The sequence below is a fragment of the Amia ocellicauda genome, chromosome 21, assembly GCF_036373705.1.
Source record: "Amia ocellicauda isolate fAmiCal2 chromosome 21, fAmiCal2.hap1, whole genome shotgun sequence".
NCBI classification, from domain to species: Eukaryota; Metazoa; Chordata; class Actinopteri; order Amiiformes; family Amiidae; genus Amia; species Amia ocellicauda.
In genome coordinates, this window is record NC_089870.1 from 115,400 (window position 1) to 238,211 (window position 122,812).

At 40.3% G+C, this 122,812-nt stretch overlaps 1 protein-coding gene across 1 annotated transcript; it reads right to left on the bottom strand.

Annotated features, from left to right (window-relative positions):
• Positions 1 to 13,567: 13,567 nt before the first annotated feature.
• galnt16 (UDP-N-acetyl-alpha-D-galactosamine:polypeptide N-acetylgalactosaminyltransferase 16) lies at positions 13,568 to 116,570 on the bottom strand. Its single transcript, XM_066695075.1, has 15 exons — positions 116,240 to 116,570; positions 87,889 to 88,070; positions 80,019 to 80,117; positions 78,806 to 78,873; positions 63,620 to 63,685; positions 54,766 to 54,887; positions 47,709 to 47,796; positions 36,352 to 36,436; positions 31,929 to 32,032; positions 29,895 to 30,021; positions 27,900 to 27,992; positions 25,703 to 25,786; positions 24,168 to 24,285; positions 23,674 to 23,790; positions 13,568 to 15,266 (listed from the first exon to the last, which is right to left on the bottom strand). Exons 1-15 carry the CDS (start codon positions 116,441 to 116,443, stop codon positions 15,129 to 15,131), a joined length of 1,695 nt encoding a protein of 564 aa, XP_066551172.1. The 5' UTR covers positions 116,444 to 116,570; the 3' UTR covers positions 13,568 to 15,128.
• Positions 116,571 to 122,812: the final 6,242 nt, after the last annotated feature.

The following is a 122,812-nucleotide window of genomic DNA, read 5'->3' on the forward strand; positions in this document are numbered from 1 at the left end:
AAGATCTTTAAGTGAAAACTTAAATTTATGACTTAGGAATAACACTGGAGATGCTATTTATGATAATGTTAAGTAGAGTTACATTCTATATTGAAAAGTTTTTTTTTTTTTTACTGGAAATGCTTTTATTTATATATATATATATATATATATATATATATATTGAGGTTTGAGTTATTTATATTGTCATCTTTTAATCCAGTGTATGACACTAGAATTATATATATATTGTGTTAACTATATGTTTGAATTTTGCACAGTTTCAGTATTAATTTTGATTGTTTAAATGCTGCTTAAATATATATTTTTTAATTTAAAAGAGTTTCACTAAATAAAAGGAAGCAACATTATTGCATAAGTCATGTTGTTGTGGGCTTTGTAATTTTTCCATTAAGGAAATAAAGAATTTGTTTCATATTGCATCCATACATATGGCATATTAACAGCTTAGTAGTGAACAAAAATATTGGATCGGTATCGGTATCGGCAGATAGTAAAGGTTGAGGTATCCGTATCGGAAAAGAAAAAGTGGTATCGAGCCATCCCTACTTACTACTACTACTAATAATAATAATAAAATGGTAGACTGAGAGGTGTGGTGGATCATCTGGAAACCTTCTCCCCGACCCTCCCCGCCCTGCTCCTGCCACAGGTTGATCTGTGGGTGAGTATTTTAACACTTTCAGGTGTAGAACTGATGTATATGAATCAACAAAAATGCAACTGAATGGATTACTGAGCAGGAGGATTACAACTGCTGATTATTGCAATCAATAGAAACTCAGAACAGGAAAGGAACAGATAAGTGATTTATGGGAAGTATTTTGTAAGAAATAATGGGAATTACAAAACAAGAAAGTGATGACTAACAGCTGTAAGAAACAAGCAACATGTTTGTATATAGTAGATAGTAACTGGAGGTTGACCCTCATGACCTGGGGTCGGTTAAAAACAATTTGAGATCCGTTTCTTAATGTGCATTACTTGTTAAACAGCTGGTTATAGTTCAGAATTGATAGTCTGGGGTATTCACTTCATATATACTATGAGTACCATTGTAAACCTCACCAAAGGTATTGATATTGCAAGATCTGCTCTCATCTGATCCTTCTCTCTCAGGGTATCGGTTTTAAAAACCTTTCTTTTGCTGAATTGGTGGCTTTTTCAATCTTCTTACACAGGAGACTGGACTGAAGGACCACCATAACAGATGTAGCAGTGATGGGTAAAGGGGAGGTTTGAGTGATACTAGATGCCTGATGAGGGAATGGATCATTTCAACAGCTTCAGGGTCAGCAGCATAGTAAGGTTGACTTATCTTTATCTTTGACCCTGTGTAGTGAGGTAGATGGACACTTGCAGGAGTGACCACACTGATGAGCTGGATCTGCCTATTTGTAAGGAAATTAAAGCAGGTCTCTAGAGTGGGGAGAAGTGATCTTCAGGTTAGTGCAGGAAGTGGTCTTGACTTTGTTGCAGATTGGCTGGAAATGGTGATCCACTGCTGAGCACAGGAGGTACTGAGCTTTTGTGGCTGGTGTGCAGTTCCAGTGGAGCCTGTGACCTCCTGAGCATTTACTTTTCTTTCTTGAAGTGAAGGAGCTTTTTAGAGGCCTTGTGATGGTCTGAGTGCGGAAGAATGGGATCCCATGGGCAGTATATTCACCAGAGTGATGGTCAGGTGACCTTTTCTGGGAGTTTTGAATCGCTTGTTGTAAGGCAAAAAACACTTAATGTGGGATGACCCCATTCCTTCAGTACTGGTGAAGGTCTGGAGCCTGTGTGAAATTGGACTTCAAGGCATTCAAGACTGAAAACAGGAGACACTTCACACAGAGAGTCGTCACAATCTAGAACAAAATCCCCAGCGATGTGGCTTATTACTAATGGACACCAAATGGGCATGATGGGTTGAATGGCCTCCTCTTGTTTGTAAACTTTATGTTCTTATGTGTGAACCCTAACCTCTGAATGGACCTTTATTTTAACCATGGTGTCAATTTAAAGTGGTGTATCAATGATTTAGAGAAGAATATGCTTAAGAGGCTCAGCTTTTGAGCTGCAGAGCTGTAGTAGACAGTATGGCACTAATCTGAACTATCCTATTTTACTTTGACAATGCTTGACCTGTTCCAACCTTGTCACTATTTATTGTACTGATTTCAATGGGAATAGGTCATGTAAATGTGCCTTGGGTCACTAGATGTGTGTTAATTGAGCTGCCTTATTAAGAATACAAGTTCATCTTAATGCCCAAGGCTGATGGGTGAGAGGAAGGAGATATGTCCTATGGATTAGCAGAGGCAGTATTGTGTGGATAATGCTAGTGTTTCCCATTTGCTGTTTTAGTGATTTTATGTTAAAGTACAACTACAGTAGTGACTGAAAAATGACAAATTCTGAGGAGAGGACCCTGTGGTGGTGAATGAAGGGTCTCGGAAGGACTGAGTCCAGGCAGTTGGAGCTGTGAGTGTATATTTTGATTAACTGTCTTGCAGGAGACTGGACCACAGGACCCCAGCAGCTGGACCAGTGTTGCAGATTTACAGTGCTGCCCATCAGAAGCAGTGTTGTGTAATGGAGGTGGGGGTTTGAGTGATTTACAAGCTGCCTGATGAGGGACCACAATTGTTCTTCTTCAACTGTTTCAGGGGCAGCTATAGAGGAGGATGACCTTTGTCCCTGAGCAGTGATATAGACTATGCCATTGGGGTCACACCTGCAGGACTCAATCTACTTCCTTTCGAAGCTGATCACCATTTTTTTCCAGGACATGGGAGCAGGTATCTAACGGAGAGAACTAAACTGGAGATTTGAGCAGCTTTTGGAAGTTAGTGTGTAAGTTTTGGAAGTGAGTTTGACCTTGTTGCAGGTTGGCTGGAAACTGATACCTGGGAGCCAAAGAGCCCAGGAGCTGCAGGTGTATGTTGGGGACTAGTGTGTAGTTCCAGTGGAGCCTGTGGCCTCTGAACTTCACAAGCCTGTAGAACGCTCCTTCGCTCTGACCTTCTGATCAGAACAGTCCTTTCTGTTCACAGTGAAGCATGGGACTCCAGAATGCTGATCAGGTGAGGTAATAAACCTTTTATGTGGTTTGAATCTATTCTTCCAGGAGGTGTGGACCAGAGGTCTGGAGCCTGTGAAGTCACTGGTTAGGTAGGTAGGTGGTTCTGACCTGGTATGCTGGTAAGGTTGGGTTCCTGAAGCATTTATCCTCAAAATGGGTTATGCTCAACCTTGAAGAGCTGCGGTAATGAAAAGAATACTGATATTTGAGGCCATACATTTGTCACGAGGGTGTAACTAGTCTTACTACTTGAATTGTAGTTTTCATTGTAGTTTTATGCATCAGACCCTTGGTGGTGAGCAGTCAAATTTGTGTGTCTCTTTTGTAGGTCTCACGCAGGTCATTGTACCCAAGTATTGACTTCTGAGTGCAGTGGTTCAACCTGGGTGTGGTCTTGTGTAGGGTAATACAGACATCGATATGAACGCATTGCCTGATTTTAAGTAAACCATTGTAGTTTCATTATGTTTTTTTTTTAAGTATTTTTATATATTGAAGCTTTTCATTCCAATACTGTGATATATTGATGTGGAAGAATGCATTAATGTAAAAATAATTTGTTGGTTTAGACTGGCAATTGGTTTAACAGATTAATCCAATAAGTCAAATTCCACAATACAAATGTAATTGTATAGATGATTTAATCTGAAGCATTTTAGTGATCCAGCACACTAACTGATGTAGCACGTAATGAAGGTTAAGTGAAGTGTGGAAAGTAACTTGTGTAACGTAAAACAAAACTAAGATGGGCATCATGTGACTGAATGGTTTCAAACATCTTCATTCTGGTTATTATTAAACCTCTTCAAGGCATGAGAAAAAAACATTTTGCAGAATGATAATTCTGGAACCCAACATTACCAGCCCTTTAGTCAAGCTTACAATCCAAGAGACCAGCCAATGAAAGCAATACAATATCATCTGCTACCTGTCACATGACATACAGGCTCCATGCCTCTGGTCCACCAGTTCTTAAATATTGCTTATTATTGCTTTTATGGGTTTATTACCTTCAAACAAGCAGCACATTCATTAAAACCCTCCCAGAAAAGGTCACCGTACTACAACTCTGGAGAATCCACTGCCTGTGGGATCCCATTCCTCAGCACTCGGATCATCACAAGCCTCTATAAAGCTTCTGCACTATAAACGGACAATAGTAGGGAACAGAAGGTCGGAGGTCACAGGTTTCTGTCAAACTGAACCCCTGTAGTAGCAATGAATGAGGAAGAGCCCCTGGCCTTAATGTAAGCCATGCAGTTTCTCTTGCTTATAGTTTAAAGCTTTGAAACCCACCTAAGAATTATGGAGATCTGGAAAACCTATTCCTCCTTCTACTGTGTAATGGGGTCTTACAAGTCCAGTTAAGATCTTAAGTTAAAGTTTGTATCCCAATAATAGCAACATGTTTTTAATATTCTTGTGCTTGACAAAACACAACTTGAATGGGGTTTTATTCACGTGATAAATATTTGAGATATGTAGTTAGAAAGCTATAGTATGTTTAACTAATAGCTGCAATTTGCCTAAAGTAGAAATAGCTTTAACGATAAACATTTTCCTGTTACAGAGATGTATAGATGTCCTTGTGCAATTTATTGCAGGAATAAGAACATTAGTTTTAACTTGTTGCTCTTTGTTCCTCTGAGTCTTTCTTCAGTTGAAGCATTACCGTATCCAGTGCTGTTCTCAGGCTGCTGCACATCAGAAGCAAAACGTCCACATCAAGTTGACTGTGACTTTATTTTCCTGCTCATCCCCTGTTGGCCTGTGTACTGCCTAGCACGTCTGTTTAGGATTTGTCCCTCGTTTCTTATTGTGATTGTGTGTGACTGCACCGGACACTGCTGCACTGATTATTTGATAATTTGTCAATTATTAAATCAAACTGCTGCACTGATAATCTGATCATTTGTCAATTGCCTTCAATTATGTTTTTATAGTATTGCAATGTAGTTTTAAGAAGGTATTAATTTGAAATAATACTGCTCCCTTTTGTAACATTTCTTAAAAGTGACTTTCTATAATAAAATTGATTCTGGCTTAATCAAACTGCTGTGAGAGCATTTTCTTCAGTTGTATTTTAGTTTTTACACTTTTTCACTCATCAGATCTATAGTCCCAGTTAAAGGTTTGAGTTTGGTTCATAGAAACTAGTTCTTCATGATTGACTGTTTAATGTTGTATAGCTTTCTGTAAACACTTAAATGAACATTGCCTTTCTTTTGTACTTTGTATCATGTGTTCAAGAATATTGACAATTGTCTCTAAATATCGGAGTCCTCATTTGGATAAAAAGTGTCAGCAGGAGATCAACTGACATATTATCCAACCTCTTCTGAAGCAATTCCCATAGATGTAGGGCACTAGTGGGTAGCATTGCTTAGAATTTGTATGGGATAAACGGTACAGAAGTAAATGGGACTACTCAGTCTAATGACCTGGCCTGCTTACTTGCATTCCTTAACCATATGGCAAAGTAAACCAAGACCCTTACACGGCCTCCTCCATTTTTGACAGTAGGAAGCTCACTTGTAGAACTCATGCACTAATCCTCACTGGACATATTTGTGAGTAATTGTAAGACACAATTATGATTTATCAATCAATCAGACTGTGGTCCACTCAAATGTCCAGTTTGTGTTTTGTGACCCAGGCAAATCTCTTCCTCTTATGCACTCTGTACAATGCTTTCTTTGCATGATGCTGGCCAACCTGGAAAATTGCAATCTCCTCTGAACAGATGCAAAAACCACTTCTCCACTTCTAGTAGAATTAAGCAGAATTGTTTTTCAGGGCTGTTAATTGCCAGTTATTGCATACTTATGATGTTTTAATATAATATATTTTGTAAAATCTCCAGACAACCATGTTAAGCAATAAGAATAAAAACAACATTAATGACAGTCTCTTGTTTTTTATTATCAAAAAAATCTAAATATTAAAAACATCTCCGTGTTAAATGGCATATGTGAACCAGACAAATGCCCTGAAACAAAGAGGATAATTTAACCATAGACCCATGAACCATTAAACCTGCTTTGAACCCTGATGAAGAATCATCTGCATCTTTGGGATCAAATTTGGAACAAATCTGATTTGACCGTTAGGGTTAGGGTGAGGGTTAGGGTGAGGGGCATGCATCCTTGGGGGAAATTATAATAAATACATTGTTTTAATAATTGTAGGGCAAGTCTGGTGCCAGCAGCCGCAGTAATTCCAGCTCCAATAGCGTATATTAAAGTTGCTGCAGTTAAAAAGCTCATAGTTGGATCTTGGGATCGAGCTGGCGGTCCGCCGTGAGGCGAGCTACCGCCTGTCCCAGCCCCTGCCTCTCGGCGCCCCCTCGATGCTCTTAGCTGATTGTCCCGCGGGGTCCGAAGTGTTTACTTTGAAAAAATGTGAGTGTTCAAAGCAGGCCGGTCACCTGAATACTGCAGCTAGGAATAATGGAATAGGACTCTGGTTCTATTTTGTGGGTTTCCTGAACTGGGGCCATGATTAAGAGGGACGGCCAGGGGCATTTGTATTGTGCCGCTAGAGGTGAAATTCTTGGACCGGCGCAAGACGGACAAAAGCGAAAGCATTTGCCAAGAATGTTTTCATTAATCAAGAAAGAAAGTTGGAGGTTCGAAGACGATCAGATACCGTTGTTGTTCCGACCATAAACGATGCCGACTAACGATCCGGCGGTCTTATTCCCATGACCCCATGGGTTCCAGGGGGAATATTGTTGCAAAGCTGAAACTTAAAGGAATTGATGGAAGGGCACCACCAGGAGTGGAGCCTGCGGCTTAATTTTACTCAACATGGGAAACCTCACCTGGCCTGGACACGGAAAGGATTGATAGATTGATAGCTCTTTCTCGATTCTGTGGGTGGTGGTGCATGGCCGTTCTTAGTTGGTGGAGCGATTTGTCTGGTTAATTCCGATAATGAACGAGACTCCGGCATGCTAAATAGTTCCACGGCCCTATGCGGTCGCCGGCCAACTTCTTAGAGGGACAAGTGGCGTTCAGCCACACGAGATTGAGCAATAACAGGTCTGTGATGCCCTTAGATGTCCGGGGCTGCACACGCGCCACACTAAATGGATCAGCGTGTTTCTACCCTTCGCCGACAGGTGCGGGTAACCCGCTGAACCCCATGAATGATGAGGATCAGGGATTGCAATTATTTCCCATGAACGAGGAATTCCCAGTAAGCGCGGGTCATAAGCTCGCGTTGATTAAGTCCCTACCCTTTGTACACACCAACTGTCGCTACTACCAATTGGATGGTTTAGTGAGGTCCTCGGATCGGCCCCGCCGTGGTCCTTCACAGCCCTGGTGGAGCGCTGAGAAGATGATCAGGTTTGAAGGGAATGTCCTACTGAGAGACTGAGGGACCTGAACCTTTTCACCCTGGAACAGAGGAGACTATGTGGGGACACAAATGGAAATTGGGCTTTAAGACATTCAAGACAGAAGACAGGAGACACTTCTTCAAACAGAGAGTTGTAACAATCTAGAACAAACTCCCCAGTGATGTGATTGAAGCTGAAAATTTGGGAACAGATTGGATAGGATCCTTAGATCACGTAGTTATTAATGGACACCAAACACGCATGATGGGTCGAATTGCCTCCTCTCGATTGTAAACTTTCTTATGTTCACATGGAAGGTCTTGATCAATTAAGCAATTAAGGGAATTCTGGTCATTGTAGGCTGAAAAGGGTAGTTAATTTTCTTTTTACAAAATCTCTACATAAAGTAATTTCACAAATAATCTGCTTAATTAATCACATTGAAATGGTTCCTATAAAACCTGTTGGATAGGGACCCTTGAGGATTGGGTTTGGGCAGCACATAAATTAACAGGCAACTTGCTAGAATCCGTCAATGACTACCATGTGTTGCCAATATTTGATGATGATCTATAAAACTAACTGGATTAGCATTACTCTAGGACCAGAGCTGAACACCCTTGCTCTGAAGCATATTCACCCTATCCTTAATTCCCATTTGTTATAATTTTATTCTTAGACACTTCAGTTATTCCTTCATAAAACAACTCCAAGTGCACAGACTCTCCACCTGATCTCTCTGTATAGTTTCCAAATGAGTCAGTTGTTGGAAATCCCTAGCTGCACCCCACCCAACAGCTCACTGTCACGGCTGTTTCTCTGTATTCAGTGAATGTTTGTCTATTCTCCCAGTGGCCAAACTGTTTTGTGTCTGAGCAATTTACAAAACTTGCTCTTTATGATGAAGCAATGGTTGGCTTTGGGTCAATACTGATTTCCTGGCAAGCTCTGAAACCATTGCAGGGCTGTGAATTGGGGAACACATTTGATTAACTGTTTCCACTCAAAACAGAGTCACACAACCAAAGCAAACCCACAGCAGGAGCTAAGAACTGTACTCAAAGATGTGACAAAGGATTCCAATGTTTTGGTTAATTGTTTCCTCTTTTGCCACATTAAATACTCAGGCTGTGGGCTATGCTTTCTCAGGTATTTGTTCCTTATCCGCACTGTATATATGTGGCAATTCACTGAACAAATATCTCCTGAGCACCAGCAAAACACTGTCAACATGTTATACAGAGTACTGAAGTTTTATTTTAGTTTGCCAGTAAGTTGTTCTCATATTCTCTTTCCTCTTACCAGCAAAAATAAATACAAATAAATATAGTTTTAAATGTAAATCAAACTCAAAACACCTTCTAACTATCTTCATGGCTTACTCAACTTACCTTGGCATTTTGGATATGATCCATGTTTCAGTAAGGGGTGCTGAGCTCCAACTCCTCACATCTCATAAAAATCTCTTTATTCTTTGGAGTGAGCCACTACCCCTTTTTCCCTCTCTGACTTAACAAGTGCCCTCTTTGTCAGTGTAAGCACCCACCCCACCTTACTTCCAGGGTTGGGGTCAATTCAATTTAAATTGAAATTCATGGGCTAACTCAAATCTTATACTTTTTTAAATTGATCAATTCCAATTTGAATTCTTAATGATTCTTGTAATTCAAATTAATGAATTGGAATTGTGAATGTTTCAGTCTTTGGAATTGGAATTTAATTGGAATTTAGACATTTTAACCTGGAATTGAATTTGTAAATGTCAGTATCTCATACTTCAGAATTTGAATTGGAAATGCTTTTCATGTGCCTTGTTTTAATCATTTTACCATTTTACCCCTTTTAATCCATTATGAATCCTCTATAATGATGTATTATATGTTCTTAAACTATTTTATTTTGTAATAATTGTTTTAATCATATTTTTCAATGATTTAGACAATACATACATGTTTACAAGACAATGTTTTATTATTACAATTACAGGCAAATGCTTCTCAGCAGCTTCTCAGGTCGATTTTTCCTGGCCTCCTTGCAACTTTCTATTATCTGAATCTCAGCCAATGAGTTCCTCATTCACCTAATAGACACTCATACAAGACTCCTGCTCCTGCCCTCTTGTTGGGAAGGATATATCACAAGAACCATCTCAATTACTTGCAATTACCCATTGTTCTAAAACTTACTATATAAGGACCTACCTTGCTCTCCTTGCTCTGTCTGTTGGGTTGAAGGATTGTGGTGGTTTTGACTGTGTTAACATATTATTTGAAGGATTGCTTGTGTTTTTGACTTGGACTGTTACTGAGAACCCTGATTTTGTGATTGAACCTGGACTGGCACCCGATTTGGACAAAAAGGAAACTGTTAAGGATTAAGGAATTGGTGTGGGAGAAACATCGAATTTGAATTGAATTTGCAGAATTGATCCGAATTTGGAATTGAGATTAATTGAATTGAAAAGGAATTTAGGAATGTGTTTTGGATAATGAATTGATTTGATGGAATTTAAAGGGATAAATAATTTAATTGGAATTAGTGGAATTGACCCCAACCCTGCTTATTTATTTCTGGTGCTGTGCTAATTTGGAGATTTGACTTTAAATCTTCATAGTGTTACCATCAATAATCCCCCCAGCCATTTGAGAGGTAATTCAGTGGTATAAAACACAGCACAGAAGCAGTTGTGGGCTGAGAGACAGCTATTTGAAATTGTTTTCACTTACACTTTGAAGGAAGCCCTTACTCAAAGTCTCTATAGAAGAGCTGTATTAAAAATCAGAGTCTGTCCTTCCTGAAGCCCATGAGCTGAAATATAGTTGTATCACCAAAATTCCCATGTTGTGTTCCCATGTATAGTTATCTCTCTATGTCAGTTATCGACCTGGTCTTGGGTGACACCATGTGTCTTCATGTTTTATGCTGAACAACTCTTAATTGCTTAGAATTATTGAGCCTTTAACTGGACTGTTTTCTGGACTTCTGACTTTCTGTTTTTTTTAATGTATTCATTGTGCATTGTTTTAGCACATTCTTATCTCAGTCCTTGGCTTCAGAAATACTGCACTGTTGAATTGTACTCAGTCTGTTGTCTGCTTGCTTAACAAACTGCTGCTCTCTTAATCCTATAAATGAACTCCTAACAGGTTACCAATAAATGATGCACAGACACAGGTGGTAATTATATTGTATCAAACACTCCAATAATAAGCATTCAAAATGATTTATGGGCTCAAATGGTTAAATTCACACGGTCATTGAAACAATCCACCTATATGACAGAACATCTGATGTCTAACACATGACACATGGTTCATTTGAGGTTCTAATGATCTTAAGAGCTGAAATTAATTTCAATAAAATTTTTATCAAGAAAATAGTTACATTTAAGGATGGGAAGGAAAATCAGAAGACACAGGGATGCCCGAGGACGAGGCTTGAGAACCACTGCTCTATACCACTATCTTTTTATGCCAGCTACCCTTGCTGAAAATGTGACATTCCTGTCTATTATACAATATGTTTAGTGTTCTGCCATGGCCAGTGAAGAGCCCGGATCTCAATCCCATTGAGCATGTATGGGACCTGTTGGATCGGAGGATGTGGGCTAGGGCCATTCACCCCAGAAATGTCCGGGAACTTGCCTTGGTGGAAGAGTGGGGTAACATCTCACAGCAAAAACTGGCAAATCTGGTGCAGTCCATGAGAAGGAGATGCACTGCAGGACTTAATGCAGCTGGTGGCCACAACAGATACTGACTGTTACTTTTGATTTTGACCCCCCCTTTGTTCAGGGAAACATTATTCCATTTCTGTTTGTCACCTGTCTGTGAAACTTGTTCAGTTTATGTCTTAGTTGTTGAATCTTTTTATGTTCATACAAATATTTACACATTAAGTTTGCTGAAAATAAAAGCAGTTGAAAGTGAAAGGACATTTCTTTTTTGCAGAGTATATATATATAACAACAGTGATAACATTCCTATTTATTTAAATGAAGCTATTTTCTTTATCAAAGGTCCTTACAACAGGCTCCCAGTTCAGTGTTTCAAAGCTACTCTGCAAAGCCAAGGGAGCTTGTTATTTCCAATATATGTGAGCTCTTAATTATCACTTTTCTAAATAAGTCATCCATCTTCAAAACTGCTTATCCTGGAGAGGGTCATGGGGAAGACAGAGCCACTCCCAGCAGGGTGAGGGCACAAGGCAGGAATACACACAGGATGGGACACCAGTCCATCACTGGGCAGCACACACACACACAGCAATTTAGAGAGACCAATCAACCTGAACCACATGTCTTTGGAAGGGGGAGGAAACCCATACTGACACAGGGAGAACATGCAAACTCCACACAGACAGCCGGGACTCAAACCCAGGACCCCTGGAGCTGTGAGGCAGCACCACCATGCCACTGTGCCACCCATGCTTTAATCAATGAGAATTTAAATTGATCTGTTAAAGAATGCTTGGAAATGCAGCTTTTTCTTTATCCATGTTGTGACTTGCCAGATTCCTACTTTAAAAGCGTTTACTCTGGATTAAAAATGCCATGTGTAAGAATTTCTTGTACTGATTTCTTGACCATTTTGCACTTATCCAAATTCATTAATTTTGGCTCATACAGGGCCTGTGTGTATCTTGAGAAGCCTGTAGCAGAAAGAGACACTCTCAAAATATTTTATTTCCATTGCCTTTCAGAGAATGAGTTAAACATGGCTATATTGATATCAAACCTTCCTGTTGTTCCTGAGAGTTCCTTGTCCACAAGGTCACAGAAGTACTGAGGTAGCAGAGGGTTTCACATACATTAGGTCCATAAATATTTGGACAGTGACACACTTGTCATCATTTTAACAATGTACGCCACCACAATGGATTTAAGTGTTGAATTCAATGTTAAATTTGATGAATGGTGTAGGAATTACACCCATTTTAGGGGCTCAAAAGTAATTGGACAAACTAACATAATCATGAATTTAATTGTGAGTTTCAATACTTGGTTGAAAATCCTTTGCAGTCAATGATTGCCTGAAGTCTGGAACCCATAGACATCACCAGATGCTGGGTTTCTTCTCTGGTGATGCTCTGCTAGACCTGTACTGTAGCTGTCTTTAGTTCCTGCTTGTTCTTGGGACATTTTGCATTCAGTTTTGCCTTAGAAATCAAAACAAACCAATCAGAGATAGCAAGAACATTAGGTGTGTCCAAATCAACTATTTGGAACATTCTTTTAAAAAAGTCCCGGAAGACCATGGAAAACAACCGTGGTGGATGACACAAGAATTATTTTCCTGGTGAAGAAAAATCCTTCCCTTGGCCAGATCAAGAATACCCTCCAGGAGGTATCTGTGTCAAAGTCAACAATCAAGAGAAGACTTCACCAGAGTAAATACAGAGAGTTTACCACAATATGTAAACCATTGGAAAGCCCCAAAAACAGGATCTAAAGAACCCTGTAAAATTCTGGAACAAAGATCAACTTGTACCAGAATGATGGGAAGAGAAAAGTATGGAGAAGGGCAGGAACTGTATTTAATGATTATGACAAAAGCAGCAGGATGAATTCTGAATTGTTTAGGGCTATATTATCTGCTCAGATTCAGACATATGCTTAAAAAATCATTGGACAGCGATTCACAATGCAGATGGACAATGACCTGATGCATTCTGCGAAAGCAACCCAAGACTTTTTTAAGGCGAAGAAGTGGAATGTTCTGCAATGGCCAAGTCAAGATCCCCCAAGATCCTCTGTATCTCCGTCACCTGTTTCTTTATATTATTTAATTACCATTATACAATAAACATCTTATTGATTCGCTGTGGTCCTGTGGAGTCCTTACACATCACATTTCTTACACATGGGACAATCTTACTAGAGGAATTAGGAAGATATCAAATTAAATTAAAATAAAGCAGGTTAGGTTCCCTTAAGATATCTAAAGACCTACCGCATTATCAACATAAGCTAATATATGTTAATATGTTTTAGTTTAAACCCAAGATAACAGGATATTTAATCCAGGAAGCAGAATTTGGTATGGCTGGGGTCACTGAGCAGTGCAGTAGAGGACATTTAGAAACACATTAGATTTGTAAGCAACCTGAAGCCAAGTCCCTTTATTTCAATTGTTTAAATGATTGTTCTGTCAGAATCCTGGGTAATTTAGTCTTTATTCAAATATTTACACATTTAAAAAAGAAAAAAAAAATACATTATCTGGGGTGGAACCTCGCACTGTTTGTGGCTTGAATGAAATCTCATGCAAAATAAATAATACACCCCTGTTCAAGTTCCTAGAATTACTCTGCACACACCCACACCCTCCCACCACAGTGGATCACTCGAATTCCACTGATGAGCCATTGACTGCCTGGTATCCTCTTACAAAGTGAAAAGGAGGAAATATACTGTAGTGAATGCAGTTTCCTAACCCACACTCTGCTAGCAAAGGGTTTACGCCTCAGCTGAACAGGAATGTAGGAAATTACGATCATCCACTCTATACAAGCATAGATTGATTTAACATCATAAAAAATACTGGAATCTTCAACTGGAATTGCTACTTGGCCGATTCACCATCAGGATGCTTCTTCAGGAGGGATGACACAGACATGTCCTCCCAAATGTACCTTGTTAAAGCCAACCGCAGTTTCTTCATTGTGCAAGCACAGAACGCTTACATCGCAGATTTTACTGAGGATGTAATGCAGCTGGAAACTGTTCACAGTCTGAACCTGCAGGCACCTAAGAAACCACAGGGTCAGAGAGTGATGACCTGAGGATTATCGAGCCAATGTCCGCCCACTCTGTCCTAGCAGCACTTGGCAAATTACCTGATACCCAATGGGAACTTTAGACCTCGATCCAGGCTATAGGATGGCTATAGGCCAGGGGTGTAGGTTTTGTTTTAGAATTGGGGGGTATGCTGTGAATATGGGGTCGGGCATACATTATTGGGGGGAACAATTAAATGTTCTCTCAAGAATGCCCCCCCCAAACCTACGCCTACGCTCCTGGCAGAGGCTTTTACAATCTGGGAGCTGCAAGACAAGCATTGTATTTAAATTAAAACCAACATTGGAAAGTACAACTCCAGTAATTTTTCCATGAAAGCCAGGCTTCTTCACTTTCTGTAGGGGGGCGCTATCTCTCTAATCTGAGTGCCATTCAATGTCAATATCAGCAATGAAATAACGAAATATACTCAGAACATAATCCATAGACATGATCAGCCAGTTACCCGAAAAATGATAACTCTGCCTTTTTCATTGCAGATGTCGCTCTTACCTCAAACCACAGCAGGTACACTTGGGAGCAGTCTAGTGTAGGCTCTCTATGTTTGCCCCTTCCTTGTTAAAGAAATGCACTGGTTTACTCAGGATTTTGTATTTCAAGCTGATTTGTACCTGCTGCACAGTAGACAATTTAACTTTGGACTGTACAGTAGCAGGCATTCTTCCCCTCTAGGAGTTAGTTGGATACTCCCTGTCCCTAATAACCATAAGATTTTGGCCAAAAGTCTAGCAAAGACATTGAACCAGTGAGGATGAGAAAACAAGCTCATTTTTTACCAATCAGATTTTGTCTGGCCTCAACCTATATGGCTCATAATGCCTAGTAAACATCTCTTCTCCTTTGGCTCCCCCCTATTCCCCCTGCTCTCAGCACACCCTCCCCTTCCCCCATCCCAGCCCCTCCCTCCAGCGTTGTTCTCATAGAATGGACTGTGGCTCCCAGTTTTGGCTGGCTAGCTGGGGGCGACACTGGCTGATAACCACAGTGCCAGGTTGGCTGTCCAGACACAGACCGCTCACTTGGTGCTGGAGAGATGAGCCTTTGGGTTTCCATTTCTGAGGGAAGAAATCAAGAGGGAAAAGAACAGCTTCTGTTAGAAACAGGAGAAACACCATCATTCAAGTGTAGCTCAGAAATACATTAAAAATAATAAACATTGATTTAATTTACGTAGCCCAGACCTCTCCTTTTCCCAGCTTTCAAAGCAATTTACAGCACAGTCAATTTCAACCATTATTGTGTTAAGCTGTTAGGGATTTTTTGTATTGTTTTTCATACAACGGTGGCTTAGTTTGCATTATGCTCTATTCAAGAATGGAGACAAGACCTCTGACCCTGCTACCACTGAAAATGTTATGTATCTGTCCATGTCGAGTACACTGAAACTCCACAGTTATCTAATTATCTAACCCTTCATTATGATCCATCGAAGGAAGGAACACCACAATGGATCGTGAATACATGTTAAAAGCACATAATGAAGTGAGACTTTTACTGGATAAGGAAGTTTTAAATTGTGAATCCTCCAATATTTTTCTCAGTTTTCACCCAAATTGGAATTGCGGTTTCCAACAACATGATTTTTCAGGACATACAAAACAAAGCACATGTCCACTGAAATACATTTTTTTTAAAAACAATTACTTATTTGTTTATTAGCAGATCTCTTTACCCAGGTCAAGTTAAATTTGTTAAAAATACATATGTAATTCACAAAACAGAAGTGCAAGAATAATAATAACTAGAAGACGCATGCAACTTTTCGGCTTCCATGCAAAATCAGAAGGTTTCAGATTTTAGCCTGCATTTGTAATTTGAATGCATGTGTTATTGAATGTGTGTATTTCAATGTCAAGGACGTAAATGTAAAAGATGTGACTGTTATAATGGGGGATTTAAATTTCCCAAACATAGACTGGGAAAGCCCAGTTGGGGCTACAGAGGCAGTAATAGAAATGGTTGAGATGGTAAATGACTGCTTTCTCAATTTGTCAGGCCACCAACCAGAGAAAGAACATGCCGTTCCAAAACTGGGGTCCATGACCCCCCAGGGGTCCGTGAGGAGGCGCTAGGGGGTCCAGAGCAAAATCTCTTCCCTCAAAAAAAAAAAATCATAATTAAAAAAAAATATATATATTTTAGTTTATGAAAGAACGTACAGGCCCATCCATCTCATTAGGAGTGAGTTTAACTCTACTTTGAATCTGAACTTGTCAGCTAAGAGTAAGGTTCTATTTTCTCAATTTTTCCTTTTAATAGCGTAGTATAATGAAGCAGGCTCAGAAGAAATGTGTACCTAAACTTAGCAAATTGAGGACCAAAATGGTTTAATAGACAAAAAAAAGAGAAAAAATGCTGTATAGAGCATACAAAAGAGATAGAGATTAAACTAAATACAAATAATATATTGAGCTGCAAAGCAATATTAAGAAAGGGATCAGGAAAGCAAAGAGGGAAATATGTTACATAAGAACATAAGAAAGTTTACAAACGAGAGGAGGACATTCGACCCATCGTGCTCGTTTGGTGTCCATTAATATCTAAGTGATCCAAGGATCCTATCCAGTCTATTTTTAAATGTTCCCAAACTTTCAGCATCTACCACATCGCTGGGGAGTTCGTTCCAGATTGTGACAACTCTCTGTGTGAAGAAGCGTCTCCTGTTTTCCGTCTTGAATGCCTTGAAGCCCAGTTTCCATTTGTGTCCCTAGGTGTTCTTGCTGATCTGGAAAAGCTCCTCTGGCTTGATGTGGTCGATGCCTTTCATGATTTTGAAGACTTGAATCAAGTCCCCACGTAGTCTCCTCTGTTCCAGGGTGAAAAGGTTCGGTTCCTCAGTCTCTCCGAGTAGGACATTCCCTTCAAACCTGGAATAAGTCTGGTTGCTCTCCTCTGAACTGTCTCTAGAGCAGCGATATCTTTCTTGAAGCAGAGTTGGAACCAAGTCACTAAAACTGGGTCTCGAGTCAAGTCGAGTGGAGTCATTTAGGAGTAAAGACTCCAGTTGAGTCAGTGGCATGCCAAGCTTGAGTCGAGTCAAGTCACTGAATTTGTTGAGTTGAGTCGAGTCACCTATCTGCCTCGAGTCACTTCAAGTCATTAGTTCCGACTGTTCAAGACATCTTGATTTAATCTGAATATTTCATTACAGAAAATCATCTGTCTCTATATACAAATATCTGTTCTAAATTATGTTGGATGTACAGTAATGAATAACACCAAGTTACACTACCCTGTTATTGTTTCAGACACCATATGAAAGTAAATTTGGTGGGTTTACACTTTATACGGTGACAAGAAATTGAGGCCAAGAGAAAAGTAAAATAGCAAGGTTGTAATGTACATGTAGATGTAATTAAAATAGAATGCATGTTTTAATTTTTCTCTCAAACTTCTTCCCCATTATTAAAATGTCTTTATGTACAAGACTGTCACCATGTGCGTGTAACTGTGCATCAGTGTGTGTTTCTGTTATTATTATAATAATTATAATTATTATAATTATAATTATAATTATTATTATTATTATTATTATTATTATTATTATTACTATTGCTTCCCTGGAAGAAACCCTTATCCAGCAAGTGCAATACAAAAGTGCAAACAGTAAACAATTACAAATTAATGAAAATACGATTACAGACGTGCATAGGTAAATATACTAACAAATGCAGACAAGAAGTGCTAAATATGTGCTAATATGTGTGTATGTATATATCAAAATGTGTGTGTCTGTTAATTTGTGTGTGTATGAGTGCTGGGGTTTGTGGGCAATGTAGTTTTTTCCCTGTGTTTGTAGGAATAAAGTGAGGGAAAAAAGTATTTGATCCCCTGCTGATTTTGTACGTTTGCCCACTGACAAAGAAATGATCAGTCTATCATTTTAATGGAAGGTTTATTTTAACAGTCAGAGACAGAATAACAACAAAAAAATAAAACAAAACATATTTCAAAAAAGTTATAAATTGATTTGCATGTTAATGAGGGAAATAAGTATTTGATCCCCTATCAATCAGCAAGATTTCTGGCTCCCAGGTGTCTTTTATACAGGTAACGAGCTGAAATTAGGAGCACTCTCTTAAAGGGAGTGCTCCTAATCTCAGCTCGTTACCTGTATAAAAGACACCTGTCATAGAACCAATCAATCAATCAGATTCCAAACTCTCCACCATGGCCAAGACCAAAGAGCTGTCAGGGACAAGATTGTAGACCTACATAATGCTGGAATGGGCTACAAGACCATCGCAAAGCAGCTTGGTGAGAAGGTAACAACAGTTTGTGCGATTATTCGCAAATGGAAGAAATACAAAATAACTGTCAGTCTCCCTCGGTCGGGGGCTCCATATAAGATCTCACCTCATGGAGATTCATGATCATGAGAACGGTGAGGAATCAGCCCAGAACTACATGGGAAGATCTTGTTAATGATCTCAAGGCAGCTGGGACCATAGTCACCAAGAAAACAATTGGTAACACACTACGCCGTGAAGGACTAAAATTCTGCAGCGCCCGCAAGGTCCCCCTGCTCAAGAAAGCTCATGTACAGGCCCATCTGAAGTTTGCCAATGAACATCTGAATGATTCAGAGGAGAACTGGGTGACAGATGAGATCAAAATCGAGCTCTTTGGCATCAACTCAACTCGCCGTATTTGGAGGAGGAGGAATGACCCCAAGAACACCATCCCCACCGTCAAACATGGAGGTGGAAACATTATGCTTTGGGGGTGTTTTTATGCTAAGGGGACAGGACAACTGCACTACATCAAAGGGACGATGGACGGGGCCATGCACTATCAAATCTTGGGTGAGAACCTCCTTCCCTCAGCCAGGGCATTGAAAATAGGTCGTGGATGGGTATTCCAGCATGATAATGACCCAAAACACACAGCCAAGGCAACAAAGGAGTGGCTCAAGAAGAAGCACATTAAGGTCCTGGAGTGGCCTAGCCGGTCTCCAGACCTTAATCCCATAGAAAATCTGAGGAGGGAGCTGAAGTTTCGAGTTGCCAAACATCAGCCTCGAACCTTGATGACTTGGAGAGGATCTGCAAAGAGGAGTGGGACAAAATCCCTCCTGAGATGTGTGCAAACCTGGTGACCAACTACAAGAAATGTCTGACCTCTGTGATTGCCAACAAGTGTTTTGCCACCAAGTACTAAGTCGAAGGGGTCAAATACTTATTTCCCTCATTAACATGCAAATCAATTTATAACTTTTTTTAAATGTGTTTTTCTGGATTTTATTGTTGTTTATCTGTCTCTGACTGTTAAAATACACCTACCATTAAAATTATAGACTGATCATTGCTTTGTCAGTGGGCAAACGTACAAAATCAGCAGGGGATCAAATACTTTTTTCCCTCACTGTAGCAGCCAAAGAATGAAAGACACGTGCAGGGATATATCTGTCTTCTATACCTCTGCCCCACACTGTGTTACTATATATACACTCACCTAAAGGATTATTAGGAACACCATACTAATACTGTGTTTGACCCCCTTTCGCCTTCAGAACTGCCTTAATTCTACATGGCATTGATTCAACAAGGTGCTGAAAGCATTCTTTAGAAATGTTGGCCCATATTGATAGGATACCATCTTGCAGTTGATGGAGATTTGTGGGATGCACATCCAGGGCACGAAGCTCCCGTTCCACCACATCCCAAAGATGCTCTATTGGGTTGAGATCTGGTGACTGTGGGGGCCAGTTTAGTACAGTGAACTCATTGTCATGTTCAAGAAACCAATTTGAAATGATTCAACCTTTGTGACATGGTGCATTATCCTGCTGGATGTAGCCATCAGAGGATGGGTACATGGTGGTCTTAAAGGGATGGACATGGTCATAAACAATGCTCAGGTAGGCCGTGGCATTTAAACGATGCCCAATTGGCACTAAGGGGCCTAAAGTGTGCCAAGTAAACATCCCCAACACCATTACACCACCACCACCAGCCTGCACAGTGGTAACAAGGCATGATGGATCCATGTTCTCATTCTGTTTACGCCAAATTCTGACTCTACCATCTGAATGTCTCAACAGAAATCGAGACTCATCAGACCAGGCAACATTTTTCCAGTCTTCAACTGTCCAATTTTAGTGAGCTTGTGCAAATTGTAGCCTCTTTTTCCTATTTGTAGTGGAGATGAGTGGTACCCGGTGGGTTCTTCTGCTGTTGTAGTCCATCCGCCTCAAGGTTGTACGTGTTGTGGCTTCACAAATGCTTTGCTGCATACCTCAGTTGTAACGAGTGGTTATTTCAGTCAAAGTTGCTCTTCTATCAGCTTGAATCAGTCGGCCCATTCTCCTCTGACCTCTAGCATCAACAAGGCATTTTCGCCCACAGGACTGCCGCATACTGGATGTTTTTCCCTTTTCACACCATTCTTTGTAAACCCTAGAAATGGTTGTGCTTGAAAATCCCAGTAACTGAGCAGATTGTGAAATACTCAGACCGGCCCGTCTGGCACCAACAACCATGCCACGCTCAAAATTGCTTAAATCACCTTTCTTTCCCATTCAGACATTCAGTTTGGAGTTCAGGAGATTGTCTTGACCAGGACCACACCCCTAAATGCATTGAAGCAACTGCCATGTGATTGGTTGGTTAGATAATTGCATTAATGAGAAATTGAACAGGTGTTCCTAATAATCCTTTAGGCTACAATTTGCACAAGCTCACTAAAATTGGACAGTTGAAGACTGGAAAAATGTTGCCTGGTCTGATGAGTCTCGATTTCTGTTGAGACATTCAGATGGTCAGAATTTGGCGTAAACAGAATGAGAACATGGATCCATCATGCCTTGTTACCACTGTGCAGGCTGGTGGTGGTGGTGTAATGGTGTGGGGGATGTTTTCTTGGCACACTTTAGGCCCCTTAGTGCCAATTGGGCATCGTTTAAATGCCACGGCCTACCTGAGCATTGTTTCTGACCATGTCCATCCCTTTATGACCACCATGTACCGATCCTCTGATGGCTACTTCCAGCAGGATAATGCACCATGTCACAAAGGTCGAATCATTTTAAATTGGTTTCTTGAACATGACAATGAGTTCACTGTACTAAACTGGCCCCCACAATCACCAGATCTCAACCCAATAGAGCATCTTTGGGATGTGGTGGAACGGGAGCTTCATGCCCTGGATGTGCATCCCACAAATCTCCATCAACTGCAAGAAAAAAGTTTATTTATTTATATAGATTCAATGTTCAATCTTTTCTACAATTTGCTACTCCTATAAGTGATTAAAATTCCCTGTATCCTTCGGGCTGTGTTCAGAAAAAAATATTCTGGCTTAAATCTCACTTGGACAGCACACAAACCCAGAAACTTGATTGGAAGAACGTTAACATAATGTTCAATGCTGCCACTTCCCCCTGTGCACACATCAATAAAAATAAGTCCCTCTACTAATGAAAATGGCCATTACACAAAGCAAAGGTTTGTTATGCCACTTTTGGCGTGGCTTGATGGATCAGACCTAGGCCAGAATAGTTGACAACAATATTGTGAAATAAAATAGTAATGTTTTTTTGGGTGTACACTTTCCTAGAACTGACTTCTGTCTGAAGTGATAGATGGACACAGGATGCAGTCTAATATTTCTCTTACCAATTTCTTTCAGAAACTCAAGGATGATTGAAATAGTTGATCATGCTTCTACTGGAATCAAGATACAATGGAGTATTTAATGATTTGCTGCCAAATTTGATTCTACTTATCCCTTTTAAATTAGTGGGATGAAGATTGAATTCAAACAATGAAATGGTATATTTGATAGATTTATTTGGAATGATACAATTTGCCAAAATTATGTTCTTAATATATTATTGCACAAAATTGTACTCGTAATGTTTTTTTGACAAATACTGGTTCATTTTAATTGATATACATTACTAGTTTTTAATGTAATGACCCCATTCATTTCCATTAATAAATGCTGTTTGTTTCTGTTTTAAATAAAGTGTAATATTTATATACTGATGGTAAAGTGAACTGTATAAAACGATTTTATTGACCAAACTAACATTTTATTATAAGTACCAGTAAAATAAAAAAGAAAAGAAAAACTGCTGATGTTTTTGGTATTCTCTGTCAACTTAGAATCTGTTCATCCTTTTTAAAATCTCCAGGAGCTCATTGCTCAACAAGGAGCCAAGAACACCAAGGATGCACACACACACACTCACACACAAACATATACACACAGCTCCTCTTTGGCTGATTGCTGGTTGTCATACTGCAAAGGCAAATTAAGGGAGATTTGATGTTGTAAAAGGAATTGATACTATTCATCAATGTTTGTTTTGTTGGCTATTCTGTTCCTGTCTATGAGAATGAAGTAGGATTAGTGATACACTTTAAGCCGATTTGTCTTGATTTCTGGCTCAGAAACAAATTGTTTGCATTAAATTCGAAGTTTGAATGTTATGTTTTGACAAGAACTCTTTATGGCCAAAGTGTTGTCTCTAGTAGCTGCCTTTATGAATATTCTTGAGCATGCATCAAGCCTGAATGCCTGGTTTGGTTGCGATATGGATTACAGATTGACAGCAACTCAAAATGTAAGAGAGATTGTGTGGATTATTATTATTATTATTATTATTATTATTATTATTATTATTATTATTATTATTATTATTATAATTATAATAATAATAATAATAATAATAATAATAATAATAATAATAATAATATTGTCATTGATAATAAATTGATAATATCAGTAATATTAATGTCTGGGAAGTGTTTTTTTTTATTATTTATGAAGTAAACTGAATATAATCCAGTGGAGAATGGAAAAGAGATTTTCTTATTTGTATTGGTTGTGTTGCCACAATTAAATACCGAACACCTTTGTGGCATTTGTAACATGACTTCTATTACTACTTACAATGATAATAATAATACACCTGCTATCTATTATTTTTTTAATTGCCACCAATCTCTGTCACTTGTCTTGAAAAAACCATGCCTCCTAGATTGAGGATCTCTGCCTCAGCATTCTCGGTTACTAGATAGCACTTCGGGGATAAAGCATTCGTCAGGCCAGGTGAAAACATTGATGGTTGAAATAATAACTTGTATATGTTAAGAAGGGGTGTCTGTAATACAATCCATGCTTGTGTGCATTCTGTTAAAAAATTACTATGAAATGAGGCAGGTTTGCCATTATATAGATAAGCAGAAAAGCGCCACCGGAACGCTTTGTTACTCCCATAATGCACTGCGTCTCAAAGATGGAAGAAAAGGGGGAGATGACTATCTTGTTGAAATAGAGGATCTTTGATAGTAATGTTAGAATCACACAACCTTGCTAGCAGAGGGCAGTGGTAATAGTAATCACAGTATTATCAGAGCATAATCCAATCTGCAGCTATAGGTTGGGCTATTGCTTTAATTGGATGAGTATTTCTTAGACTAGCCTGGCCAATGGGGGTGGGGGGCATGTGGTTACCTGTCTACCATCCCTCTGATTGCAGGGCTCCAGCTTGACCTTTGACCCAGAGGAGAAGGCAGTGATGGCGAGGCAGTGGTCCTGTTGTCGAATCAGGGGCTCTGTGAGAACCCACCTCTGCAGAGAGAGAAAAGAGACAAGATGTGTGATTGGCTGAGAGCCTGAGAACTGAGAAGGTTCATTTAAGGTCTGTTAAGCAGTAATTCATAAAATAAAATAAATCACACTAAAAACTGAATGTCCTTATTCATATTAGAATTGTGTGTCACTTGTTTACCTTATCTGTTCTAGATCACAACTTTAAGTTATTTTAAAGTGTCCAACATCTAAAGCAATCTAATTTCATGACTACAAGAAAATATGAGATACAGAGAGTGAAATATTCCACCAGTGGTGAAAAAGGTTATTTTAATTTCAGTGGGATAATCTGCATAGGCATGTTTATAGGGATATTGTGTGGCTACGCAGATCAACTGTAGGAGTAATGTTCTTACCTGAGCGAGGGGGGGACTCCCCTTACACTCACCCACCCCCAGGCTGTCCAGGCCCCTGGATTCCAGGCACAACCCACTCTGCCGCAGCACGCTGGACACAGGCTCCCTTTCTGGGATCCTAGGTAGCAAAGGGAATCAATTTCTTCAGCAAAACACCTATGCACAGACTGTGTGGCTTTCAAATGTATTTTTTAATCTTTGGCATTCCAGTAATTTTGAAGATGTCATCAGGCTTGTCAGGTTCAATTTATTCAACAAAATTGTTTCTATTTTGAAATCCTTTCTTACATACTTAAAGAATCGCTTTTCAAAGCTGTCGCGCATATATAACAGCATGCACATGTCAAGTTAGTCCAAGTTGATTTTCCCTCTGAATGATTACAGAGATATAAATATTTATCTTTTTATAACCAGTTGGTCTTCTGGAAGGGTAGGGAACACATCAAAGTCAAAAGCTAAACATTTTGTAATTATTGTAAGCATAAACACCAAACTTTTGAAAATAAGAGCAAGAGGGAGCCAGTTATACCATAGCTCCCATGTTGCTGCAAAAGCCTTCTGCCTCATCAGAGATTCAACACCATAAAACTATCCTGAGCAGAGACAGAAGCGTACACTTGGAAACACACAGGGAAACAATGCAATGAAATATTTATGTGTGTTATATACTGTCAGACTAATATTATATAGTAAGACATCCTGTTGGCAGAAAACAAGGGGGAAAATGGGCCAGAAAAATACATGAAAACAACAGATATCATAGATCAAATAGGAACACAGAGAAAATAAAGTAAAATATTAAAAACAGACACAATTAAAACAATTCTGTCCACAGAGAGCCTGTAAAGAAGCCCCATTCAGATCAAATGTAAACTATACCTTGATACTAATGATTCAGTTACTAAAGTTTACAGTTACAGTTATGACAACTACACTTAATATCTCAGGTGTACTATTCATTCTAGTAAGAGAGATTTATTAGCAGGTGACCATTGACACATTATCCATTTATTTTTAAGAGCTGGCAAAAGGCTCCCACCAGAGGGAAGACCACAGCCAAGCAGCACCGTTAAAGACATTACTAATATTTTTGCTGCTGTAACATAGAGTTAGACTGCCTGGAGGGGAGACAACCATTAGTACTAGACTTTAAGCCGTGGAACCCCAGAGATTTATTTTGTCGTACAACAATCTGCCATCCATAGGGGTTTTTGTTTTTCTCGTGCCAAATAGTTTATTTTATTTTATGATTTTTTATGGTTTATTTATTTATTTGTTTGTTTGTTTATTTATTTTGTTGATATCTGTTTATCAATCTGTAATACGCTCTGTAGCTACCATGCGAAGGGTGCTATACAAATAAAAAATGATTGATTTGTTTCTTAAAGCCACAGAAAGTTTTCACTAAAGATTAACTATGTATTCCTACTTATGTAGAGAAAATTAGGAGGAAAACAAGTGTTTATGAAAGCTGAAAAGTTCTGATTTTACTTGGATCTATCCTTCTTGTATTGGAAGGTGTTGGAGAGACTCACTTGAGCTCAGGGTAGACGTTGTCCAGGTACCAGCGAAAGGAATTACAGTTCAGCCTGCGACGAAGCTCCAAGCGCTCAGAAATACTGTGCAAAGCAACAGGACAGAAAAGAAGAGAGAGACAGAAATAGTGAGAGAAAGACAGAAGGTAGGAAGAGGGGGAGAGAGGGAGGGAAGGAGAGAGGGAGAAACAAACAGAGAAAGGGGTGGAAAGAGAAGGAAAGAGGCAGAGGGAGAGAACGATAGACAGGGACAGAGATGGAGTGAGAGAGAGGGAAGGAAAATGGACAAGGAAAAAGAGAAAGACAAGTGGTGGTAGATAGAGGGAGAAAGAGAGTGGGAGATATATATAGAGATGGGCAAGGGAGGAAGAGAGAAATGAAGAGGGAGAGAGGGAGATTGACAGACAAAGAAAGGGAAAAAACACAGACTACATTAACATGATTGTAACAACATAAAATGTTCACATTCTGGATCAATGATAATGAAAGTAAATGTTTATTTTATTGAAATCCAGATGGGTCTTCTCTTCGTATTAATAACTTCAATGGCTGGTAAAAATGGCCATGCCATTAAAGGTAGTGTCATGACAACTTTAAAGATGGATTGCAACTTTAGTGTATTGGTTAATACTGTGTTCATTTAACAATTCCTGCTGTAGATGAATAAGTACTGTTGTGTTGGTGTTTAATTTGTATTCAAACATAAACCACAATTATTGTAACTTTAAGCAGCCATAACTACCTCTACTATCTTGACTTAAGTTCCCAGCATGTAAACACAGCCACTGAAAATCAAAACTGATCAAACTGCCAGAATGAAGGTGTAGAGGAATCTTTCAGGGCTAGTGCAGTCTACATAGCAAGTGATGTTCTATCACCTAGTCGACTGAACTGTAAATGCTGCTCTGTGTTAAATTAAGTAATACAATTAATTAAGAGAATAGCATAAGACAACTAAATACCTTGGATTAAGAAATGACTTGCATCAGTGGTTGAAGTGGATATCCGGAGTTGCAGAAGAACAGTGTCCAAACAAAGGGTCAAACTTCAGATCAAAGTCAAACTCATGGTTGTTCCACCACAAACTTTCCATTATCCTATGCAATGATTCCAGCTGATCTTTAGTTCCCTTGTTCCCATTCAGTTAGGATTGCTTGAGCTGAGGGGTTGGGGACCCTCACTTTAACTACAGTGAGGGAAAAAAGTATTTGATCCCCTGCTGATTTTGTACGTTTGCCCACTGACAAATAAATGATCAGTCTATAATTTTAATGGTAGGTGTATTTTAATAGTGAGGGACAGAATAACAACAAAAAAATCCAGAAAAACTCATTTCAAAAAAGTTATAAATTGATTTGCATGTTAATGAGGGAAATAAGTATTTGACCCCTTCGACTTAGTACTTGGTGGCAAAACCCTTGTTGGCAATCACAGAGGTCAGACGTTTCTTGTAGTTGGCCACAAGGTTTGCACACATCTCAGGGGGGATTTTGTCCCACTCCTCTTTGCAGATCCTCTCCCAAGTCATTAATGTTTCAAGGCTGACGTTTGGCAACTCGAACCTTCAGCTCCCTCCACAGATTTTCTATGTGATTAAGGTCTGGAGACTGGCTAGGCCACTCCAGGACCTTAATGTGCTTCTTCTTGAGCCACTCCTTTGTTGCCTTGGCTGTGTGTTTTGGGTCATTGTCATGCTGGAATACCCATCCACAACCCATTTTCAATGCCCTGGCTGAGGGAAGGAGGTTCTTGTGTAGGTCTACAATCTTGTCCCTGACATCCTTGGACAGCTCTTTGGTCTTGGCCATGGTGGAGAGTTTGGAATCTGATTGATTGATTGCTTCTGTGGACAGGTGTATTTTATACAGGTAACGAGCTGAGATTAGGAGCACTCCCTTTAAGAGAGTGCTCCTAATTTCAGCTCATTACCTGTATAAAAGACACCTGGGAGCCAGAAATCTTGCTGATTGATAGGGGATCAAATACTTATTTCCCTCATTAACATGCACATCAATTTATAACGTTTTTCTGGATTTTTTTGTTGTTATTCTGTCTCTCACTGTTAAAATACACCTACCATTAAAATTATAGACTGATCATTTCTTTGTCAGTGGGCAAACGTACAAAACCAGCAGGGGATCAAATACTTTTTTCCCTCACTGTATGTAGGGAATTCACTGATGTTCTCTCTACTGACCTGCCAAAGGATTTTCCCTGGGCTGAAGGCCGGGCTGCATAATAGTACTGCTTGTATTCATCCATCCAGACCTCAGCTGCACGCCTGGTGTTCCTGTACAGATAACATAACGAGGACACTCAGGGGCAGTTTGATACAGGTGGGCAGCAGTGTGGCTGTCTCCACAAACACAAGAAAACTATTCCCTTCAAGTCACTTCAACTCTTCTCCAGTGGCACTGTCATTGAGTAGTTCCTGTTGAAAGCAATCAGTTGAGACATATTATAGTATCTCCATACCCTGAGATATTGTACTGTCTTCTGCTTGATTGTTTCCTCATTTCACCACCAGATGTCCCTGTCTTACCATTTTCTCTCCCCTTTGCCCTGGCTTTCTGTCCCACACCTTATTAGCGAATAACTGATTTGCATCCCCCATTCAATTTAACACACCTGTCCCCAGTTACCTATCTAAAATTATGACCACCTGCCAACAGCCCTGACCCGTGCATGGACTCCACTAGACCTCTGAAGGTGTGCTGTGGTATCTGGCACCAAGACGTTAGCAGCAGATCCTTTAAGTCCTGTAAGTTGCGAGGTGGGGCCTCCATGGATCGGACTTGTTTGTCTATCACATCCCACAGATGCTCGATTGGATTGAGATCTGGGGAATTTGGAGGCCAAGTCAACACCTTGAACTCGTGATTCATCAGACCAGGCCACCTTCTTCCATTGCTCCCTGGTCCAGTTCTGATGCTCATGAGCCCATTATAGGTGCTTTTGGCAGTGGACAGGGGTCAGCATGGGCACCCTGACTGGTCTGCGGCTATGCAGCCCCATACGCAACAAACTGTGATGCACTGTGTGTTCTGACACCTTTCTATCAGAACCAGCATTAACTTTTTCAGCAATTTGAGCTACAGTAGCTCGTCTGTTGGATCAGATCACACGGGCCAGCCTTCGCTCCCCAGGTGCATCAATGAGCCTTGGCTGCCCATGACCCTGTCGCTGGTTCACTGCTTTTCCTTCCTTGGACCATTTTTGATAGGTACTGACCACTGCAGACCGGGAACACCCCACAAGAGCTGCAGTTTTGGGAGATGTTCTGACCCAGTCGTCTAGCCATCACAATTTGGCCCTTGTCAAAGTCGCTCAGATCCTTACGCTTGCCCATTTTTCCTGCTTCTAACACATCAACTTTGAGGACAAAATTTTCACTTGCTGCCTAATATATCCCACCCACTGACAGGTGCCATGATAACAAGATTATCAGTGTTATTCACTTCACCTGTCAGTGGTCATAATGTTATGACTGATCGGTGTACATTCTCCTATGTTAACAGACTTCTTTGTGAAGTCTTGCCTGTCATTATTGCAGCATTTTTGAGCCTTTTGTTTGTTGTTAGCATTCTAGTTACTGATCTTAGCTTTCCCTTCCTCAACCTTGCCTTCTGGATTACTCCTCTAGTACTGTTTGCTTGCTCGCCCGACCTCCTGCTAGTTTACCGACCCTGCTTTATGAATGTCCTTTGATACAGTGTTTGCCAGCCCCAGAACTTCCGCCAGTTTTCTGACTAAGTCTTTTCTAGCCACCATCCCTGTCGACATACTGAGCCCTAATACTGATCCCTGTGGAACTACACTAAAAACTTCACTCCAGCAACTCCTCTTATAGACACCCTCTGTTTCTTATACATCAACCAGTTCATAATCCATCTACTTATATTACATTTGAGGATCAGTCTTTGGTGTGGAACTGTATCAAAAGCTCTATGAAAATATAAGTATATCATATCATATGCTTTCACGTGATCTACAGCTGCAGCTGCATATACAAAAAAATGGGATAAAAAATTATCTGCCTCGTCTAAACCTATGTTGACTATCACCAAGAATATGGTTTTCATTAAGATGCTCCTTTATTTTCTGTCTAATAATTTTGCCAGCATCATATCACAGACATCAGTGGTCCCAATCTAGGCTATGGTCATTTTGAAGAACACTGTGTGCCACTCACTTGATGTAGGTAAGAGCATTGCCTTCTGGGAAGTCGTAAGGGTGGCGTTTCCTGAAGACGTGGCCCACTCGACTGCAGGGGAGGATCTCCAGACTGCCTCCGCACATCCACACTCTGAATGACAGTTCTGAGAGAGAGAGAGATAAAGAGAAAGATAAATAGGAGACTAGCGGCATTATTACAGCAGAATGGACTCAAAGTTTCCAGGCCTGTGTTCTTCTAATTCAATGCTGGAGGGTCATAACAGCAAGTTTTATAAGGGACTAAAAGCTCATCAAATCTGACTTGCTTTAAGATTTTGCTTTTATTTTATTCATAGCTGTTTTTTATTTTTTTCCTAATATGCTATAAACATTCACAAGATGGTGAAATAAATCTTTCACACTTTAAACATTGAAGAATAAGTTGAATGACTCTAAGAGTGAGATTTTTTTTGTTCTTCATTTAGAAGCAACAGAAAAATAAAGTTGATTAATCTGTGCTGTAGTGCCACTTTTTTAGTGCCATGGATTAATTGTATTACTATATTGTGAGTGTATTGTTGCACCCTGATTTTGTTTCTGTATTGCAACCATTTAGTTTGAAAATTTTGACACTGGATTATCAATACTTGTCCGCCTCTTACATGTTTATGTACTATTGACATCACATCATTTCTTTGTTATCAAGCTTTTTGGTTAAATAATTTTCTTCAAAATGTAGCGTGATTGCATTTTTTTTGGTTCACATTTTCACTGTACGACCCAATATGGATACTTCAGAATATACACGACCCCAGACACTAAAGTTAAACAAGCTAGCAAAATAACATTGCAACCTATCTAATGTGATTCATGGGCTTGCAAGTTGTGTCACAGTTTGTCAAAATGTGGATACCACTTAATATTTTAACTGCTTATATCGGATTTTAAATTGGTACTATAACTAGATGACAAGGTACTATGTTGAGTGCTGTGCAAGCACTTTTGTATCACATGCGACAGGGACCAATGAGTAAGGGTCATGTTACAATCCACTAATCTCCACCAATCATACACTTACATGATTGGTGGAGATTAATGGAGTGTAGCATGATTCCAGATTGATTCCACACTGCACTTGCTACAGCTACATGGATACAATAATAATAATAATAATAATAATAATAATAATAATAATAATAATAATAATAATAATAATAATAATAATAATAATAATAAACAAATTAGGTAACAATTTGGGAACCTTTTTTTCTGACGGGCAAACTATCAGTAAAATGTGTTGTCCTGGATGCAAATTGTCCCAGGTGTTGGATGTTAGGAATTGCACATCCCTGGCTCATGTACACGAAGAGTAATATTGGATTAATAATAAACTGTAAAGCTACAATCAAAGAGAAGAATGACAATAGTGTCTGTGAACAAGACTCAGCAGACTTGAGTGGGAAACATCTGTCTGTATAGACATGGGAGGCAGAGTATTCATACAGGCAGTCAGAAGCATGATTTGCACAGTATGCAAGTTAACTAAATAAGTAATTTCCCCACCACTGTAATAAGGTAAAAGAAGGGAGATGCCATACCAGGAAAATGCCATTATGTGGCATGTTGTCAAGCATCTGCTGTCCCTGGATTGTGTCATTGTGTGAGCCATATAGTACAGTAGAAAGCACCCTCTCTCTAGAGTTAATTAACTTGTATTATTAATAACCCTGTTACAGTGTGGGATTTTCAGGTATTCAGTTCCAGGTGGCAGGCACAGAAGTACGTCAAAAAGGTATAAACAAGTATAGATGTAATGCTGATGCAGAAAAGCACAGATGTCACTGCCTTTACTGGTCTCAAAGTCTTCAAAATACACAGCCATTCTCCTTTCAAAATATGATCCAAAAATATATATATAACTTAACTGTAAGATTTTCCCCTGCACATCCCATTCAGTTCCAGACTATGTAAGTTAAAACTGATGTATCTACCCTTTCTCCCAGACAGCTTTCATCTGGTTCTTTGACTTCAGGGAAAAAAATAAAAGACAGGGAGCAGAAAGGCATCTTACCAAAGTTCTCCCCACCCCAGATGTCCATCTGTGTGTCATACTGGCCCAGTTGATTGAACCAGCTCTTGTCCATCACAAAGATCCCTCCTGCAATAACTGGTGTCCTGTACAGAGAGAAGCAGCATGAGAGTTTCCCAAAGAAATAACCCTACTCTACTCACCACTTTTCACCATACAAGAAATAGTGAAGGATACACAGCAAAATCTATAGTGTTAAAATATAGTGTTTACAAAACAGTGTTGTTTCAACACTCACTGGGTTAAATTGACACGTTGTGAGTTAAACCATCATGAAAGTGTGTGTTAATACTGGGTGTCAAACACCTATGCTGGTGTAAAACCAGATGGTGGGTGGATAATTGAATGGGGAAGGGATAACACTTCACTTGGTATTTGTTCACTATGGTAAAAGGTTATACGGGCACCCCATATACAGTGAGGGAAAAAAGTATTTGATTTTGTACGTTTGCCCACTGACAAAGAAATGATCAGTCTATAATTTTAATTTTAATCCAGAAAAACACATTTAAAGTTATAAATTGATTTGCATGTTAATGAGGGAAATAAGTATTTGATCCCCTACCAATCAGCAAGATTTCTGGCTCCCAGGTGTCTTTTATACAGGTAATGAGCTGAGATTAGGAGCACTCTCTTAAAGGGAGTGCTCCTAATCTCAGCTCGTTACCTGTATAAAATACACCTGTCCACAGAAGCAATCAATCAATCAGATTCCAAACTCTCCACCATGGCCAAGACCAAAGAGCTGTCCAAGGATGTCAGGGACAAGATTGTAGACCTACACAAGAACCTCCTTCCCTCAGCCAGGGCATTGAAAATGGGTCGTGGATGGGTATTCCAGCATGACAATGACCCAAAACACACAGCCAAGGCAACAAAGGAGTGGCTCAAGAAGAAGCACATTAAGGTCCTGGAGTGGCCTAGCCAGTCTCCAGACCTTAATCCCATAGAAAATCTGTGGAGGGAGCTGAAGGTTCGAGTTGCCAAACGTCAGTCTCGAAACCTTAATGACTTGGAGAGGATCTGCAAAAAGGAGTGGGACAAAATCCCCCCTGAGATGTGTGCAAACCTTGTGGCCAACTACAAGAAACGTCTGACCTCTGTGATTGCCAACAAGGGTTTTGCCACCAAGTACTAAGTCGAAGGGGTCAAATACTTATTTACCTCATTAACATGCAAATCAATGTATAACTTTTTTGAAATGCATTTTTCCGGATTTTGTTGTTATTCTGTCTCTCACTGTTAAAATAGAACTACCATTAAAATTATAGACTGATCACTTCTTTGTCAGTGGGCAAACGTACAAAATCAGCAGGGGATCAAATACTTTTTTCCCTCACTGTAGAAGCCCAGTTTAATCACGGGGGTTAAACAGGCACCCCATACAGACACTCCTGGATAGGTGGTAGGGGAGGGTAGGTATACAGTTAAATATTTGGACAATGACACAATTGTCATCATTTTGGCTCTGTATGCTACCACAATGGATTCGAAAGGAAATAATCAAAATGTGCTTGAAGTGTAGACTTTCATCTTTAATTTGAGGATAGTTTCATCCAAATTGTGTGAACAGTGTAGGAATTACACTCATTTTCATATGTGGTCCCCCCAATTTTAGGGGCTCAAAAGTATTTGGACAAACTAGCATAATAATGAATTAAATTGTGAGTTTCAACACGTGGTTGCAAATCCTTTGCAGTCAAAGACTGCCTGAAGTCTGGAACCCATAGACATCACCAGATGCTGGGTTTCTTCCCTGGTGATGCTCTGCCAGGCCTGCACTGCAGCTGTCTTTAGTTCCTGCTTATTCTTAGGGCGTTTTTCCTTCCGTTTTGCCATAGAAATCAAAACAACTTGCATGTTTTGGTGCTGTATGCTGTAAGTAAGACTAAGACTTGTTCCAGACGCATAAGCTTTTTGTGTGAAGAAGTGGCTCCTAAAAATACATCTTAATATCCATCTGTGTCTTCAGGTGTGCTAATCTTGAAGAAGACCTCTCATGATCCAAGTCTTCAAAATCATGATCAAAATCATGAAGGGCATCGACCACATCAAACCAGAGGAGCTTTTCCAGATCAGCAGGGACACACGCACCCGGGGACAAAAATGGAAATTGGGCTTCAAGGCATTCAAAACGGAAAACAGGAGACACTTCTTCACACAGCGAGTTGTCACAATCTGGAACAAACTCCCCAAAAATGTGGTAGATGCTGAAAATTTGGGAACATTTAAAAATAGGCTGGACAGAATCCTTGGATCACTCAGTTATTAATGGACACAAAACGAGCACGATAGGTCGAATGGCCTCCTCTCGTTTGTAAACTTTCTTACGTTCTTATGTTAATTTGAGTAAATGCATAACCCAGTGCACAGCCCTATAACATCAAAATAAGGACAACTCTGTGTTTTGTCACAATTTGTATTATTTCTGTGTAAAGGCTGTTCGTTTTAATATAGCGAGGATGCTGCTTCCAAATGAAAGAACAGTCAAGTGCCAGTCCAATACAGTCCAATGTATTTCTAAAACTGCTAGTATTAGTAAAATAATAGTGTGACAGGCCGCTGTCTGTCACGGCACGGCTGCTGCTGACGTCCACTGATGAGGTGCTCATGTGCCGAAGCTGTGTTATCCGCTCCCTCGCTAACAGGCTGCGAACTCACGGCTGCGGACAATAAGCACCGAGGCAACTGTAATGTCAGCGGCAGCTGTGCCTTCTCTATTTAATCCCTCTCCTTCCCCGACGGAGGCAGCTAACCTGCTGAGAAGGAGGACTGACACTCCCAACCCTGACTGCCCGGAGCACCCTGTTTTGTATGGACGTTTTGTTTTGGTTGATTTTACCCCTTGTGTTTTGTCCTCTGTTTACCCCGTAAACCACAATAAAGCCCGGAGACCACCGGAACCCGAGACTCTCTCCCTCTCTGTGTCTGGCTTTTACAAATAGTTTCCTCATTCTACTTGGGAGTCTTTCTACATTTCTGTTATTATAAAGACTGAATCCTCCCATTACCTTAAAAGCTATGATTTTCCCTTTACCTTTTTCATAATCTTTTACAACTATGGACACAGTATCACTGCCCATAAACCAGAATCTTTTCTTGACTACCTGCATATTAAATGTACATTGCCATTGCTTGGCGTTCAAATGAAGGGCCCTACACTGTCCCTTACTTTTTCACCAATCCAGACAATAAAGACTGCATTTTTTTCACAAACAGTCTGTGGGTGTTTTGAAGCTACTATGCTATATTGTGGATGTGAAACTGATGCAGCCCCCTGCTTGGGATTTGAACAGTGCACCACTCCACACTGCAGTGACTACACCCAGTAGAGTGTTAAGCCTGCTACACCAAAAGACTGGGTTTCCTGTCACGGGAGGCTTAACACTGTACTGTTTTAGAGGGGTTACTTCACTTGTAACGTGCTCATTCATTTTTGCCAAATGAGTCCCATTACAGATGCATACTCATTGTTTTATGTCAAGGAATTATATATTGAAATTATTAAAATAATAAGATATTAGTGGTCACATAAGTAAGACTGGGCAAATTCCCTCCTGTTTTGAAAAGATTTCTTCTAGCTCTAAACAATGTCCACTTTCCAGGATTATAGATTGTGCCACTAGGCAAACTTAGTTGGACACTTAGATAGCCGTCGATATCACTGCATTATAACCTGCAAATCATGCAATTTATTGAAAAATCAGAAAATTGCATTGACTAAGTTATACAGCAATAAAAATAACATATTAACAAATGCAGGATGCCAAAGACAGGTGTTATGTTTCATGCTTTAGGTTCAGTAATGTCCACAGTGCAACTTACACACCAATCGGAGGATATAATGCACTGGAAATGTTCAAATCTCAATCTACAACTGTCTGAATAGCCAAAGGGAGTTGTGTGATGATCCTAGAAGTAAAGTCCAGTTCACTTCAGGCTATAAGACACATCCTGCAATCCAGGTAGCCTTTTGAAAATGTTTCCTAATAATAATCACAGTGAAATGTTTACATGGAGCATCTAATTGTGAATTGAAAGCTGTCTCTGTGGACCTCAATCCTCTGTAGTCCTCAATAGTCTGGGAGAATTTACATACTTCATGTACACTTACACTTTTACCAACTGTTATTAAAACAAGGCTTTTTATAATTCACTGGATGGTGCCATGGACAGACATCTCTTTTACAGAAATGTGATCGATGTATTAACCTTAATCCAAGACTGCAACACATTTACTGTACCCTTTAGCTCTGCAAAATCATGTAGTAGTCATGTAGTAGATTTTCTTTACCTGTTTTTGAACATGCATGATATCTGAATAAATCAGTATTTTACCAAGGCCCCTATGTACAGCAAATATGAAATTCAATCAGTTTTGACACATTAGTAAAGAGATAATTACCTTATTGGCTGAGTTGGGTCTGTCCTAGACATCTTTTGATCAATGGGGATCTGCTCCCATTTAAAGTGCAGGCTCCAGTCAAACCCTGTGGAAAAAGATGTATGATATGACACATCTGAGTATATACAACTTTCCAGGTAGAACATTCATAAACGAACATCCCATATTTAGACTGGTATATACAGTAAAACAATACATTCAAATTTTCTAAGCCTTTTTATAAAACACAAAAAAGTATCCTGCAAACAAGCCAGAACTAAATGACATATATAATTATTTTAAAGCAGTGGTTCCCAACCCTGGGCCTGGAGACCCATTATACTGCTAGGTTTTATTCCAACTATTTTAAAACAGTATAACTTACAAAATGTCCGGGTGCCTTATATACTTTCATATTTAGCTTGATGTGTAAAATTATTAATAAACTCTGATTAGACCAGTTATTAGTTCAGTTAAGGAAATGGGATTTCAGTTGGAACAAAAACTAGAAGTACACTGGGTTGGAAAGCACTGCTATCAAGAATGCTAGAAAGTTTTTTAAGACTGATCAGAACCACAGCTTAATAATATTTCATCCTGCAGTTTTGCTCAGCGCTTTTACATAGAAACAAACAGGGGGGACAAATGAGACATTTTTCTGACCCTGTCCCCATCCTGACATTACCGTGTCTCATTTGTAAAGAACAACAACAACAGAACTATCTCCCCTGAGGGCAAAATAATAATGGAAGAGCACATATTGCACTATTAGCACATATAACACTCCAGACACTTCTTGCACCTCCAGCACATTACAAGGGGGCAACATTTTTAAGTTCAGGGTTTGTAACAGAATTTATTGAAAGAACATAAGAAAGTTTACAAACGAGAGGAGCCCATTCGGCCCATCGTGCTCGTTTGGTGTCCATTAATAACTAAGTGATCTAAGGATCGTATCCAGTCTATTTTTGAATGTTCCCAAATTTTCAGCTTCAACCACTTCGCTGGGGAGTTTGTTCCAGATTGTGACAACTCTGTGTGAAGAAGTGTCTCCTGTGTTGCATTTCGAATGCCTTGAAGCCCAATTTCTATTTGTTTCCCCAGGTGCGTGTGTCCCTGCTGATCTGGAAAACCTCCTCTGGTTTGATGTGATTGATGCCTTTCATGATTTTGAAGACTTTAATCAAGTCCCCACGTAGTCTCCTCTCTTCCTGGGTGAAAAGGTTCAGTTCCCTCAGTCTCTCAGTAGGACATTCCCTTCAGACCTGGAATAAGTCTGGTTGCTCTCCTCTGAACTGCCTCTAGAGCAGTGATATCTTTCTTGAAGTGTGGAGCCCAGAACTGTCCACAGTATCCAGATGAGGTCTAAGTAGTGCATTGTACAGTCTGAACATCACTGCCCTTGTTTTAAATTCTACACTTTTGACAATATACCCTAACATTCTGTTTGCCTTTTTAATTGCTTCCCCACATTGTTTGAATGGAGAAAGTGAGGAGTCCAGGTAGACTCCTAGGTCTTTCTCATGCGGTACTTCTTCTAGTTCTGTTCCTCCTGAAGAATCCCCTTTTAATTGCTCTCAGAAAAAACACACTGTAGAGTAGATTGAATCAAACAGAGTCTTTATTCAAGCTGCTTGGAGAAAAGTAATACACACAGACACGCAGGTCTCTGTCCTTACTTCCCTAAAATCATAGAGCTTACATGATGTTATATACATACTGCGATATCCTGGACAGGGTGAGTTTGAACCAATAAGGGGGAGACAACTCCCTATCTTATGATATCCTCACTATCTTCCTGATTAAGCTTAAACACAATGTTTTCTATTTTATGCCCAAATATGGAGACATATGTAGCCATTTCGTTATTTATATTCCATACGTATCTAACGCATGTCTAGATAGGCAAAGGGGGGTTTTGTGCCCACTTCCCCATCTTCTTGTGGTTTTACTAGAACGTACGTTCTGTACTAAATTTGTATTGTGTGTCTGCAGAGGGATGCATCTGGTACAAACCGGTAGAAGCTATCATTGGCAACATTGGCAGAAGATACCTGTAGAAGCTGGTCTCATTATGTGCTCTTTGGTAACCTCATGTATGGGTGAGGATTCTTCACCTCCCATAGTGTAATTATAGTGGACATTTTTATTGCCTGCATGTAATACCTTGCCCTTGAATTTAATTGGGTCAATTACAGATACTAATTGGTATTTGTATTTGAAAATATTATATTCCCTGTATTTGAGTATTTTTAAATAACTTGCCTAACATATTTGTATTTCAAGTATTTTCTTGTCAACAACAAACCTACAAATTACACCATACAAACAGCTTTTTTTTATTTCCTTGTTGTGCAGGGGACAGATCTCTAGTGCAAAAATGCTATCGCAAAGCTATTTCTTACGTTTCTAGGGAATGACACTGCAGGCTGTGCTAGCCTGGAGCTCTGCTGAATGAAATGCTGTGTCCTGTGTCAATATTGAACAATGCTGAAACACAAACCATATGTGCTGTCTCTGAGACCTTCTAATAGATGTGAATAAGTAAAGAATCAATTTCCTGCTCTTGCGCCGTCTGACGCATGGCTACCCTTGCTGAATGGCAAGACGTTATTATTTTGCAGTACTGCCTATAAGTCCACGTCTAGACAACAGCAGTTGCAGTGCAAAATAAAAATGATCTCTGCAGCTTTCCCGTGAAAAGAACCTCATGCTGTAACAGAAACTGCTGTCCCTGTAAGAACATCTCCATTAATTGATTATATACATTTAACATCAATTTAACACTGACAATTTAATACGAATCGGGTGCATGTTTTACTCGAAATTCGGTTAAAAGCGTATTGAATTTCCAATATACATGATTATTATATTATATTATCTGATTGATTTTTAAATATATTTTATTTTAAAAGTCTGTCATTCTGCCTGTTTACTGAAGCTACGGTAACACTACACGAATTTTAGCCCGATTTGGCCCTCCCTACAAATCTGCACTGACAAGCAGCTTGGTCGGGGCACGTGCCTGCTACCACTGACTGTGTGAGAGGGTCCGTGATGCCCTCTGTTCATAATCTAGTCAGAGCTGCTACGATTTTATCAAACATGTTTAATATATATGACTCAAATCGGCACAGGTCATGTAGGGTGAGATGATCAGTGACGCATTCTGAGAGCAGAGACCAGCATCAGCATACAGCTGATTGAAGAAGAAAAAGCCCAGGAAGGACAAACATGACAGAAGTATTTGAGTTTCAGAGGTATTTGTTCAAATACTTCAAATAACAATGATTGTTTGGGGGCAGGTTATTTAAAAAATACTCTAATACAGGGAAAATTATATTTTCAAATACAAATACCAATTAGTATCTGTAATTGACCCAGGTCTGCGGAAAATATCAATACCAACAATGCGATGATCATACTTTGTGATGGATATAGCCTATGACTGTGGCTCACCTCAAGCTCTCACAGCAGAGTATACATGATATTGCCCTCGCCTCCCCAGCCATGTCTTCATCCACATTCTCTTTTCTCTCTCCTTTTGTTGTTTGTCCACACAGATTAATGCACAAACAGCAACAGCGGCGAGCTCATGAGTATCCAGGTCCATGTTTGTTTACTTTTTCTGTACAGATTAAGCATGTGTCCGTGAGATTTGGGGAGTTGGATACTTGGTAGTTCAAGGACAAGCAGGAACTAAAGACAGCTGCAGTGCAGGCCTGGCAGAGCATCGCCAGGGAAGAAACCCAGCATCTGGTGATGTCTATGGGTTCCAGACTTCAGGCAGTCATTGACTGCAAAGGATTTGCCACCAAGTATTGAAACTCACAATTTAATTCATTATTATTGTAACGGCTAGCGCCATGTCTTTGATTTGTATGTGTTGCACCGCAGTTACCTCTCTCCCCTCACCTGCTTTCCCTGCTATTCTGTCTCGGGCGCTCATTGGTCGGGCCTGGACCAATGGTAGCACACTCCGAAGAGAGGCCGTGATTGGTCCGCTTGAAGTTCTCCCTGAACCTGCACTGAGGCTATAAAAACCCGTTGCCAGGACTGTTATGTGTGTGTTCCTGAGTTCCTGCAATAAAGTCCTATTGTACCAGTCACTTGTCGTTATCCTTTCGCCGCTGCTAGAAAACCGAAACTGCTACAATTGATGTCAGAAGTGGGATGGAAAAAAGAACGGGAACTCTGTGGCTTCGGTTAGAAGAAGACATTGCCGAGCTCACATGAGAGATGGAAGAGCTGAGACGGGAGCTGAAGACACCGCCCTACAGCCGCAGACCTGGCTGCGGCCACAGTCGGGACCCGAACCGGGGCGAAAGCACGGAGCTGGCTGGGACAGCCCCGCTGCCATTGGGGGACGGCGAACACACCCCAACCACTCCAGAGAGGGGACCCCGGGGTGGAGAGTGTAACACTCCCCCCAGAAAGACACGGCTGGCAAGGTACGATGGGTTGGTGGCCTGGGAGACGTACCTGGCCCAGTTTGAAGTTGAAGTTGCCTGGGCCAACAGTTGGAGCCACAACACTCGAAGGGAAGGCGCTCCAGGCACTCACAGACATCGCACCACAGAGACGGCTTGACTTCAAGGAGCTGTCGGCGGCCCTGGAAAGAAGTTTCGGGGAGGGTGGGACAGCCGAGAAATACCGTGACCAGCTAACGGCGACGCCTCAACGAGAACATGGAAGCCTTCGCTGCCAACATCGGTTTCCTGGTGAGGGGGGCAAACCCGATTTCCCCACGGCAGTGCAGGAACTGGCACTGCAAGCTTTCACCAGGGGACTGACACACGACGCTCTGTGGCACCAGGTCCTGATCGCCAGACCACGCAACCTAGACACAGCGCTGGATCCTGCCCGGCACATGGACGCGGTGTTCGGGCTAAGCCACCAGAGCCGGTCACCCACTAGCAGTGCACCCACCTGCCGATGTTTCCATCGGGAAACGCCAGCAGGGCAGCTCAGTGAGGGGAATGCTGCCCTGCACCCTGTCGCCCTCCCCTCCCCTCATCACTGAAGTGGGCCAATTTGGCCAGGGCAAGAGCCTGTACCTCCCATCCCATGGAGGGACAGGCATGCCAGGCCCTGGTCGACACCGGCTCCACCATCTCCCTCCTCCGTCCTGGAGTCAACCCCCTCAGCTGGCAACCTACCAAAATGTGCCTCAGATCGGTCACAGGAGAACTCACCCCCATGAGTAAGGCAGTAAGGTGTTGGAAGTGAGCTTTGGTGACAGGCGGGTTCCCCAAAAGTTTTGGCTGGGGAACATCAAGGACCCGTGCATTCTGGGGCTGGACGTCCTTACACAGGTGGGGGCCTCCCTGGACCTCCAGGCGGCGGAGCTGCGAGCAGACCACCCCTGCATACAGCTCGAGACCACCAGCAACAGGGAGGGGAAGGCGCCGTTGTCACGGCGACACCAAAGAAGCAGACGGTAGCTGTGTTGAAGCACAAGGCACACGAGCTGCCCCAGCCCTGCAGGCTGAGCAAAAAAGAGCATTCCATAGAAAAAGAGCACAAGATAAAATCCATTATCTGAAAGAGCAGACCCAGCGGTGTGCAGGGGGAGTGGTGGTCAGCTCCCCCCAGAATTAGATGAGCGGCCAGCAGCGGGGCCAACGCCTACCTCAATGGAAACGATGGAGGCAGTGCAGGCGCTACTGGGACGGAGTAGTCAAGGTCTCTCCCTCAGCCAGGAGGGGCAGCTCCGCGCACTGCTAGCAAAAGTGGATGGGGTTGAGAACTGGCCCACCCCAACGACTATCAGTGAACTACGGTGTTTCCTGGGCCTGGCCTCCTATTACGGGCGCTTCATTCAGGACTTCGCGAGCATTGCCAGCCCCCTGCACAGCCTCACCAACAAAGGACGCTGTTTCAGCTGGGACACGGGCTGCGCAGCGGCGTTCACCACCCTCCGGTCTGCGCTGGCCCAAGCCACTGTGTTGGCTTACCCTGATCATACACGTCCGTTTCTGGTGGACACCGACGCTAGCGACGTGGGGTTGGGCGCAGTGCTGGCACAGGAGGGACCTGATGGAGAGAGGGTGGTGGCGTATTACAGTCGGACACTCAGCCGTACCGAGCACAACTACTGCGTGACACGACATGAGCTTCTGGCTGTAGTGCAAGCACTGCAACATTTTCATCCCTACCTCCTCGGCTGCTGGTTCTGTCTGCGCACTGACCACGAGTCGCTTACCTGGCTCCTAAATTTCAAGGAACCAGAGGGGCAGGTGACTCGTTGGCTGGAGACACTACAGGGCTACGACTTCGCCATTGAACACCGACCAGGGAAGCTACACGGCAATGCTGATGCCCTGTCCCGCCGCCCCTGCAAGAAACGAGATTGCAGGAACTGTGCACGCTTGGAAGGGAGGGCGGAGAATCAGGCAGTGGAGGTCCGGGGAGCTGCGGCGGCCGTGGCAGAACTTCCCCGGGACCGGGGTGAGTTCGGAGCAGCCCAGCGGAATGACCCAGTGCTGACACAGGTATGTGAGTGGCTCAACATCGGTAACCGGCCAGCCTGGAGCCAGGTATCGGCGTCCAGCCCAGAGCTCAAGGCTCTTTATTCAATGGGGCTGCCTGGAGCGGAAAATGGGTGTAATTCCTACCGTCAGAGAGTCAGAGTCCTCACCTAAATCCAATCCTATCAAAGCTCTGGAATTTGATAGAGCTTGAACAGTTTTGTAAAAAAGAATGGTAAGATAACATATCCCAACAGACTCACAGCTGTCATTGCTGCCAAAGGTTCTTCCAACAAGTATTAACTTAGGGACATGGAGAATATTCAGTGATATTTTGTATTTTTAAATATATTTTTCACAATAAAACCTTTTCCCCTTAACAGTGTGGAGTATGTTTTTTAGTTAAGTGGGAGAAAATCCTAATTTAAATGCATGTAACTGCAGACAACAAAATGTGAAACAAGTTCAAGGCTGTGTATTAAACTAGTGAAGAATAGGAACTTCAATCATATATAAACACTAATGACAAATCATCACTAATAACAAGTCATTAATTTTACTGCCTTCAAATTAGGTACATATGTATGAAATATACATATAAAAAAATGCATTAGTCTGTTCTGTTTTTTATTCTCAGCTACCACTAAGCTGATTTGTCAGAACTGACACCCGCCCCAGTTGTACAGCTGCAGCATGTCTTTAAAATGACTGAAAATGTGTGAATATCTTAATTGCATTGTGCAATCTTTTAAAAAAGGAGACTGCCTTCATAGTTGCCAAAATATTAGTAATCAGAAATTATAGAAAGACAAAATGAGTAATACAATCTGAGCTATCTACACTCCATACAGCATGTGCTGGTCTACAGCGTTTGATTGATAGGTATGTCTGGTTAAGGCTTAGACCTAATCAAAAGCTTTTACCTTTCCACAAAGCACAAACTGCAAATCACATTTTTATTCATACACAGTACAAAGTGGCTTGATAATAAATTAATCCATGATACAGTAGATTACAAATGTTTTTAGCAATTTGCAGGTAAGACCCCGTTCACACTTATTAGGCCGGCCCTGGGCCGCCTCAAATTTAGTCCGGCTCTTTTCAGACACCCCATTCACACTTGCGGTTTTAGGAGGCCTAAGTGCTTTCACATATGCGGGTGAAAAGGTGGCCTAAATGAAATGCATGCTGGGAAGTAAACAAATCTGCTCAAACAAACCAGTGACGCATGACATTAGGTCAGCTTACAGGTGTTTGCGATTATTAATATCGATTGGCTATTGTTCGGTTCTATATTTTATTTGAAAGTAATCGTAACCCTTTGCAGCCGAAGCTTTATAAAATAATTAAAAATGTGCTGGTTCAATGGGGAATCTAATTCATATATTTCCCTTTTCAAATGTGTATCTTCGGTTCTGCAAGTCTAAAAGAAATCCTATGCATTAGTATGCAATCGTATGCATTGAAAGCAGCCTGTGATGCATCTATAGTGATATCAGACAGCAGCGCTGTGCACTTCCTGCGGTTTCTGTTTTAACTTTATCTTCCACATTGTAAATAGCGCTTTAATTTCTGCATCGTCCCAGTTTTTACCTCTAATGCGGGCATTTGTGATAGTACTGCTCAGATCAATATAACTGCATTCGGATTGGATAGTAAACAGCTGGTCTCGTATTAAAATGCACTGATTTGAATGGAAACCTGCTTCGGTTAAATGTATATATTCGGATAATAAATAAAGTTATGGTCCTGTTCACAATTTCACAATGCAATTTCCACGTGTAAAATGCATACTGTTAAATTTCAGACTTCAATCATACTTAGTACAAGAAAAAACTGGCAAGTTTACCAGCTACACACACTTTTATTTTAAATCGACCGAGTAGTTTGAACTGTTTACATTATAACTCACTTACTTAGCCTAGACTTTTATAATGTATATAAAGATGTGAGCTAGTGCAATGTAACAGTACATTTAAGGCTATAGGTTGATATGACATTCAAACAATACAGAGACAATACTGTGTCCTGCAGTGGTATGAGCTGTTTCGGTGCCCGTGTTTATTCTGTTTTATTCTGTGTTTATTCCGTGTTTATTCCGTGTCTCTCAGACACGCAGTCTTTGGGGATGGGGCTTGAGTTGGGTCACACGCTGACGCTTTCCACCCGGCCCAGGTCCCGGCGCGTTCACATTTACATTTAGGCCGGGTCGAAAGATTTAGGCTGGGTCGAAAAGCAGGACTAGTACCTAAATCTATGACCCCATTCACATATGAGTTAGGCTGGCCCTGGGAAGGACCTTGCACTGTGCTCAGGCGACTCTCTGTCGTTGTCTACTGGGTAAGGTTGCAGACGTGTAATTGGGTAGTGGTGCTCCACCGGGATTGTCTGGCCCCGTACCAGAAGCGCCCAGAGGCCAGCCCAGCAGCCCTGGGCCCTGGGCCGGCCTAAATCTCAAGTGTGAACAGGGTCTATGTCAAAGTTTTGATTTGGTCTAGGCCAAAGTCTGTGTAGCTAAAGATGTCAGTAGTTTGGCTTGTATTATTTAAAGCTGTGTTTGCTGTTACCTCAACTCTGACCCAACACTAAAAATCCTGGTCCATAGTGAGAGCAGCTGAGAGGAGCCCTATAGTTTTGAGTAATCAGAAGAAATTAAATACTTTTTCCTATGCATCACTTTAACACCTTTCTCTTCCTTTGACAGAATGAAACAAATCTGTCACTGTGCTCATACTGCTCAAATCATGACAATTGAAGTGTGTCCCCCACAGTCTGGAACTGTTTAAACACTCATGAGGGACCTACTTAGTTTTCAGCTCTCCAATTTGGATTATTGTAGTTTGTATGAGCAGAATCCCTTGAATTCTCCATTAAATGGTTATACAAAATCCTGGCATTAGACAGACCTCTTGTTTATAACTTTCCTTCTATACAGGGATTCCAAAAACACGTCTCCATGTATTTCATATCCAGTAACATTAAGCACTGGATACACAGACTCAGATTAGCTAATTTACTGACTAAACTAAACTAAAGGTGACAGAATAAAATGTGACAGCTTGGCAGTTGCCTGTACATATTGGTTATTTTCAGTATGGACAATGTCATTCTTCTGACACTAAAGTCCTTCTATTCAGTCATGCTTAAGAACATATTTTTTAATATATTCATATCTATCTATCTCTCTCTCTCTCTCTCTCTCTATATATATATATATATATATAATGTATTGTATGTATTAGCTCCTTGTACCCACACACATATTCTTTCACTTTACTCAATGCTGCAGGGGAAGGAACAGATAACAAAAAATCACGAAAAAAGATGGGATCAAGAAGGATCAATATCAATTCAGTTCCATAAAATTGAATTAGTTTTAATTAACAAGAGCAAATGCCATCTACTATTAATGCAATGTTCCAGGCAGCTACAATCAAACTAAGGTCAGATTTGTTAACAAGTTTCAGTTAATGCTAATAAAATTAGCTAACTAATAATATGGAAAAAAAGTACATAAGCATAACATTTTCTTTATGTGCACTAATTACTAGAATTATTAGAATTTGCATTGGACACACATTGCAAATTATAGTACTCCACATATATCAGACATATATATTTCATTGTACAGTAGTGGTTATTGCTCTGGACTCTAAAGCAGAGGGTCATGGGTTCAATCCTAGGTGGGGGACACTGCTGTTGTACCCTTGGGTAAGGTACTTTACATAGATTGCTCCATAAAAACTAAGTTGTATAAATTATTATTGAGTCACACTTTATGAATTAATATATGAATACCACAGGATAAACACATGCATATATCATGCTCTTCATCTGAGTTCTTATGTTAATCACAAGTATAACACGGTTAGGGTTAGGTTTCAGGGTTAAGGTTAGGGTAAGTGCGGATTCATGTGCTCAACATCAGAACTCAGATGATGTTTATGATGCATTGATGTTTAAATCCTAGGGTATTCATATATCAATTCAGGAGGAATTATGGTACCTTATTGTAAAGTGTTACTGGGTATTGTAAGTAAAGAAGGAAGTGATATATTGTAACAATTGTAAGTTATTGTAAGATAAGGGTGTCTGCTAAGAAATATATATATATATTTATTTATATTAATATATTTATTTTGCACAAAAGGTGTAATTAAGCTTAGGCAGAAATACTATTTACCCAAAAATATGGCTTATTAAATTAAAATTATTCCCATAATTCACTACTGCTCCAGTATTGTTTAGGACACATCATAGGTGCAATGCTACCATAAAATTGAACAGTGATTTATCTTTTTAGGGTTTGACTTGACTGCAAAAAAATTATAGATTTCATACAGAATATGGCTGGGGGTGGCATTACCCTTATAAATGCTTAATATGGTAAATAAATTCAGTATAATATACTAGGTTAGTGTGCTGGAAGAAAGATTTGGAGTTAGAAGTTTGGAGTCAGAATTTATTACGTGCACGGGAAAAACAGCAAAACAAAACCCTCAAAAGTATTAAGCAAGTATAATACAGTTTTTCAAACTTCTCAATGAAATACAAAGCTTATATTTCCATTTGTGGAACATCCCCTGAAGGGGCTTGACATTTTACAGTGTCTGATTGGTCATCCTAACTGTAGTAGTGATTTCATGGGCATTCTAAAATAAGCCTTCACATCTCTTCAATATTATTATTATCATTACTCATGAATAATAATAATTAAACTCTAAATTGCCAGCTGCATTCGAAGGTAATTTGCCGATAGCAAAGATAGGACTGAAGTAATTGAAAAATTTAATAATTAGCAAGAAAGGAAATGGTAACACCTTCAGAAGAAAGGTAGTGATGATGAAAAACAACTGAGTAAACATTTTGCAGTTTCTTCATATCTGGCTTGACCTTCCCAACACTTACCTCCACGGAGGTCTGCTGAGGCAGCCAGGTAAGCAAAGTTGTCCAGGCTGATAACATCAATAATGGGGCTCACCACCCTCGTATGATCCTGAGGAGACAGGTGACAGAAAGAGACAACAGACTAGTGTATAGTTAAGGCCAATGATCCGACCACCAAATTTGGAGTTGGAATCTTAAACTGTCAATCAAGCCATCCCAGCGAAGAGGTTGTAAAGAATATTTACATAGTTATGTGTTTTCCATTACTTTAATAATTTAAAAATCCAAGTCATGCAAAAAGCAGGGACTTAATTACAAAACATCCTCTAATAAAGATTAATTAATCCTAATTAATGTATTATCTCAGATTAAATATATCTACACCGATCAGCCATAACATTATGACCACCTGCCTAATATTGTGTAGGTCCCCCTTTTGCCACCAAAACAGCCCTGACCCATCGAGGGATGGACTCCACTAGACCTCTGAAGATGTGCTGTGGTATCTGGCACCAAGATATTAGCAGCAGATCCTTTAAGTCCTGTAAGTTGAGAGGTGGGGCCTCCATGGATTGGACTTATTTGTCCAGCACATCCCACAGATGCTCGATTGGATTGAGATCTGGGGAATTTGAAGGCCAAGTCAACACCTTGAACTCGTTGTTGTGTTCCTCAAACCACTCCTGAAACATTTTTGCTTTGTGGCAGGGCGCATTATCCTGCTGAAAGAGGCCAATGCCATCAGGGAATACCGTGTCCAAGAAAGGGTGCACATGGTCTGCAACAATGCTTAGGTAGGTGGTATGTGTCAAAGTAACATCCACATGAATGGCAGGACCCAAGGTTTCCCATCAGAACATTGCCCAAAGCATCACACTGCCTCTGCTGGCTTGCCTTCTTCCCATAGTGCATCCTGGTGCCATGTATTCTCCAGGTTAGCGACGCACATGCACCCGGCCATACACGTGATTAGAAAAGAAAACGTGATTCATCAGACCAGGCCACCTTCTTCCATTGCTCCGTGGACCAGTTCTGATGCTCACGTGCCCATTGTAGGCGCTTTCGGCAGTGGACAGGGGTCAGCATGGGCACCCTGACTGGTCTGTGGCTACGCAGCCCCATACGCAACAAACTGCGATGCACTGTGTGTCCTGACACCTTTCTATCAGAACCAGCATTAACTTTTTCAGCAATTTGAGCTACAGTAGCCCATCTGTTGGATCAGACCACACGGGCCAGCCTTTGCTCCCCACGTGCATCAATGAGCCTTGGCCGCCCATGACCCTGTCGCTGGTTCACTGCATTTCCTTCCTTGGACCACTTTTGATAGGTACTGACCACTGCAGACCGGGAACACCCCACAAGAGCTGCAGTTTTGGAGATGTTCTGACACAGTTGTCTAGCCATCACAATTTGGCCCTTGTCAAAGTCGCTCAGATCCTTACGCTTTTTTTGGGATCCTTTTTTTTCCTGCTTCTAACACATCAACTTTGAGGACAAAATGTTCACTTGCTGCCTAATATATCCCACCCACTGACAGGTGCCATGATAACGAGATTATCAGTGTTATTCTCTTCACACATCAGTGGTCATAATGTTATGGCTTTTCGGTGTATATCTATAGTTAATTAAGTGCTTGCACGTCGAAAATATTCCCTCAAATATTTTCAAGTTCAGGGTTCCTTGTCCTGGGTATTTGTATCTTTTTTTTATTAATGTATTATTTAGTATTTTTTGAAGTTCATTTGGAACTCTTTGTGATTATGAACTTTAATTGAATCAGGAGTTGCTATATTATCCCTTTCACCTTCCCCGACAGATCTATATCTAAAATCGATTGACATTTCTCTGTATATACCTGAAACAAATCAACAAAAACAATGTGATTTTGAAAATTTGATTCCCTTAACCTTCTAAAAATACTGAACTAAATACTTTTTGCCTCCCTATGCTATTAATCAATTTACGTATTGACATACAATAAAAATCGCACAAGCAATCACAAGCTTTAGTCTTTTGGGTCTTTGAGGGGATATATTGAAAACCCATGTTATTATAGTTAAATAAATACATTTATCACAAAATGGTGACGATTGTCCCTTATTATTGATATATTACATTCACTAACGATACATGGTCACCTCTTCTTTTTGACATTCTTCTGAAATTCTGTTGTAGCTTGTATTTGTATATCCTTACAGTGAATAAGGCATGTTGCTGACCATCATTATACAGAAGACTGATAGTTATTCTACTCTTTGTTAGATACTGTGGGAAAACTGGTACAGCTTCTCAGATACAGAGAACATTCACTTTAATAAGTCAGGGGCTCTGCACACTGTACATATGTGCATTAAACAATTAAGTGGGAAAAGCTCATTAATAAACTGGGTTTACTACTCTCCATTCCAATAATAATTAAAAAAAAAACACGATATAGGCCAGTTTTGGCTTTTATAGTTAAAATAGATTTAAGTGTTTTGTACCTGATAGCAGAGCAAAGCAGAGCAAAGGCCTGTGGGATCACATCAACATTTTAGCATCTTATTGCAGCTTCTAATAATAATCTTGGAATTTTTGTTTTACAAGTTCCTGTTGAAAGTAACAGAACAGAGCCTTCACCCTTCATGTGAAACTCTGCTCCCTGTGAGGGCATGTGACAAATGGCATTCCTGTGGGAATGTAATCTCCAGTGATTAGGACATTGCTGCTGAATGAGGGGCCATTCTCATTAAACTACATGCTTAAAATGCTGTCTATTTGCAAATGTAGACATATGAAAGGTCTCTTTCTTTTTTAGATCACCAATAACTGTCACCAAATTAAGTAATTAAATAAATAATAATGATGGAATCACTGATTCTTATTCTGTCTGTCACTAATCATCCCCAGAGAGCACACATGCCCTCTGAACCCTGGTCTGAGAGTACCCAGTGTCTTTTGCACCAGAGCTCACATTTACTTAATTACAGTGCATCCGGAAAGTATTCACAGCGCTTCACTTTTTCCACATTTTGTTATGTTATAGCCTTATTCCAAAATGGATTAAATTCATTATTTTCCTCAAAATTGTACAAACAATACCCCATAATGACAACGTGAAAGAAGTTTGTTTGAAATCTTTGCAAATGTATTAAAAATTAAAAACAAAAAAAGCACATGTACATAAGTATTCACAGCCTTTGCCATGACACTCAAAATTGAGCTCAGGTGCATCCAGTTTCCACTGATCATCCTTGAGATGTTTCTACAACTTGATTGGAGTCCACCTGTGGTAAATTCAGTTGATTGGACATGATTTGGAAAGGCACACACCTGTCTATATAAGGTCCCACAGTAACAGTGCATGTCAGAGCACAAACCAAGCCATGAAGTGCAAGGAATTGTCTGTAGACCGCCGAGACAGGATTGTATTGAGGTACAGATCTGGGGAAGGGTACAGAAAAATGTCTGCAGCATTGAAGGTCCCAATGAGCACAGTGGCCTCCATCATCCGTAAATGGAAGAAGTTTGGAGCCACCAGGACTCTTCCTGGAGCTGGCCGCCCGGCCAAACTGAGCGATCAGGGGGGAAAAGGGCCTTAGTCAGGGAGGTGACCAAGAACCCGATGGTCACTCTGACAGAGCTCCAGCGTGTCTCTGTGGAGAGAGGAGAACCTTCCAGAAGAACAACCATCTCTGCAGCACTCCACCAATCAGGCCTGTATGGTAGAGTGGCCACACGGAAGACACTCCTCAGTAAAAGGCACATGACAGCCCACCTGGAGTTTGCCAAAGGGCACCTGAAGGACTCTCAGACCATGAGAAACAAAATTCTCTGGTCTGATGAAACAAAGATTGAACTCTTTGGCCTGAATGGCAAGCGTCATGTCTGGAGGAAACCAGGCACCGCTCATCACCTGGCCAATACCATCCCTACAGTGAAGCATGGTGGTGGCAGCATCATGCTGTGGGGATGTTTTTCAGCGGCTGGAACTGGGAGACTAGTCAGGACTGAGGGAAAGATGAATGCAGCAATGTACAGAGACATCCTTGATGAAAACCTGCTCCAGAGCGCTCTGGACCTCAGACTGGGGCGAAGATTCATCTTCCAACAGAACAACGACCCTAAGCACACAGCCAAGATAACAAAGGAGTGGCTACAGGACAACTCTGTGAATGTCCTTGAGTGGCCCAGCCAGAACTCAGACTTGAACCCGATTGAACATCTCTGGAGAGATCTGAAAATGGCTGTGCACCGACGCTCCCCATCCAACCCGATGGAGCTTGAGAGGTCCTGCAAAGAAGAATGGGAGAAACTGCCCAAAAATAGGTGTGCCAATCTTGTAGCATCATAGTCAAAAAGACATGAGGCTGTAATTGGTGCTAAAGGTGCTTCAACAAAGTATTGAGCAAAGGCTGTGAATACTTATGTACCTGTGCTTTTTTTTGTTTTTTATTTTTAATAAATTTGCAAAGATTTCAAACAAACTTCTTTCACGTTGTCATTATGGGGTATTGTTTGTAGAATTTTGAGGAAAATAATGAATTTAATCCATTTTGGAATAAGGCTGTAACATAACAAAATGTGGAAAAAGTGAAGTGCTGTGAATACTTCCCGGATGCATTGTATGTGAGCTCTACAGTGTTGCCAGGGAGGGCGGTCCTCCCTACAAAGCTATAACCATTCAACCTGTGTCTGCAGCTCACCTGTGTCTGCAGTTGCAGGGATATTCTTTGATGTACTTCAAGACATTAAAACTGCCCTGTATAATAGATTTCCATATGATTGTCTAAATCCAGCGCTGCCAGTGTTTATATTATCTTCTCTTGGCATAAACATTTCTCTAAGGCTTCTGTCAAGGCTGCTCCAACTGATACTGCAGGGCTCTAAAAATGAATAAACTAACAAAGCTGTTAACTAAATTAAGGTTTAAGGATTAAAGGGTAGGCTAATTTGTGATGTAATAGCTAAGAGACAATGTATATGGCCAGACAGCTGTGTTTCTTCAGCACATATATCTCCCACAGTGCTCTCTGTGGGAGATACATTTCTCCTATGACAAAGCCACACCAGAGCCTTAGCATAGCAACTGGGATCTGACCTTCATGTTTACAAAAACTTCCCCAGGATCCTGCAACACAGACTTTCAAAGACAAGTTTTTAAAAACCATAAAGAGTCACATATTAAACGTCACATTCCCTTTGGCAAAAGATGAGAAAAAGTAACAATTCATTATTTGGAGACAGAAATAGAGTACATCTCTGTAGCCTCAGCATGTGAAGACTAAAGGAAAACCAAACTAGAGTATTTGAAATACTGAGACAAATAGTTGGCTCTTAAGCAGTCATATTGGAACGATAGGTTGTGAATGCAACCCTGGTTATCTGAAAAAGGAAGCACTGCCCAAGGGGGAGGGGTTTCTGTGCACTTTCGTAGGAACCTGATCGAACCGTCACTCTATCAAAGCTGCCATTGGACCCTCACTCAAACACCACTGTGCCCTCCGCGCATTAATATGGCAGTGGACCCCTGATCCTCCAGGAGCTGGGCCACAGACCCACTGAAATTCAACATAATACACAGCCTGCTAGTCAATTAGAGTAGCTAAGCTGAACACAACAGTATACGCAGCATGGCAGCAGGAACATTCATGCTGCCTCTGCACAGCACAGGAGCATCTTCGCTCAACTGAACAGCACAGAGCAGACAATTTCGTACAAACAAACTATATACACTGCGGGGTGAAGTAAACAACTCATGCACCTCTCGCGTAACACAGGAGCAGTTGACACCTGCTGATTAGCATAGCTAACACAGGGCAACGGCAGCTCTACTGTGTTAAACAAATGAACTATGTACACAGCGGGGCACTAGAGTCAGCTCGAGTGCCCTCCTCTGAGGACAGCAGCAGCGGCTCCTTGCTCCATGGCGCACAGCCAGAGCGGGCCACAGACCTGCTGACCAAGGAACTATATACGAAGCAAGGCAGCGACAAGAGCTCAAGTGCCATCAGCTAGAAATAGCGGCAGTGGCTCCCCAGTCTACTAGCAGCGCTAGGAAAGGCCACAGTCCTGTTGTCTACACATAGTATATACATATAGCGGGATACAGGCAGACACATGCACCACCACAACACAATGCAATAACAAACTAACTATATACAGGGTGGCCTCATAGGGCAATGTACTTGAAGGCTGCATGTCAGACCCTGGGAACACATCAAAAGGGCAGTCATCAAGTCCAGGAGCAGCTCGCGTGGGTGCTCAACCGGAAGGCATAGTCCAATAGGAAGGGAAAATAGTGGTTCATAATAGCTCCATCCAGAACGGGTGCAGACTGGGAATTAGAGGCCAGGAGACAGAGCCTGCAGGCTACTGGGGCTCGACTGAAGCCAACATCGGGTTCCCAATGGAAGGGACCAGGCCCGTCACATCCAACCAATCAATCCAGAATCTGCGAGGCCACTGGGACGCTACTAGTAGAACTGTCGTTCTTGCCAAATCTTCTCCAGGACCACTGTGAGATAGGGGAATGGTGGGAACGCATAGAGGAGACAGCGCAGCAATTCCTAAGGTTCCTGAGTGGTCTCGGATAGAGAAGCATTGTGGACAATGGGTTGACTCTGCTGAGACCACCAAAGTTGACAGCGTTCCACCACAATAGCTTTCAGGGAGCACCCAGTTGCCTCCATACCGTGACATATCACAGTGACCAGCAGGTCGGCTGCAGCTATCTATATGATAGGGGGCAGGGCCTCCTGATCCAGACTGGGATGAAAGTCAATGGGGAATGGAGAATATCACCGCATCTTTCTAGTCCAGACTAATCAAACTCATGTTCCAGACAGTTCTGCAGTGTATTCTGGACTCATGTACTTAGATTATTGTATTTATGTGTAATGCAGTTTAATATTATGTCCATCATATTTGTACAGCTATACAGTTACAAATATAGAATGATAAGATACAGAAGAGATGTATTAAATTAATCTGGTGAATCGTGTCATGAGGCTGATTTAGTAGTTGAGAGCTGGGTTGGGACACTGTGGCCCTTTAGGAACTGAGATTGACAGCACTGATCTAAACATTGCGGTACCTCTTTGACTCTCTGGAGCATGGGCTGCAGCCATTCTGTGTTGACCTCACAGTGACTGTCCAGGAAGGTCAGGATGGAGGCTGTGGCTGCCTCTGCACCACGAACCCGAGAACGGATCAGTCCTGGAATGAAAAAAAACAGAGAGAGAAAGAGCAGTGTGTATGATTAGAGACTTGTAATATGTGTGTTAATTAAGCTCTAGTTCGAATGAATTGTGTTGTAAATATTGCGTGTCAGTTTGACTGCGTCTGTATATCTGTGCCTCCTTGGCTATAACATTAAGAGTTTGATTGAACAAAGTGGTTAATTTATTCCAAAGAAACATATTTCAACAACAACAAAAACAGTTGAATAAAGCTATTCAACTAGTACTACTAGGCTAGGAACATTTTGCAGGTCCATACAAAACAAAAAAGCACAAACTAGAGCAAGTACATCCTTACAGTGAGGGAAAAAAGTATTTGACACCCTGCTGATTTTGTACGTTTGCCCACTGACAAAGAAGTGATCAGTCTATAATTTTAATGGTAGTTGTATTTTAACAGTGAGAGACAGAATAACAACAACAAAATCCGGAAAAACGCATTTAAAAAAAGTTATAAATTGATTTGCATGTTAATGAGGGAAATAAGTATTTGACCCCTTCGACTTAGTACTTGGTGGCAAAACCCTTGTTGGCATAAACAGAGGTCAGTCGTTTCTTGTAGTTGGCCACCAGGTTTGCACACATCTCAGGAGGGATTTTGTCCCACTCCTCTTTGCAGATCCTCTCCAAGTCATTAAGGTTTTGAGGCTGACGTTTGGCAACTCGAACCTTCAGCTCCCTCCACAGATTTTCTATGGGATTAAGGTCTGGAGACTGGCTAGGCCACTCCAGGACCTTAATGTGCTTCTTCTTGAGCCACTCCTTTGTTGCCTTGGCTGTGTGTTTTGGGTCATTGTCATGCTGGAATACCCATCCACGACCCATTTTCAATGCCCTGGCTGAGTGAAGGAGGTTCTCACCCAAGATTTGACAGTACATGGCCCCGTCCATCGTCCCTTTGATGCGGTGCAGTTGTCCTGTCCCCTTAGCAGAAAAACACCCCCAAAGCATAATGTTTCCACCTCCATGTTTGACAGTGGGGATGGTGTTCTTGGGGTCACAGGCAGCATTCCTCCTCCTCCAAACATGGCGAGTTGAGTTGATGCCAAAGAGCTCGATTTTGGTCTCATCTGACCACAACACTTTCACCCAGTTCTCCTCTGAATCTTTCAGAAGTTCATTGGCAAACTTCAGAAGGCCTATACATGTGCTTTCTTGAGCAGGGGGACCTTGTGGGCGCTGCAGGATTTCAGTCCTTCACGGCATAGTGTGTTACCAATTGTTTTCTTGGTGACTATGGTCCCAGCTGCCTTTAGATCATTAACAAGATCCTCCCGTGTAGTTCTGGGCTGATTCCTCACCGTTCTCATGATCATTGAAACTCCACAAGGTGAGATCTTGCATGGAGCCCCAGACCGAGGGAGACTGAGTTATTTTGTGTTTCTTCCATTTGCGAATAATCGCACCAACTGTTGTCACCTTCTCACCAAGCTGCTTGGCGATGGTCTTGTAGCCCATTCCAGCCTTCTGTAGGTCTACAATCTTGTCCCTGACATCCTTGGACAGCTCTTTGGTCATGGCCGTGGTGGAGAGTTTGGAATCTGATTGATTGATTGCTTCTGTGGACAGGTGTCTTTAATACAGGTAACGAGCTGAGATTAGGAGCACTCCCTTTAAGAGAGTGCTCCTAATCTCAGCTCGTTACCTGTATAAAAGACACCTGGGAGCCAGAAATCTTGCTGATTGATAGGGGATCAAATACTTATTTCCCTCATTAACATGCAAATCAATTTATAACTTTTTTTAAATGTGTTTTTTTGGATTTTTGTGTTGTTATTCTGTCTCTCACTGTTAAAATACACCTACCATTAAAATTATAGACTGATCATTTCTTTGTCAGTGGGCAAACGTACAAAATCAGCAGGGGATCAAATACTTTTTTCCCTCACTGTATCTACTAGGTTGACTTTTTACACCTTGGAGGAGGTAATGCAGTGGAGTTGAGTAGTGGTTAGGAGCTTGGATCTGGCACCAAGACGTTAGCAGCAGATCCTCTAAGTCCTGTAAGTTGCGAGGTGGGGCCTCCATGGATCAGACTTGTTTGTCCAGCACATCCCACAGATGCTCGATTGGATTGAGATCTGGGGAATTAGGAGGTCAAGTCAACACCTTGAACTCGTGATTCATCAGACCAGGCCACCTTCTTCCATTGCTCTGTGGTCCTGTTCTGATGCTCACGTGCCCATTGTAGGCGCTTTCGGCAGTGGACAGGGGTCGGCATGGGCACCCTGACTGGTCTGCGGCTACACAGTCCCATACGCAACAAACTGCAATGCACTGTGTGTCCTGACACCTTTCTATCAGAACCAGCATTAACTTTTTCAGCAATTTGAGCTACAGTAGCTCGTCTGTTGGATCGGACCACACGGGCCAGCCTTTGCTCCCCACGTGCATCAGTGAACCTTGGCCACCCATGACCCTGTCACCGGTTCACCGCTTTTCCTTCCTTGGACCACTTTTGACCACTGACCACTGCAGACCGGGAACACCCCACAAGAGCTGCAGTTTTGGAGATGCTCTAACTTAGTCATCTAGCCAACACAATTTGGCCCTTGTCAAAGTCGCTCAGATCCTTATGCTTGCCCATTTTTCCTGCTTCTAACACATCAACTTTGAGGACAAAATGTTCATTTGCTGCCTAATATATCTCACCCACTGACAAGATTATCAGTGTTATTCACTTCACCTGTCAGTGGTCATAATGTTATGACTGAGTGGTGTATATATAGTGACAGTGTCGGGGAAAGTCCAGAACTGCCGGGGCTCTCAAGCCAGGTTCAAGGAACATGTGTACCAGGGATGTGGGGAAATGAGTGCTCTAGTGCTCAAAACAAAAGAGACATACAAAAATGTACACAAAACTCTTTGTTGAGCCTAAACTGACACACATTAAACAGATCCCTAAGTACACAAATAACTAATAATAACAAACACACAACAAACCATAACCGGTCCAATCTGAAATTTGTAATCAATCCGTATATCCAAAAGCTAAGTCCAAGTTCTGTTATCAATCCTTTGTATTCTCTCTTTCCATCCAGCTAGTCATAGCAAAGGAGGTGATGATGTATTCATTCAAGTATTTACTGTTTTGTATTTGTAATTAATTTAGAACAATTTGCAGATTATAAGTTTCACTTTGACATTATGGACATTTGCTGTGTTGATCAGTGGCAAAAAACTCCTGATTAAATACATTCTGATTTCATGCTGTAACAATGAAATGTGGAAAAGTCCAAGGGGGGTGAATTCTGTATATGTGTATATACAAAGTGGAAGTATTATGAGGAAAATGGACAAATCCGCTATGTTTCAGGAGTGATAATTTGTATACAGTAGCTTCTATTCACAATGCAACTGTCCATAAACCAAGTGACAGTAAAATACAATTTCAAACTATGCCCCCCTTTTTGTAAAAAACCTGTAGCAGTGTACAGAAGTATTAGAGCACCCCACAATGTGTTATTAATTAAGTTCACATTCAAACAATTGAGTCTTGTACTGCAGAAATTTGCTATTGATTTTCACTAGCTTACCCTTCACTCTAAAAACACTGTTCAGCATTTTTGAGTAGTGTGTTTTGGATCATTATATTCTATTATATGCTTTATTGGTTTCCTGACTATCATAATTTACTGAAATACTTTTTAATTCTACTTGGTTTATTTTGTAAACATTAACGCCTAAAAAACTATTACTACCACTACTATTTCTACTATTACTACTAACAATAATACTAATATATGTGAATTTGTAGTAATTGCAGCTTCACTATATTATTATTTAAAAAATACTGGATGATGTACAGAAGTCATTACATAAATAATTACCTATTTTGCCATTTTTATATGATTTTCACAGGTTTGATTAATTTATTTTTTAATTTCCTACAGAAGACTATGAAAATACACACTACTATATAATACTAGCATAGGAAGGAAAATCTATTTATTTTTTATGCTCATATAGGGATTGGTGATATGAACTTAAATTAATATCACAATATTTTCCACCATCCGGAAAATATTCAGGCATTGGACATAGTATGCACCTGAAAAGCTTTTTTAAATTTTCATTTGTTTTTTTTTGTACTTCTGTGGCAAAACTGCAAACACCCTAAGAAAGGCATATGAATTAAATAAGTATAAAGTAAAATTGAATGTGAAAGTATTTAAATTACTCATGGTGCAAAGAAAATTAAAACAATTATTGTTAAATGGAAAGGAAACATTTTTTTTTCCAAAATAAAAAAAATGCATCTGTTTTCATAAGTCATAATGATATATTTTCAAACTGTAACTTTGTATACATGGGATGCGACAAACAGAGTTTAGTCATTCTGCACCAAGGTCGCATTCCTGTAGCACAGATCTCTGCAGTTCTGCACAGATCAGCAGAATTACATTGATCCAATTGTTTGTGCTGCACAGATCTGTGCAGAATGACGAAAGTCTGTGCGATATGAACGTACCCACAGAGTGATGCATTCTGGGCATGGTAGTTTTCTGTAGGAAATCTGCTTACAGGCATGTAGCTGTAGTCACTGATAAAAATTGATTAAATTAAACAGTTGAAAAACAGACTACAAATACAACTGCCATGGCTAACTGTAGGATTTAATAAAAGGTTTATTTGGAATTGTTTCTAGGTCATTAAGAAGCATTCGAATGCAACCATGGTTATCTGAGAAATAAGCACTGCCCAAGGGGGAGGGGTTTTCAGCTCGCATTCGCTGGAACGTATCGAAGACATTTGTCTATCAAAGCTGCAATTGGCCCTTGTGCTCGTCACTCAAACAGGACCCTTCCACTTCCTGATTGTATAAAAGGTGAAGTCTGCACAAAGACTTCCTCTTTTTGCCTGGAGCTAGAACTCCCGAGCGACCTTGCAACCCTTGGGCAGTGCTTCTTTTCTCAGATAACCACAGTTGTAGAAGCACTGCTAAGGGGGAGGAGTTACAGTATAACCAAACCATCGTAAGGGAGGAGGAGGCAGCTAGCTCATAAGAAAGCCTACCCCAAGGCGTACCAACTCTATGATAGAAGCCACAGGGGCTCCTTGGGGCAACATCCAGGCTGCCCAGACACAAAGACCACAGTCACACTGGTAAGAAATAACAAATGGTGTATCCACTGAGCCAACAAGAATCCTTGTGCCTACCGTGAAGCCTAGTTATAGCAGAATCCTGCTCTACTAGCAGAGTTAGGCCAATACCAAGACTACACCATATAAGCACAGGGTGCAGTCTCATACCCTGTGCTCAACACACAGCGGGCTAACCAACTGGATAGCCAATGCTGGATAATTAATTTAATAATAAATGGAACTATATACACAGCGGGGCAACAAGAGCCAACTCAAGTGCCTTCCGCTGGGCACAGCAGCAGCGGCCCCCAGCACAGCTAGTATAGCTAGGCCAGGGCCACAAACTGCTGGAAAGGAACTATATACATAGTGAGGCACGACGTGTCTTCCTTAACAACAGGAGCAGTCATCCACACTTAACTTAAACAAGCTCAACTGTCTATTCCAATGAACTATATACACTGCGGGGTGTAGGAGCCAGCTCATGCACGACACACAGGACACAGGAGCAAGTTATACACTGCCAACCAGCAGCTAGCAGCAACAGACGCTCTACTGATGTCAATAATAAATGAAGTATATACACAGCGGTGCACAACTCAAAGACTCCTGCTGAACACAGCAGCAGTGTACAATGGCGAGGTACAGGTGTAAAAACACATGCACTCCAGCCTACAGAATTAACTATATACAAGTCACATTCCTGTAGGAAGGGAAAACGGTTCTGAGTTGCTTTTTCCAAGCACACTCAACAGGGGCAGACAGGGATAGAAAAGCCAGGAGCCAGTGCCTGATAGGCTACTGAGGCTCAACTGAAGCCAACACCGGATTCCCAATTGAAGGAACCAGGCCCGTCACGTCCAGCCTGTTGAACCTAACAAAGGTGTGGGGTAAGGCCCAACTCGCAGCCGCACAGATGTCTGCCAGTGGGGAGCCTTGGAAAAGGCTCAAGTCGAGATGGACACCAGGTGTTCAGGCACTGGGGCTCCAGCCAACTTGTAGGTCGTGGTAAGGGTGTCCACAATCCATTGCGAGAGGCACTGCTTTGAAAACGCGTGCACAAACAATTGGACCGAGCACCGAATGTCCTTAGTGTGCTCCAAATAGCGCCTGAGAGCCCGCACCAAAGAGAAGGGAGGAGGATGGAAAGTCATCAACTCAATAGGCCTGTTGATATGGAAAGGAGACAGCACTGTCGGGAGGAACACAGGATTAGGCCAAAGCCTAACCCTGGAACCATCTCCTGCAAAACAGACGAAAGCAGGGTGAACAGACAGAGCGTGTAACTCGCTCACGCGTTTTGCAGACGTGATTGCCAACAAAAACACTGTCTTCAGTGACACTAATCTGAGGTCAACTGATTGCAAGGGCCCAAAGGGCGTCTAGCACTACATCAAGGCACCACACAGGCAGGGAAGACCAGGAGATCAGGCAGTAGCAGGAGGGCCCATGTGAGACGCTGCGACCGCTCCCCTTTCTCAAACCTGGAGGTCGGGGGGGCGGGGTCTACTGGCCAGGGGATCTGGAAGGACTCCACAGCCCGCTGGGCGACTGCCTATGGCAGAGTGGAAAGGATGCCCCACTTGGAGAGGAGGACAGCCTGAAGACATGGCAGCGGCGGAGGAGCCCCTCTCGCGGGCGAGGTCTCTTTCGACAGACCTAGGCATAGGCTGGGCGGCCAGCCTCGGCTATTACTGACGCTGCGTGCACGCTGCGTGCTGTGTAGGAAAAAGTCCTGTGGACAAAAACCAACACAGCGAACTAGCCTGTATTAGCCTATATTAATATTAAATGACTAGTAATCGCGTGAAAGCCGAGATCTGAGGCAGACAGAACAAAACAGCAAAATAACAGAAGCTCTCACCTGTCTTGACAAACCAAGGCGAAGGTTAAAAAGAGGAAGTATTTGTGCAGACGTCACCTTTTATACAAACAGGAAGTGGAAAGGTCCTGTTTGATTGACGGGCACAAGGGCCAATGGCAGCTTTGATAGACAAATGTCTTTGAAAAGTTCCAGTGAATGTGTACTGAAAACCCCTCCCCCTTGGGCAGTGTTTCTAACTCAAAAGATAACTAAATAGCATAATAATATGATATGCGCTTTAGTACAGTATGTTTATATTAAAAGCAAAAAACTTGTAATTATTACTGTATCATTATTAATATATGGAACAAAATACAGGCCTAAATGCCTTATTTAATTAATTTATGAATTTATCACGATATCCATGATATGGCAAAATCCATATCATGGCACAACGTCATACAGGTATTCACATTCATACCAGTATACAGCCCAACCCTACCCTCAAACTAAGATCACACCATCTCCAAATATTCTTGTTCCAGAACTAGTCAAATGCTCACCACTTGGGTCTTAAACATTGATGATAAACCCAAACACAGTGAGTGTCAGCAGAGAGCTATTTATAGAAAGATTGGGTCCTGTGGTGGATTTATAAGTAGTATTATTTGGTTATTTGTTTTATTTCAGCTACAGTTTTGTTTGGCCACTTGGGTATGTGTTTGGACACAACCTAGACACTTCTCACAAACACCATCGTACAGTGGGTTCTGTTTGTCCTATCAACACACAAACTGGTACAGTTGTTGTCAACATGCCATTGAAGTGAAATGTGGAGCTTCAGTATACTACACATAGAGATGCTTTCTTTAGGTGATGTGAAACATGACTTTGAAAATGTAAACTATAAAATACAGTTGGCTTTTCTGCACGTTATCTTGTATAGCGCGTATTGTGGTTCTCCAATTTTCTGAGTTCTGAAAATTCAAGTGATTTCCTTTCATATAATACCATCCATATGTATGTGATGCACATATTATCAGTTATTGGCTTTTAAAATGGGGTTGGTCGGTTTAGTCAGCTTAAATATGTAAATAATCACTGATAAGTTTCTCCTCCATTTTAACTATTTCGATATCTCCAATGAGTCTCCTACTCTTCTCTGAATAGCTGATGGATGTTTATGTTACAGCATGGAATAAGTTGAAAATATTTTATCTCTTGTGCGCCACTCTGGTTTGCCGCTTCTAAACTCCGCCCTTCTGCTGCGGCGTGCTCCTGTCTCCATTGAATACAATGGGATCTGCCACGCCGTGCTGCCACACCACATCCGGCTTCCATGCCCCTTAAGAATGACAAGAGCATAGCCGGGATTGGAGACCAGTAGTGTTATATTCGCAGTCCCTCTTTACAAACATAAAACACTAATTCAAACAAACAAATACACTAGCAAATAATCCAAACTGAAATCAACAATCAAACAAAAGGTTGAGTATCATTGTCTTGTCTCCTGTTTCTGGCTCACACACACTCTTCTGTTCCAACTTACCCAACAATAAAGGACACTGGCTTCCTGTTTACGCACAGGAACCCAGCCAATCAGGCAAGCTCTATCCATCAGGTGCTTCACCTGGAGTGAGTTGTCTCCCAGGGCATCTGGGAGATGTAGTGCCGGGCAGGATGGCTTTTCCCTGCCCAGCACTGTGCCACAATACATTAAGATGCATCCGTACACTCAGGAGCCCCCCAATCAATAGATCACTTCACTCATGATTTTTATTACATGACAAATTAATCTGTTGACTTGGAATCACTCTCACCTTCTCTATGGAGGTTTCGTAAACATCGCACCTTGGGGATTTGAGCTAGCAGCAGGCAGTCTTCAGCTAGGTAAAACACAGAGCATAGGGTTAGTCATACCCAGTCAGACACACTCATACACTGACCCATACAACTGCAGTGACACCATACTCAAGGAACATTACTCATATATATTTGCACTTTGTATTGATCTGATATTTTTGTAGTTGTTGTTTAGTTGCCCTGGACAAGGGCGTCTGCTAAGACCAAGTGCTAAATAATAATAATATACCATGCTTATCAGGTGAAACACACTTATATACTGATAATTTTAATAGCCTCATTCATAGACAAATAGCTCAATATGCTTCACCATAATAAAAGGAATTGAAAATAAATTGCAGTCATTCAATCAAATAAAAACATTTAAACTATAACTAGTGGGAAGATAAAATAGTGTGTTTTTAAACAAAATCAAGGACTTTCTAACAAAAAAATCCCAGTTAATTCATAAGTCAGACAAAAACAACAACACACACATTAGTTAAATGACAGGAAAAGAAAAATGTAATATAAAATATTCACCCACCTTCACAAAATCAAATAGGATGAAATATCTTACATAGAACATCCACAGATACTATTTACAGTATTTATATTTCTGTTTGTCCTCTATAATAGAATTTGGGTGGCAGGAAAATAATCATTCTGCCGAATTCTTGTGAAAATACAAATAATTTCCCACACCTTACTGTGATGACATACTACAGGAAATGTCCTTAAGGGGAGTGAATTGCTGCAGTTCCAGGACCTTAGCTCAGAGGCTTTGCTTTCCATGCTAACAAAAGAATAATATAAACAAAAGCACCAAAGAAATGTGAGGATTAAAACAGGAATGCAGCAGAACAACCTTGCCTTTTCTAATCAAGTAGATTTGCCAGAAGGACTCTTGCTGGGCTCCAGCTGTGCTATAATGACATTAGCTAGGAGAGTGTGTTAATCCCGATGTGAGAGAGTGTTAGTGTGTGTTGTCGGTTGTCTGCAGGAGCAAGGCATGCAGAGAATATGAGACAGATGGTTGGAAGAAATGGACAAATGGGCAAATGGACTGGGGCAAATTCACACTGAAGATAAATGAACACACTGGACCCAATTCTGTATAGCAGCCAACCTCCTCCTCCAAGTCTGAAGATATCTGAGTCAAAGCCAAAGTATCTAGTATCCAAGCTGGGCAGGTTCTGTAATGCTTGAGTTAATTTCACTTGTCTGAGCATAGTATAGGATACCACATGGATAAACGTTCCTGTGACAACACTTCTTCAATACTTTGATTGGTTATATCTTGCAATACACAAGTTCAAAGTGTCTGACATGTTTAAGTTTTATGAATTCACAGCAAACTATAAATTCACTCACAAAATAGGGAGATATGGAATACTCCTGGGAACCATAGAAAAATATGGATTTGTTAAGGTGGAATATTTCACCAGAAATAAAACTGAAAGGGATTTTATTACTCACCAAAGTTTTTAATTAATTAGAGTATAACATATTTGAGATGATACACTTACCATGTCAGTTGAGTGTTTAGCAAAAATTAAATATGCAAGAGATCACCTACATGCATTTTCAAAAATGTATTTTCAATTAATTGAGCTCTGAATTAAGAACTATTCCAAGTAATTAAGAAGTGAAGTATTCCATTTCAAATGTGTGTGTTTTGACAACACTAACCCTGTCGGTTACACCTTTCTTTCAAAAAACATTTTTCGGTATCATTTTCAACAACAACAAAAGCTTCGCTTTCCTAAGGTACTGCCCAGTTAGTATACCTATACAGTGGTACTAATACATTTTTCCTTTAAGTCAGTTCTCTTTCTGCCAAGATTTCTCAGGGCACTTAGGAATAAAAAGCTATAGGTTTGTCAAAGCAAACTCCAAAGTCCAGTATGTTTTAAATTATGTTTTTTACAAATGCAGTTTGTAATATAATCTGGCATAATAATTAAATGGTTGCTTTATTAGTTACAATCTACATGCTAAAGGAGCTACAACTATAGGTGAAATTTATATATATAATAATTACTTATTCCTTATTTCTCATTTAAAAAAATTACTAAATGGTTACTTATTCCTTATTTCAGATTTTTCAAAAAACAAGAAATGATTACTTATTTTTATCTTTTTCTATAACTAAATAATGGATACCCATTTCTTATTCTGGATTTAGTTTTTTAAGCAAAATAAGTAATGGCTACATATTTTTTATTTCTGTTTCTAAACATAAGTAATGATAACTCATTTTTATGTATTTATTTATTTCCAATATTTCCCTTTCTTAATATTAGGGCATTTCTCATTCCTCTTCTTTTTGACGATAGAAACGTAACAATGGTAAGCTTCATAATTACTTTTAGTCTTTAAACATCAATTCAATAGCACAAGACACTATTACTTATTTTTGATATATCAACACTTCTCAATACTTATTCTTTATACATCGCTAAAAATGAATAGACAACACTTCCCATTGTTGATGTTGCAGGAGGGCTTAACAATCTATGGCTATGGCTTTGTGCAAGGAAGTCTGCACATAGATACTCTTAGAAACATAAAAGAGGTTGAAAGTCAGCTAGACTCGGTCTGTAAGAAACCCTAATTCGTCCTCTAATTCTCCTGGCCCCACTGTACCCCTCGGCAAAAAGTGAGCCGGCGTCAGAGGACGTGGTTCATCCACTTTGTTGTGTACATAGGTGAGAGGCCTTGAGTTTATTATCACTTCAACCTCTGTAAGGATGGTGAACATTTCTTCAAATGTAAGCGATGCTCTCCCTAAGACCTTTCTGAGACATGTTTTCACTGAACGCACAAGTTCAGCTATGAACCACCAGGTGATGCCTTTCTCTGAGAAGAACTCCAACAACAGTGGATCCTTGATTGACCTCCACAGCTCCTTCAAGTCCTGGTCAGCTCTTTTGAATGTTTTGGCATTGTCTGAATAAATGACCTTGCATAATCCTTTTCTTGAAATTAACCTTTTCAGAGCTAGCAGGAAGTTTTCTGTTGACTGGTCTGATAGCAAATCTAAGTGTACTGCTCTGGTTACAGCACAAGTGAACAATGCAATGTATGCTTTCTTTACAGAACCCCCCGCCTTCACATAGAGCGGCCCAGCAAAATCCACACCTGTGACTTTAAATGGTGGAGATTCAGTTATCCTGTCTCTTGGCAGAGGCGCAGTCACCTGCTGTCCAGCCCTTGCCTTGAATCTTTTACAGACTGTACATCTTGGCACAATGCTCTTTACTAATTGTCTGGCATGCATGATCCAGTACCTCTCTCTCGCTTGTACTAAAGTGTCTCTAACTCCTGAATGCATAACTTTCTGATGCAGGTGCTGGATTAGCAACTTAGAGTATCTGTGTTTGCTGGGCAGAATCCAAGGGTGCTGCTCTCTGTACGTGAAGTCTGACTGTTGCAGCCTTCCTCCCACACTGTAACCCATGCTCATCCAGAAATGCTTTCAGATCTCTGATTTTGGTGACTCACCAATACTGATTCAGTGATTGATGTGTCACTGCTAGTGAGCTGCACAGTGACCTGGTAAGTGGACTTAAGTACAGTACTCACTTCTTCATCTGGGATCTGTTCATCGGCCTGCTCCAACTGATCATGTGATGACAGAAAACTGGGTCCATTCCACCAAAGCTGGCTCTGTGTCAAAGTTTGAATAGTTTGGCCTCTTGTGGGTAGATCCACTGGATTGATCTTTCCTTCAAAGTGTGACCATGACTCTGGGTTGGTCAGGGACTGGATCTCTGTTACTCGGTTTGCAACAAACTGCTTCCATTTTTGAGCTGAGCTGCAAATCCAGTGCAACACTATCATTGAGTCTGTCCACATTTTGAGCTCTGTTTCTTTCATTTTCAATGTCTTCATCAGGGTTTGTCCTTGTCTCGCTCCTATAACTGCTCCCATCAGTTCCAGACGTGGTAGTGTCATCTTCTTCAATGGAGCCACTCTGGATTTTGACGTGACTAGACTTGTAACCCATTCTCCATCTTTTGTTTCACTTTTCAGGTAATCCACTGCCCTGTAAGCCTTCTCGCTGGTGTAGCGTTAAGAGGGAGGGGGGTGTATTGTGATAAGAGCATTCTAGCCCTGAGCTGGAGCTCTGATCTAAAGAAGACTTCTTCCCCAAAATTTCCAAAAGATGGCATGGATTGACATAAATCAAGCCTCCTCCAATATGAGATTGGGGTCTGAAACAAGAGTCCAACCTCGCACACTCAAGAACCAATCGCCTATGATCTAAAAGGGTATAAAAAGGCAACACACAGCACTTGTTCTCTCTCTCTCATCTGAACCGGTAACTCACTGCCTCAACTCAACTTAGCTCTGTTAAGTCGACTGCAATACGAAAGTGTTCAGTCATTAGCTATTGAGTCTTAAGAAACTTGACCCTTGGAAACAAACGGGGCCCTGCTTTCCTCAAAGACTCAGTGGAAAATCTGTTTGGAAAACACTCTACTTTCGTGAAACCCCAACTTCCAGGAGCATCGACTGTAGTGAAAGTTATTGGACAAAGCCAAAACCAGACTGCCTTTGTTGCAAACCACACGGACCTTGCTCCACCCCATGGAACCTCGTGCCGTGTGCATTTATCTGATCCCGAAGGCAGAGAGGCCTCTCTGCGACGAAGTTCAGATTAACAGTTTAACAGTTTGGAGTTTATCATTCATGACATTTGAGAAATCAATTAGAAATGTTATTCTGAGAGTCATAAACTCTAGAATGTGTAATATCATTTAGTACTTTCTTAAATATAAATGAGTGCTGCATTAAACTGTTTTGTTTGACAGTTTTAGAAATAAAACCTGTCAACGCCGAGAAATATCTTCTCATTCCTGTTTAACTGTTTAGTCTGAAATTGACACACGTTAATAGACACTAGATTATAGGTGGCCCTGCCTATCCTTAATCATTGAACAGTAATCAATTAGGGAGAATTGTGGTAACAAGAAATGATAGAATCTTTCTCGGCACCCAAACGTAAATGAGACTGATATATATAACGAGAAGTTATTTGACTTAAATACTAACCTGCATTAGTTATTTAATGTCCGACTAACAATACTAATGAGAGACTCACCTACTACTACTACTAACCGGTATTGTAGTCAATGTGTTTGTAATTTTGTTTAATGATTTGTGTGTTATCATATGCGATTCCATGTTCTTTGATTTGGTCACGGAAGTGATTGGTCTTTGATTTGTTGAGTTGAGTGAATTTTAATTAGTTTTTCCCTTGTTGTATAACTAGTGTAGTGCTACATTTTATCTTTGTTTTTAATAAATTTGAGAATTTATATCTTTGGAATTGGTGTCTGCATCCAATTATTTCAGAAATTTAGTTCTACAAGATTCTAGGATTCTTGATAAGGTGATACTTAAATTCACTTCTTTAACTGAAATTTATAAGTGTACCTTACGCTACACTGGCGTCGCAGAACACATGTATCTTCAGTCTCTCTCTGTTCTGCTGCTGCATGTCTGTTTTATACCACCTTGCTATGGCAAGCTGGTGTAGCTGCGAAAGTTCTGAACACCACTATTGCCATTCTCATGTCAGATTAGGTTTCAGATCCTCATCCGAGTTTATCCCTCTCTCCCACATTTCTTGGAACAAGCACTTTATTCGAATGGTGAAAGGAGTCAGGAAACCAAAAGGATCAAAGGTTCGTGCAGAGCTCTGCAGAACGCTTCTCTTACTAGTGTTCTGTTTGTCCTTTAGAATTCAGTAGCGGCCTGAGGTCAAACACAAAGTCATTGGTTTCTGGCCTACAGACTAGGTCCAACACCTTCAGTACTGAGCCGTGTGGTTCTTGCTTGTGTAGCTCTGTTGCCATCTGGTGGTCAGGTGAATTCTCCTCCCATTCTGCTTGAAGCTCAGGAGAGTTGGTTGTCCATTTGCAGAGTTCCATGCCTGCAGCCGACAGCAGCTGCTTAGCAGTAGTTGTCACCTGGTACGCCTCTTCTGTGTTACTTGAACTAGAGATGTAATCATCCACATAAAGTGACTCTCTTAATGACCCTACATGACTCTTGTCATTCTTAGCACATGCAACCTTTTGTCATTGTCTTTGGTTGGTGGGCCGGTGAACCAGAGGAATCTCATGGCGTCTCTTTCTGAGAGGGATATCTGTAGGAAATCTTTCTTTATATCAGCCATGAAAGTGATCTTGTGCAGTCTAAACCTTATCAGGATACTAAGCAGGTCTAGATTCAGATTTGGTCCTGTCAGCAGACAGTCATTTAGTGAAGGGCAGCCATCTTCATGGGATGAAGCGTCAAACACCATTCTTAGCTCGGTTGTTAACTTATCCTCTCTTAGTACTGGATGATGAGGTAGGTAATATTTCACACTGTTCGACATTGATGCTCCGTCCTCTGGCACATCCTACGCCATTCCTTGTTGTAAGTAATCCTCCACTACTTAATTGTACCTTCTGTTTTATGTCACATCCCTTTTCAGTCTTCTCTTAAGGCCCTCCAACCTTTTTCTGGTGATTCTGTAGTTGTCCTTGTTGCTCTTGTCGCCATGGCAACTCCACTTGATATCGCCCATGTCTGAAGGTAGTTGTTCTCTCGAACCTCAGCAGGGTTTCATCATCCTCTGGTTTCTCTGTGTTCTCATTTGTGATGCCCAGAGACTCAATTTCCCAGAACAACTGGATGTGCATGTACATGGTCTCAGTTACACTTGACATTGACAACGGTCCTTGTACTGACCATCCGAAAGTGCTCTCTACAGCAACAAGGGCCCTTGTCAGTCTTTCAACGCTGCCTGAGTTCTGTTCCAGTTAGGTAGGTTTTCAGGTAAGTAAATTTCTCTCTCTTACAAAGCGCATCATTATTGTGTATAGCAGTCTCGTACTGATTCCAAAACTCCCGCCACAGGCTAACATCCCCGTTATATTTCTCTATACTTTACTGAGTGTCTATTTCTGTCCGATTTAACACTTACACCCACAGCGCTATCCTGTGCACTACTCACCCTCTCCGGCTCCTGTCTCTTGATCCATATCTGCGCATGAGTTCTCAGCATGATCACACGCTCTTTGTATTCCTCCGTTCTTTCTACCTCCGCTTACAATTCCTCTAGCAGTGTAGTTGATTCAATTATCTGGTCAAGCTCAAGCAAACTGTCCTCCTTCACAGATAAACTGGACAGCATACCAGTATTTCCGCATCAATCTGATTCAACAGTCAAGTAGTGGAACCTCGTATTGTTCCACGCTTTCACCTCATTCTCTCCACCCAACGTTCGGTCAACTCTTCGTCACTCATATTTGATTTCTTATCCCAGGTTTCGGCACCAAACTGTAATTTATCTACGTTCTCAGTTAGGAAGGTATATGCATTTCTGTATATATTTGCCAAAATAAGGTCATATGATTTACAGCACTAATGATATTAGACATAGACAATCAGAGATTTTAAAAATAAACTTTACATTGCTATGAAAAAATGATGTCAGAATCTAATTGTCTCTGGCCCTCTACCAACATTATACAGAGGGGATGAGGCCTTCAGCAGGCTCTCCTCTCTAAACAGCTGGTTGACAAGCTGGTGTGCATCAAATAATTCCCCTTTTTGAACAAATTAGATTGTTTTTGGGAAAGGCCTGGCTTATACAAAAGAGATGGGCTCCATTCCAGCTGGAGAGGAGCCCAAATGTTATCTGATAATACAGCTAGTTGTTTAAAAACTTGGCTCTTCAGTCCTACACTGCAGTCTGCCTATAACTCTCAGCATAGCCTGACCCCGATCCTAGATCCCTGCCTGGGGTCATCCAATAAACTACATAGTCTTGAAATTAAATATTAGCTATACCAACAAAATTAATAGTTATCCTATTAAAACAGTAATTTGTCTTAGCCTTGGATGTATTCCTTCCTCTCGGGGCCCTCGCTTCAACAATCTACTAAAAGTTAAAACTATAAAACAGAAATTACCTGCCACACTACTTCTCCCATGTGTAAGTTGGCAGTCTTAAACATCCATTCGCTACCTAGCAAAGCAGCCTTAATAAATGATATCATAACTATCATGCACATAGATGTACTCACATTGACTGAAACCTGGTTAAGACCAGACCACACTATTCCATTAGTTGGAACCTCCCCTATTAACTTAAGAACATAAGAAAGAACATTTTACAAATGAGAGGAGGCCATTCGACCCATCATGCTTATTTGGTGTTCATTAGTAACTAATTGATCCAAGGATCCTATCCAGTCTATTTTTAAATGTTCCCAAATTTTCAGCTTCAACCACATTGCTGGGGAGTTTGTTCCAGATTGTGACAACTCTCTGTGTGAAGAAGTGTCTCCTGTTTTCTGTCTTGAATGCCTTGAAGCCCAATTTCCATTTGTGTCCCTGGGTCCGTGTGTCCCTACTGATCTGGAAAAGCTCCTCTGGTTTGATGTGGTCGATGCCTTTCATGAATATGAAGACTTGGATCAAGTCCCCACGTAGTCTCCTCTGTTCCAGGGTGAAAAGGTTCAGTTCCCTCAGTCTCTCAGTAGGACATTCCCTTCAGACCTGGAATAAGTCTGGTTGCTCTTCTCTGAACTGCCTCTAGAGCAGCGATATCCTTCTTGAAGTGTGGAGCCCAGAACTGCACACAGTATCCAGATGAGCTCTAACTAGTGCATTGTACAGTTTTAACATTACATCCCTTGTTTTAAATTATGCACTGTTGACAATATACCCTAGCATTTTGTTTGCCTTTTTTATTGCTTCCCCACATTGTTTGGATGGAGAAAGTGAGGAGTCCACATAGACACCTAGGTCTTTCTCATGCGATACGTCATCTAGTTCTATTCCTCCCATAGTGTAATTAGTGCACATTTTTGTTACCTGCATGTTGTCACGGTCTCCCCTGCTTCTACCTTAGTTCACCACCAGAGGTCTCCCTCTCCCGAATACTAACTCTAGTGCTTCTCCTTTCCTTTGTCCAGTTCAACCAGTTCTTCCACATTCTTTCCTTCCAGGTGCACCTGTTCTGTCCTCCTCTCCTGTCATTGGTTAGTCATTCATTCCCCCAGTTCAAACCCTCTTTGCTACACAGTATTTAAACCCCTGTTTTCTAGCTTCTCTGCAAAGTCTTGCATTCTCTCTGGGATCAATTCTGAGCCTTGTTTCTTGTTTGCGTAACCGTGTATTTGACCTTTTGCTACCCTCTCTCGTTTACCCCTTTTTGGATCTCCCTACTAGCCTGTTCACCTGATCGATTGACCTTGGACTGTCCATGTTAACTCTCTCTCGTTTTGCCCTTATCGGATTATCTGCTCCATATCTAAGCCTGCACTTGGATCCTTTCCTTTAGTCCTTGAGGACGTCACACATGTATTACCTTGCACTTGTCCACATTGAATTTAATCTGCCAGGTGTCAGCCCACAACTGAATATTATTTCCCTTTGAATAGCCTCTGCTGCCAATAATGCAGATGCATAAGAATAACACTGACATACTTATGACATACTTTAAATAGATTCTCACTCTTTACAGTCATCTGCTGAACAAACACTCTGATTACTAGAGAACACAGTAGAACTTTCCTAATACTGATCTGTGTTGTACTTGTCTCACTAGAGAAAACATTGTGTATCATACCAACCTCAAATGTATAATGGCACTACTAAAGTTAGAAAAACACAAATCTGTACTTTTGCAATTCGAAAGTAAATATATCTGAACAGGCTATGTGAATTTCTCTTGCATATCCATCCTTATATGTTACAAAATAGCAGTTTGTAGTAGGCTATACTGAATATAATATAGACGACAGTCTGGGCTTTGTAATAAAATAATTCATTGTGAAAATTATTGTCGTGTTGATTGCTGAAACACGTGATTTTCTACACAACATATATTGATATATTATTACCATTATACATTTTTGAGCAGTTGTCACAAAATGTAAACAATTGAAGATTTGCACCTGATAAAGCACTCATCTGCATGTCCTCTGATCTCATTCCAAAATTATGGGCATTAATATGTAGTTGGTCCCCTCTTTGCTGCTATAACAGCCTCCACTCTTCTGGAAAGGCTTTCCACTAGATGTTGGAACATTGCTGCACGGATTTGCTTCCATTCTGCCGCAAACTATTTCTGTATGGACCTCACTTTGAGCACAGGGGCATTGTCATGCTAATACATAAAAGGGCCTTCCCCAAACTGTTGCCACAAAGTTGGAAGCACAAAATCATCTAGAATGTCATTGTATGCTGTAGAGTTAAGATTTCCCTTCAGTGGACCTAAGGGGCATAGCCTGAACCATGAGAAACAGCCCCAGACCATTATTCCTACTCCACCAAACTTTACAGTTGGCACTGTGCATTCTAGCAGGTAGCATTTTCCTGGCATCTGCAAAACCCAAATTCGTCCGTTGGACTCCCAGATGATGAAGCGTGATTCATCACTGCAGAAAACGTTGTTTCCACTGCTCCAATGGCAGTGAGTTCAATGGCGGTGAGCTTTACACCACTCCAGGCAATGCTTGGCATTGCTCATGGTAACCTTAGGCTTGTTTGTGGCTGCTCGGCCATGGAAACCCATTTCATGAAGATCCCGACGAACAGTTCTTGTGCTGGTCCAACGTCGCTGCGATAAAAAAAGGGATAGGGATGAACCCCTCCTTACTCAAGATCTGTTACAAGCCTGTAATGAGGAATCCAGCAGAGGCTGAGGTCAACAGATGGAGCCAGGAACCATCATTCCTCTGTTAGAGTCCCGCCTAGTGGCCAGGAAGTCCGACCACCAAACCTGAGGAGGACACATCAAGAGCTCCATAAGCCCACCTTCTGCCGTGTCACATCTACGGTGTCCGGTCCCCAAGTCTCAGATGCAAGCCAGTGCAATATGTTGAAGCAACTATTAGAAGTGACCGCTCAGGAGATTCATCGCCCATCGGGGGATGCCTGCGTAATTGTTCTCTGATGAGGGAACACACTTTAGAGTAGGAGAGAGGAAGCTGTGCAAGACCTTCACTGCCTTGTCGCCAGGCCTGCAGCAGCAGCTGGCCAAACACTCTCTACTGTCTACTGTCTACATTCTCCTCCTCACTCATCTAAGCCAAGAAGTCTTACTTCCAGTCACTCTTTGAATCCACTGTCAACAACCCCCGCAAACTCTACTCCACCTTCTCCTCCCTCATCTTTAACTGCTGATGATTTTGCCTCCTTCTTCTCCTCCAAGATCGCAGACATCAGCAAGCTCTTCAACAGTCCCCCCTCCTCTCCCATCTCACCCAAACCTCCCACTAACCAAGCTTCCTTTTCCTCATTCTCACCTCTATCGTTGGAAGTTCACCTCTATCACCTCTGAAGTTTCCTCTCTCCTCCAACGTCACAAAACTACAACGCGTGCCCTGGACCCTCTCCCTTCTCGCCTCCTCCAAAGGACCGCTCCTGATCTTCTCCCCTTCATCTCCTCTCTTCTCAACTCCTCACTCCTCTCTAGCTGTTTCCCCTCTGCCTTTAAACAAGCTGCTGTCATCCCCATCCCTTGATGCCACCTCTCCTCAGAACTACCGCCCTGTCTCCCTACTCCCCTTCCTCTCAAAGACTCTCAAGCGGGCGGTCCACTGTCAGCTCTCTGCCTTTCTGTCCCAACACTCACTCCTTGATCCTCTGCAATCCGGCTTCTGCACAGCTCACTCCTCTGAGACGGCTCTCCTGGCAGTCACTGACTCCCTCAGCTGTGCTCGTGTGCCTCGCTCTCCTCAGTCCTCATCCTCCTTGACCTCTCCGCAGCATTTGACACTGTCAATCACTCCATCCTCCTCTCCTGTCTCACTGACCTTGGAATCTCTGGAACTGCTCTCACCTGGTGCTCCTCCTACCTCAACGACTGGACCTACCAAGTGACATGGTGAGCTTCCTCATCCACCCCCAACCTCTCCTCACAGGCGTACCCCAAGGCACCACCTCAAGCTCAACCTCTCCAAATTGGATCTCCTCTTTTTTCCCCCACTCTTCCTCACCTTCTGCTGATCTCTCTCACAATCCCCTTGGAATCCACCACACTCTCTCCTTCTTCTTCCGCTAAAAATCTAGGAGTGACCCTCGATCATGCGCTCTTCTACACCCGGGACATCACCACGCTAACACGCACCTGCAGATTCTTCCTGAGCAACATACGCCGAATCCGACCCTTCCTCAGCGACTACTCAACTCAGCTGCTCGTCCAGTCACTGGTCCTCTCCCGCCTGGACTACTGCAACTCCCTCCTGGCCGGCCTGCCTGCAACTACTACCCGCCGATCCAGCTCATCCAGAACTCTGCGGCTCGTCTGATATTATCTCTGCCTTGATTTGCACACGCTACTCCACTGCTCCGCTCCCTCCACTGGTTCCCGATACCGGCACGCATTCAGTTCAAGACACTGACCCTCACCTACCACTGTCTTGACCACACTGCATCAAGTTACCTTCAGACCCTCGTCTCCCCATACATCCCCTCCAGACCACTGCGCTCTTCCGGTGTCAGAAGTCTAACTCTGCCTCCTCTCCACTTTCCTTCCTCCAGAGCCGCTCCGTCTCATCCCTGGCCCCTGAATGGTGGAACGACCTTCCCACCGAAGTCAAAACAGCAGAGTCCTTGACCTCCTCAAGACACATCTTTTCAGACAGTACTTGTAATATTAGTCCTTTTAATCCGTGTAAGATAGCACTTTACAACATTTTATCATGCTTCTTGCGTTACTAATACTTGTATTATTGATTACTCCTTTGCTCCCTTTCCCGTAGCCCTTGACTATGACCTGACATCTTGACTGCACTTAGCTTTTACTTTCCAGGATGTGTGACCTCACTCATTGTATTTACTTGTGTTGATTGGAATTTGTATTATGCTTTGAATTGCTTTGTATAATGTACATTTGAATTTGTAATGTTTGATGCCTGAACTGTATTATTGCACTTTGTATTGCACTTATATTTTGTAAGTCGCCCTGGATAAGGGCGTCTGCCATGAAATACAAATAATAATAATAATAATAATAATAATAATAATAATAATAATAATAACTATCCAATGCACCGCATTTTGGAGGAGCTTTGCAGAGAGAGATTCGCTCTGTTAAGAAAGGGCTCTATACCACAGTGAGTGCCCAATTGGTGACAGAATAAGTTCTGAGGACAGTCCTTACATAAGTAGAAGGTATCTTAAATGCAAAGCCTTTGGGGTATGTATCCTCCAGTATTTCGGACCCAGACCCAGTGACTCCAAATCTCGTGTTGATGGGGCAGCTAGATGGATCCTTGCCTCAAGTGGTTTATCCTAAAACCAACCTTCTCAGCCAATGTGGATAGAGACATTGCCGGGTCCTTACAGAGCACTTCTGGTCCAGTTTGCTAAGTAATCCTATTCAATTAGGTAATTTTGTGGTTTACATGTATTGGTTACATGTATTGTTTTTTTGCACTACTCCTTTGTATTCCCACAACTTTGTCTCTCCCCCATCGAGCAGCTGGGAGGGCTCCTTCACAGGTTCTAATGAAAATCGGTGGCCATGATGTGTTGTTTGTTTGAAAATTCTTGCTAATTAAATCAAATAAACAAAAACAGTATCTTTAGATGAAACACCCTACACTGAAATATAAGCCAAGATTATTTTTGGCAAACTCTTGCTTGATTTCAGACTTTCACACACAGTTCTGTTTTATACATCCAGGCTTTTTTCTATATTTGCTCTTCATGTAGATAAACAAGGCAAACTCCATTTAATGTAGTATTTTGGCAGATGCACTTTGCACATGACAAATGGGGTGGGGGGAGGACAACAGTGCTGACGAAGTGACGAGACGGGTGGAGGGGGGTGCGATGGCAATCCTGATTGGGCAACTGCCACATTCGACCACACCTTGGCTATGCTACAGTATATACTTATACCAGTCTCTCTCTGTCTCTCCCTGGCTGCAACACTGAGGTTATGATTGTTCTTTAGAACTAGTTATTGTAAAACCAGAGTTTATTAGCACTTTAGTATAAGAGAATGTGTAAGTGTATGGCCACATTAGTACATTAGTACATTATTTTTGGTGTCACCAGGCTTTGAGAAATCACAGTATTGCCACATAGTGGAATGTGCTTTTTACTTTAAAATATGAATACATTTGCGTATGTTTACTGTCAGGTTTATGAGCCCCCTTTCTAACCTTTTTCTAATTCAATGCTCAGTTAGGATATAATGAAAATAGGCATTCCTTACATTTCACATAAAAAAAGGTAATAAAAATGTAGAAATATATTAAGGCAGATATTCATCAACCCATCTATTCATTTTCAATAACCACTTTATCCTGAAGAGAGTCACAGAGAACCACAGCCTAACCTGCTGGACAAAGAGTGCAAGGCAGGTAACACCCTGGATCTATGCAAAACATTAATCTCAGTTACAAGAATGTCCAGCAGTTGTTATTATTATTATTATTATTATTATTATTATTATTATTATTATTATTATTATTATTATTATTATTAGGAATGTTCTAACTTAATAGGCCTAACAACAATAATTAGGCCTACTAGGAAAAAAGCAACACAATTAGCAATACAGTATGACCTCTCGCTCTCAGAATATATAAGCCACTTCACCTGCTGTGAAAGGACATTGAGAAATGTGAACATTATTAATCAAGTGACGTGCAATTGAAAATGAATCAGCAAGTGAGTGTTTTGCTGAACATGAGATGAGCTGTTCTTCACAACAGCTGTCCAGACAGGAGAGAAAATGTGTATTCTGCTCTATGGTGGCAAACATATGGTCAGCAGAGAATGTAATTCATAGGAAATTCCTGTCAGTGCAATCTCCTTTCAAGGGCAGATGCAGATACAGACAATTACATTTTTACCACAGGACCACGCTACGGTACTCAATTTCTTTCTTTGTTTCGTTCTTTATTTGTTTGTTTGTTTGTTGATTTGGAATCTCCAGTTGCTGAACCTCTCATCTTCTTGACAATGTAAAAAGTGCAAGAATCCTAAAGAAAATGTCCAATGGTAAACTTGTGTAAGTGATACACCTCCAGCATTACTCAATCTTACTAAATATCCTAAGCCATTGTCTGTGAGAATGACTCCCACATACACCTGCCTCTGCAGTACCTGTTTCCTAAGGAACAGACACTTACGGTCAGTGCTGAAATCGTCCACGAGAATGATCTCCTGGATGAGGCTGGCTGGGCTACGGAGAAGAACACTGAAAGAGACAGAGAGAGAATACCATAACCCTGTTGGAACAACACTCAATAGGCTGCATAATCACTTACATAAATGTGCTCATAAATTTGGATCAAACACTGAAATTACACGCATTGTTAATTCTTTATGGACTCAACTAATTTAACTCTAGTGTTCTAATCATCTGGTGATGGAAACAAATCAAAATAAGGTGGCATGACACAATGTTAATGCTATTATCTAATGCCAAATTGTCTTATTAAGAGCTTGAATAAGTTTTTTTTTTTTTTTTAACTCTTATTGTCCAAATAGTCCAACTAAAGGTTTTCACTAGCCTAAGTTATTGTATTTGAAGACCTCAGGGTTGCCTCCAGGACCAGGACTTGTAACGTGTTGGAAACAATCAGATCAGTTCCATTTAATTTGATTATAGGTTCACCACCATTCCCAATCAGGCCCCCAGCAAAGAGTTTAACTGAGCTGCTCTAGCTTGTATCTGGAGCCCCCGTTCCCTGTTGTTGGCTCTTTCTGGTTTCTATGGAAAACCATATGGGTAAACCCTGAGGTCTTGAAAGCTGAAACGACCAATTAAACAAGATACAAAATATCAGTTTGTCAGTGTTGCTGAAATAGCAAATGTTGTTATGACCCAGACAGTTGTCCCAGAAGTTGTCCTTCTGACCTGTTTCACTGTCAGTAGCTGTTAAGAAGCTACAAGAGTCAAGCTACTTATATCATCTTATATCTCTGTGACTACATTCATTACCTCCTTAAGGGGCTAGGCTGATCTGAATCTAAATCTTGCAAATTATCCCCTTTTACATATCAACTTGTTTTGCTTTAAAGAGGAATCAGATCACTTAAACTTATTTATTGTTTTGTAGTATTATTCATTTTCATTCTGTGTTAAGGTTATGATGTATTGTGCCAACTGAACCACTTTCCCCATGTCTAATGTAGCTGAGGCCTATAAAACCAGTTAATTTGTGGTCCACTGGATTTGAAGAAGACTGGTGTATAGGAACAACAGTTACTTTGGTGTCTGAAAAATATTGCTATAGCAACGTTAGTGGGAGATGCTAGTCTCATCTCCAAATGTAATGAGATTTATTTCCACTTCTTTGTTCCTTTGGACTGACAGTGCAAGGCTTGTGCCTACCATACCTCTTGACAGTGCGCAGGAGTGTTGAGCGAGCCTCATTGTGGAAGGTAATAATCACAGTGGTTGGAGGCAGATCGGGGTCAAAGGTCACAGCTGCACACCTGGAAAGAGAAGTCATTTAGTATAAAGAATATAGAAACTACCTATTAATCAATTATTAGAGCTTGTAGAATAGGGAACTGGGTGGTTCTTTACAGTATATACAGTGGATATCACAAGTCTACACACCCCTACTGAAAATGCAGCTCTTGTTGATGTAAAGGCTGAAATCAAGAACAATCAAGTAAGACCTTTTTCACCTTTAATAAGATCTTGTAACTAACCCTATTTGGTAACACTTTAGAGTGGCGTCAAAAGATATTTAATAGTTATTTAATTAATAATCTATATGTGTTCAACAAACACACTATTGCATTCTCTTGAATGTTTATTAGCTATATCTATATATGCCATATGGAAGCCATGTTGCGTGCACTTGTACAAGTTGTAGACTGGTCCTAATTTTATATATATATAAATACATTGCCTAATCAGCAGGCGATGAAGCACAAAGGAAAGCACAATTATACTATAAACAAATGCTGTAAATATCCCTCTAATTTACCATATAATTTACAGTGAAGTACTGCACACATTACAGTTCTTTACAGTAAAATATCACTTGACTTTTTTAGGCTTTGTTACATTAAATTAAATTGTTTTTCAATTGAACATTTAGTGCAGTCTGGAGCAAAGAGAATAAAATAGGTGTACATTGAGCTACCAAGGAGGGGAGTGGGAAATGTGTGTGATTCAAAAACCACCCAAACTGGTTGGTGTATCTTTACAGCACTAATAATTCAGTATCTCTAACCAGATTGTACAATAGTGAACTGGAATAACACTAAACACATTTGTACTGTAAAATATATGGAATACCCATATTTCTGAAATAATTACAGTAACTTCATATCAACTCTGCTTCCAATAAGTAGCTGTAAGGATGATAAAGTATTTTCAGTGTGATTACCCTTGTCTGTCACATTATCTTGTGTACTCACCTTTAGATTGTGTTGTGCCAGAAAGGTGCTACATTCCAAACGAGTCAAACATTAACATAATATAGTGTTAACAGATGACTTAATAGCATATCAATAGATATTTAATTAAATGTCAATTGCCACTTAAAATAAAATGAACGCAATTTATACCTTATTGATGCTCTACGAACCTTCTATTAACAAGTCAATTTTACCTCATACAGGTAACAACACAATATCGAATGAGAGAGTATTTCACACAGGTTTAATAAAAACTGTTTAAAAGACAAATGCACATTTGAGTTCAGTGGTGCAAAAAACATAAGTACTGGTCTACAGAGATGTGGAAAAAGTGAAATGGTCAGATGAGTCATCCTTCACCATATTCTCAACAAGTGGGCGAGTGCATGTGTGGCGACACCAAGAGAATGGTACAGGGCTGACTGCTTGACCCCTACGGTGAGGGATCTCCTGTACACAGCCCTATTTAGGTGAGTCCACAGATATTCTATAGGATTTATATTGTTAAATATTGTTAGTTACAATAACTTATTAAAGCTGAAAAAGGTCTAACATGATTTGCCTTGATTTCAGCCTTTACAACAACAAAAGCTGCATTTTCAAAAAGCGTGTGTAGACTTTTGATATGTACTGTAAATATAGATCTACACCCTACCAAAAAAAAAAAAAAGATGTCTTAATATGTCTGTATTAATACATTCTAAAATCTGTGTCCTCATAGACTTCCCAGGGTTGTGTGTGTGCTTAACCCTCTAAATGCATACATCAGAGAGCTGTGGAATACATGCAAAATATGGAATAAACTAATATTATTCAGTCTATAAGCATTTTAATTTAAAACAAGGGCAGTAATGTTCAGACTGTACAATGCACTAGTTAGACCTCATCTAAAATACTGTGTGCAGTTCTGGGCTCCACACTTCAAGAAGGATATCGCTGCTCTAGAGGCAGTTCAGAGGAGAGCAACCAGACTTATTCCAGGTCTGAAGGGAATGTCCTACTGAGAGACTGAAGAACTGAACCTCTTCACCCTGGAACAGAGGAGACTATGTGGGGACTTGATCCAAGTCTTCAAAATCATGAAGGGCATCGACCACATCAAACCAGAGGAGCTTTTCCAGATCAGCAGGGACACACAGACCCAGGGACACAAATGGAAATTGGGCTTCAAAGCGTTCAATACAGAAAACAGGAGACACTTCTTTACACAGAGAGTAGTCACAATCTGGAACAAACTGCCCAGCGATGTGATTGAAGCTGAAAATTTGGGAACATTTACAACTAGAATGGATAGTATCCTTGAATCACTTAGTTATTAATGGACACCAAACAAGCATGATGGGTCAAATGGACTCCTCTCGTTTGTAAACTTTCTTATGTTCTTAATTTAATTTGCTATAATTCTGAGTCATCATTCTAACCAGAGTAACTGTACCCAAGGTCATTTTAGACACATTTTAGTTCGCTTTCCTTTTTGGTATGTAAAAGACATCTGCTGCAGAGTTTTTCCCTAACTGAAGATAACAGAACTGAGTAGACTGATTTATGGCCAGCCCTATAGACACACGTTCTTCAAAGCTTGTCTGCTTGATACATTCGGCTCACACTGAGACACAGATAACATGCTAATAAATGGAAAAAAGAGTATGAGAACCACACAATACTTTACTTGCACACATCTGCATAGCAACCCTTTAACTAGGCTTGCTTCTTTTCCTTTTTTTTAAGAAGCTCTTACATGGTGGTAAAAAAATTACCTTTAAGTTAACTTTTAAGTCCATTGGTACACCTGTTCATTGTATTATTAGTCTGGCAGGAGAGTTGGTAGTTGTCTATCTGTCTGATGAGAACACTTACATGAATTAACTGTTTAATTATATTTTACTTCTAAAGCAATAATGTGTTGGCTAGTTAATAGGTATATATATAAAAAAAAAACTGAGGAAAGGCATGACAGTTTTTTATTATGGGTATATCTGCATATCTAAAAATAAACTGTCAGACATTACAATAATGTTTGTGAATTCTCAGAAAACCTCAGGTGTTATTCCTATGTTTTTTACAGACATTAATTAATTGAGAATATCTCATGCACTTCCTCCGAGTATTAGAAGCTCACATGACCTTACAGAACTGCATCTGTACAGATTACAATATAAACATCCACACAGAGTTAATTATTAATTTATACAGTGTATTTTATACCAAATGATTTAGCAACACAAATTGGATTTCTTCCACTACTAACAATACGTCTATATGAAAGTTTATCATGGGAGTTCTCAGTCATTATTCTTTTTGTATGTATTTCTTGCTGATTTATCTTTGAATTTTAATACACTACACTTTGCTAATATCTTGGTTTACCAGTAAATCTGTAATGGTTTCACAGTACTACTCAGACAAATGCTTAATATGGTATCAAAGTCTACAGTAGTAAAGCATAAGGAACACATAGTATAACCATATGGTGACATGATAGATTAGTATAAAATGTGGAGGAAAATATTATCAGAAGAGCAAAATTACCACACTTAATCTTTCATAAGAGAGTGTTCTTATCCAATTTATAGTGTATTCCCATTGCTTTTCACTGTGTGCTATGATTAGTATGATAATACCATGATTTGCCATTGTTTTGTTAGGGGTGTGTGCAAAAACTACTCTTAAAATCGCTTACTATAATGATTAATGGTTGCTAACGATCATTTTCTAGTGTAGCTAGACATAGGGAAGAGTGAGTGAGAGTGTGAGCAACTAAAATGCACAGCAAAGGTATGTTATTCATAGGAATAGCATTTTGAACAAATGCACTCTTTTGTAGCCAAATGCAGAAATTACAATTTAACTCCTGCTTTGGCTTAGGAAAAAATGAATGTGCCCAACAGGAAGGAAAGAAGAAAGGGAAGAAGTGAGTGTAGCACAGAGAATGGTATAGGACTCTGCTAAACCCCATGTGTAACAGCAGGTTAAAATAGGCAACCTGTGCTGTACATTTGGTTACAATTATTGTTAAAAAGCATGCTTGAAGCTGGTGTAATCTAAATCTACCATCCATCACTTATTTAGACCAAGAGGTTTGACACTAGGATGGAGCTCTGGATGGATCTCCACAGCTGAATAATTGATGTTGAGAGCCTTTGCATTTGTTACCAAGTGTGCTTCACTACAGCCCTTTGTATAGAGCAATCCCTGCATCTCGCAAGGACCAAAGCTGGAGGCCCCTGATTTGTAAGGTTTTCATGACAGAGTTGCTGTACCACAAGTTTTGTACTGAATCTCTGCAGAGTGGAAGGCTCTACCAGCAAGTATTTCCATAGAGCAGGTAAGATTGAAAAACATGTACATTGAGCTGTGGCTGTATTTGTATCTCCTATATGCTATACCAGTTTTAATCTCTGTACATTTTCTACATTCATGCATCGTGGGATACATACTTTGTGTGGGATTGGATCTCTATGTTTCTGTTTTTAATCATATTTTGTTTTCTGCCTCTAGAAACCTCCTCAATCAATCTGACTAACTTCTCTGTACAAAAGACTAATGCTTGCACTTGTGTAAAGGAAAACTGTAATGTATTAATTTCCTGAGTAAAGAAGTATCAACACTTCTTTTGACAGTTAAAGTTAAATGATTTCATGCCATTATAATGTTAAGGCTTGATGCACATGCCTACCTGCAGTGTTAAGTCAACAAAAATGAACTCCGACACTGACGAGCAAATCAATTTACCTTTCATAACAAAATGCAAAATGCAAAATTCAGAAGACATTTCACATTTTAATCAATTTTTCTTGTAAAATGGTGTAGATTGAAAGGAAAGAAAGAGCAGGAAAGTTCGCAATTAATATGATTTTAACTGGTTATTTTTCCTTTTTAAGTCATGGTTTAAAGCATACGAAATGTCTTTACTTAACCAATTATACTCAGCCCCATTGTTTTTAACCTGCCGGTGGGTTGAGAATTATTAATAACTCTGGCACTATTATAGAAATAAACGTTTTTAAATCACAGGAAACAAGAGACTTGGGGCTTTCAAATCATACCTGATTGTTAAGATCTGTGTGGAGATATTGACTTGCAAAGTAGGGGGGAAAATGTACTATTTTTTAATACATACAAAATAAATTATCATGACTGCTTCAATTTGTATTACATTTTCACCGAGTTTGTCTTACAAGTTGTATTTTGACTAGTACTTTAAGGTAAAATTGGCCCTTTTACTCATATTGTGTGGTACACATTTTTTCTAAACTAATAAACTACACATACAGGACATGTAATTCTACAAAACTAGAATTCTGGAAGTCATGTGGTTTCAGTTTCTAATTAATTTGCTCCTTTCCAACACTTGGTGGGTTGTGGGAATTGAGTAACAAATGAGTCTTTATTTCCAATCTGCAAACACTCCATATTTAACAAATTAGACAGGCATTTTGCCCAAGGTTTGCCCACGGGGAAACACTGGGCTAGCAGTGTACAGAGGGCCAGAAAGACAGCCGTCTCTATGTTTTTTCAGTGTCTTCACAGTTGTAAAACATCGGCTAATAGAAAATAAAAACAATAATAATGGTAATGTCAAGAAATAACAGGGCAACACAAAGAATATTTTAAAAGAGGATCCTGTATTTTAACTTCTGTAACTATTTAGTTTACATATGTCTTTCTTCTACAGTTCATGTATTAAGAGTTACAAAATTGTTTTGTAACAGTTAATGTTCAAGTGATTCTGATATTTTGGTTTTACTGTTCAAACTAAAGTGAATTATATTAGGGTATTTTAGCTTGAGACAGCGGACATATTTTTCACAATGTTTTCTTATATACACATTTTCTATATACAAAACTGTAGTTTCAATTTGTCCCTCTCCCTGTTGGAGGCATACCACTTTTCAATTAAATTTAAATTACTTTTTCCCTCCAATGTCTAAGCAAGGCTTTCTTCCTACTGTTCACAGTGCTTATTCTTATTATATCCTTATATGTTAAAATATATTTCAAAATAATATTAGATGAAGATGGAGTTATAAAGTATATGGAGATTCGATCAACCTTCTTCAGGCACAAGAGAAGGGAACTGCACAAGAAGTGTAAAAATCCAAAGTATTAAAAGGTTCACTGGAAAGAATTTTAGAGGGGATGGTATGAATAAACCTCTATTTGGGCTTGTCAAGAGCATGCTATAAATGTGCCTGCAGTCAGCTCCCTCTGTTTCCATTACTTCAGGTTACTTGAGAGTTCATTGCTGTTGTGAGTCAAATAAAAACTTCTTCACAAACTAGTCTGCCTTTGATGTATTCAATATCCATGTCTATCTTGTTCCTTTTCCACCAGTGGCACATAATTATACTGTTTATTGTTACTTACTAGACCATTCTGATAAACAAATAAATGAATTACATTTAAGCACATTTCTATAGATACAAAGCTGGGTCACTCTAGCCTGGGCTGGGTTACTGCACATTTTACAGATACCTTTCAATTAGCACATGATTATGAAATGGAAAAAACATAATTCATATCATTATTTTATAGGTTGAAATATATGGTGGGGTAAATTTCTACAATATATTTAAAAGTATATATTTGTTCTGTATGGGCAGCATGCTGGAGAGGGCACAGTATAGATATTCACAGTGTATACAGATTCATGCAGTCTGAACCACAACTGTCAGTACCACTAGGTACAGAAGCAATACAATTTAATCTTTCTTACTATAATCACATTGATACATTCATGTCAGCTTATATACACTTCAAAAAAATTTGCCCATAATCAGTAAGAAACATCTACAGATTGGTAAGAGAAGGACAGAAAACATTTGTTCATTGTTGCTGATTGGAACTTTGCTGATTTTCTAAAGAGCGTTTTAACAGGTTAATCGGTAATCTGGTGTCTTTTAAGTTAAAATAAATTATGAAGAAAAATAAATCTGTACATTAGGGACCTTGCTATACTAGGTTTTAAAATCTCTTGGTGGACTATAAGGCAATTATTTCAGTTGTCTCATTATTTAATTTGCTGCAAAAACATTCCCAGTTATCTCAGATTTTTCAGGTGCATCTTTTGACTCTTTTCCAAAGGAAGCCTACATATCTACAACTAAGATCATCGAAGTTAATAAGAACTTAAAGCACAACTTAAAACAGTCAAGGTGGATTGGGAGGCACTGAAGAATTTTCTTATAGAAAAAGCATCCTTTGTTTCATTAGTTTTTCCCCCCCCCCAAAAAAAAAACAGTGAAAAAAGCCTGCTGTTAACCCTGTCTATATGTGTCATTCTGGAAGGGAGATGGGTGTGTTTAACAAGTATTAGTTGTGTAATTCTTAATTCTTAATTTCTCACAATAAGTGCATATTACAAAAAATATTCAACAATCGCATTTTTATCAGTGGAATATGTCAGTAGATTAGAGCTAACTCATAAGAGACCTACCAAACATCTGACTCTCAATGCACTGCCTTGGTCAGATTCAGAGAGTTGCCTAAGAGTTCCCAGGTATGCTTACTCGTAAGGCAAAGATGGTCAACTCCAGGCCTGAAAAGCCACAAGTGTGCGCTAGCTTTTGTTTCTTTCGATAATAAGTAAAATCCCCTGTCATTTCCAGGTGTTCATCAGTTGCTAATGGAATGGTACACTGAAAAACCTGCAGGAATCTGGCCCTCTGGGACTGGAGTTGACCATCCCTGCTGTAAAGGTTTAATTTGATATGTAGTAATGGGGGAGTCGGTTATATACCTGTCAGTCAGTGTGAGTTCAGTTGTGTACAACACTTTAAATGCAAACAATGTTTCTGAAGGGGATGCTGCGTGGCTCAGGAGTGAGCTGTACCTGTAGTGGCGGGTGTCACGGATGGCCCGGTCGCTGCTGAGTCGGTCACTCTCTTGTTGGTTGAAGGCATGCTCACGGTAGGGGTCCTCACCTGCCTTCAGCTGCTTATCAGACAGGTAGGCCCTCTCATCAAAATGGCCAGCCTGCCTGCTGCCTCGCTCAGTCCGGGGGGAACGTGTCACCTGTTGGGGGGAACAGAAGCAAAGACACAGGCTAGAGATCCAAACATCTACCCAGATAGAAAGACACCTACACCAAGATTATCAGGACTGTGTTGTTGAGAAGTTAGCAAACCACATCACTGAAGCAGACACACTAGGATACTTCACAAAAAACTGTGATTAAATATATGGAAATTGATCAATCAAATCAGGCATTTTCACATGTCAATCTAGCAAGAGTCAACAACATTCAGGCAAAATAATAATTTAAGGGCTGAATCTTCATTTTGTTTTCTTTTTGAAGAGGAACAAATTTGGCACTGTTGCAGCAGAGCTAATTTTGCCAGGACTTTATGTTAATTTCAGATTGAGCAAGCCCGGTCTTAATGTCCTACCACTACTTATTATTAGAAGTCTCTAAAGTCAAATACATATGTAATACTTAAATACCTAATTAATTAATGTGCATGACTCTGCATTTGGGGACAAATTGTAAAAACATTTTCCTCTTAAGAATCTCTACAATTTATCCTTAAAGGTTCTGTCAACATCAACTCAGAACTATTTCAAGTTCAAAGATGACATGAGGTAAATATCCAAGTGGAAATTAAGAGTAACTGCACTTAAGGCTGAATATAACATGTATGTTGAACCATGGGTATCCAGAATTAACCTAGACATTTAGTTGAAGTTGACTCTCTTGGTTCTTATAAGAAATGGCTGGATATCAATTAACTCCTAGCAACAACACAAATAAGATGGGTTTGAATGTTCTGTTCATTTTGGTAGAAGAAAATGTAGCCTACACAGTGAAATTACAATAGATAATAAGGTACATGGTCAAGAAGTAAAACAAATACTCAAATTTGAAGAAAATATAAGGAAAAGAATTGAGAACAAATACTATTTGCATCATGCTTAATAGCCATTGACAATGGACTCAACGCAACCTATAGGTATAATCAAGGAATGTATATAATGCATGTAAAGAACACTTCTGAACTAATGCTGAATCTCATGATCAGAGACATCTAGTGTCCTGGACTATATTGAAACATCATCATCACTGTGCAACCTTAAATTCATAACCCACTTCTTGATGGCAGAACTTCGGCTAAAAGGAAGAGTCCTTTCATACATAAGAGCTGCATTCAAGTACAGGAATGGAATTTACAATTAGTAGGTGGATCAAAGCTTTGGTCCAGTGGTGATCAAAGGAAGCTATATTGTTTTGGCTCTGCTAATCTTTCAGTCATTTACCTCCTCTACTGACATGTTACCATGGAGATGGTTTTACAGCTGCCCACAGATTTTTCACAATCGAACATGAGAGATGGGTCTGACAGTGTGGCTGGGAAAACCAGAGGACAGGAGCCCTTGAAATATTCAGAGGTGGAGAGGAAAGGTTAAGAAAAGGGTCACATCAACTATGATGGTTAGAAAAGAGAGCCCAAGAACATGGCTGAAGGACTATCTATATAGCTGCTTCAAATGACATCTGAGCCAGAGAGAGAGGAAATGAATAGTTCCTTTACACAGGGTAGGATGAGGGGAAGGGGTTTCAGCCTTACCTTATACTAAGGGCTGCATACTGCTTATGCTCATTTCTTCTGCCACTACCTGGCTTTCACAATGTAATTCGTGTTGTTAATCCATATACATTTTTCAATTAAATTAGATCTTATAACTAATCACATATTAATAAATATTTCCCATTAGAACGACAACCTTTCAACTCACCTGTCACCTGTCAGAGTAACCAAATAATCAGTATGTGGTTGAGTAATACTTCAAGTGAACAGAAAAACTCCCCAGTGCAAATCTCATTAGTTGAGAAGTTAGTATTGTGTAAGAAAACAACTCGGATTCATTCTTAACAAAACTCTCTTTTCTCTTGTGCCACAACACTCGAACAGGTGCACTGCTCTAACCTTACTGCAGTTTAAATAGTGTCATTTTATTTAAATACCACCACTGATGTTTTGTCCAGTTAACAATATTATTAAAGCTTAATTTCCAGTTATTTTAACATAAACAGGAATACCAAACATTGTACAATTCCAAATTACATTGACAGTTTTAATTGATTGATACCAAGTCCTGGTTCTGGTTACCCTGTATAAAAAAAATCTGAAATCAATGTTACTGTTATCCAAAATCTACAAAGCAAATGTACATTTTAGTGTTTCTGTGCAATGGGAAAAGTTGGTAATAATCTATTATGAACCTGTAAGTATTATCATACAATGATTACAGTTTAAAAAGGCACTAGTGTAAACTGTTGTATGTAAGTCAATATTTACCATGGTGCCACTGAGCAAGAGAATCTGCTGTTTTTGTCTCCACCTGAGCAGTCACTGACTTAAATGAGTCAATTATTGCCTTAATTGGCCTAAATGAGTACAGCTTCCAAGCTATAGAAGATCTATAGTTTCCAGGGAAGTCCTGCTTTATTAAACACAGACAAGGGAATGCAGTGGACGGGAGCTTGGCTTCAGTGCCAAAACTCAAGGTGTAGGGTGGGGGGGGCAATAAATTGGCAAGTGTTCTGCCATGGCCCATATAACAGGGCTTATTGTGTCTAAAAGTCTGTTACACTGACATCACTCCCCTAAACTCAGTTGAGCATTTAAAACCCCAGTGTTTTGGCGCTGAGAGACACACACTAAACCTAAGAAAACTCCAAACAAACGGATTGCCTTCTCTCTGACTCCCCTTTCAGTCTGCTTCACAGCTCCCCCTTACCTTACAACCCCCCTTTCCTTCTCATTGTGTACAGTCATCACCCAGCTGTGACACTACAGGAACTACTGGACCATCATAAAACAACATAACTCATTTAATTTCCTATTTTAGTATGTCTCTGCACAGTTGCTTATGGCTTGTGTGCTTGCAGTTGGGTTCCTTTGCCACCTAACTAATTGGAAAAAACCTATGCCTTCCTTATTTAAACTTATCCCTCTTGTCTTCCAGTGACACTCCCCACACAGACATTTCTCCTTGTAAAACCCTTGCAGCCAGCCATCAAAGCTCACATTGTTCTCATCTATAAATCCTCTTTTTGGGGGGCGTTTGCCTTGAAGTAGCACCACGAGATAGCTTGTTTGAAGACTTCCATGTTTTAATTTAAGTTTGAACTTGTTTTAATTTTAGTTATCCCCTTCTTTAATAATAATAATAATAATAATAATAATAATAATAATAATAATAATAATAATAATAATAATAATAATAATAAAGGATAGCCCTGCTGTGTTCCCCATTCCCTGCTTCCGCATCCTCCGTGCTATAAATTGGCTACAGATAGCATCCTTTCAAAGGTAGGTTTTAAGAAAAACACTGCATTGCCCTCCAGGCTATTTCTGCAGGGGGAGTCTGATAGAGGTTTATCCATTTTAATAATGGTTTCCATTGTGTAAACTTTGATACATAAACTTGAAACGTGAAACTACATTCTAAGAAGCATTTACTCAAGTAAGTAAGATTAATTGAGTGGATGTCAAACAAAAAAAATAAAAACATGATTTATTTATTTAAAGTCAAATTCTTTTAATTGCCCTCCCATCTGTGGTAAGTATTTTATAATTATATAATGGGAGAGAACAACAGGAACTCATGAGATGTTGGAATTAAAAGAGAGGGGGCAGCTGATCTGGCTTTCGACTGACATTAACACTGTGTTAATTTCACAATTCCTGCTTTGGACCTTAATGTTTTGTTGTGTTGATTGTTGTTTCATTTGTATACAAACATAGACTAAAAGTATTTAAAACCACTGGCCATAACCTAATAAGTCATAACATATTAACCATTAACACATGTATACACACCCATTGATAGCTATGTATCTTCTTCATCCATGAATGAAACTCCCTTGATTCTATTCTGAGCTGCACTGCTGAAGGAAGTTATATTGAGCCTTGCAAAGACAGAGTCCATGAGTTGTGTCCTCAAGTGTGCTTTTAATACATATGCCAGATCAACTCTGAATTCCAAATTGAGCAGAAGAGGGGAAAACATAGCCATACCAACCTGACTATAAAAGGGGAAAACATAGCCAGATAATAACATTATTATGCAGGGTTGGAAAGATCAAGTTACTTATAAGCTAATGGAAAAGCTGGCTAGAATTAACATATGTATGCATGGGATATTAGACTGCCTGCATAATAATGGCAATTCCACAGTGTTTAACCCCTTGTATACAGTGGCTCTCAAAAGTATTCACCCCATTGGACTTTTCCACATTTCATTGTCTTACAACATGAAATCAGAATGGATTTAATAAGAAAATGTCCATGATGTCAAAGTGAAAAATATAATTTGCAAATTGTTCTATCTGAGAAAGAGACACTGTAAATATCAGCTTCATATTGAACTTGAGACAAGGAGACTGCAAGGTGAATTGATACTAGTAAATCAAATCAGTGGTCAAGAGAGAAACAAGGACCTGAGAGGATGTGAATTAAAACTGAAAAATTGAGGCACTTCTTTACTCAGAGGGTTGTGGGCCACAGTGTTGAAGCAGATTTCCTGGGATCCTTCATGGAACAGCTGGGTAAGATTCTTGGATGACGAATCTACTAGCAACCACATGAGCAAGATCAAAAAACAAATCACATTTGTGAGCTTGCATTGGTTTGTGCGACTATCTGAATCAGGCCTTGCAAGCCAAAGTTAAAGATGTGTCAGCAACTCGCTGTTATGTTTATCTTTGTGTACAGGCAGATTTTTTTCACATGGCAGGTGTTTGGGGTTACTCTACACATGCAAAAGAAAGAGAAAACAAATACAGGAAAGCTGATTACGCCCACCCAATTAACAAGTAGGAGCCTAACTGCCAAAATATGACAGCCCTGATTAGAATATGTTCTCTGTGTAAACAATTGCAAATGGATTCAACCAATAGGGAAACACTGCTAACTATTGCCTCTGAATCTCAGGCCTAAATAAATAAATGAAGGCTCCAACACTTAAAATGCAAGACTGCAAAATGAAGTGTTGGTTCCATGGCAACACTGCAGAAAATACTTGAATTCACTGAACTAAGCAGTAGTTTAGTAGTTGTTTATGTATATGGGCATGTTCTTTCAGAAATGTTATTTTAATTATTATAACCCAGAGCTTCAAAAACCCTTTGCTGAGCTTCAAAAATAGTAATAATCATTACACTTCTATAGCGCTTTATCTGTGTATCTTTACATGTTATGGGGTCCTACTTCCACCACCACCAATGTATAGCACCCACCTGGATGATGTGACGGCAGCCATAGGGCACCAGTACGCTCACCATACATCAGCTACTCAGTGGGGAGTTGGGCAGAGAGATTAATACCAGTTATTTATATATAATACTTTTTAGCTATTAGTTAATTATCAGAAGCCAGCTGGGAAAGTAACCATAATACAAAATACTGTTCTTCTCTTGTACTTGTGTTGCACTCGGCTGTAGTCACACATCTTCACACATCTTTCTTAGGACTTATTCACACCTTTAGCAAACAGTAACACAGAGCAATTTGAGGTTTAACAGGTCACATTTCAGTATTATAACTTTAGATTGCATTGCACTCCCCATGTAAATTAGTTGATATGATGGTTTAGATACTTGTGCATGTATCGTGGAGTTCATTACTCACAGTAAACCTGGCATTTTCCTGCACATCGTGCCAAACTGAAGCTGCAGGGTATTTATTTTATATATATATTAGAAGCTGTCTGGGATCTCCAAGGGGCTGGGTACCTCTCTGGCAGTAGCCTCCTGCCAAGCAAAGCTCAACCACACAAGATGCATTTTTTTACTACCGTTATTAATGAAGTGTCTAGGGAAACCATTAGCTCACAATTAGGATTTGGGTATTACCTCAGTTTCCATTTCAAAGACTGCAAAGAAGAAAAAAAAACATTTCAAAGTTAATCTAGATGAAGAGAGAGGATTTTTGCAGCAAACACAGAAACAAAAATAAACTGTTCTGAGTTTAACTAATATTTCTGGCTAAAGCTAAATCCCTACAATCAAATCAGAGAAAGTAATCTAGATAAAATATTCGCAGACCACCACACAGAGAATTTGAATGTGACACAATACATAAAAGGGAACCAACTCAAACACAGCAGTATGTGGATGCTTAATCCTGGTAAAATATAATGTTATACATTGTTGACCACTACTTCTTTCTCTTATGATATTTTATTCAGAATCCTGTTCACTAATATCTGAAATTCGATACTAAACCTCAAACTGTTCTGCTTAATATTTCTGCTTGCACAAGCATTTTTTTGCCATGAATTACCCATTTCCAATTATTGTCCGAAACTACATGAGAATCACTGCCACATAGGGAGGGTACACAAAGGAAAGCTGCTCCCAAAAGCATAGCAATACTATTGATATTTGTCACAGCAAACTCCAGGGCCATTTACAATTTAAAACAGACACTTCTTTGTTATGTCTTTCAGATCAGACAGCTTGTATGTTTCAATCATTCTCAAAATGGGTTCCCTGAAAGATCCCTTGCAGTCTATATGTTCATTCTAGTCCACTTTTCCATTAGCTTATATGTAACTTGATCTATCCAAACCTGTTGGCATTAATTACCAATTTGTTTCAATTTATGTTACTGTGGGGAGAAATAGGTACAAGCTTACAATATTTATCTACACACTTTCACAGATTAATAGATCACAGAGCTGTAACTTGGTATTTAAATATACTTTTTCCAAGTTAACATGAGTTACTGGATCCCAGAGATGGGTGGGATTTGAACTTAAATAAAAACGCAAGACCTCAAATAGCTGGTTGAAAACACAGGCCAACTCTACTGAAAGGATTTGACATTTTTCTGAATAATAAGAATAATAAGTGCTTGCAACGCTTTTATAACATAGACTGGGAGAATTGGGATCTATTACATATGGAAGGTGAGGAATCTTATTTATCCCCCCACAACCCCCCTTCTTCAGGGGTGTTTAACACAAAGCACGTCCTTCAATCTTCATGCTGTAAAAGTCATCCTGTATTCTTCGCACTGCAATCTCAGAACTTCTGCTGTTCATCTATTACTCTAAGTGGGGGATTAGATGCAGATAGAACAGCCAACACCCCAATCCTGCAGGCACCTGAGAAGCCACAGGGCGGCACTGGTCTATGGAGAACCAGTCAGACAATCCACCAACCCTCAAGAAATTGTGTGCCAACCTCTGGGAACTCAACAACAAAGCTGTCAATGTCATAGGATGGAGGCAAGGAAACTTTTTAGATTAACGAAAACATACTGAGCTACATTAAAAAAGTGTCTTCTGCTATGCTGTGCTGTGTTTAGTGCACCTATTTGTAAAGGGGTGGATGTTGCAATAACAGAAAAATGCCTGCTGGTAGTAGAACATTTCCCACCTTCCCACCACACTACATTATTTTAAGGGCAAAGAAGTGTAGTTTGAATACAGTATATTAGACTATGTACAGGCTCTCATTCAATTCCATTGTGAAATAAAAAATGGATTGCAATTAGTATAACAATGCTTCTTACACTGCTAAAAAAAGGAGGAGGAGTAATGTGAAGCTTTTAAAATATTGAATATGGAATGAGAAATATTGAACCTTTGCAAACTGAGAACAGCATATGAGAGAAAATAACAGGATATTCAATTCTGACAATAAAGAGCAGAAGTTGTGCATTGGTCTGACTGAACTTAAATAAAAAGTCTCACAGGGATACTGCCTACTCTTCAACTAGGCTTGCACTACTTGCAGTCATTTCAATATAACTACTGATGAGCAATCAAGATAAATACCTCTAAACAATCTGTGGCCACATTCAAAATAGATTTTAACTGGAAAACAGAATGACGTTAAGCACACCACTGATTGCTTAAAGCAAAGCCCTGTCTTTGGCAACAATCACCTTTTAGTGCTGTGATAGCAGAAGCCTGGTATCAGCCAATTCCCAATAGCAAACTGTGCCAGTGCCATACACACATTGGAAAAATTCAGTCATACATCCTGTATCTGAAAGCATACAGTGAATATCTGTAAATACAATATGTTCTGATACAACAAATGGTATATTAAAATGTACAGTGTAAATGCAGCATTATAATTATAATACAGTTGCCACTTTCTATAACAGCAACCTTGCCAATAAACCTGCTTACTACCAATTTTAGTGTCTATCCCATAAAGTAGTGCAAAATCTCGATGGCCAATATTAAAAAAATAATAATTACAAAAAATGTCTAAAGGCTTATTCCACCTCAAAGTAACAAAACATGAAACTATTAAAGTACCCTGGAACATGGATACGTGAAACGTAAATGTCTGCAACCTGTTGATCACCATACAGGAAAACAAAAAGACAATATTATATTGTAGATAGAGTTATACTAAAACTGTGTTGACTTTAACTTTGTTTATCTAAGCTGCAACTACAGTATAAATAACACAGATGATTAACACTTAATGTTATTTGCAAACAGTATTTTGTTTTCATTGGGGAAAATTGTGGGCAAAAGCACAAAGCTATTAGGGTGTTTTTCTCCATTGCATACACTCATACACAGAAAGGTCACCTAGTAAGGTCCATTTCAGGAGTTTGGACAACATCAATAGGCATAAATATTAGTATGTAAATAGAGCTGATTGTGACATAGACTTGCCTGACTGAGTGAATAATGACTAGCCTATGAAGAGACAAGGCCATCATACTCCCTCCACTACAGGGTATCCCCCCCTAAATACACTAGTGGTATGTGGTATACCACTCCAAAATAATAATGTAACCATAAAAGAAGTAAAACAATCAACCAACTCATATGAAATCTGCATCTGCACAAATGCTGCATTTGGAATTCCTGAAATCAAACAAATTTGTAATATGTTTTGTTTATTTTTGGGGGAACTCCTCTGGGGGAAATCCTTATGAGAATAATAATGAGACTATAGCAGAGAACAAAATACAAAATAAAACAAAACAAAAAGTCAAATGGCAGGAGCAATTTTTAATTTTGTCAACCAAATTCAGGTTGTCATGGTAACAAGAATAAAGCAGCAGTCTCTCTAGGGCCTGTCTGCATTACTAGAGGGAAGGCTGAGGGGTTGTTAAACACAGATAACATAGCCCCACCCCCACTCTAGGTCACAAAAAAGGTCACACTACTCTATATTACCTCATTCAAGCCTGGAATTTCAACAAGACAGTGAGATATATAGAAAACAAACACTCCCCATCCTACCACAAAAAAGCCCTCTAATTCAGAAGGGACACGAAAATTTGCATGTTCCAATTATTCTCAAAAGGACATCCCTGAAAGATCCAGTGGGGTGTATTCACCTCTAGTCATAAGTATTCACATCCTTCATTTGCAACTATGTCATTTAGTTTAATAAATATAGTCCAATAACCCTTCAGTGGCATATTTCTGCAGTTTGCTGAACACTGGTTCAGCCTAGGGAAGACTGGAAAGACAAGTTGTGGAAAATCTTTGGGCTGTCACTCCATAGAAATCAGACAAATCCCTTAAATCAACTGGAACATTTTACAGCTTTCTCTAGGCTGAATCAGTGCCCCACAAACTCTGCTAAGTTTTCATCAATAACATCTGCATAAATTAGTTCTGTATGTACCTGTGCATAAATAAGAAGTCTTTCTTCTGTCAAAGTGGAGTGTGAATATGTTTTGAGTAGTTTTAGCGCACTGAATGATCTCTCCCCTGTTGCTCTTGTGACTGGTATGGTACATGAGCATGTTACAAGTGATGTTACCCTCAGAAGAAAATCCATGGACTAGGGGGTATAACACAGCACTATGGTGCACGGAGTGCCAGGGATGTGCTTTTCAAACTGATTTGTTTCACAGAAATGTTGTAATTGTGATGTAGAATCAGTTCTATGTAGTGTCGATAAAGTAGGCAGCATTAAGAGTTTCTGAAATAGTTGGAATTTTAATTTATACACAATCACAAGAATACAAAATAAAAAATAAAATAAAAAGCAACGCCTAAAGATGAAGTCATAGCTGGTTGGATATACAGCGCACTGCTGAAGGACCACCAGGAAGCAGCACAGTTTCCATGGCTACATAACAGATGGCCTTAGTGTTGTTCACAATACAGCTGTACTCCTTCCAGATGAGTGGGTGGGGTTCTTGACTGTATTCATCGGCTCATTATTTCTTGTCCAAAAGTCACTGAAGCTATAGAGAACTATTGATTGTGGCAGCATTATTCCAGCTCTGTCAATGAATTCTTGCTCTTGCTCCATCAAAGCACATCTATCTATTAGGCTGTGTGATCTTAGGTACTTCTTAATCTATAATTTAATCTATATCCATATACAGTGAGGGAAAAAAGTATTTGATCCCCTGCTGATTTTGTACGTTTGCCCACTGACAAAGAAATGATCAGTCTGTAATTTTAATGGTAGGTGTATTTTAACAGTGAGAGACAGAATAACAACAACAAAATCCGGAAAAACGCATTTAAAAAAAGTTATAAATTGATTTGCATGTTAATGAGGGAAATAAGTATTTGACCCCTTCGACTTAGTACTTGGTGGCAAAACCCTTGTTGGCAATCACAGAGGTCAGACGTTTCTTGTAGTTGGCCACCAGGTTTGCACACATCTCAGGGGGGATTGTGTCCCACTCCTCTTTGCAGATCCTCTCCAAGTCATTAAGGTTTCGAGGCTGACGTTTGGCAACTCGAACCTTCAGTTCCCTCCACAGATTTTCTATGGGATTAAGGTCTGGAGACTGGCTAGGCCACTCCAGGACCTTAATGTGCTTCTTCTTGAGCCACTCCTTTGTTGCCTTGGCTGTGTGTTTTGGGTCATTGTCATGCTGGAATACCCATCCACGACCTATTTTCAATGCCCTGGCTGAGGGAAGGAGGTTCTCACCCAAGATTTGACGTCCATCGTCCCTTTGATGCGGTGCAGTTGTCCTGTCCCCTTAACAGAAAAACACCCCCAAAGCATAATGTTTCCACCTCCATGTTTGACGGTGGGGATGGTGGGGGTCATTGGGGTCATTCCTCCTCCTCCAAACACGGTGAGTTGAGTTGATGCCAAAGAGCTCGATTTTGGTCTCATCTGACCACAACACTGTCACCCAGTTCTCCTCTGAATCATTCAGATGTTCATTGGCAAACTTCAGACGGGCCTGTACATGTGCTTGCTTGAGCAGGGGGACCTTGCGGGCGCTGCAGGATTTCAGTCCTTCACGGTGTAGTGTGTTACCAATTGTTTTCTTGGTGACTATGGTCCCAGCTGCCTTGAGATCATTAACAAGATCCTCCCGTGTAGTTCTGGGCTGATTCCTCACCATTTTCATGATCATTGAAACTCCACGAGGTGAGATCTTGCATGGAGCCCCAGACCGAGGGAGACTGACAGTTGTTTTGTGTTTCTTCCATTTGCGAATAATCACACCAACTGTTGTCACCTTCTCACCAAGCTGCTTGGCGATGGTCTTGTAGCCCATTCCAGCCTTGTGTAGGTCTACAATCTTGTCCCTGACATCCTTGGACAGCTCTTTGGTCTTGGCCATGGTGGAGAGTTTGGAATCTGATTGATTGATTGCTTCTGTGGACAGGTGTCTTTTATACAGGTAACGAGCTGAGATTAGGAGCACTCTCTTAAAGGGAGTGCTCCTAATCTCAGCTCGTTACCTGTATAAAAGACACCTGGGAGCCAGAAATCTTGCTGATTGATAGGGGATCAAATACTTATTTCCCTCATTAACATGCAAATCAATTTATAACTTTTTTGAAATGCGTTTTTCTGGATTTTTTTGTTGTTATTCTGTCTCTCACTGTTAAAATACACCTACCATTAAAATTATAGACTGATCATTTCTTTGTCAGTGGGCAAACTTACAAAATCAGCAGGGGATCAAATACTTTTTTCCCTCACTGTATACAGTAGGGGCACCCATTTATTATTCCTATTACTTCTGTTGTTTTAATTAAAGATGTGTATGGAATCTGACCACTTTAACTGAAAAACATTTCAAGAAGAAAAAAAGGTAAGATAAGTGTTGTCTGTTAATGATTCACAAAAATGCCAAGTTTTTTTTCCATTCTGAAAAAGGGAAACATGAACACGAATGGTAAAATGCATGGGTATTGTTTCAAGAAGGTTAGTATAAGACATGGTGGAAAAACTGATGGGAGAATATGATCTATTTCAAAACAGAACTGACCCCAAATACACTTCCACCAAATGGGCAAGCTATCTTTTTCAGTTGTGAATGTTGAATGTCTAGAAGTAACCATATGGAGTGAATTCACTTTCAAAATGAGCGAGCACAGAAATACAACTTGTACGTGCAAAACTATACTTACGGTTTTAATTTTACACTTACAATTCAGTTCTGTGCTCGTTCAATATCGTAGCGCTCACGCTTCTTGCTGCGCATGTGCAGTTCTCTCTACACGCTCGCAGTTCTTTTTGACAGTTTTCACACTGACTCAAAAACAATGCGTAGATCAGGCATCCTTAGATGATCATCGCACTATCGATCTCCATTCTCATCAAACATGGCTGACCACATGGCTGCAGAGGCAGAATCTTAAAAACATGGCTTAATGACAAGACTGACACTTTTCAAACTGTTACACAAAGGATTGGATGTTTAAAGTTTCGTGTTAAGCCCTAGCCAGACATAATTGTGCTTAATGTTGAATTCACGTGGTTTACTGTACTTTAAAAAGTAAACATTTATATTCAAACTTTATAATTAACAAGACTGGCACCACCCAGGCTGATAGACAAAATATGTTTCAATGTTCAAATTGATATTAAAAGCAAAAGCCTTGTCGTAGCCAAGTGAGAATTGTGCTTCATATTGAAAGCTTATATGTGGTTATTGCATTTAAGTTAAGCACTTTGATCCTAGTTTTACTAACGACAAGACCCGCACAGTCCTATACAAATGAAGAGGTGTTTAACTTAATACAGTCAATATCAACTTCACGTCAGTCTTGTCATTTATTAAATCTGGATATCAATGGTTAAGTAAAGTACAGTAAACCACATTAAGCACAATGCAGCTTGGCTTCCAAACAATAGGGCTTAGAAAAGACAAGACACTTATGCTTTTAATGTCACTGACACTTTCCAAGCTGTTACACAAAAGATTGGATGTTTAAAGTCTTGTCATTTATAGATTGGATGTAAATGGCTATGTTTTAGTACAGTAAGTCACGTTGACTGTTTTCTACATTAAGTGATATTCACCTTAAGTTTATTATTATATGCAGAGCTTCAAACCTGGTCTGGTTGATCTCCTCTGAACTGCCTCTAAAGCAGCAATATCTTTCTTGAATTTTGCTGCAGCCCCCAAAGCCAAACTTCAACCACCCCTTTTCTGAACCTTTACTATATTTGTACACGTTCTGAAACTTTTCTGTTACAAATTGCACATGTAATTTGGGGGGAAATAATAAAACAACAATTAAAGTTAATAAAAGTTCCCTAACAGAAAGGCCCCTGTATAAATGCTTTATGAAGCCTTAACAGATAATGAAGCACAAATTAATTAATAACATTACATTATTATGTTATATGAAACTAACATTATGAAGAACATATGAAAAAATAATGCAAGTACATTTTTCCACACACCTGTAAACGCGGTTTTAGGAAAACAAATATCTAAACACATTAGTACTTCTGAATGTCATGTTATGTGAATGTAACGCTGTTTTATTATTTAATTCTGATAAGCGGAGATCTAATATACCCCACAGTTATAGCTACATGCTGTTCACAATCACATGTGGGTCCCTGAGCAGCAGCGCACAAGTGTGAGAAGGAGCCAATGAAATGCATTTGCAGGCGAGAGGAGAAGGGACGCCTCACGAACTGCAACTCAGTAATGGAGCAGCGAGAGATTACTTTAAAACGTCGACACAACACCGCCAGACTCGTGTCACAGGACTTTGTTATCTCAACAAGAGGTAAAAAACAACAACAGATAAGCCCCAGGAATGATTATGTAACTTGTGTTTTTCATGCTGACGATGTTTTTGGCATACAGAGATATTACAATAACATTCTATGGATATTTATTTTGCAATTAGTTGAATGTTAATAGATTTTCAATCAAATATCTATTTAATATTAAATTGGGCCACATAATCTGAAGTTTGTATTTGTATTTTTATTTCTGAAACCAGTTCTTCAGATCTGAAAAACTACAGTAGGTACACTTAACTTAAATCTGAGGTTGAGTATTGTTAATCAAAAATCTAAATCAAAGTTTTTTCCTGTTCTGTTTTGTCTTTTGTACAGGTGTGAAGCTTGTTTGTTGCAAGTTCTCCAACTCCCATCCCTAGTTCTCCAGGTTTACCTGTATTTGTATTTTATTTTTTGTAATAAAGGTGTTACAACTTCATTAGTGTATCCTGAGCATTTTTTAAAACCTCTACAATGGTCTGAAAAATTATAGTGTATGTACACTTGATTTTTTTTATTTGTTATTCTTGAACACTAGGTACACTAGCTGTTTCTTTATCTTTTTTTCCTGAAACTGACCATACAGGTGTGGAACTTGATACAAAACTAGATTTCTAAAGTTTATCTTTCAATTAATGTCAAACAAGGTAAAACAAAATGTAAAATAATCAAAATGTTCCTTGTTGTGATAACAATATATATATATATATATATATATATATATATATATATATATATATATATATATAGATTAAGGGTTTATACCATTTTGTTAATCTATTGTAGATCTTGTAGATAAGAGTTGCACACTTTAAATGGGGTACTGCAAAACACTCTATAGCTGCTTTACACAGACTTTATAGATGTCTGTTAAGGGCTAATACATAGTCATGTATACATGTATTGTAGATATGGAGTTGCACACTTTAGATAGGGTACTATAGCTGATTTACATATAGACTATAGATGGCTACTAAGATATACAAACATTCTATAACTGCCTTATTGAGACTTTATAGATCTATTAGGACATCCGTCTTTAGTAGTACATTACTTTAAGCACCAGAATTATTTCAGACCACCTTAAATCCAACGTACTCCTGTTCCAACCTTCACCCCCGTATTCGCACAGCATCCCCCAGCAGACAGAGAATCAGTGGGTGTCCTGAATCCAGCTTTAGTTTTTGTATCAATCTCAAGGTAGAGGATGGTAACTTGACTAGCAATACCACTCAGTTTCCCTTATTCTGTTCTGCCCTTGTTTTTAATGTTAAGCATGTGTACTGTGGTCTTACCAACATAGGGCAGTAATAGTATCCAGTCACAATCACGTTCTCTCTATGTCATACTGGTAGCTGATTAAAGCCATGCATATATGAATTAATCTAACGGAGCATCATTATATCACTGGGTTAAAATAAGATGCCTAGAGCCATAATACAATAAAAATGATTTGATAAATCAATTACTATTTGGGAAGGAAGGGGTTAATAAAGTGTTTATTGCTTACATTTATAGAACATTAATTTTGACAGTTATAACTTGCTTGCAGAATCGCATGAATTTTTTGAATAAATAGACTAAATCATAAATCCTTTAGTAACATCCACAGCAGCATTTATTAATAGTTTAAAAAGTGATAGTAAAATCCTTAGTAATGTGCTTTATAAACTAGAAATAATGGCGTTAATAAAGTGTCTATTCATGATTGTAAATTATTTGTTAATTATTTAAAAATTAGTTCTTCATGATCTGTTAAGACTTCATAAAGTGTTTATATGGAGACCTTATTATAAAGTGTTATCCAGAAAGGTATAGGAAATAAATAGGTATGATTTGGGATATATTTAATTAGATCTGTTGTTAATTTTCTACTGCAGCCCCCCATCCCATGCAGCCTCTGGAAATTGGCCCTCCATCACCAGGCATTGGGAAACCCTGATTTAAACCAAGTGGATAAGCTAAAATACAAATTCATCATAGCACACAAAAACTAAAAATTCTACTCTTGATTTGTTGTCATACTAATGAAAAATTAAAGCTAAACTGACTATGCATCAAAAAGTCACCAGAGGTGACCTTCTGACAGCTGATCTACAAAGGGGGGCATACCCCCGGACCCCCATAGAACAACACTATGTAACACAATTTTTGTTCCTGGGTAGTAAGTGTTATTTCCTAATTGCTTATGTCTCAAAATATAGAAAATGGCTATTATTCCCCACAAACTTTGCTTTTGTGACCAGGACAGTGATATTTTGAAATGTACCTATTTCCAATGAGAAAACGGGCGAATTTGTGTCTTTTCATTCACATAAAGTCAGACAAAAACAACATATTAATCTAAATTAACATGTATTTATACTAAAGTAATACAAAAATGACTACAAAAGATTAGTCGTTTTTTTAGATTTACGATTATACTGTAAATCACTTTCACGAATCGGCCCCCAAATGTAGTCTCCCATCATGATCTCGTTATACTGTCCTTGATAGCAGCGTTCAAAGTCCAGTATATCCTGGTGGAAGATCTCGCCTTGCTCCTCCGAGTACGCGCCCATGATCTCCTTGAATTTATCAAGATGAGCATCAAGGATATGGACTTTGAGGGACATCCTACAGCCCATTGTGCCGTAGTTCTTCACCAGAGTCTCAACCAGCTCCACATAGTTTTCGGCCTTGTGAAAGCCCCCGGACTACTGCGGCAAAGCTGTTCCAAGCCGCTTTCTCCTTACTAGTGAGCTTCCTGGGGAATTAATTGCACTCCAGGATCTTCTTTATCTGTGGTCCAACGAAGGCACCGCCTTCCAACCATGGTCCAACATTTACTACCCAGGAACCAAAAAAAAAAAAATGTGTTACACGGTGCGATCGGTGCCCGTCTGCAAACGCATAATCGTGAAGGAAACTATTGATTCATCCCCATCATTTTCTGTAAGCCATGTTTCTGTCACTCCTACATCATAGTCACACACCAGCACTGTGGCTTCTAGGTCTAACATCTTGTTCCTTATGCTCCTGGCATTGAGGTACAAAGATTTCAGGACTTTCCGACTAGCAGTTTCTTTCTTTCTTTCCTTAGTGGAACATCTCCCATTGTCAGAGCTCCCTGCCCCCCTGGTCCCTAGTTTAAAAGATTCTCAATTACTCTGCACATACCCTGTCCCAATGCATTAGCCCCCCTTCTGTTTAGATGTAGACCGTCCGGACTGTACAGGTCCCATCTATCCCAGAAAAAAGACCAATGCTCCATAAACCAAATACCCTCTTCCCTACACCAAGATGTCAACCACGTGTTAAACTTTCTAATCTCTGCCTCCCTGGCCTGGCAAGTGGTACTGGAGAAAACTACCATGGAGGTTCTGCTCTTTAGTTTCTTACCTAACTCTTTAAATTTGTCTTTCAGAACATCTGGCCTACACTGTAAAAAAATCTGTAAAAATATGTGTAATTAACCGTATATTTTCCAATTGTTAAAAAACGTATTTTAATATATGGTTAAACTACAATGAATAACCTGGACATGTACTATAAAAAATACATATATATGTGTGTCATTTTACAGATATTATCCATAATTGTTTTTAATGTACAGAACCATTTTGCAGAACACTGCCATTCCCCCTGAATCGCATTTGAAACCTTTAAAAACATTTAATCTGACTGCAAAAATACTGTACTTTTGTAAAGTTACGGTAAAAGCTTTTTTTTTTTTAAGGGTTTAAGTATGTCTTTTTACTTTGCTTTGCCGTAAAGCAAGTCTTGAAAAATACACTTAAACATTACTTTTTCTTTTCCTTTGAAGGTCCTTTGGACCAGCTGACCAGGGCCTGACCAGCCAATGTATTATTTTAGGTGTCTATAAGTGTTTGACGTATCTGATTGACTAATTATTTCACATTACTAATAGAGCACAGATCAGGTGAGTGTCAAGATCACAGACTTTGATCTCTAGGACTTCAACATGCTAACAACGTTCACAGATTAAATCTTCCTGGATGAGTTCATCAAGGAAGGCAAACATTCTGCAAACCTGACACTGTAGTGGCCACATGCTTCTAAATTTTGAAAGTTGTTGGTGCACTAAACACTGTCTCTTGTTTGTTGTCGCCTAATTCAACAGCTTTACTTTCTGTGTTACAGAGAAACAGTGCAGCTTAATTACTTTTGTTTCAGCTTCCTGCCACAAATTGACACCTCACTGACTCCATCTCCATCATAGGTCACCTTTCCTTCAATCTAGTTACTCTAACCAACACAGCTGGACAGAAATAACTACAATTAAGGCAAACTAGGAATAAGATTAACTTAAATTAAGGCAAAACTAAAAACAAGATTAGAAATGCTAAAACTGTCTGAAAGTAGAAATACAACAAAATAGCTTTCTCTCTCTCTCTCTTTCGACTCTCTCTCTCTTTCAATACTGTCCAGTTTCTGTAGCTCAGAGTTTATTTCTGCTGTCACTAAGCTGTATTTAGCATTGTTAATCAGTGTCCTTTTCTCAGTTAAATTAAATCAGCCAGTACTGATGACAAATCCCATTAAATTCCGTGACATTTCCATTAAAATTACACTTTTTAGACACTGTTAGAGTAATTGTCAACTGGCCATTACCTAATGCTTCCAGTACAAACACCTGGATTTCTATAATTAAAGTGGGAAATTGACATAGCTTTAACAATGCAAATTACAGCTTTAAAGGCAGACAATGTGTTCCTGGGCTAGACAATTCAAGTTCTGAAGGGCCACATTCCTGTAGCCTTTATACGTTCCTTTCAATTAGCAACTGATTTAGGCTTGAATCAACTGGGGATTTTACATCTTATCCTCATGATGACTTAAATTAAGTAATCTGCAGTAGAATGAAAACCACCATCCTCTCTGCTGTAGGCAAACTGAGATACCATTGTAATGATTTGTCATTGAAAGGGAAGAAAGCATACTACTGGTCTACCAACATCCCTTTCAGCATCAACCAGTTTATTTCATAATCACCCATTGCATTTATTTATGTATGTCCTCAATCAAGTGCTCAGTTAGCTTGTGAGACAGACAAAACCAGTCTTCAAGAAATGCCAGCAGCCATTGATATGCACACAGTACATATAAAGTTCAGTTGAATTACTTAACGCATCTATCTTTATGCCAATACATGTATTTATCTTCATGGACATGGTGATGAATGACAGAAAATAATCAGTGTGGAATCCAATACTTGTAAGATTGCTTTTCCCTGTATCTATCATAATATCAAAGGTCTCTGGTGTACAGCACTGAAAATAATTCAGAAACTCATCAATCTCACTCCGACAGCAAACATGAAAATTGAGATGCTGAAAGGCTAAAAAAAAATGTACACACCAGTTTGAAAAAGAGACAGTAAAGGGCTTGTACTGCACTATGAAGCAATGCTGTAGGGCAGTGGTGGCAAACCCAGGTCCTGGCAGGCCACAGTGTCTTCTGGATTTTGTTCCAACCTGAACTCTCAATTTATTGATTGAGCCTGTAGAAGCCTAAATTAAGTTTATCAATGGAGTATAGATATGACTAATTAATTAGCGTATAGTAATTTGGGGTAATATGTAGGGCAACAATCATTTACACGGTTTGTTGATTTAGAGGAGAGTGAGGAAAATGTTTTACAGTGTTTACTGTGTATATATGGTTCATGTTTAGGATGTAATGGGTTAATTGTTATTATTCCTTGCACTTAAGATGTGTGGATTAGTCGGGGATGATTGTCCCTGTCCACTGCCGAAAGCACCTACAATGGGCACGTGAGCATCAGAACTGGACCATGGAGCAATGGAAGAAGGTGGCCTGGTCTGATGAATCACGAGTTCAAGGTGTTGACTTGGCCTCCAAATTCCCCAGATCTCAATCCAATCGAGCATCTGTGGGATGTGCTGGCCAAACAAGTCCAATCCATGGAGGCCCCACCTCGCAATTTACAGGACTTAAAGGATCTGCTGCTAATGTCTTGGTGTCAGATACCACAGCACACCTTCAGAGGTCTAGTGGAGTCCATGCCTTGATTGGTCAGGGCTGTTTTGGTGGCAAAAGGGGGACCTACACAATATTAGGCAGGTGGTCATAATGTTATGGCTGATCAGTATATTAGAAAGCTTCAGCTGCAAAATGTTAAGATTACTTTCAAAGAAAATACAGAACCGATCAGCCTATATACATCAATATTAATAAGTTGTGATTATAAATACATCGTATACACCTGTAAGCATACCAAATGTCATGAGTAACTGGTTTGGTCAAGCAGATTTGTTTAATCCCGGCATGCATTTCGTTTAGGCCTCCTTTTTGCCCGCATATGTGAACGCACTTAGGTCTCCTAAAACTGCAAATGTGAACGGGGTCTCTAAAATAAGTAGGACTAAATCGGAGGTGGCCCAGGGCCGGCCTAATAAGTGTGAACGGGGTCCAAGACCAATATCAATGCTCAGAGATACTTTTCACCCCTGGCAACGCTCCAGCCACAATAGTGATGCTCAGAATACTGTAAGTTTCTATTAATTTTCAGTAAACAGTTTTCGAAACAAACGTTTACAAATCTATCAAATATTTTAAAAAATAAACAAACTTTTAGGTTTTGTTAAAGTCGTTTTGGCTGGGGCGTTTAGGGAGGCCCAGGCCGTGGTGGGCTATGTAAATTTAAGTTTTAAATGATCTTGAAGTCAGGCATCATGATCTGTTTATTGTGGGAATGATGCCAGAGTTACTAGGCTACATCTTTCAAAATGATTTATTAATTATAAGCTTGGTTATTTAAAGAGATCTAAATAAAATATCTAATAAGATTTAAATAATGGATATGATTACCAATTTGCAAATTATTAAATCTATTAATATGTAGAAATTTGACTAGTTACAACAATTGTTATTATATATTTTTTATTATTTTTTATTTCTTGGCAGACGCCCTTATCCAGGACGACTTACAACATAAGTGCAAAACAAAGTGCAAAAATACAATTAAGTAAAGGCATCAAACATTACAAATTCAATTTACATAAAACATAGCAATTCAAAATATAATACATTTTACAACTTCCAATTTACACAGGCAAGTACAGTAAGTGAGGTCCTACATCCTGGACGGTAAAGGCTAAGTGCTGTCAATATGTAGGGTCAAAGGAAAAGGAGCAAGGAGGAAAACAATCAATAACGCAAGAAGCATAATAACAATCTGTGAAGTGCTATCTAGTGGGGATTAAAAGGACTAATATTACAAGTACTGTCTGAAGAGATAACAGACAAACAGGAAGAGATGTGAGAGGGGATGAGAGGGTCCGAAGAGGGAAAAGACAGGAAGATCTGGGCATCATCAGCATAGAAGTGATAGGAGAAACCATGGGATGCGATGAGGGGGCCCAGGGAGTGAGTGTAGAGAGAGAACAGGAGCGGGCCCAGGACGGAGCCTTGGGGAACGCCTGTGAGGAGGTTGGGGGTGGATGAGGAACCTCGCCATGTCACTTGGTAGGAGGAGAACCAGGTGAGAGCAGTCCCAGAGATTCCAAGGTCAGTGAGGCAGGAGAGGAGGATGGAGTGATTGACAGTGTCAAATGCTGCGGAGAAGTCAAGGAGGATGAGGACTGAGGAGAGCGAGGTGCCCGAGCACAGCTGAGGGAGTCAGTGACTGCCAGGAGAGCCATCTCAGTGGAATGAGCTGTGCAGAAGCCGGATTGCAGAGGATCAAGGAGTGAGAGTTGGGACAGAAAGTCAGAGATCTGACGGTGGACCGCCTGCTCGAGAGTCTTTGAGAGGAAGGGGAGTAGGGAGACAGGGCGGTAGTTCAGAGGAGAGGTGGCGTCAAGGGTTGGTTTCTTGAGCAGTGGGATGACAGCAGCTTGTTTAAAAGCAGAGGGGAAACAGCCAGAGAGGAGTGAGGAGTTGAGGAGGGAGGAGATGAAGGGGAGAAGATCAGGAGCGGTCGCTTGGAGGAGGTGAGAAGGGAGAGGGTCCAGGGCACACGTTGTAGGTTTGTGATGTAGGAGGAGAGCGGAAACTTCAGCATCTGAGAGAGGTGAGAGAATGAAGAAAAGGAAGCTTGATCGGTGGGAGGTTTGGGTGTGATGGGAGAGGAGGGGGGACTGTTAAAGAGCCTGCAGATGTCTGCATTCTTGATGGAGAAGAAGGAGGCGCAATATTTTCTTATTTGGTATTCATTGATGTCCCTGATCTCTCAGCCTAATCTGTTCTCTGGGATGTTCATTCTGCCCTGTATCAGTTACAAAACCATTGCAACATCGTCATTCAAACAAGAGGCCTGCATCAAATGTATCTGTAAAAGGTACATCTATACAACAGTAAAGATTGCATGGACAACTTAGTGTACAGGCAAAAACTGCAGTTGAGCACTTCTGATATTGAACATGAATTCTGCAACAGTTATTCCTGAAATAATCATCCCAGTGTTGGAGTACAACACAAGTATGGCCCACCCCAATAATGGCACTGATTAAATGTATTTGTCCAGTTTTTGTTTGATTCTGTCCATCACAGTATTTTGGTTTTGAGTAAATTTAGCCTACATAAATGTACGTATTACCCTGCTAACACACAATGTTGCCAAAATATTGTAGCAACATAATTTATGTTGCCACAACATTGTGTGTTAGCTGGGTAAGCCTTTAACATATAACTCCAAAATACTCCTTATACTTATACCCTACAGGTAAACATGGAGTGGTTATTTTTAATACAAAAAGACTATTATATTACTATAATGTATGTATTTATTAGCAGACACCCTTATCCAGGGGCGATGAACACCTTATGCACTTCATCTGAGTTCTGCTGCTAATCAGATGTATGACACTGTTAGGGACAGTGTCAGTGTCACAGTTCACAACACATCCCCAGTTCCCCACTAGATGTCGCCATCACCCTTCCTTATCAGTCACTTCTCCCAGCTCCTTTCATCCTATCATTCAATTAACATTCCTGAAACCCATGTGCACTTGTTCAATCACCCTCTGCTCCCATTCGCCCTGCCCCTCCCAACTTGGTTTTCTCCCAAAAGCTGTCACCAGCGGAGCGCAACTATGCCATCAGCAACTGTGAGCTCCTCACTGTCAAGCTGGCTTTCGAGGAGTGGAGACACTGGCTGGAGGGCTCCAAGCATCCCTTCCTGGTTCTGACTGACCACTGGAACTTGGAGTACATCCAGTCGGCAAAATGACTTAACACTCATCAGGCGCACTTGGGCGCTCTTCTTCACCCACTTCCAGTTCACACTGACCTACCGCCCGGGATTGAAGAACATCAAAGCGGACTCCCTCTCTTGGCAGTTCGACTCCTCTCCTGCCCCTCAGTCCGCGGAATCCATCCTGTCTCCCTCCTACATTCTAGCTCCCATTCAGTGGAGCATCTGGGACCAGATTCAGTCCGGACTCACCTCTGATCTGGCTCCTTCCACCTACCCAGGGAACTGGACCTACGTCCCATCATCAGTGCACACCCACTTGCAGCTGTGGATCCACTCCACTCCTGCCTCTGGTCACCAAGGTGTCAACAGCATCGTTGCCTTAGTCCGGCATCCGCCTGGAGTACCCAAGCTCCTGAACCAGGAAATTGGAAGGTTTCTGAGCTCCTACTGTAGCACATCCCAGACTGAATGGAGTCACTTCTTACCTTGGGCAGAGTACGCACAGAACTTCCTCACCAGCTCCTCCTCCGGCCTCACTCCCTTCCAGGGCACCCTCGGATACCAGCCTGCTCTCTTCCCCTGGGACGAGGAATCCACAGATGTCCCGGCACTGGATGACTGGTTTCGCCAGAGCACTTCAGTCTGGCAAGCGCCCCACACAGCTACAATGTGTCATTCACTGACAGAAGACCACTGCAGACCATCATTGCCACCCAGCACCGCAATATCTGCCAGGACAAGAGGTCTGGCTTTCCACCCGGGACTTCAAACTGAAGCTCCCTTTGAAAAAACTCAGCACCCGGTACATAGGTATTTTCCAGATTCTGCGCCAGGTCAATCCAGTCGCCTACCACCTGCAGTTGCCCCCACACTACCGGATCGCCCCCACTTTCCACGTCTCCCTCTTAAAAACGGATCCCTCGCCTTCTCCTACTCCTGCTCTGCCAGTTGCTGCTCCTCCTCCTTCTCCCCTGGATCTGGATGACAGTTCTGCTTATGCGGTGCGCTCCCTGCTCCGCTCCCTGCTCCGCTCCCGTCACATCCGCGGGCGACTGCAGTACCTGGTGGACTGGAAGGGATTCGGTCCAGTGGAGCAATCCTGGGTTCCAAGCCTCCGATGTGCTCGATTCGTCTATCATCATGGACTTTCACCTGGCCCATCCTTCTGCACCTGGTCCTCGGCCCCGTGGCCATTCCTGCCGTGTCCAGTCTGGTTCGGCTGTGGCAGATCGTGGAGGGGGTGGTAATGTCACAGTTCACAACACATCCCCAGTTCCCCACTAGATGTCGCCATCACCCTTCCTTATCAGTCACTTCTCCCAGCTCCTTTCATCCTATCATTCAATTAACATTCCTGAAACCCGTGTGCACTTGTTCAATCACCCTCTGCTCCCATTTGGCCTGCCCCTCCCAACTTGGTTTTCTGTGCCACATGTAAACCCCTCGTGAAGTTTTGTCAGTTTTCCACTACATCTCCGAGCGTTACTCCCCGTTGCCTTGTTATTGCCTTGTTCCCTGGATTCCTTGCCTGACCTCCCAACCATGACTTTGGACTTTCCTAATTACTCTGTTTGCCTGATCGCCTGACCCTTGCTTGTGACCATGACCACATCTTTGCCTTGCCTTGATTGCCCTGTCCTGCCGGTACCTGACCCATGCCTGTCTAGCCATCCTTCTCAGCACTGCATCTGGGTTCCCCTGTTCCTGTGCCCCACGGTGTGTGACAGTTAGGGCTTATGTGATCGACAGAACTCAGTGGGTTCATATGTTATTCAAACAGGAAGTCTATTAATGTACAGTTGCCAATTACATTTTCTAAGAACATTAAGAAACTTTTAGAGACGTGTGTGTTTAACACTGAACTGAATGTGATACCCCTATTTTATGTAGGCTACTTTCTTAGTTTTATACAGTTTATGCTTGATACAACGCAGTCCCTGTGTTTCTCTAATTCCCCCTTATTATTACACCATAGTTGCCGTCTGAAATCTAACAATGTGTTGTCTTTCATCACATGAATTAATGTGTTAACATGAATTCCTCTCAGGTAAGGAGATGGAGGAAGATTCAGAATTGTAATATTGACTCACCTGTCATCCTATCAAAGATAATTTTGAGTACAGGCATCAAGTGTTTTTATTTCCTTTTCTTGTTTCATGTGTGATACAAGCTGGCCTTGAATATCAATGAAAACAATGTGGATCAAACGAGATCAAATAAATACGGGCTATGTACACAAACATGGTGGTATTTTTCCCATTCATTAAACTGTGGTTTAAAACAAGTTAGCTTGAATATTTATACATAATATTTGTATATATTGTTTAATATATATATATATATATATATATATATATATATATATACACTCACCTAAAGGATAATTAGGAACACCATACTAATACTGTGTTTGACCCCCTTTCGCCTTCAGAACTGCCTTAATTCTACGTGGCATTGATTCAACAAGGTGTTGAAAGCATTCTTTAGAAATGTTGGCCCATATTGATAGGATACCATCTTGCAGTTGATGGAGATTTGTGGGATGCACATCCAGGGCACGAAGCTCCCGTTCCACCACATCCCAAAGATGCTCTATTGGGTTGAGATCTGGTGACTGTGGGGGCCAGTTTAGTACAGTGAACTCATTGTCATGTTCAAGAAACCAATTTGAAATGATTCGACCTTTGTGACATGGTGCATTATCCTGCTGGAAGTAGCCATCAGAGGATGGGTACATGGTGGTCATAAAGGGATGGACATGGTCAGAAACAATGCTCAGGTAGGCCGTGGCATTTAAACGATGCCCAATTGGCACTAAGGGGCCTAAAGTGTGCCAAGAAAACATCCCCCACACCATTACACCACCACCACCAGCCTGCACAGTCGTAACAAGGCATGATGGATCCATGTTCTCATTCTGTTTACGCCAAATTCTGACTCTACCATCTGAATGTCTCAACAGAAATCGAGACTCATCAGACCAGGCAACATTTTTCCAGTCTTCAACTGTCCAATTTTGGTGAGCTTGTGCAAATTGTAGCCTCTTTTTCCTATTTGTAGTGGAGATGAGTGGTACCCGGTGGGGTCTTCTGCTGTTGTAGCCCATCCGCCTCAAGGTTGTACGTGTTGTGGCTTCACAAATGCTTTGCTGCATACCTCAGTTGTAATGAGTGGTTATTTCAGTCAAAGTTGCTCTTCTATCAGCTTGAATCAGTCGGCCCATTCTCCTCTGACCTCTAGCATCAACAGGGCATTTTCGCCCACAGGACTGCCGCATACTGGATGTTTTTCCCTTTTCACACCATTCTTTGAAAACCCTAGAAATGGTTGTGCGTGAAAATCCCAGTAACTGAGCAGATTGTGAAATACTCAGACCGGCCCATCTGGCACCAACAACCATGCCACGCTCAAAATTGCTTAAATCACCTTTCTTTCCCATTCAGACATTCAGTTTGGAGTTCAGGAGATTGTCTTGACCAGGACCACACCCCTAAATGCATTGAAGCAACTGCCATGTGATTGGTTGGTTAGATAATTGCATTAATGAGAAATTGAACAGGTGTTCCTAATAATCCTTTAGGTGAGTGTATATATATATATATATATATATATATATATATATATATATATATAATTTAACTAAACTATACAGATGCACATGCAGTATGGTGGGGACTTGATTCAAGTCTTCAAAATAATGAAAGGCTTCGACCACATCAAACCAGAGTGGCTTTTCCAGATCAGCAGGGACACACGCACCCAGGGACACAAATGGAAATTAGGCTTCAAGGCGTTCAAGACAGAAAACAGGAGACACTTCTTCACACAGAGAGTTGTCACAATCTGAACAAACTCCCCAGCGATGTGGCTGAAGAGACAATTTGTGATCATTCAGAAACAGACTGGATAGGATCCTTGGATCACTTAGTTATTAATGGACACCAAACGAGCACGATGGGCATCTCGCTTGCAAACTTTCTTGTTTCAGTTTCTGACATAAAACATTTGCCAATATTAATAAATAGATTTCTGATTTAGGGACAGGTTAATAATTATAAATATAATTTTTATCAATACTACCACGAATGTTTGTATTTGTTCTCCAATCGCCTTTATATTATTATTATTATTATTATTATTATTATTATTATTATTATTATTATTATTAATAATATATATTAATAATTAATAATAATAATAATAATAATAATAATAATAATAATAATAATAATAATAATAATATAAAGGCGATTGGAGAACAAATACAAACGGACATGTTACTTTAGTAAGTAGTATTCATTTGGTGTGCAGTATTCAGTGATGCCATATACATTGCGTTTATACCGGGGCGGGTATTTTGTATGCATTTTATGAAGAACAAAAATATATTACAAAACATGCATCATCAATTACACTTAAGAATTATTATGAGACACTAAACAGTCACACATCAGTCCAAATACACACATACACTATAAGAAATGTTCAAAGAACAAACAATGTGTAATCCCCTATATATGATGTTATATGTTGCATTGATTAATTCTTCTGAGAGATTGTCTGAAAGGCCACTATATGTATGTAGAGCTGGCAGGGTAACACTCGAGTGCCACACAGGGACACAGTTTTAACAGTCTTGTTGTACCCCTGCCCAATTAAATATGTTTTAATCATGAGTGTGAAATCATAGTTAAGTGGCTTGATTTAAAACGCCAGGCACACACTGGGGCTACACCAGCTAAATACGCAATGCAATCTAAAAACGAGACGACTAAGTAGTATTTGAGGTTATGTTTAAACAAAATGCCATTAAAGTACAAAATCGCAAATAAAGAACAAAATGAATCTGCACTGTACGGACAAAATGTGGATAGTTCCCTGCAAACAACTTAGAGTGGCAAATGCAATCCATATTACACTTCGCCACCCCTGTCAACAACATGTACCCTGCCGAGCCCTGTGATCAGCTGTTCAGCAACACAAGGTAGCGACCTCCTGCAATGCATCAGCGCTCCCTGCACATCAGCATGCAGCGCACACACGCCTGCAGCGGGCAGCTCTGCGCATACTCACAATGAGCGCAATAGTCCTGTCCTCTCGGCGGATCTCCAGCCGCCCAGCGGGTCTCTGTCCATGGTTTCTGGTGCCGGTGGACCTGGGTTGAGATGCTGAAGACGGAGATGAATGGGGTTTATTATCCTGCCACAGGTAATAGAAGGTGCCCAAGATCCATGCGACAGTCAGAATTGCGATGGCGTTGGCCCTAATCCTTCGCATTGTGAGCCCATATGGAGGGCTTGGCAGCGCGGCGGGTCGGGTCGGGTCTGTGGAGGAGGATGCGGCACTGTGTCGGGCGCTGCGTCTGCGGGCTGCTGAGCGCTCACTGCCGCTGCTGTTTTGTTGGAGCCCAAGTCTCTGGTGCGCAGAACAGCACAGCACTCGCGGTCCTAGCGCCGAAAATTTCCTCTCATAAGGCGATCTTGGATAACTAGATTGTGCCCATCTGTGCTTGTCACTATGACGCCCTTTCCCTTTGCACAAGCGTTTCTGATCATACAATGCTGAACTAAATGGAAACAAATGTGGCTCATCTATCTGTGTGTGTCTGTGTGTGCATCACATGCGAAAGTAACGTTCTAGAGCATACATTTTTATATCCTATCGTAAAGTTTGCTTGCAATTTGGACTAAATTAACAAAATATAATACATAGATACATGCATACGTAAACATTACCACAAAATACCCATTATATATATATATATATATATATATATATATATATATATATATATATATATATATATATGATATCTAAATCTCCCAACAAATGGAAAAACTTTACTGTACACAGTATTCTAAAACAATGCACTACTTCAAAAAGTATATATCCTACTATATTGTTGGCTGACGCATGTGCGCAGACAGTCCAAAGTGTTCTCATTTGTACTCCACCTAAAGCGCACGAATTGGCTTCGTGCAGATGTTTCTCACAATGAATGCATGGTGTTTGGAAAATTACCCCAGTACATACACACTCCATGCCAAATTGTTTGTACAGAAGTGTGAATAATAATGAAACCAATGCTTATATAACAAAGTTGCACACTGCACATTAGTTGTTCCAGATAGTGTTTTCACTGTGTATCCAAAACAATACAAAAATATAAATAAAAACAATTCAATGCCAACTTCAGTGTAATTATTTATACACATATGTGCAAGAAATAAATAAAAACAATTGGGAGGAAAAACTGCTATCAACAATAAATACTAATTAACGACACATTTACTATTTATAAAATGTTTACCCCATAACATTTTTATTAAAGATGTATCCAAAAACAACAAGCACAATAAAATCTGTGTTTGTACAAAATTTGGGACAGTTTTGAAATAGCGCACAATAAGTGCACCTTGATCGATAATAATAATAATAATATTCTCAAAAGTACTGGGGTACGTTTTAACACAGTGCAGAAACACGCTGTTCACAATGTATTTATTGAGGTGCATTCCACCTGTGTGCGATACCAATGTATAGGATAGTGCACTGATTTGCAAAGATGGGATTGCAATATAGTACTTCAAGGAAAAATTGCATTTAACATATTGCATTGACTTGTCCATAGTGGAACACGTATGGAATGAACTGGATGGGCAAATCAGGATTTGAACTTCATAGACCAAGTTTTGTTGCTGCAGGAGAAAGTGTGCTCTTGTAGTAATGAAACCCTGTTAAAAGCTCAGTAGCAGTCCTTAAGGAAGTGTTCGAAATAGCACAGATATATTACCTATTATTTTAAGTGTGTAGCAGAATAATTCATTTTCAGAAAGCATTACCACATGTAAAACGCCAAAAGGGCTGTACAAAACATACAACTGGTCCTGCAAAATTATGTAAAAAAATACAAAACACTGGATTTTTTCCCCTGCAGATAAATAACTCAGTTTGTGAATACATACCACAGCTGTTCTTATCCATTGCAGGTCATACAGGAAAAAAGTCTGTGAAATCAGTGAAGAATCTGTAGAAGCTGAAAATCAATCAATCAATACATTTCTATTTATATAGTGCCCCTCACAGGGTAGCCATAGAGAGCACTTTACAGATTGATACATACACAACAGCAAAATAAATAAACACATCAATAAACCATACACATTTCTTAAATGGTGCTGCTGACTGTGGTCTTCCCTATGGTGGGGGCCCCTCGCTGGCCCTTGGATAGGATGGACATCAACAGACCATTGGTGATGTTGACTCGTCAGGCCTTGTGGTGTGGGTGTACTGTTAGCCCTCCGTGGTGGGGTGCCTCGTCAGCCCCTCAGAGGGAGCTATTGCTGGTAGACAAAAATGAAAAGTGTGCTCAGGTGCTGATCATAAAATGCAGGAGTTGACAGTGAAGAAATCAGTGTAATGATTAATATTAACTGAAATGATTGGTCTTAACTTTGGCATTAAAAATACTGGTCCGCAAGATAAGGTTTTGCTGACTTTTTTCTTTTCTCTGGGTTTGTTTGTGGTTTTTCTGTTTACCAAAGATAATGGATGCTTCTCTGTTTGTTTGTGATTTTTCTGTTTCTAACTTGGAGATGTACCGAAGATAAAGAATACATCCGTTTCTGGGATGGCAGCTCATGATCCAAAAGTGTATAAAACCTTTGACAAACTTGTAAACCTTTGAGACTGACAAACGGGATTGTCCCAATGTCATTCACCCAAGCTTGTATTCTCTTCAATCCGTGACTCCTTCACTCCTAAAAGGTTCTTCAACAGAGTACAATTGTGCATAGCATATCCATGACACATCTGTGGCACTATATATTATAATTAGTAGAAAAAATAAGACTAAAAACATGAGTCTTCAGCCGTGATTTAAAGTCTAAGACAGAGGGGGCATCTCTTACATAGGCTGGGAGATCATTTCATAGTTTCAGGGCCCTATAACTAAATGGTCTGCCATCAGGACCATTGATATTGATATTTTAGGACCATAAGTTACCGGCCTCCTGGGATCTCAATGGCCAACCTGGAATGTATTCGATAACAAGATATTTTAAATAGGGAGGTGTCAGTCCCTGTAATGCTTTAAATGTTAAGATCTATCCTGTAGCGAATGGGGAGCCAGCCATCATTAGGCTGAGAAATCAAAACAGACCAGAGAGATAACAAAAAACATTAGGTTTGGCCAAATCAACTATTTGGTACATTCTTAAAAAGAAAGAACGCACTGGTGAGCTCAGGAACACCAAAAGGCCCGGAAGACCATCGAAAACAACTGTGGTGGATGACAGAAGAATTCTTTCCCTGGTGAAGAAAATCTGTATCAAAGTCAACAATCAAGAGAAGACTTCACCAGAGTAAATACAGAGGGTTTACCACAAGATGTAAACCATTGGTAAGCCCCAAAAACAGGAAGACCAGATTAGAGTTTGCCAAAAAACATCTAAAGAACAGTTGTGTAAATGTACAGTTCTGGAACAACATCCTATGGACAGATGATACAAAGATCAACTTGTACCAGAATGATTGGAAGAGAAGAGTATGGAGAAGGGAAGGAACTGCTCGTGATCCGAAGCATACCACCTGATCTGTGAAGCATGGTGGAGGTAGTGTTATGGCATGGGCATGTATGGCTGCCAAGGAAACTGGTTCCCTTGTATTTAATGATGGTGTGACTGCTGACAAAAGCAGCAGGATGAATTCTGAAGATTTTAGAGCTATATTATCTGCTCAGATTCAGCCAAATGCTTCAAAACTCATTGGACAGTGCTTAACAGTGCAGATGGACAATGAACCGAAGCAAACTGCGAAAGCCTTTTTTAAGGCGAAGAAGTGGAATATTCTGCAATGGCCAAGTCAATCACCAGACCTCAATCCAATTGAGCAGCATTTCACTTGCTGAAGGAAAAACACCCCAAGAACAAGCAGGAACTAAAGACAGTACAGGCCTGGCAGAGCATCACCAGGGAAGAAACCCAGCATCTGGTGATGTCTATGGGTTCCAGACTTCAGGCAGTCATTGACTGCAAAGGATTTGCAACCACATATTGAAACTCACAATTTAATTCATGATTATGTTAGTTTGTCCAAATACTTTTGAGGCCCTACAATTGGGGGGACCACCTATAAAAATGGGTGTAATTCCTACATCATTCACCCTATTTGGATGTAACTATCCTCAAATTAAAGATGGAAGTCTACACTCAAAGCACATCTTGATTGTTTCCTTTCAAATCCATTGTGGTGGTGTACAGAGTCAAAATGATGAAATTGTGTCACTGTCCAAATTATTTATGGACCTAACTGTATATACAGACGGGTGACAAATTAAAGGAAAAACCAACATAAAGTGTCTCAGTAAGGTGTTGGGCCACCACGAGCCGCCAGAACATCTTTGTTTGCCTTGGGATGGATTCTACGAGTCTCTGAAACTCTACTGGAGGGATGGAACACCATTTGGTGTTTTGATGATGGTGGTGAAAAGTACTGTCTAACACGTTGGTCCAAAATCTTTATTCAATTGGGTTGAGATCTGGTGACTATGAACGTCATACATCATTTTCATACTCATCAAACCATTCAGTGACCCCTCATGCTCTGTGGATGGGGACATTGTCATCCTGGAAGAGACCACTCCCATCAGGATAGAAATGTTTCACCATAGGATAAAAGTGATCACTCTTTTTGTGTATATATAATATAAATATATATATATATAATGTATATATATATATATAATGTATATAATAATTGTGTAATGATTTGCAGTGACCCTTCCCTTTAAGGGGACAAGTGGACCCAAATCATGCCAGGACAATTTTTGAACTGAACTCTCAAATGTGCATTTGTCTTTGTGACTTTGTGAGGGGTTTATGCAATCCCATCTTGATCCAAAATCGAGGTCAACTGGGCCTGCTCAGCATTTTTATACATGCCACAGAGCATGATAGGATGTTAATTGCTTAATCATGTATCATGCAGTACACCTGTTTGGAGGCATCTGCATTCGTTATGTTCCTCACTTTCTCCATCCAAACAATGTGGGGAAGCAATAAAAAAGGCAAACAGAATGTTAGGGTATATTGTCAAAAGTGTAGAATTTAAAACAAGGGCAGTGATGTTCAGACTGTACAATGCACTAGTTAGAGCTCATCTGGAATACTGTGTACAGTTCTGGGCTCCACACTTCAAGAAAGATATTGCTGCTCTAGAGGCAGTTCAGAGGAGAGCAACCAGACTTATTCCAGGTCTGAAGGGAATGTCCTACTCGGAGATACTGAGGGACCTGAACCTTTTCACCCTGGTACAGAGGAGACTATGTGGGGACTTGATTCAAGTCTTCAAAATCATGAAAGGCATCGACCACATCAAACCAGAGGAGCTTTTCCAGATCAGCAGGGACACACGCACCCGGGGACACAAATGGAAATTGGGCTTACGGGCATTCCAGACAGAAAACAGGTGACACTTCTTCACACAGAGAGTTATCACAATCTGAACAAACTCCCCAGTGATGTGATTGAAGCTGAAAATTTGGGAACAATTAAAAATACACTGGATAGGATCCTTGGATCAATCAGTTATTAATGGACACCAAACAAGCGTGATGGGTCGATTGGCCTCCTCTCGTTTGTAAACTTTCTTATGTCCTCCACTAATTTCTTCAGGTTTTTCCTTTGTCACACACATTTTAAATTATTTATTTAAAAAATATATATATATTGATACACTCATTTGAGGCTATAACTCCAATAATTAAATCATATACAGCTAATCAGGACAGTTGTCTGTGGGGGCTGTAGTTACAGAGTGAACTCACTGTCAAAATTCGAGAGCAGAGAAATACAACTTCTGAGTGTAAAAGTGAATTTTCTACACTTGTGGTTTTTATTTCACACTTACAATTCCATTCTGCCATGGTTAAGAGTTAAGAATTCCATTGTTTTTAACTACTAATAAGATTTATTCTGGCTGCAATACTGAAATGACCCTATAAAAAGTATTAAACAACATATTTCAGTTTTACGATTTAGGGCTTGTCACAGTTATTATTTGACGAAGTCGCCTATAATAAGTATCCTACAGCAACCGCAGACAACTGCAGTGTTCTTCTGATACTAAGTCACATGGACTAGATGCTGTGGTGTAGGAAGGGTTTGAGGATGTCTGAAAAATATATCCATAATGCCTGTTAATCTATCTTGTGGTTTCATGCCCATAAGAGATTTTTGACTTTCTTGAAGATGACTCTTCACCACTTTGGGAACAAATACATGGCAATCCAAGGTTTACAGATCCCCTGTCTTAACTCAGCTCTATCAACACATTCACAGTTTTCTGTAGGCTCAATGGGGTCAATGAAAAAAATATGTTATTAATAAGTAATGGTAAGTATAGTAAGTATATACACCGATCAGCCATAACATTATGACCACCTGCCTAATATTGTGTAGGTCCCCCTTTTGCCACCAAAACAGCCCTGACCTGTCGAGGCATGGACTCCACTAGACCTCTGAAGGTGTGCTGTGGTATCTGGCACCAAGACGTTGGCAGAAGATCCTTTAAGTCCTGTAAGTTGCGAGGTGGGCCTCCATGGATCGGACTTGTTTGTCCAGCACATTCCACAGATGCTCGATTGGA

Coding starts and splice junctions, on each gene's coding strand:
- galnt16 (XM_066695075.1), bottom strand. CDS start 116,443: ATGCGAAGGATTAGGGCCAACGCCATCGCAATTCTGACTGTCGCATGG. Junction 36,437..47,708: donor CTCAGCAGACCTCCGTGGAG/GTAAGTGTTGGG, acceptor CTTTTTCCACAG/GGTTTGACTGGAGCCTGCAC. Junction 25,787..27,899: donor CAGGGAAAATCCTTTGGCAG/GTCAGTAGAGAG, acceptor TGCTTTGCACAG/TATTTCTGAGCGCTTGGAGC.